The sequence below is a fragment of the Pseudopipra pipra genome, chromosome 6 (assembly GCF_036250125.1).
Source record: "Pseudopipra pipra isolate bDixPip1 chromosome 6, bDixPip1.hap1, whole genome shotgun sequence".
Taxonomy (NCBI): Eukaryota; Metazoa; Chordata; class Aves; order Passeriformes; family Pipridae; genus Pseudopipra; species Pseudopipra pipra.
The window spans coordinates 55,679,592-55,823,770 of NC_087554.1; the positions used below are offsets into that span (position 1 = coordinate 55,679,592).

The following is a 144,179-nucleotide window of genomic DNA, read 5'->3' on the forward strand; positions in this document are numbered from 1 at the left end:
TTTAATTCCTTTCCTCTCTAACCCAATGAAATTATGTGGCACAGTGTAAGATAGGATTAGAAGTATATCATTATAGCAATTAATACTATAATGCCTCCATGATTAGTGTGCTACATTGAATTTCATGGATTTTTGCTCACTGTTGCCTAGATTTCCCTTGGGTCCTCTAGCCCAAACCATTGTATTCTTAGTAAATTAAATGTGAAATCGCAGCAATATACTTAACAAATCCACTATCACCTGTATGGTGCATTAATAAAGGAGTCCAGTGCGACCTGTACAGCATCACCTTGCAGCCTGTGATGCACACATGGGAAAGCCACTTCCCTCGAGGAGATGGTAGCTGCCTGCTGTGTCCCTGATCTCCTGGCCAACTTTCTGCTTGCAGAGTGAGCCCAGGGGAGCAGAACTGTGGAGCCCAGCACTACTCACCCCAAAGCAGGGCACAAGTGGGATGGATTTATACTTGAGGTTTGCAGAGGGAATGCCTTGGTTACTTGTGGACGGGAATGCATTGCAATGCAGTAACCTCATACCTTGCTTAGGGACTTGGATGAAATCCCCCACCCTGAGAGGTTTGAGCCTTCTCCCACCTCCCCTCAGGGAGGAAGGAGGGTGGTCTTTAAAGAGAAGCCTGTTTGAAGTGGCCCTGATGGAAATGGGGTTATTTCAGAGGAACAGTAATGGCTGTCTGGTTATCTGCAGCCAGGGCTCTGTGGCGGGGAGATAAGATATTTATTAAGAGACCTGGTTCTAATGCTTGGGGATCGCTTTCAGAGGGCCCAAGAAAAATGGACTTTATCTAGTCTATTATTATGTACAGTCACCCTGTTGATGTTTTACTTTAGTTTAGACACTGTGAATAAAAGGTAATAACTTTTCCTTCAGCTTGTTTATCAGCAAGACACCTGAGGGCAGTGGGGTGGAGAGATATTTGCTTTAATAGAGGTGATTAAAGGGAGACTCCAGAACTAGGGGTGAGGTTAGGGTTGCACAGGGACCCTCAGTGCCTGACACTCAGTGCTTTAGACCCAGACCTTCCCAAGGTCTTTGCCAAGAGTCAGGGAGGAGGGACAAACTGTGGTGTGGAAGGGAGACCTGGTGGACCAGAAGTGACTAAGGGCAGTGAAGACGTGGGCTCTCCTTGAGGCCAGAACAGAATGGTGTGAGTGCTTAAATTTGGTTGGCCTGAAGATGTGGGGGATGGAGGTAGATGCCTCAGGCAACAAGCCTCCCTGGCCTGGTCGAGTTTGTCTCTACCCTTGGATGTTTCCAAGCCAAGGTGGGAAAGACCACAGTGCATGGGAAGTGACATTTCATGCTTCTGGTTCTGGGTATGGGCACTGTTCTACCTCATGCTGAACACCTGAGCTGGGTGCCTAGGTGGGGACACTTTTTACCTGGATTGTTGTCCATACCACCATTTTGCTTGAATAGCTTTTCCTTCTGCCCTCCCCTTCACTCATTTCTTCACAATGCCTTGATAATGTGACACCTTCCAAGCCCAGGGATGTTCTGGAGCAGGGGAATGTTCCTCTTGTGCAGCAGAGGGTGATGGAAGACTTTGAATGCATAGTGGTGCACAGCAAGACAGGAGGCTGGGACAGGGTTGTTGGGGAGTGAGAGGATGAGCCTGTGCAAGGTGTCACAGGGACTGAGTCCCTGCAGACACCATTCCTGGGTGGGTTCAGGGACCAGGTAACACATTAGCACATCTCTGGTCTGATGTGTACATCAGGAAGGGATGCAATGAGGAGCCAAACAAATCCTTGCACCTTTGCTGTAAGCATCTCACCATTCTCATCCCCCTGTGCTCCCTCCAGCACTGCTTCTGTGCCTGCCAGTGACATCTGTGTACCTCCATCCTACAGAGAAACTCATTAACCCACTTCCTTCATCTAACACAGGATCATCATTAGCTGGAATCCCAGAACAGACAACCCAGTAAATTCAGAGTAAAGATAAGCTACGATGTCCTTTCATGGCCATAGAGGCTTAGGACATCTCTCTTCCCTCTATTCTCTCTTCTTTCTCTCTTCTCTCTTCCTCTACTTACTTTTCCATTGTCCCTCCCTCCCTCTCTTCCCTTCCTCCATTCCTCTTCCCTTTCCTCATCTCTATCCTTCCTTTCCTCTTTCCCTCCCTCCTCCCCGAAGCACCCACCATCTCGCAGTTCACCCCCGGACTTCAGCCCTGCCCAGGACGCAGTTGCGGGTGGGAGGAGCGGGACACCCCCACCCCCGCCCAGCAGCACCCGGTGTCCGGGCGGGGCTGCCCCGCGGAGCCGGGCTAAACAGATTATTCAACTCCCTTTCACTGCAGGCGATATGAAGCTGGATAATGCTTTTGTCAGGGGGGGATTATTTGTCTAGCGGGAAAGAACTCGGGAAGGGATTAGCGCTTTGCTCAGAGCCCCCTCCCCGCTTCTCCGGGGAGCCTCAGTCATCCTGCCCGCCCCGACGGGACGGGCCACGCCTTGACGGAGACCCCAGATCCAAGGGCTCTGCCCCGGCCCCCAGGCTGGGACACGCGGCGGAGGGGGCGGCTGGAGAGGTAGTCTGCAGTGAGGGCTGCCTGCTCCGGGGGCAGCCATCGGGTACCCGTGTCTCGACCCCTCGATGAGGAAGAGCTCGCTCCGTCCTGCCGTCTGCACCCACTACACGTAAAATTAAGCACGGGGGAGAAAAGAGGGGGAAGTTTTTTGGACGAGTGAAAGAGTGAAAGGCCGGATCCCTTCCGGAAAGTGCTTTACCTCTGCTGCTCCCTCAGGCTTTCCTTTTTTTCACCTTCCCCTCTCCTTTTTTTTTTTTTTCCCGTGTCTATCTTCCCTCCTAAACTGACTTCACTGGTAGCTTTTTCCTCCTTGCGCTCACCCCGGAGGAGGAGGAGAAGGAGGAGGGAAAAAACAACCCACCAACCCAGCCACTAAACCCACCCAGCAGTGGATGGGGGGAGGCAGGAGGCTCGCAGTGCGGGTTCCTGGCCAGCGGGCGGTGGGAGCCCCCTCGCTCGGCGAGCTGATGGCCGGCGGCGGGGGATCAGGGCGCTGCCGGCCCCGCGCACCCAGCGCAGCGGCGGCCCCGGCCGCGGCCCCGGCGCCGGTGGGGCGCTGAGGGGTCCGCGCCCGCGCTCGCTCGTCAGGCAAGGTGCGCTGAGGGGGATAAAACGGGAGGGAGAGAGGTGGAGAGCGGCAGAGAGGCTGGTGGGTCTGCCCGGCTGCTGGCTACCTCACCGGGCGGCGCATCCTGGCAGATGACGGAGTAACTCACCCGCGCCTGGCTTTTTTTTCCCTTTTTCCTCCCCCTTCTTTTTTTTTTAAGGGGTGGGAGGTGTTCGTATTTTATCCTTTTTTTTTTTTTCTTTTTTTTTTTTTTCCTCCCTCTGTGTGCTTGTGTGTATACAAATACATCGCCTCCGCTCAGGGAGCCGGATATTTCCAATCCCAAACTATGGCTTTTCAAAAATCGCCCGATGCCTCCAATGCCACGAGGAAAAACCCCAGCCTCTTGGAAATAGGAGCCTTGTGTTTGGATTCGGAGATCATCTTCGGCTTCACCAGCCACCTCCTGCGGAGGAAAGCCAAGGTAAGGGGATCTTGCCGCGGTCCCGGGGAGCTGCGGCCCGGGAGAGGGTCGTGGGGTCGTGCTGCCTGCCCTGCTCTTGACCGGCTCAGGGGAAGGGGGTGGCAAACTTGGCGGTGCGAAGTTGCAGGCGGCGGTGCCGGGCACGTTTCAGCACCACGAACAGTCCTGGCGGCTCCGCGCACCGGCGCGGGGGAACCGCGCTGCCGGCCCGCTCCCGGGGCTCCCCGCGGACACTGCGGCGCCTGATGTGACCCCAGTTTCAGATGGGAAGTGGGGGCGCTGCGTCCCGCTATTTCCAGGAGGGTTTTTTTTTTACTGAAAAAAGGAGGTGGCTCAGCCCCGCAGCGCGGCTCAGCCCAGCGCCGGTCGGGGAGCCCACCCCTTTACCCCCCGCCCCGTCCAACCCGAGACTCGGAGCCGCGGGAGGGTTTTGCAGCCGTTGTTTGGGCACAGGAAATTTCGGAGCAAGTTCCCGTAGACCAGCATTGCTCCGAGCAGGCGGGAGAAGGGAGCCGGGGCGCACTGCCGGGGTGCTTGTGTCTGTGTCAGTCCCGCTTCCCCAAGAGGAGCTCACGGCACCCCCCGGGCAACAGCCCGCGCCCCCGTCTTCTGCTCCCCATCCAAACTTTTTTAGGGAGGTCCGGACGGGCGGGGGGCAGCATCCGTAGTGGATGGGGGACTCTGCTCGCGGTGCCAGGGCACGTACCCTTGGGCATAGCGGGGGGGTGTGTGTGGGGTAAAGCGCTTCACACACGTGCTCTGGAGAGCCAGAAAAGTTTAAGCGGCGGTGAAGGGCGCTTCTTGTGGAGGATTATCCCCCCCTCCCCATATATATATATATGCATGTCCCCACTCTTTGTGCTCGGCGCTGCTCACTCTGCCGCAGACCCTACCCCGCGGTTCAGTGCCAGCAGCGGCCACTCACGAGTGGGGAAAGGGCCGAGGAGCTGCGTTGGCATCGCCAGGGGAAGCCGCCGCCGTCACCCGGCGCGGCCCCGCGGGGCTCCATCTCCGTGTCCATCTCCGTTCTTGTCCCGGGCGGGACCGGAGGCTCCGCTGTGCGGCCGCGCGGTGCCAGCAGGTGGCACTCTGGTCACAGGGACGGCGCTGAGCCCCGCGGGTCCGGGCACGTCCCGGCCCGGCCACCGGGACCGGCACTGGGGGGGTGTCGTGACAGACAGCGGCGAGTATTCCTCTCTCGGGGAAAAAAAAATGCTAAAAAAGGAGAAAAGTGCTAAATATATGAGCCGGAGCGGCAGCCAAGTAGACAACTACCTGCGGGAACGTTAATTTCTCCATCTGTCAGGTCAATTTTCGCGTGTAGGAGCATCCCGTCGCGCCCGCCGAGCGGCTGGGGAGCCGGCTCCGCGGGGGCTGTGCCCCGCGGCACTGCGCATCTGCCCGCAGAGGGGGGGGGTACCGCACCCCAACCCGTGCAGGAGAGCAGCAGCCGCGGGGCGGAGCGGGAGAAATGCTCCCCGGCCGGACTCTCGGCCCCCACTGGCAGCTGGTCCGCACCCACAGCACCGCTTTCGTGTCCCCGCGCTCCGCAGCGGGACCCGCACCCCCTGCCCGGCCCTTTTTTGCGCACTCTTGAGGAACTTGGGTGTTGGAGTGTGAAGAGGGCAACGACTTATGTCACACCGGTTTTGGGACTACCTCGTAGGGTCACTACGAAATGGTATCTTTTTCTCCCCGCCGCTATCCCAAACCTAAACCCAAATCCCAGCCCGCCCCTCTTACCCCACCCCACCCGCCCCCGCCCAGCCCAGCCCAGCCCCTCCTCCCTTGCCCTCCGAGCACTTTTCCAGCTTTTTTGCCGACGTGCTCCCGTGCTCTGGGTCCTTCCCCGTGCTGCCGTGGGGAGTTCACTCCGCCTCCCTCTCCCATCCCAAACTTCACTCCCGTCTCAACATGGGAGGCAACATCACCTAGAGCGACCGAGCGGGCGGCGGGGAACCGGCGCGATCACTGTTGGCACCCCCGACCCCCGCCCGGCCATGGGCGCCCCGGGCCGGCCGCGCCGCCGGGCACCGCGCCGCCCGCATTAGCGCAGCGGGGCGCGGGGCAGGGGAGCATCCCCCGCTACCATGATCGCGGTCGCCGGCAGGAAGGGTCTGGGACCTGAGCCCCGGGCGCCGGGGGTAAGTTGTGACAACACTGCTCCCCGCAGCTGACCTTTTTTTTTTTTTTTTTAATTTATTTTTCCTTGTTTTTCCTTCACCCCCTTTTTCCTTTTTTTTTTTTTTTTCCCCCGCGAGGTGGGTGAGGGGAGCCGCGTTGCCTCCGCGTCCCGCGTTGCTGAGCTGTGCTGTCTCCGCAGGTGGCGGAGGGGAGCGCGGCGCGGGAGCTCTCCCCGAGGAAGAGGCCGGGGGCCGAGGAGGAGCGCTGCGCCAGCCGCCCGCCGCCCGAGGGCGCGGGGGCCGCCGCGGGGGCCGAGCAGCGGCCGCTGGAGCGGGCGGCGGCCGGGGGCTGGTGCCGGAGCTGCCAGGCGCAGCTGGCCGAGCTGAGGAGACAGGCGGCCCGGCTCGCCGCCGGCGGCTGCCCGCCCAACGCCCCGCCGGTAAGTCCGCCGGGGGTCGCGGATGGTGCGGGACCCGCGGGAGCCTGGCCCTGGCCCGGCCCGGGGTCAGAGGTACGTCCCTATGGATTTGGGAGGGGAGCGCGACGGTAAAGCGGGTGATTTCCAACCCAGGACGGTTCTTCAGAAGTTCAAGGATTTCCCGTCCCGGACTTTGTCAAAAAGCGAAACTGTGCGGCTGGGCTCTCGCTGACTGCCAGAAACAGTTAAAAATAAAATAGGGAGTTTGGGAAGCGGAAGGAGAGAGCCGAGGAGCGGCTGTGCGAGAGCCGTTCGGGACGCGCCCTCGGAGCCGCCTCGGAGCCCGGGGGAGCTCCTCGTACCGCTCCGCAGGACCCTGTGCCGCCCAGCCCTACTGACACCGCCCCGGGGATGCCGGCTCGGTGCTGCGACTGGGCTTTGCCTTCATCCTTCCTAAGAGGAGCTGCCGATGGCAGCGGTTCAGCTCCTCCTTCCGAGGAGCCCATAAAGTGCAGCTGAGAATCACGCACTCGTGGTTGTGGCTCTGGAGGAAACTTTGAGTGGGATGATTTTGCTGTGCTTTCACCCTCTGAGTGCTTGAATGTGCCTGCCTGGCTGATGGGCTCACTCCTGTCCTTAATGTCCCTCGCGCAAGCACTGACTGTGTCATTTCCCTTCAGTTTGTGCTCCACGATGGTATTTCATATCTGGTAGGGAATGGAGAAAGTGCACGAGGGTGCCAGAGATTTCTTCTAACACAGGTGCAGCTTCATTTGTATGTATTGTAACTGTCTGCACAGTTTTTCCTTTCCAAGTTTGTTTTCTGTATATCAAAGGCCTTTATTATCCTTGTCCCTTTTCCTTTAGTCAGAACAGGTGAAGCAAAGCTTCTGAAAGGTGGTACAGGTGAAAACATACTGAGTCTTGTCTAGACATCTGAAGAGATCATGTGGACCAGCTGATGGGGCAAAATGCAACAGAAGACCCTGAGATTCTGTTTCAGGACACACAAAACGTGTGTTGGGGTTTTGATAACATTTGGAAGTAATGTATTGTTTTCTAAACAATGCTTATCTGGATGTTTGCAAGAATGGGGGGGAGGGTCTGAAGAGGAAGCCAAACCCTACTGACCTTCGTTTTCATTCAAAGAGTTCCTGTATGATCTACAGAATTCCCATTGAATCTAAATATAGTTTTGTTTGGAAGTGCATTGTGGAGCAGTGTCCGAATGCATGGTGAGGTTTGCATTTTCAGGCAGGATCCAAAACCCTTTGAAATCAACAGGAGTCTCCCTATTGACTTGCTGGGTTTGGAGTGGGCTCTTATTTCTGTGGTGTAAAAGGTCATGTATCTTATATCATTGGATTCAGGACTACTGGACCTTTTGTTTTCTGGATTGCTGCAAGTGGTGGAAAGAAGTTTAATTTCCCTTGTGAAGTGCCTGCAATAGGCTGCTTCAGTGGGGAGCACAGAAAAAGCCCTGTTCCCATTGCTGGGGTGGGACTGCCATAAAGAATTGTGTCCTATCTGGGAGTCGATCTCTGCCATGGGAAAAAAAAGTTGCCAGTGCGGGAGAGTCTGGGGCCCTCGGCCAGGTGTTCAGATGAGGAGACCTGTGAGCAAAGGCCTGTTTGTGTGGTCTCCTTCCTGCAAGTCTCAGGGGACTTCGCTGATAAGCACTTGATGATGGGTAAATTGATCCCCTTTTTCTGCAGGGTTTCAAAGCATGCCTAGGAACGTAATAAAATAGTAGTCATCACAGTGTCAGAACCTCGACAGACCTGAGCACAAAGTAACAGATACCTGGAGTTTACTCATTGTGTAGCATACAGTAGTGTTTGATGTTTGAAATTTTTTAAAAGCTACGTTCTCTGACGCTTGTGTGACCTGCAGCCTAATTGCAAGCTCAGACCCCCCCTAACCCTGGTGTAGTGAGCAGCTCCTCAGGAAGGAAGATGCAATAAACAGTCGTACTTACTGCCTTCTGAGCGTGAAGTAGGTTAGCAGGAGATAACAGTCAGGGGTTTGGCTACTCAGCTGCTGTGAATTGGCCTTGCAGTGGGAATCTGATGCAATATGCTGGCAGGGTAAGCACTGTGTAATGTTTGTGCCAGAAAGGCAGCTTGCTCGATTTCCACCCCCCTCCCTTTCTTGTTTAATTATATAACAAGACATCTGAAAAAGCAGCTTCTCTTTTACAGAGTTTCATGCCCATACAATGCAAGTCCAAAGTTTCTTGTAAGCTCTTCTGATGCACTGTCAAACTAAGCAACTACTGGATGAGTAAACACCAGAAGGCTACTGCTTGGAGCATGCTGCTCTCAAAGGATTTACCTCCTTTGCCATAATAATTAAGAGATCTTTCAGCACAGATTCAGAAAGATTTCCACACCTGGTTGAAAACCCTTTGGAAAGGTGGGTGGGTGCCTCAGAGATGAAAGAAGGGCTAGTTTCCTGCTGTTGATATCTTTCCTGATGAAAGAGAGGAGGTGTATTCTCATGCGTGGGGCAGCTGACAAGGGATTGAATTCACATTAGAATAAAAAGCCAACATACTGTTTGCAGTCTGCAGGGATAACAAATCTAATTGCTTGAGAGGGCTATGATTCATACAGTTTATGTGTTGCTGTCCTTTCAATTAGACGTATTTAAAGTATATAAATAATTTAAAGTTTCGGTGCTCAGATGATGTGCATTGATTACAGAATACTGTCAGTTGTTTGTGTCTCTTCAAAGTCCTCCAAATCTCTGTGGACAGCTGATAAAAAGATACACCTCTTTGCTTATGTTAAAATTCTTTTAACAGTCTCCCAAGTACAAGATTTATTGCACCCTACACTCTGAAATTCCCTTCATTTTACTGCTGCTGCCTTTACAGTTTGCCACCACAGTGAGGCCTGTATGTGAATCAAAACGTGATTTTCATCAAGCGTGAATGGAAATGAGCAAAGTTTAATTTGAAATTATTCCAGATTAGCATTTTGGTATTGCAGTATCAGCATCAGTTGTCAGATCATGTACTGAACTAATGGAGGGAAAAACAAGGTGCCTTGGTTTATCCCTAATTAAAAGTTTTGCAGGCTGTGTCCCTGGGGAGTTGGTAATGGGATACAGGATCTCCTACTGCCAGAGTTCTGGCTGGAGTGGAGAGCAGGTTGCTGTGCCTGGAAGTTGTTGCTGTTGGCAGCTGTGGGACAATCCACGGGAAATGAGTTGGTGGTCTGTGTCTCACTCCCAGTTGGCAAATAGCCTTGTCACAAAACCACCACAACAATTACCGCTAATTGGCATCACTGTTGGCAGTTTCACAGGAGAGGCTAAGGATTGAATGGGATGTAGATTAAATTAGTAATAATAATACTTAGCACCTAAAATCTTCACAGTGCTTCACAAATGCTAATTAGTCAATTTGTGTGATGCCCCTGTTAGGTAAAACCCAAACATGCTGTTTCAAAAGACGTGTATGTCAGAGCAAGGTGTGTGTCTCCAAAAGGAAGGGGACAGGCAGGGACTGTTCAACATGAGGGATGTACTCCTGTAGCTGCACTGCTGGAAGTGAACTCTGTGCTGCCTCTGGTGAAGGCAATAGCCTTAAGGATATACAGCTACTGTAAAATGATTTTATCTAATCCCTTTTGAGCAGAGGAAGAAAGCTCTCATGGTGTGAAGAATGCACACATGCATGCAACTACATCCACAGAAGGGTTTCATCCTGGTGTAAATATTTTGGTTATAGAAAAGTAATAATTGTACCAGCTACACTGGAATAAAAGAATTTTTTTATCAGTACTGAAAGGAAGCCAAGACCAGTGGAAATTTGGAAGTGATTAGCTTCGTTCTCAAAGCCTAGCCATGATGAGGATGATTAGCTTTGATGGTTGTGTTTCTCCGAACCCAGGGATTCAGACACCCTTGTCCCCATCCACCCTCATTCCCAACTCTGCCAATCTGAGAAGTTTATATTGTACCTAATGCCAGTGCAGGTGGGTGTCAGAGGCAACATTAAGTGGGGCCAGAAACATTCGTATTGTATTGTAGCTTAAGTTCAGGAAGTTCTTGTTGTCTTAGTTTTTAAGAGCTTCTCTTCCCAATTTTGTTGTTTTGTTTTTTCTTTTTGCCCCCATTACATTCTCTGCAATGCAAGTTACATGAGATACAACCACTGGATGGATTCCAAGCACCTGAAGGACAAAGAAGCGAGTGTGGCTCTTTGCTGCTGATGGGGTTTGCAATGTTTCTTCTCCGATAGCTGAAAACCCCTGTATTCCCAGTTGCCCAGGTAAACTGTGGCTGGATACAAAGGAGCATGCTGCCAGCCCTGGTCTGCAGGGAGTCTCAGTGACCAGGACAGGTCATGCCTTGGTTGCTAACGAACCATGAATCATTTGAGAGAGCTAAGCAAGTCTTAGCCTGCTGTATCCTAGTCAAGGCTCAGTGTTACACCAGCCAGAGTTTGAGGAAACCCAGCTTCTCCAGGAAAACAAAAGGAAGGACAGCAGCAGCTTTAGACATGCTATTTATATGGATGTGTCTTACTGTGCAAATGCTGGATGGAACTCCCATCACTCCTAATCAAAGTGATGGTTTCTTGGTGGCACACCTGTATGCGCTGCTGATTGCATCACCCGAAGGGGAGATCAAGAACAAAGTTTTGGGAGGGGCATGCTCTTTTCTGTGGGTTTCTCCTGTGTGCTAAATAACCCCCACCTTTCCATGAGCAGCTGAAAGAGGGTTGGTAGGATGAATGTTCACTGCATTTGTTTTCCCCATCCTTCTGCATTAATCCCAGCTGTGCCCTCCTTGTCCCAGAAGACTCCATCTTCTCTGCAGCTGCACAGCCACAGTCTGATTGACAGTAAGATAGTACTTTGACATCTGTCTTCTGCCAAACAACTAACAACATGTGGGTCCTGCCCAGTTTCTCTCAATGCCAGTTTGTGGAAGTTGTAGGAACTTGCTCTGAGCCTTCTACCTCAATTTCAGGTCATTTGACAGGTCCAAAAGCTCTTAAGAAGGGCTGGCAGCAAGGAAGATGGAAAGGAGGGCAATGAATCTGTTCTTATTGCTTTGGAAAACCAGGCCAAGGGGACAGGCATTGAATTGAAGACTGTGGTCTTAATGTGTGAGAGTCAGGTATGCTTTGTTATACCCACTGTGGCCACTCTGATGGCATGGTATGAGCAGGAGTAGTGCCAAGGAGAGCTTGTGTGATCCCTGGCTGCCAGTACCTGTCTCCTCACTGTGGTGTGCACTGTTGGATGCTCCAGAAACCTGTGCTGCATGTGGGCCTGGGAGAGAGCTCTATGTCCTCACTGTTTGTCTGCAGGCTCATGCTACCCTAAAAGAGAAAGGATTCAGAGCATATGGGGACTTCTTGCAGCATTTGATGTGCATGGGAACTAGGTCTAAGCTTTTGGAAGCAAACTCTTCCTTCACTGAGTTTTCCTTCCTGTGCACATTATTTTCTGTTAATGTATCAGTCCTTACTATTGGGTGGCATGGTCACCTGGAATTTTGAAGCCATGATGGAGAGACTGCTGGGTCTTGGATAAGTTTGGGGTCCTTTTACTTAGGGGCTCCTTTTATTTTCATGGGGTATCTTTCTGCAACTGGGTTGATACAGATAAGGGGAATTGAGTGAGAGAACTATCTTTTACAGTTTGCTCTCTAGAGGAATCCAATTTTCACAGCTCTTTACAAGCACTAAATGCACCTCAAAATGTTCTACATTTAACATTTCAAAAATGTGTAAGTGGAAAAGTAATGTCTTAGTTAATAAATATGAAACTACGGGGCATTTTTTTTAAGATGCACACTTAATATTTAATTTTGTGAGAGAGACTCTTGCAGAGACTTGGCTTCAGGAGTGGAGTGCTTCAGGCAATGATCTCAGATGTGGATTTCAGGTACGTGTGCAGTCTAATAACAGGGTTAGTGACAGCACAGTGTGAAATGTGTTGACACGAACAGTTCCCTTGTTTCAGTCAGTGCAGTAGTCCCCGTGTGATATGATAGGCTGTGGAAACTAATTGTAATGAGTTTGTTTTAGACATTTAGGATTTTCAAGCATGCCCTTTTAAAATACAGGTGAGTGGGATTATCCTGCAGTTCAGAAGCTGGAGGCAAGAGACCTTCTCACTAGGGGAATATGGGATTGGACAATTAGCTGAAGGTTCTGTGGTCTCCTGGGTAGCTGAGGGTAATTAGTATTGCTCTGGCTCTTTCTCTGGCTAATTCCTTCAGCACCTTGCCCTATTAGGAAAAAGGGAGGAAACACATATACCATTTCAAAATCCCAGGGGGTGGAAAAGAGCATCTGCTCCTAACATCTGAGGTTACTTTGAACCTGTTGAAATATGTAGTAGCTGCTTTATTGTTTTTGCCAAGGGTTTCCACCTACAGTGATTCCAACCTCTGACTTGTTAACAGTGAGGTTGTTGGAGGCAGTAGTCATCCTGCTCTTCCCTGGCTCACAGCACCTGATAGTGGCTGCTGCTCTGGACCTGGCACTGTAGGGTATAAGAGTGGGAATGACTGAAATCAGTTTTTTTTTTTTTCCCAAGACCAGGATCACCTGCCATATTCACAGTTGCTGTGCCTCCTGCTGCTCAGGTACCCCACTATGGCTGCCCTCTGTGGGCCTGATTTGTACTTCTCACAGTGACAATGCTGATGTAGAGAAAAGCTAATTAGTCCCTGGGTTTTCAGCTGGCAGATGAACATTTTTTTTTTTTTTTTTGTGAAAAGTGAGCAGAGATTTTGCTTCACCCTGGTTAGATGAGGAGAATCTATCTGGAAGCATGTTCATGACTTATGGAAGATTTTTCCATGCCAGTGCTGTTGCCTTTCTCAAGATTGGATTACTTTCAGGAACTACATCTATTTGGATATTGCTCATATTGTGTATAGCCAGGCAGCTGTGCAGTTGGGAATATTGTATCTGCTTTTTATTATTTACTGGAAATCAATGGAATTTAATTTATCTGGATTTGTCTCCTTGTCCTCTGACTTCAGACCTGCAGCACTGGAATAACTGTTTTGTATTTACGTGTCCAATATATCCCCAAATGGAAGACACCATCAGGAAGATGGGAGTCTTGTCTGTTGCTGGCTGTGCTTGTGATCAGGAGCTGTCTGACTTCTCAAATGAGTGTCTACTACTTTTGTACCGATGAGTGGTTTATGGGAGAAAGCTTGCACCTTATTTCCAGAAAAATCATGCTTCCTGCTCCCTCTATTAACTGGAGGAATTGTGTCCCATTGCAGGGATGCAAGACCTGAGTTAACCCCTAGATCTGTCACTGACTTTGTGAATTTGGGCAAGCTGCTTAATAATCTTGTGCTTATTTTCTCCTTTGCTCAGCAAAGAGAAAATGCTTCCATCTTTTGTCCATTTCCAGTAAAAACATTTTTTTTTATGGTGGAGACTCTCTTCCTTGTATAGGATTGAGCCCCATCAACTGCTGTTCTTAGTAGAGCTGACTGCTCCTATAATATGTATAATAAGGAAGAATATATAACACAGGGACACAGAAAACAGGAGGCTCTGTGACTGGCAAATGAATTTTAAGGCTGGGTGTAGGGGAGGGGGTTCTGGGACTGCAGTCACTGCAACAGCAGAAACAGCAAACAAAGCCAGGGACTTCAGATAAACCATGAAGACAGTAACAGGTAGTCCTGAAAATCCACCACTTCACCAGGAGGGGAGTGGTGAGGCTGTGGGAGGGGTCTGAAGATGCTGTGGTGTGTCCAGTTGGAGCTTTATTAAGTAGAAGGTATCAGATCAGCTCAGGTAGCAAGGATTAGAACTGTGCTGATGGTATCTAAAAAGGGTGTATCTGTGTACTGTGCTGTGCCTCCCTGTGATGAAACTGGAAAGCTGCCTTGTGGAAATATGGTGTGGCCTTGTAAACTGAAAACTCTTCAGTGGCTTCAGTCCCTAATATTGCTGTTGAACTTTATGCCAAAGTGTATTACTTACTAGTTTTTAATTAAAAACTTTTTATTTTTAAGTGGAAAGAAAGGTAAATTTTATAGGGGAACCTAAGAACAAAGCTTCAAATTGTTATTTCAATCATTTAGAATATGGTGGGAATATGTCACTTTGCAGGAGTAATGTATTCTTCTCTAGGATAAATTGAAGTGAATGTAAACCTTTGGTGTATAGTTCTTTGGACTGAATTCTTTGCTTTGAAGTTGTGTGAACTTTTAAGATGTAGCTGGCAGATGTTCATTTTCGTGCTGGAGAAAGAATGTTTAGTGTAAATATATCCACCTATTTTAGGCAGCATAATGCCATTGTTGCGTGTTTGTTTTATCTCTAAGAATCTGACTGCTCTATACATCACTCTAAAGCGCAGTGAATCAGTGAAATCTCAGCACTTGCTCACAAAAAGAGGCTTAGGTGAGTACAACTATCCTTCTTTGAGTCAAGTCTTAAAATTCTTCTTTGATCAGCGTTCCTGGAGTTTGGCAAGCCGCTCCAAGTTTTGACTGGGGCTGGGCTGGTGTTACCATGTGTCAATACCTGTGCAGGATTGGTTGGAACACTGGACAGCTGTGGGGAAATGATCAGTTTTCGTTTAGCTCTTATCAGATCTTCCCTGGATGTTGCTGAGGGATTTTACGCTGCTGGTTGAACAGAATGGGAAGCTCTCTCTACAAAACTGAAATGTGATACTTCTGGCTAGGTTGGGCATTGACTGGCTTTCAGTATGAATGGTGAAAGCGAGGCATTAGTCCTAGTTCTCACAGCATTCAAAAGGTTATGTTTAAATGTGTTTCCTGTTTTACTGCAATTTGCCATTTGTTACAATGTGGTTTGTGTCGCTGTCTGTGTGTATATATCGATCAGTGCTGATTATACTATAAATGGGCAGCATTTGACTTTGTGGTTTAAGTCATTTGGGAAGTCAGATGTACTCAGTTTGTATTGTACTCTCTTTTTTGTGTGTGTTGTTCTCACTGTATTGTATGTTGTATCATGCATTTACTCCTTTAGGCATTGCTGCTTTTCTCCTGGATCTGAGTACAGCAGTTTCCTACAGTTTGCATGTAGCTTTATCAAGTAAAAATTTGTTTTCAGTGGTTTCCTGCTGCATTTGCATCTTATGTGGCTCCTGAGTAGTTCAGGGGTGGTAGCTATGCCCAGGTTACATCATGGGGCCCTCAGCAGAGCGATACTTTTGAGTGTGTTGGAGGAGATGAGACTGATGAAGTGATTGAGATCAATTGCACTATGCTGGATTGGTGGCACATGTCCAGTTCCCACCCCAAAATAGGGCAGCAGTTGCCATCCCCAGACCATGAGCTGTCTCCAGGGACTCTGTGGAATGTGACAGTCTTTACAACTGTTAGAAACTCAAAGACAAACAAGTGCCTTACACGATCAGGAAATCTGGCCATCCTTCTTTCAATTGCTTTACTACTTTTGAGTCATCTGTTGATGGTTTCTCTAGTGCTTGTTGTGGAATGGTGAAAGCACTCTGCTTTTTTTCTTGGTAGCTGTTGGGTCCTCTTTGAGGACCTCTTTTTGTCCCTGGACAAAACATGCTGGTGTTGCCACAACCCCCCTCTTTAACACCAAATTGGCTAGTGTGGAGTGTAAAAGCAACTGCTTGTACGTACTTCCCAACTGCAGCCAGTCTATATGACTAATGGCACAGTTCCTAGGGGGGTTTAGTGGCCAAGAGGAAAACCCTATCAATGTACTCTGTCATTTGTGGAGTGCTTGGTAGACATTGGTGTGGAAGTGGCTCCAGGTGCCAAGGTGACTGCCAGGCCTGGGTGACCAGTCACCAGCCCAGACTAGGAACATCCCACATGGCCTGTTTTCATACAAATAAATGATTTTCCACTGCAAATAGGAAAAGTTGGACAGATCTGGTTTCTGTTCAGCAGGGGAAGCTTGACTAATGATGCCAGAGCACCTGACATCCAAGTGATTGAAGGAAGGATGGGGAGGTAGTTGAGTGAGCTGATCCATGACATCCAGGACAAGGAGGGTTTTGCTTCCCATGTGGTGAGTGTGCTTAGGACAGTTTTAAAGAGTATGCCATTGTCTGCCAGTGTTGGATTGTGTGTTGTATTGGCAGAGCAGCAGAGTTGTGCTAGAGTTTTGGCCTGGATTTAGTAAAAGTGATCACTGAGCATTAGGAAAAGAGATATTTTGCTGAGGTGGGTATTATTTGAGAAGCGTTAGCCATGTTGTAATAATGAATCACTTTTGTGCTGAACACATGTACACATGGTCGTATAGAGACTGGTTACCTCACTGTGAGAACAAGTGCCCCAGCAACAGTGAGGAAACTGAGCTGAACCTCTGATGTGAGCATCACATAATCCCCACACATGTGCCATAACACTGTCTGTGTCATCAGGAAGAGTGGTGTTCCCACACTGCTGCCTGGTCCTGGGCCATCTGGTCCCGAGGAAGCACTCGTTAATCGTGAGAAACAAATTTGCTCTACAAAATTTGGCCTTTGTAGGATGGAGGTGAACGTCTTTGCCTCTGTCATTTCTGGGTGATGCTGGTGCTACTTTTCCAGTTAGTGAGTAGAAGGTGGAAGGGCTGGTTTGTCCCAAATACCCTTCTTAGAAGAGGTGCCTTAACCGTAATATGACCTACAGGTGCTGCAGAACTTTTGTAAGCTATCTTGAAAACTATTCTCTGGGTGAAACACAGGCCTGTATCTATTTTGCCTGTAGCTTGAAATACAAAGTTTAAACCCAGAATCTGCAGTTAAAATGTTCAGGTGTTAGTGTGACTTGTGTAACTGTAAACTGTGAACTATTTTTCTGTCTTTCTCTGAAGATTTTGTTGCAAAGACAGGGAAATACATTTGACATTCTTCCAACAAGCTCTCACATGGGTAATTTTGTGTGGATGATTGAGTGGCATGGAAACATTGTAAGATATTGTCCTTTTGTGGGTTTTATAAAGAGGAGATACAGTTGAAGTAATTTATAATATGCACAGAATCTCAGCAGTCTGCTGAGATAGCTTCTTTCAGCAATTACCTGTAAGAATAAAGTAAAAAGCATTTATTATTGATATTCACATTCCACATACAAAGAAATATTTCTTCTGATATTGTTAGTTTTTTATTTGTAGGCTCCAAAGGAGTATAGAGTAAGACAAATGTGTTCAAGGAAGAAAAATATATGAGTTAATATATTAAGTCTACATATTTTTCGTTTGATGGATATATGGTTTTTAATTACACCTTCATGTCTTGCATTGGGATCCCTGGGGGCCCTTTCTGAATTTCATACTTGTACTCTTATACACAAGAGATGCTTTAACCTGCCACCTCGTGCAGTCTTACTGCTGCTTGACTGACCTCTGGTGAAGTTACTTGTTATTCAAGTTTAAAATCCAAGACTTCCACAAAGAACCAAATTATTAGAAAAATATTTGTGTGATTGAGAGAGTTTCTCATCCTGACATGTTGTGAAACACAGGCTGTGAATGGATTTCTCTGATTTTCGTGTGGAAGGGTGGACTTTGTGCTCAGTGTTTGCTCAGTTGATCATCAGTAGCAACACCCTGGCCTCAGCCTTACTGGCTCCCTGAGGGCAGTTTGGCAGTGGAAAGTAGTCATGTCTTTGGTAACAACCCTTTGGGGAGCAATGACTGGGTTCAGGGAAGAGTATTTTCAGCAATATTTCATCCTGAATCTGGCTGTTCATCTCTCTGCTTCTGTCTTCAGTTACATATGATGCTGGATTTTCATTTCAGAGCAGTTTGCATCGCGGTTCTTTTATTGACAGTGGAATCAAAAATGTGTTAACAGGTGGAAAATGAAGCCTGTTGGCTCTTGTAGTTTCAGTTGATTTACAAGGGTGAAATGAAGAGGAAGCCAGACTGTAGAACCGGGTCAATGTCTGTATTCCAAATCCATCTCTCTGCGTAGGTATCATTACCTCCGTCTGCTTTTTTTCCAGCACATCCTCTTCATTTTTCTGTTCAGTGAGAACATAATTACCCGTTTATGTGTATGTGTGTGGAAATAGTGCCAGGATCTGTTTGTTATAACTAAGACATAGCTTATTGAAGAGGCAGACAACCCAAGCTGGTAATATTCAGGCTGTTCAAAAGAAACTTGCTTTGCGACTGAGTAAGTGTGAACATTGAGGCACAACTTGAGCCCCCTTTCTCAGATTTGTGCTGTGTGTCCTTTTATTATTCTGGTCACGGCTACTCATAAGCACACACAGCTCAGGAGCAAAATAGCTCTGATATGTGCTGTAAGAATTTAGTTGGGTTTCAGCTTCTTATTGACAAGACTTTTGATGACATGAAAGTTGTTTTATACACAGGGCTGGCTTTTCTGACTCACCCTGAGTTTTTCACTGAGCGTTTTATTCCTGTGAGAGGGCTTGACTCTTGTAGGATTGGGTGCCATCAGAAGTGTGGAGTAGATAGTTAAAGAACTGCAATGCAGAAAAAAGACTTGACCCTGGAAAGTGAACACAAATGAGAACACAAAGGCATTGTCCTCTGAGGTGGTACATTGGAAGATCATCACTTTTCTGTTTTCTTTTTGTAGTTTCTATTTTAATTTCTCTCAATAGAATCATAGAACATTCTGAATTGGAAGGGACCCACAAGGATCGTCAAAGTCCAACTCCTGGCCCTGCACAGGACCACATCAAGAATCACACCACACTAGTCCAGGCTCAATCTGATTTTTTCTTTCATCTTGCCACTGGAAGAACAGTCCTGTTTGCTAATATTGGAAAATAGTCCATGGCATTCCCTACTTTCTAGAGGCTGTGCTTGTACTTTCTTTGAGAAACCTTCACTAAATATAATGGAATAGAAATGGTTCACTTGCTGCTAAAGGAGGGAGGTGAAAAATGTCTATGATGGTTCAATTAGAAAAAATGTAAATCCACTGTGTGAAAAATCTACTTCTTTCTGTACCTGAACAGGATTCCTGAAGTCTGTGCTGGATTAAAGAGTTTAAGTAATCTTGATTTTACAGAGGAGTTAGTTAATCCAGGAGTTCTGTAGCTCAGCTGAGTACAATACAGGAGTGACATCAGTGAGAGATTAGAATAAGCTTTGTTATCTTCAAAGGCTGTTTACTTAATGGTTGGAGAATCACTGTGTTTGTAGGTAGAGGTAGGAAATGTCCTGGGGCAGGTAGGATCTGATAACATTACACAGAGCAGTAGTGTTTCTCCTCAAGCATCCCTATATTGCTCTGTGCTTCTCCCAACCTGCTGGCTGCTACTGCTTTTGTGTACACCATCCCCACTGAGGTCTTTAAGAGACTGCCAAGGTAATTTTGGATACTAACCACTGAACCCAAGCTGTATCCTTAGCTTTTGGGTTATTTTTCCTGTGTCCTACTGACTTTGGCCCTATGTGGGGTAATTATATGGACAGCTTCTGTCTTGTTTTTTCATTGTTTGCCTATAATTTTTTCCAAATAATTTTCAGGGGAGATGTGCTTAGAGGTTGGCTTCTGGAGGCCTACCCTGAGTTTTATGTCTGTCTGTGGGACAGTGGGGAGGGAAGGGAGAAGGGAATGGAACAGTGTGTGCTGTGTCTCAGTGCTGGGCTATCAGCAGCCTGTCCTGCTGCATGATGTGATGGGTACAGGGCCCATGTCATCCTGCAGGCTCTGCTGGGAAACACACCCTGTCAGGGGAGTGAGTCCGTCTGATAAATATTCCCACCTGACACTCAAATAGTGTAACAACCTGATGAATCAGCTTCTACCAATCCTGGAACAATATCACTTGTATTTTTCTTACATATATACATCTATAAGTTTTCCTTAAAACATTGGTTAGAGGTATTTTAACAATCTCGGAGTTAAGTTCTGAGGATAGTTACCTATCCTGGGGTATTTCAGCTATTGCTCATTATCACACGGAAGACAATTTGGGTTTAGGTTTTCGGAGGATTCCTGTGCAGCTCTTGGGTATTTTCTGCAGAGTTACTTTTGACAGCAGTGAAGGTACTTCTATCTCCAGTAAAAGGACAACTTGATTTGCAGATTTATATATAAAAGCTGCTATAAACTTAATTTAGAGACCACTGAGATACATGTCCCATATGCAAATATTTAGCCATTTTTATTTTTTCTCATGAAAACATTCCTGTAAAAGTGGTCTTGAAAGCAAACTTTTGCCTCATTGGCATTTTTTTAAAAGACAAAACACAGATGCAGTGTTCCAGGCAGATATATTTTTGTTCCCAGCTGTTTTGAATGCTCATTTGATCCTAAGTCTTTGTTCAATCCAGTTCTATGTCATTAATGACTCTGGGGTAAGTAGGTATGCAGAGCTGGAGGAAATCCTGTTTTATATGCTCCTATTCTAGGAGAGCCTCAGAAAGACTAACAATAATGCTTCTTGGTGAGGTAATGGGTAAACATAGTAAGAAATAAAACGTGCTTATTCCTTACTGAAGCAGAAAAATAGCTTATGAAGCATAATGTTGTCTTTGATAAGTGTAGATAATCTGACCTGCTTCAGTCTGTGGATTAAGACATTAACTGGGGAAGGTGAAACAGCTTCTTGTAAAGAACCAGTCCCTCTGGTTGTAAGAGAGGTGTCAGCAAATGTTAAGGAGAATTAAAAAGAAGCAGGAGACCAGTCATAACCCAGCAGAGTCACTTGAAAGGCTTGCCGTGCCTTCAGCGGTCAGTTAATTCCCACCTGAGCTGGAGGGTTGCGTTGCTCAGTTCAGTGTTACGTGACTCCCAGTGGGCCCTGCTTCCAGTCAAGGGGGTGGGTGGTGCACAGCAAAGCTCTAGTGGAGCCTTGGATTTGTATGTGCCCTCTTCACGGTCCTTCCAAGATGCTGTGGGAAAAGAAAATAGGAGCGTCCACCAGCTTTTCCTTCCATCTGCTGAATGAGTGAAGTTTAGTAGAAGTATTTGTTTTCAAGAGGAACCAGATTTCTTGCAGGAATTTCTTCATCAGATTCTTGAGGAAGTTAAGGCTGGATTTAAAGCTTTTGATCTCGGTCAGTAGATGGATAGCAGACAGAAAAACAGGATGGAATTTTGTTGACTTTTTTGAGAAGAAAATATGAAATGGTGTAGTTTTCTGTCAGCCAGCTTCCATAGCAGCATGTGTGAATACAGTGAAACATCTGAAGTCCAGCCCACTCACACTGTCTGTGCTGCAGGCTTCCCTTGGGACCCAGGGCAATTTAGCTAGCATTACATTTTTAGATAAGCTTACCCCATTTAGCATATGCATTTTGATCAGCATGTGATTACAGACTAGTGAGTTGCACACATATACACCAGAGCCCTCCTGTTGGTGTTCCTTATATTTGCACTGGTTTTATGTACGTGTTTACTTCAACCATATTTCTAATCCCTCTCTACCTTCATCTTTTTGACTGTGAAACAGCGGTGATCCTTTTTCTTTGAGTGAGTAGGCAGAATCATACTTGCGACATACTTTAAGATCACTTAGAAAATATAAACTTATTTAAGTGCCAGTGATTTATCTTGTTTTGTTTTATTTGATTTCTTAAATGTCAGCCACTCTGAACAGTTCCAGGATTTTCCTCCTTTATTTGGGAAGTGTCAGTTGATGAGAAGGCAGCTGGTGTGCTGAAAGCATCATTCCCTTAAGAATTTAGTATGTGTTTAGCTGGGAAAAAAAGCCCTGTGACAGTTACCCTTTTGATTTTGTTTTCTTTTCCCCTGAAAAGTTGCCGCCTCGCCTTGCTGGTTTAATGGTGAAAGAATGCTGCAGTGTTGTTTAGCTGTGCAATGCCTTTCAGGTAGTGAGAGGTATCTGAGGAATGAGAGATCCCGTGGGAATAACTGGCTGGCACTTGGTTGACCTAAGCTGGCGGGTCTATACATAGCCCTGATTCCTGCCTGCCAGAAGAGCATCTGATGCAGACAAGCTGCTGGGTGTGTGACCCCTTTCGGTACGTGGGGCGTGCGTGGGCATGTGCCTTACTACCCATTCGGTGGGTGCGGCTGCTTCTAATGCTTCCTGGTCTGCCGTGCTCTTGGAGAAGACTTTTGACTTCAGGAAACCTTGTCCTAGGTGGAGGGAGCTGTTGGACCCCTGATGGCAGGAAGGAACTGGGATACCTGTGCTTATCTTCTGTAGAGGAGCCGCTGATCATGGCTCCCTTATGCAAAGAGTGCTTCTTGGTGGAGTATTTAGGGGGAGTGAAGGGGTGAATACACATTTGGCATCACAAGCTTATAAATGCGTTGTGGAAAGTGCAAAGGGGAGGTTGCTTGAAGCATCTCCCTCTCCTAGATCCCAGTAACTGTATTACTGGCTCCAAGAGGGGCCAGTAGGAGGGATAGAAACCATCCATTAACCACTGCTTTCCAGAAACACTTGAGATCAGAGTCTTCTTAGTATGTATCACCTCCTGTGTATCTTGCTTGTTTCAGGTTATGTTGTGATGGCAGTCCTGATCATTATCTTATATTAATTTTCTAGAGTATGATGTATGTGGATACACCTACTGCGCTCAGAGATTTCACTGCAAGATTAGAGACATGTTTAGGAAATTAGTAATGAGAGAAAAACATGTAATTAAAAATGATATCAGTTTGGAAGCTCATCCATCTTCAGCCAGCTTGCTGGAAGAGAAAGGAGTCTTACACAATGCTTAGTGGTGGGAAAATGCATTTGGCTTTCTACATTTTAAACAGGAAGGAACTATTTAAATGACAGACTTACAATAGTAATTGGGGCATTTACTTGGGAACACTGGATCGCAAACTGCAGTTGCATAATGTTGCGGTAAGTCTGTATAAAGTCAAAGCAGATCTCCTTATTTACTTTCTTTTAGTGATGCCTTCAGGCATTTTTTAAAAACTTATTTGGACCCTTTATAAAGGAATTGGGTCATTGTACAGAAATACCATTCATATTTTGAGGTAGTCAGATTTACCTATGCCAAATGTTGTCTGTCACATTATGAGGATGCACACTTAAAAATTTGTTTCCTGAGATATGCAATTTTATGTGAAATGTCTTAAATTCAGAATCTGCAACAGAGTTTTACCTCTTCATCCCAAATGACCATTATAAAATTGCCATATGCCTAAAAATGTGCTTAGCACAACTGCAATTGTTCAGACTATGAATTTCCTCCCATTTTATGATGGGATCCTTATTTTAGAATAATTTTATTCTTTAGCAGTAGGAGAAACACCATTTGGTCATATATGGTTCATTATAAAATGCAGTAACTTTTAAGCATTTCAGGCAGTACACATGCTTTATTTGAGTTTTTATGCTATTTTTCATGAACAATTAACAGCACCTTGTTGTCATTTTTGTCATGATGTGTCCATAAACTCAATTATCTTTCTCTTTGGTCCAACTTATAAACACATAGAAAACCTAAGCAGATGTCAGAGCAATAACCAGGTGCACACTGTAGTACTTTGCAAACTTTTAATTGCTGCAGGGATGTTTCCCAGTTAATGGTTCTGTTTATTAAGTGCTCCTATCTGTTGTGTCTTGTTCAGGAGCGTGCCTTACATATGGTATTTTCAGGCTGAGGCTGGCTGGTTTATCCACTGACAGCCTTGGAATAACCTTACAGAGGGATGTGCTTTTTCAGTTATGATGTCTGTAGCGTAGTTAGCAAAACTGCTGAATTGCTTGTGGTGGAGGGTCCCGTATAATTTATGATTTTTGATAAAATCATTAGATGCTTTAGAGTTGTGATTTTGACACAGGAGGGCCTAGACCCAGCTGGGCCTATGGATTTGACCAGTTTGGATGGAGCTTAAAGCACCCTGGTCTTGTGGAAGGTGTTGCTGCCCATGGCAGGGAAGTTGGAACTGGATGATCTTTTAGGACCTTTGCAATCCAAAGTATCCTGTGATTCTGGGTGGATGCTAATGATGGCTGTTGACCTGTTGAGAGATGACAAGTGTTATTATCTGAGGGGATCAACAATCAGTGAGAGGGTATGAGCAAAGTGAGTCACCAAAGACCAGTAGTTCTTGATGGGGTTTTAGCCGGGAGCCATCAGCTGGTAGCCAAGGGATCCCTTGTGTCTGGGAGCTGAAAGTCAGCAACTGTGATGGAGAGTGTGGGCAGCTCCCTGTCATTCCCTGTTATGCTAACTCATGGAGAACTGGCCTTCCTTGAGAGGTATGAGGGGAAGCACAGTCTTGACAGCCACCTTGGGGTCTGTGCTGTTGTGCATGAATGGGGAGATATGGATACGGTCCAAGAATATCTCATGGATGCTGGCATCTTCCCTTCCCTTTGAAAGCAAGTTGTTAAATGGAAGCATCCTCAGTTACAAAGGAGTTCCTGGGAACTGCTAATGTAGTTTGCTCCCCAAATCATTAAATCCAAAAGATACTCCCTCGTGCATCTCATGAGATACAAAGTATAGCACAAATTTAAGAAAAGGAATTGTATTCAAGATACAGTGTCACCAGTCGCTCTCTGCTCACTGCCCAGAAGCAATGGCACAGTGGGAAAAGAAGACCCTGGGTTCATGCCACTGTGCAGACCTGCAGATTTGTACCCAGACCAGGCCAGGGAGCCAGGACTGGGTCTTTTATTAGAGATAATATATATTGATGAATCAATGAGAGAAAATATCTCTTCCCAGGAATTAAATAATTGTTTCCTTGATGAAAAGACCCAACATCTGGCTCTTGGGTCTCATGTATTTTGTCATGTAGATGTGTTTGCTTTGTTCCTGCAGTAACGTTAACTTACTAATGTATGAAGCTGTCTCCAGGTCAGTGAAAAACTGCATATAAATCTTTATTACATGTACTTGATTGTCTTTAACTCTTTATAAGATATAATTAGTGTCCAGTAATCATATTGCTGTGCTGTTTCTGTGATTACACTGGTAGTTAGTGTGTAGTGCAATTCTGGTTTTATAGACTGGAGCTAATGTTAGCTTGATTAAAATAAAGGTTAAACATCGGCCTGTGTTGTTGGCCAGTTAATTTTCTCACCTTTCTGCTGCCCAGTTTCATTGCCTCCTGCACTTGTGAGATGTGACTGCCAGCCACGAAGTGGCTTCTGATTAAAAAGCCACAATCTTTAATATGCGGTGCTTCATGCTGAAGTGGTGTCTGTGATGGGAGAGAAGAAGTGGATCGTGGCAGGTCTTCAAGGACAGTGACTTGGCGAAGCACTAATACCTAGAAATGTTTTGATCCTATTGTAATGAATAGCTGCTAGTTCCTGTTGTTGTTTCTGTTTTGATTGAGTGCCCAGCTGGTGTGTGGTGCAGATAGGATGTTGGGGCAGGGAAAGGAAGTAACTGTCGAGAGTGCATCTCCCTTAGGAAAGAAGGAATGTGGAGGCATGGTAGAACTGGGGTTTAAATAGCACTTATTTTTCCTTGGTTTTCATAGTGCACTGACCATATGCAATTTTCCACATGCTGGGTAATGGAAAGTTGGCCCCAGAGGAGGTCACTTTGTAAGTCAAGTTTGGGATTATAAAATCAATCACTCTTGGGTCACTAATTGGTGTGGAAGATAGGAATTTCCTATACAGTATGATAAGTTCATTGGTTTTCTGGCAGTGTGTGTGCAGTGCACTGTTTAGCCAACGATATTCTTTCCTGATTCTGTTGTTAACTCAGGAAAAGCATCAGGTCATTTATAGCTACACCCAAATCACTGGTTTGTTTCTGAGTAGTAAGGGGAGGGTGGAGGCAGTTTAATGTCATGTAGAATCTACATGTGTTTCATGAAGTTTGTTTTCATCTCTTTGAGGCATAATAGCAAAGCTTGGCAGCCACGTGGGAATGGTGAAGATTGATTGCACTTGGTGTTAAGCATCTCACATCTCTGAGTTTATATCAACACAAGCCTTCTTCCAGCAGCAGCATCTGGCTCATTGGCAAGATCTGTGGACAGTTGTTCTGATCACTGTGGAGATGCCTCTGGCTGTCATGTGGCTGCTGCCTTGGCCGTGCTGCTTTGTTATTCTAGCTGGTCCTGTTTTAATTTATTTATTTATTGGCTTACCTTTGATTCTGATGAGTTTCTCCTGAGATTATAGTCTTGAATAAATCTTGCCTAACTTTTTCATGCAGGGACTTCCATGAGATGCTGGTGTTAAGTTATTTCAGTGACTATTTCCTGATGGAGCTTGGAGCGGTAACATCCCAGCCTCTGCCTTGTGTGCAGGTTTTCCCTGTGAATCATAGCATCAGTCACGTGGGGAAAAAACACACATCTTTGAGGATATCCTGCATAATAGGTTTCTCTGAGACTAGGGCTGCAAGTGTACATCAAATATTAACAGTACACAGTCAGTGTCTGGAATGGTGCTGAGGGTCCTGGAATCAGCCACTTGGATTTTTCAAGTTGGCCGCTGGGAGTAGAGTTTCTGGCCCAGCTGATATACACTTGCATAGCAGCAAAGAATAATGTGTGTTGGCTCTGGATTTACATTAGCTCAAGTGCTGTCCCTACCTGTTTGATTGTATGTTTTTTTTATTCATACACCTTGTACTTTAAAAATGTGATTTTTTTTCTTCTTCCCCCTTCCCCCCTCCCCCCAGTATTGTGGCTTTGGAAGACATGTAGGCTTAAATAAAAGTGTTTCTTAAAATACAAAAGCATCTACTTGCATTAAAGAAGTGTATCAGGATCACTACTTCTGGTGATTGAAATTAGCAGAGCTGTGATGTGCAGGAGGCCGGACAAGATGGTTATCTTCCCTGGCCTTTAATGATCTGTAGAACTGCTTTAGTGCTGTCCACAATAGGAGCTGTTTGACAAGCTGTCAGATTTTATAAGGATATTAGCAAGGCATGATTACACTCACTGTACTGGTTTTAAATGTGTATTTGTATCTGTAATAATAATACTAAGACAACTTGGGTCATGGGTTTTTGTTTTAATGATTTATTGCAAATTTGACACACAAGTTACTTCCACAAAACTTCACTTTGAAAAGAAGGGGGGAATTTGCACACTAAAATGTAACTTAATTAATCATCTAATAACTGCAAACATGCATTTTGTGGGCATTTTCTGAAGTGGAAAGACAAGTTGGTAAAAGAGTTCACTGCTAATTTGAAATTAGGAACAGGGATGCTTCAATTTAGAGGGGGATATAATGACTTGACTTTGAATGTTGCCATGGACTACTTTAGGTCCCAGGTCCCACTCTGGGGCTGTAATTTCTGTTCTTAAAAGAACCCTTTCTTCCTCTGTACTTGGCCTTTTCCAGCAGGTGATGAGGCAGCTGCTTTTCCAAGGTCTCAGAACACAAATTAAAATAAAAACATCCTTTTATGTAGTACCTTCAATTGAACGGAAGCATTAATGTACCCTATGATGTTAGGCATTGTCTACATTTGTGGAATTTCTATAGAGGCAGTGTTAGATACAGTAAATGTTTAAGGGCCCTGTTAAGTGTGACTGGTAGGACAAGCTAGATCCTTTCATCTCTTAGTTGCTGTTTTTAATAGGATCTGGCTTGAAGGGTTTTGAAAGTTGTTGCCAGGTGTTTGATTGCTGCTGTGTCTCAGGAGATAAGGCTTGTTTTGTGTATGTGCACTTGTGAGGAGTTTACAGAGATATTTTTGCCAGTCATCTGTGGGTATGTCTACATGTGTGTTAGTTACAGGCAGATACAAGCTCACTTTGCTCATGGGTTTAATATGTTTATATCCTGTGCCTTAGCAGAGTTTACAAACCCTATTAACATGGGTTTTGAGATGCTTTGAGCATGGGTAGAGTGCGTTTTTGTCTGCCTGTGGGCATAGCCCTATCGATTTATGTTTGTAGAAGGAAAACCTTAGGCAAAGGGAGTTGCTCCTCTTGGATTATGCTATCCCTTTGGATGGCAAGAGGTTGCAGAGCTTGCAGTTTTCACAGGACCACCGCAGGGCTTCTTAGCATAAGGATTACAGGTGGGTATTGATCACCAGACTGTTGTTGTTCCGCTCACACAAATGTGATTTGCTGGGCTGATAAAGGCAATTCCTACTTGTTATTTGGGTTGCATAGAAAATGCACAATGCCTTTTGGTGCCCAGTCAGGCATTTTAAGGATTCAGGGATGGATATATGCTTTGTTGTCAACAATGCAGTACAACCACTGAAAGGCTTGTTACAAGACTGTATGATCAAAGGATAGCAGCCAACTTACAAAACGTGGTATTAGGGAAAACCAAAGTACTCTCATGCAAAGTGATTGATTGATCTGACATAGGACAGCTAGAAAACAGTAGGTTTGTAGGTAGGATTATCTAATACTGTTCAGGTAATGGCTACTGAAGGCCAACAGTCTCAGCAAACACAGCAGGAGTATCTGCTCCTAATACAATCTTGTTCTTGCTATGAGGCTGACATGACCTGGCAATGTGTGCTCGCAGCCCAGAAAGCCAATTGTATCCTGAGCTGCATCCAAAGCAATATGGGAAGCAGGTCAAGGGAGGTGATTGTTTCCCTCTACTCTGCTCTCATGAAACCCCATCTGCAGCACTGTGTCCAGTTCTGGGGTCCCCAGTGTAAGAAGGGTGTGGACTTGGAATGAGTTTAGAGGAGGCCATGAAGATGATCAGAGGGCTGGAACACCTCTCCTCTGAAGACAGACTGAGAGAGTTGGGGCTGTTCAGCCTTAAGGTACTGGAAGGCCACAGTTAGGTCACCACAAAGCCTTTTCTTTTCCAGGTTGAACAATCCCAATTTTCCTCTTAGAAGAGGTGCACCATCCCTCTCATCATCTTGGTGGCCTCTTCTGGACTCACTTCAACAGGTCCATGTCCTTCCTGTGCCTGGGACTCCAGAGCTGGATCCAGTACTCCAGGTGGGGTCTCATGAGAGCAGAGTACAGGGAGACAATCACCTCGCCCAAGCTGCTGGCCATGCTGCTTTTGATGAAGCCCAGGATACAACTCTCTTTCTGGGCTGTGAGTGCCCATGGCCAGCTCGTGTCCAGCCTCTCATCCACCAGCATCCACAAGTCCTTCTCAGCAGGGCTGCTCTCAATCTGTTCAGCCCCCAGCCCGTGTTGATACTGGGGGTTGCCCTGACCCAGGTGCACCACCCTGTACTTGGTTTGTTAAACCTCTTGAGATTCCCATGGGCCCACTTCCTGATCTTGTCCAGGTCCCTCTGGATGGCATCCCACCTCTTGGGTTTATCAACAGCATCACTTGGCTTGGTACCACCTGCAAATTTGCTGAGGCTGCACTTGATCCCTTTATGTCATTAATGAATATATTAAATAACAGTGGTCCCAATACGGACCCCTGAGAGACACCGCTTGTCACTGATGTCCATCAAGATGGAGAGGTAGGAGTGGCTGGACTTGCACCATCGAATTTAGGCATCTCATTTGTATTCAAAAGCAATCCCTCTAACTTGTAGGGAATGAAATGTAACAATGCTATACTTTGTATCTCTAAGGGAAGATTGAAGTAAACTATGTATGTTGCATAGTTAATGATAAAGAAAGTTTTGGATATGGTAGTGATGGGCTGTGAGAATTTGACAAAAGAAGAATTATTCAAGGTGTATAGACGGTCACAACTAAGACAAGAAGTGTGGAATTTAATATAAGAATGATGTAAATTGGAAAACTTGGTGCAAGCAAGACAGTATAGGTTACTGAATAGTCATCTAAGGAGAGCAGTATTTTGAAGTCTTGTATTCCTTGTCTATGGCAGTTGGACCCAAGCAACAAGTCTGTCTACAGATGTGTTACCCATGTTTCCAAAACTAGGATCATAAGAACATAGGGCTGGGAAAGGATCTTCAGATCTTTAAAAAGTAGTCCGGCTTCCTCCACTGAAATGGGTCATCCTATCTCTAGATCACCTCCCACTGATGTTTTTTGCCTGCTCTTCAGAAACTGTCTCAAAGGAACAAGATTTCTCAACATCATTCTGTAGCAATTGCCAATATTCACTTGGCTTTGAAAGTTTTTTCTTGTCATCTCTGCTGAAAAGTAGCATGATTTCTATTTTCCCTTCTCAAGTGGATATGGAAAGTAATTTGTCACCAGTCTCTTTTCTACCACTTTTTGTGTACTGAAGGATTCTGATCAATTTTCTCTCTTCTAAACTAAATAAACCACACTTTTTCCAGCTTCCTGCAACATTCTTGTTTTCTAAACTGCTTTTTGTCCTATAGACACTCCTCAAATGTTCTGTCTCCATCTGTGTTTTATATGGCTGGGATCATACTTCACCTAATGAGATTCCATAGAAAGATCATTTGATTCTTTGGGCAATATCCTCTACCTGCATAAATCCCTTAGTATCTGCATACTTATCTTTTCTTTCTAATGCAAGCTGGGGCCAGCAGAATGGGGTCAATTACTTCTATGCAGCAGTATTGTATCTGAAACTAAGGGACAAGCATGGACATTGCTTCCATCCAAGTCCAGAGATACTGGAGGCACAGGATCCCACTTTCCAATAGGCAGCTGATGACAGATTTCTGAATTTACTTGCTGAAGTTCCTCTGCTGAAGAGTGCTATTTAAAATGGATTCTTGGATGGCTTTTTTTTAGAGCAGCTGTGGGATGAACAGATTGGAGAGGGAGATGGTGTCTCACATATGTGCCACCTAGTAAGCAAAGGATCTGGAGCAGACTCTTCAGGCAGAGTGTGGCCTGCTTGTGGTTGAGGAGTTAGAGATTCTCTTCATCATTCCTTTTCTATTAATCCCTGTTTAGAAGGTTGTTTTGTGGTTGTGTTTTCTTTTTTTTTTACCCCCTTGATTAAGCCCCAGCAAGAAGAAAAAGGAAAAACTCTAACCCACTACAGTACTGCCTAAATTCAGATGTAAATTCAAAATTTTTTAGCCAAAATGATTTTTTTTTTTTGTAGAAGCAGCTAAACTGAGACAGTGGAACTTAATTAAGATGCAGAATAAGTGAAATCCACTTTTTTAATAATAAAAACTGCATGGCCTGCTAACTGTGCACTGTATGCAGCAATTTGTAGCTTACAAGAGGAGTGCACAATGGGCAGCCTTTTGGTTGTGAAAGCTAAATCGTTCCTGTATGGTCCTCAAGTATTCATTTACCACGTAATTGATAAAATGAGCGAGTGAAAGAGACACTAAGAGAGAGTAATCCAATGCCAAGCACTGGTTTTTGTAGTTGATTTTAAATCTACATTATGTTAATGATGTTCATTTGGAAAATGTGTCCACTCCCTAACTTCTGCCGCTGAGCGTTCTCTTAATTGGATTCAGATGGTTGGACTGAAACAGTTGCAGGGTTCATATACATGTACAGGTTCCAAGCAGTTTTTTTTTTTTCCTATTCAGTCTTTCTGAGCCAGAGTTGCTTTCACTGTGGCTGGTGTCCAGACGTTCTCGAACTCCCTCGTTAAAGATCTGTCTGATAGAAATGGGCACAGTTCTGCCGGGACAAATGTGCTGAAGATCTCATCTGAGGCATGACTCCTCTCCATTGGGCTGGCTGGGTTGGGTTGCTGGTCTCTGGCCAGAGTTCATCAGTGAAAGAGTTCATCTTGCCAGGCTTACATTGCAATTTGTCATTCTGAAAACACAGGCTGTTGACTAAATAATTCTAATAGTGGGAACAGCCTTTTGTTTCCAGTAAAATGATATTAGAAGTTGATGTTTCAGAGGCATTTTGACAAGGCAGCATGTTTCTGTGTAGAGGTGCTGTGCTATGATTTTCATCCCTATGCTGAAACTACTTTTCAGAGCTACTTTATTATCTGAGCAGCCTGACTGAACTCAAACTGTATGTGAAGTAGAAGTATTCAATGTGGTGAAGGTATCAGACAGCATCATTTTCCCAAGTAGCTGTTCTAACACATAAGTACATGGTTTGCTTTGAAGAGGAAAGAAAAGTTGTGACTTTCTATGCAGTTGTGACTCTAATAGGCACAGTTCTTATAGTCTGATTTACTGTGCTCACAGGCTAACCAAAATTTACTCTCTAGTTTCAAAGAAAAATAATTATGGATGGGAAACTCTTTAAATAAAAGTGTCTAATTTCTATCAGATGTTTTTGTGTGAATTTCTGAAAGGCAACTTCATCTAAGCAGCTATTTCTGAAAGTAGAGTCAAACAAAGACTTTTCAGACACCAAGTGTTGTGTAGTGATAGATGTGCAAGTATTTCCCCAAACACTTGCTGCTGTCCAAGGGGATAATACTTTGTTGAAGGTTTATAAGAAATATAAGAGGAAAATTAAAAAAGACACAATGGCTGTTGGAAGACGGTGTTTTCATATGAACAAAATCAGTACTGAATTTACATTGTGAAGTTGTAGTAAGCCACAGACCCAAGAGGGAAAATTAAAAGATTACTTAAAACCAACAATAAACATGCAAATTAAAAGTCATCAATTTTAAATGAAGTCATGCACTATTAAAAATAAGCACAAAATTACATACTAGTTTGGATGTGTAGTTTATAGAATACACCAAATGTTAAAATTGAATGAAATTAAGAAAAACATTTTCCAAAGGCAAGTAAAATATCTGTTTAATTAGATTGTAAAGAAAGAAGATTAAAAGTAATATTTTGTGAAACAGTAATTACTGTTTTTCAGAAGTAGTGAGGTTCCTGTGTGTTGATCTAAATTTAACGGTGATAGCAGATCTCTTTGGGGTCTTTTGTTTTGTTTGTGTCTTTTAATTATTTTAAATGGCAACCACCACCTTTATTTTGTTTTCTTTGCCCTGAACACACTGCATGGCTGTTTGCTCTAATACTCTGCCAGCTCATGAAAGTAAATCTGGGAGATCAGCTCATACCCTCTGGTTCTGGAAGGTTAAAAGCCAAATCATTGCAGGGGACTATACAGCAAGATAACAGGAAAGGCAGCTGAAACCATTGGGAGGTGGGTTGAGGTGCTGATGGGAGCCTGAGATGTAAATAAACCAGATTGCTCTCATTTCCTCTTTCCACTGTATTATGCATTCCAATAGCACTATTCATCTTTATGACAGACACCTATTGCTTTAACTTTACTGCGGGCCACTGAAGTACATTAAAGTGGGCAGGAAATGGAAATAAATAGAGTTCAGTGGAGGCTGCCGGATAACTAAACACACCACAGTCATTTTTAGTGTGGGGGTCATGCGTTTTTTAGCAGATTTATCATGTTGCTTGACTTTTGTTAGAAAGATGGGTGCCGTTTAAGAGATGCAGTATACTTTTTTTTTAAGTAGGAAGAGGTGCTTGAATACTTTGTTTTCAAACTCTTTGGGATACCAGAGATAAAAAGAAATGGGGTTGAGCCTCAGCTGGGTAGAGTCGGTGGGATATGTCTGTATGCACTACCTCAGGTTGTGGTTAGAAACAGAATAATGTGATTGGAGATGTGAAGAAATCCTGCTAGCAAATAGAATGGGAGGAGGACCACAATCCATTGGCTTAAATTAATCTTTCACCTAAAGGTAGTGAGGCATTCCTGTAGGGAGGCTGAATGGAATTTGGCCTTAAAATTGCATTTGCTTGTTTTTTAAATGCCTGCACATTTTGCTCACTTTGGAAATGTGGGTTGCTCTTCTGCTTATTCAGAGGGATGTTTTCAAGGATAGCAAAGTTACACTGCAAGTTCCAGATACCCTTAACCAGCGGGAGATAGGACTTCAGGTGAATTCTGTTTTTGTGAAGGCTTCATGTGTTTGTTTTTCCTTGATTGTTTATATTCTGATAAGATTAAGTCAGTTACGTGAATGAATTCACAACACAGGTTACTTGAAGACTTACACCTCATATTTTTACTCCCTTGAGATAGTCAGATAGTTGGAAACTTCTCTTAAAAAAAAATTAATTATTAGCACTGGTTTTTTTTTTTTTTTTTGATTACACTGAGCAGCCCCTGGGTTTGCTGAGTATAATACTTTTGTATTTTGGGTTTTTTTTGACCATGACTGCTTTATAGTTGAAAGCAAGCCTCAGCCTTAAAGTATTTGTCAATATAGAAGATAATAGTGGATATTTCACAATGTCATGTAAGATAAAAACTAATTTGTAAGCAGTGCGGCAGAAATCTGGAAAGACAATTAAGACAAAAAATCATTAACATTGATTCTTTTGCACTGGAATAGTACATTCCTGTCCCCGAAAGCATCCTTTAAAAATGTTGTTCACCTAGGTCTGTGTTTAATTATGTATTATAGTGTGACATTCAGTGTTTCTTCTTTCTTTTTAATTATATTTATATTAAGAATTTAATTCAATTCAGAATACTGCTCCAGATACGCTCGCATTGCAGAAACTATTGCCAGGCAGAATTGCAGGTAATTACTGAGGCTGGTTGTTGGCAATTTGACTTTTCATCATTTGTTCGTCATCGTTTGTTCGCACTCTGTGGACAGTTCCTCACTGAAAGGATTAGGTTACAGATGGGTGGGTATTACTTCAGGGACTTCTTAAGTGAGAATCCAGATGCTTTTCTGCCTCCTTTCCTCTTGCTTAGTTTGGGAGTTAGAAGTCAGTAGCTGCAGGTAAGTTTCAAAGCTTGTATCTTTGTTTCTCTTATGCAATGGAAAAAAACTCTATATTGCTCCTTGTTAATTGAACAGAAAATCTAACTGCAAACTTTAAGTTAACTTTAATTTAAGAAAATTACAGATGGAGCTAAAATGTCAAAAGAATCTACTGGAAGTGCAGTATCCCTGACAGACTGTTTTCAGAAAAGTTTAGCTACAAGAAGGTAATTTGTTATTTCATGCTTTAAAAACCTGGCTATGGCTTAGGTACCTAAGCTGAAGGAAGGTTTTTGGAGATATTGGCCTTTGGTCACATCTCAGATGTTTTGAATATGTGTGTAGTTTCAAGGGCAGTGGTCTCGGGCTGTGGTGTTTTACAGTTTTGAGATGTGAGTTTTGTTTGTGTGCCCCACATGGTGTTACTCGAATAGCTGAAGCCCTGCTTGATCCTCACTTGCTTTCATGTGGAGGCAGCAGAGGTGAAGTGTACGTCAGAGAGGGAAGCGTGAATTACAGTGACTGTTTCTTTCTCTCTGTTATGTGTTGCTGGATGTGTTTTCAGACCTGTGCTCATTTTCCCCACTCCTAATTTCAGAGGTAAAGCCTGAAGGCAGGCTTCAGGCTAAATGTGCTGGTGTTGAAGGAAATGTTTTTTTTTTTTTCCGTTTTTCTGAGCTAGTTTTCTGAGCTTACTGTCCTGCCCAGCTGAGCTTGGAAGGACTTGCAAGCTCTTCTTATGTGGGCAGTTTGCATGTGTATGTTTAATTTCCTAGCAGCAGTTGGCAAGCTGGCTTGTGTCTGTAAGAACTGCTTGCTGAAAAGCAGTGGTAAATTCAGGCATTTCAGAAAATTTGTCCTCATGTAACAACACGTAATTGTCTCATGCCTTGACCTTACTGGGGGCTGCTGGGCTCCCCAGTACAGTTGCTCCTAGTGGGACCACTTATTTTACAATTCTGACAATCTGTGCTATTTGGATATCTAAAATTTGTATGCAGAAGTTAACAAGTTGAGTCTGAAATGAGGGTTTTGGTTTCTGCAGTGGGAGGGGAAGCTGTGAACATTACAGCATCACAGTATTTTGCTTATCCTGCTTGTTCAGGAGGTAAGAACAGCATTTGGAAAGTAGGTGTGACAAAGACAGCATAGTTTATTTATGCTGTGGAGGAACAAAAGAGTCATGTTCTTTGTCGCACAGCAGACTAAAGTGGTTTAGGAGCACTGTTTGGAATAGAGGCTTGTATGTTGTACATTTAGTTTTTGCACCATTCCCCCCAGCGATTTGCACACCCCCTTTGTCTGGGCTGCCTCTCTGCTGGTGGAGCTGCAAGAAGGATGGCTTTAGCTGCTTCACCCCTCCTGTGTGTGTCTAACACATTTGGTCACTCAAGTTTTATTTCTTCCCTCTGTAAAACATGAGAGTGTAACTTCCACTCCAGCCTTGTTAGGGCACAAGCTGCCGAAGCAGGGGCTCCCCAGGACCAGGCATTGTCACCGGATAGTAAAACCTCTTTAATGGGGCTGGCTAAACTTTTAAGTTATGGTTAATGTTTTTAACAGTAACTTGTGTTTCCTCTGGCCTTCACGCCCAACCATTAGCCAGGTGTTTTTGTTGCACAGAGTGGAAAAATAAAAGTAATCTGACTGTCCAGCTGGGCCCTCACTGAGGTGCTGGAGGATGTTGGCCACAGATGCAAACTGGGGGTCACAGAGGCTGGTTGAGTGGGTTAAGAGACTCCTTGTAATGCCTGGAAAAATATAAGCATTGGAAATTAGATGCTTTTTTTTTTTTACCATAAATAAATTACAAGGTTTAAATTTGGCATACTATGTGCCCATATGCTTTTGCTCTGTGTAATTTTCTAAATATGTTATTTTCTTTAAATTTATTTTTGTTCCCCCCCTTTAATATGGCATCCACTTGATTTCTTTGTAACTGCAAGACAGGCCTGACTCTGATGTGCCTTATGCTGTAAACTGTGTTTATGGAGCTAGAATTGGGGTCATTAATTTTCTTTACATCAAAAGAAGTAATTTCTTTTAAATGAGAAGCCTGTTTCACCTAGTAATTCGCTTTAATTGCTTATTTGAAACTTTTGACATTTGATAGCAATTTAAACATTGCCAGATGAGGCTCATGCAATTTGGGAACCTGCAGGTGCTTCCTTGTGTGCCCAACTTGGATCAAAGGAGTGAGTCCAGGGATGTGCCTGGCCGCAGACGGGGCACCCAGTGCTGGAAGGTGCTGTGTTCTGGGGCTGTTTGAATAGATGCTGTGTGTCAGCCTCAGCAAGAATTTGCTCAGAGGGCTCTCTCTTGGAGAGGTTTCTGTGGAGCACAGAGCATGGTGTTGTTTGTTTTTCTTGGGAGATAGACTGTGTGGCCTTTGTTTTGCCTAAAGCTAAATAGTGCATGCAGCACTAAGTCTCTATGTTTAAGTCTAACCAATAGCACTTTCTGCTGAAGGGTTAGAAAAAAGTTTCTAAAATATTAATCACTCCCTTTTTTCCCTGACTAATATCTGTTAATTTAGTATTATCATCTTTTGGGAGGTTTGGAGGGAAAGAATTTTCCTCCTCTTGAAGGGTAAGCAAATGGTGCAACTTCAGAAGCATTTTTATTAGGATCTAAACCTCAATAAAGAGAAGAGACAAAAACGAAACAGTGCCTTTCACTTCATTTTTTATATTGATTCACTAATGTGAGTGCAATTTATTGTTCAATCAGCAGCAGGAGTAGCTTTTCTTAGCCTGAGAAGTATTTTTTTTTAAGTCAGTAAATAAACAATAATTTAGATTATTGCAGAAAGAGCAACTTTTGTTAATGGCTTTTGGCTGTGGAATGCTAGATATACTCACAATGGCTTCTATCAACACTCTGTGTGTCTTGTGAGAGATTAAAACTATTCCAGGAATAGTCCAACAGCTGAACATGAGATGAATTCTGTGCTGCTGCTGCAGAAATTAGGTAGTGTTTTAGGACTTTCTGAATTCAGAGCAAAGCAAAGTACCAGTGCCAAAACTTCTTTAAAGAGTTTTATTGATGCACGTTGTAATTAAAACCAGAATTAGTTTTCTAACAGGACATTCATTTCCTGGAGAGCAATTGCAGCTTGGCATAAAGTAATACACTTTTAAAAACAAGAACTGGTCTGGGGATATCCCCAGCATATGTTGGATGGCAGACTTATTAGCTATGTGTGCCCTCCTTATTAACAAGCAAATTAAATATTTTCACTTAAAATAATTATACAAATAAACCTTTGGCTGTGCTGAGATTTCATTAAAACCTTATTTGTTTAGAGAGCTCAATGAGAGTGTGTTAAGTTGGGTCAGTTTTACTGCATGGCATTAGTCTCGATAGCAGATTTACAACAGGGCTGGATTTAATCTCTCGACTAATCTTTACAGTAGCAGGCTTGGGATGGGAAGGAATTTGTGCATTCCAGGAGATAGGTAACTCTATCTCTGAAGTGGAAACATGGTGCTGGGTTTTAAAATGTCTGAGGAGCCTTAAAATGAACTGGCAAAGGGGTGGTGGGGAATTGCTTTGTAGAAACAAAATAGGTGTTGCTTTTGAATCAGCTTCTTAGCAGTACATTGTCACACCTTCACACACGGCTGTAGGCTCAAATCTATTTCTCATCAAAGCAACTGTAGCATAAGGGAATATTGCAACCATCTGGGTTGCAAAGATCAGAAATAACGGTCCTTGCTAGCAGAGGAACCAGCTGTGGGCAGCACCATGTAAACTGGCTTTTATGCCACTTGATTAATCATTTCTGAGGATGAAGACAGCAAAACGTTTACCAGGTCATGCATTAATGTTTTAAAATGCTTTAAAGTCTAATTTGCCTGGGCTTCTGGTGGTGGTATGCCTTTGAATCAAGTTATGATATTTGTAGGTTGAGCATCTCAACTAACAATACTCCTGAGCATGGGAAACACAGGCACTTTAGATGTCTCCAAAGGAGAGTTAATTAGAAAAATGAGCAGTTATCAAGTACACCACAGCTCCACTGTTTAATTCTGATGATAATTTTCATGCTGGGTCTGATACAAATGAATGCACTTACGGTTTATTAATCCACTGCAACCTGCGAGCCTGTTGAGGTATTCAGGGTAAAAAAGATTGAGAGTTACCAGAACAGATTTAAAGTACTTCCGTGAGCGGAGAGCAAATCAGAGAACTTTTTTTTCCTTTCTTTTTATCTTTCTGTATTCACTCAGTATGGTTTTTTTTTTTTCCTTTCTCCACTTCTTTAGGACCCACGATTATCAGCTTTAATTTTTGACAAGCTTCAAGTGCCTGACTATTTACAGAAAAACAGGAATGAAGGAGAGAGCAGATGCGAAACTTGTGCCACTCACTTGAATCAGCTGAAGCAGGAAGCCATTCAGATGATGCACACCCTCAGTCAAACCAGCTACCCAGAAATGCCCGACCTCCCGCCCGGTGCCGGGGCAGTGACCAGCATGGTACCCAGGATGGTCACTGTCTCCTCCCAGAGAGACCTGCCACTCATTGCTGGGCAGGTGGGCAGGCAGCCTGGAAAGTCGCCAAATCTGTTCTCTGCAGCAGAGAGGAAGAAGGGACTTGGATGGTCTCAAGGCGTGGGCGGTTTCCCGAACTCCAGCGTTCAAGTGACGGTGGCCCCCAGCGGTCTCAGCGGCGCTCTGAGCTCGGTCACCATCCAAGCTCAGCAGTACCTCGAGGGCATGTGGAGTATCTCCAGGGTGAACAGCTTCCTGCCTCAGGCTTGTCTAGTAAGTAGCAATAATTTAGCTGTTTGAGTTTTGTTTAAATGTGTGTGGACATACAGAGAGATAAAGATAAAACTTGAGATGTATACATATTTATCTTAGCAGGATCAGCTAATGGTATTCTAAGCCATGTTTCAAGGGCTGAAAAAGAGCTTTGAATGATGTTCTATCAGATGTCACAGGGAATTTGCTTTCTTATCTCAGATGGTGAGATCCTTTCCTCAGATGTTTTTGCACCTACTTTAGCTTCACATACGCAGGCGATGTTATTTGTCTGTCACCTACCAGGTAACCCCTTTAGAAAAACATAAAAGGCCAAGTTTGTCACAAATGAAACTCTGGAAGCTTCATGGGATTATATCAAAGATGAACTTGACCCTCAAGTCGAGCACTGAGCTTCTGATGCTGTGTACAATTCAGCAGTTGCTGTTGATGGACCGTGATGAGCATTAATCTTTAGGTTAGATGTGTTGTAAAACAGTTTGCTGCTGAGTAGGGTGCTCAGAAGGTTCCTTCAGAGCCACATGCCTGTAAATGTCATTGCACTTGGATTTTAAGCATTGGTGTTGATTTCCTGTATTCTGCGTGCATTTTAAGAACTCTTGTTGGAAATGAAAAAGCTTTATAGAGGTGCATGTTACCTTTAAAATCAAGTTTATTACGTATTTGTGACTATCTATGGAACTGTGCTAAGAAGAAGGATATAGTGATTGGTTTTGACCAAGATCTATTCCTAAATGGTTTTCACAAGGTAGTGAACAGGGGAGTGTGTGTAATGATGAAATGTGTACAATTTGAAGTAGTGGTTTTCACTTAAAAGATGTAACAGATCCTGCAAGACCAGGTATGTTGGTGCTAGACAGTTTTAAATTTAACATAATGCCTTCTGTGCTGTTGTATGTAAACACTGCCTAATATTGCTTCGTAGCTTCAGCTGGTTGAGCTCCAAGATCATCAGTGATAAATATTTAACAGTGCTGCTGTGTAACAATACTTTTGCAGCCTGACTGTTGCGTTTTCTTCCAGAAAAGGCTTGGAGGTATGATTCTTCCCTCCCATGCTTCTCTCTCATATGGAAATTTGTGAATTCACATACATCCCATCTCTGAGGGGTTCCCATTTAAATCCAGTGAATACCTACTGGCATCAGATCACTCATTGAGAAAAGGAAAAAACCTGGCCCATTCAGCTCTTCATAGTTTGTAAGGAACTGCTGCTATAAGAGCTTTTCTCTAAGATGTTGCTCCATGCACTAGGGATAAATTTGGCCAATGTAAGTGTATGATGTTGTCTTTAAATTACCTTTAAATTCTGTGTATATCTCAGAATTGTAGAAGGAAAAATGGGAAAGCTACTGGGTTAAGAAGCCTGCACTTTGAAAACAGAAGTATTTCCATTTGCCTGCTCATTCCTTGTCTGCCCTTATTCCTGTCCTAAATAATTCACTAACAGCCAGCTCCAGATTTCTTCCTGCTTAACCATGCTGACTGATAGATGTGGTTTTCCCTAACCACTGTACTATTCTAACATAAAACTGTTGCCTCATTTAACCCCTGTGAAGGAAAAATGTGTATAATGCAACAGAGATTAAGTGCGATCAAGAAATGTGCAAAGAAACTCAGTAGCCTGGAAAACAGTGACCTTTAATGAAAGGACAAACAAGCTGTTGGAGACAGCTTGGATGTGATCCAGGCACCTGCAAGGGCAGTTTCAATTTATAAGCAGTTTTTGGAGAGGAGCTAGTCTTCAGTTGTTTTATCTCTTTTAATTTTTTTTAAAAAATTCGTTTACATCCAAGTGTAGTTACCGAAAACTATGCGTGTATCTCTTTCCAAATTCTACTTCTTGTGTCTGTCTGAATTCTTCTACTGCCTTTTGTGTTATTAAGAGCCTTGTGTCTGATGAAGCTGTTTGGGTGGGTGAGGCAGAAAGTGCTTCCCCTACGCTCTTCCCCTGAGGAATCACAGGTGTTGAAGGAAATAGGATTGGAGAGATTTCAGGAAAAATCTAGTATAGCCCTTGTCTAGGATAGCATTCACTGCATAACATTCTTGTCCAATGCTTATCTGACCTCTTCTTACAATTTTTCAAGGACTGGGATTTCCCTATTTCTCTTGATTCTCAAGTCTGAACTTCCTTTCCTATTAGAAAAGTTTACTTGATTTATTTCCTTTATATTTTTTTTTTTTGTTAAACCCTGGTTAGAGAGATAATTTTGGCTTTTCTTTCCTGAAGTTGAAGGCAGAGTTTAGGTTTCAGATTAACCCAGAAGAAAGATGTAGATGTACGTACTTTTAGTGATGCCTTTAGTAACATTTCCCATCTTCTTGTAGAGCAAAGCTGGTCTGGCCAGAGGAATTCTGGAACAAGTAGAACTACTGCAGTAGAAAGGACAGCACTGCAGTAGAAAGGACAGCACTGCATGTACTGTACGTGTGACTGCATCTTGGAGTCTTCAGCCCCAGTTTAGGCAAGATACTGCACAAATGGAGAAGAAAAAGATGGATCTTTTCCCAGGGAGTTTACACTCTTGGTGGTGATACCAGTTATTTTAACCACTCTGTATATATCCGTTTCACTGGGAATCTTTTTGCCTTTTTTCCTTACCAAAGGGTACTTGAAACAAGTGCTGAACTCCCTAGTGGGAAGCTGTTACCCAATTTCTAACCTCTCAGTGATTTAACTCACTGAGGCATATGAAATGAGAGTGATTAATTTTCTAAAAATGGGAAGGCAGGTACAGGTGAAGGCTGGGGTTCATCTCAAGTATTTTTAGCTGCCCAAAAGACAGTTGTTTGTTCTAAGCTAATTACTGAGGCTTCTCTTGTAGCTGTGGAAGAGCAACAGGCACCTCCAAGAGGTGCCTTGTCCTTCTCACCTTGGATGAATGCCCTGGTCTGCCTTGGTCCACCGAAGGTGCCTGTGGCTTTCAGCTGGTGCTGGCAGAGCCCAGGTGGGTGATGTGGAGCAAATCCTTGTGTGGTTGGCTGATGCAGGGTACTGTGTGCCCAGTGCCTTCTGAGAGTGAAAATACACCCCAGTGCACATCTGCCAGACCTCAGGAGACCTTGTACCTACAGACATTTCTCCAGGATCCGTATTTTTTATTCATGGTTAGTTTTAATAGTGATGGTAGTGGAATTGCCTGTGGAGAGGGAAAAAAAATGATTTGATTTTTTGCTCCTCTCATCTCCCTCTTCAAACTCGCATGTATTACCTTGTAATGTCACTTATGGTTGCGAAAACACTTCTGGGCTGAACGCTGGGGGTCACAAGTGCAGGACATCGTAAATTTTTAATACATGTTTGGAGTTCAAGTGTGAAAAATCCATTATATAGATTATAAATTTTTTGAACAGGAACGTGTGTTTGAAGCATAGTGAGGCTGCTACTCAAACCAAAATAATAACTGGGCTTTGGGAGCTGTGAAGAGGAACAGTAATTAAGGATCTGGAGGAAGGTTCAGGGAGGGGAAGAGTAGGATTTCAACCAAGGTGCAAAAGGTGAAGATGTAATCAGTTGCTTTACCCAAGTGGCCTGTTGTGAAAAATTACAAATAATAATCACCAGTAGCAGTGATAAGTTGTCTGACCAGACAACAAGCACTGTGGAGAGAGCGGGTATAACTCTGGGTAAGACAGGTGATTTGTAGTGGATGCCTGACAACTTTAATTAATAAATAGTTTTATATTGATGTTTTCAGTTCTAAACTGACAAGTGAATATAAGGTTACTACTCAAATGAAAAAACATTAACATTGCTCAGCACTGGCACTCAGTTAAATGCAAAAGCAGAGAACTGAGGGTAATTTAGGCTTCTCAGATGTGTTGGAATCTGGCTGAGAGGTAGAATATTAAGACCACTGAAAGTACCTTGTAAACCTATTAGAAGTATCTGCATTTATTTTGTATTGTGTGGAAAAAAAAAAAAGGTCTTACTGTGTGCTTTAAATTGACTGTGTTATTATTATGCAGTGTTATGTACTGCATAAAAGTGCTAAAATAGCCATGCCATGTGCTATAAAGACATCACAGTGAAATAGAGCTTATTTGCAAATTGCTTTTTCTTTTATCTCTGTGCAAAATGAAATCCTTGTCACACTATTTCTTATTTGAATACATACAATTGGTACTGCTTATAAGGCAAAATATTGTGGCTCCTTGAAACTTTACCAGTTTGTAAGTTGTTTTAAAAAATATTAAAAAATGCACCACTAGGAAATTGAAAAAGTTGGAGTGCTGTAAAATTCAAAGTGACTTAAGTAAAACTTTTAAAGCATATATATGTAAAATTGTAAAATTATCAAAAGCTTCGTGTACATCCCTGAGAGTATTCACAAATTTATAGTTAGGTGTGAGTTTATGGCTTGGGTCTGCAAGGTTCAAAGAGGGAGGGTCTGCCCACAGCACATGTAAATGGGTGTACAGATTATAAAGTTAATTACGTTTGCTTGTCTTATGTGAAAAACCTCTGAGTTATTTTAGTCACAATTCAAGCTTTCCTGTAGTTTCTATGAGTAAGTCTTTTCCTTACCCTAATATAAACCAGATGGATTCGTCAGAGAGTAGTTCAGCCTCTGACTTTCCTTAAAACCTCTTTGTTTGTTTATAGCAAGGGTGACTTACATTTTGTTTAAAAGATGCAATAAAAAGCTGACTGCAGAAAACAGAAGAATGGCAAGATTTACTTTCCAGCATTTGCTTTTTTACTTTGATAAATGTCATACCAAATGGATTTTTAAATTAATTTTTAAAATCCTTCTTGATAGCTTTCTCAGTGACCTTTTATTAATACAACGTGGGAAATATATTTTGTAATGAAACAATTAAAATACAGTGTGTTGACCATAAATCTTGTCTGTGAGACATATGGATGTCTTTGAGCTTTGGGATATTTCTGACTCCATGTATAATATCTTGAATCTCAAGAAGTCAATGTCAGACAGCTGGTGGGGCCAGGACTGCATAGAGGCTTTTTTGTCTTCCTTTTAGCTCCAGTGGTGTTGGTGACATTGCTCTTGTAGAGGAAGTTCATGAAGGAAAGGGGGTGGCAAAATACACTACTCTTCAAAGTTACTGAGGGTCACTTTCCATAACAAATCTCCACGGGAGAAGGAAGCCTTTTGCTCCAAGTTACTAAATGCTTTCTCATACTGACCTGATATAAACCCCCCATGGAAAAGACCTTTCCTGTGACTGCTGCATCTCTGCTGTACAGTCATGCCTTGCTTTGTACTTTGCTGCCTTAGCAAATGCAGAGGGAGGGATGTAATGTAGGAGGCCAATGCTGCCACTGTCACCAAGCCCCTGCCCCAGCAGCCAGGTGGCAGACTGGCTTGGAAAGTGTGAGTTGCAAATTCAGCCTTAGCCATCCAGATTGAAACCATGGCCCTCCGTTTTGTACAGTTGCTGAGATCTTTGTGCTCTCTTATTCCAGCTTGTCCCCAGTGTAGGATGCTGAGGGTCAAAATGAGGTTACTTTTTAATGTATTTCCAGGTATCAGAGTGATGTAGGAAGAATGTCAAGAGTTAACAGAAGATTATTGGCTACAAGATGGAAATGAGCATGTTCTTAGATGAGGGTGTGGACTGCATTTCTTTATGTTGTGTGTTTGACACTTCCACAATAATACTGGTTTTACAGTTGTTGGACAGGGTAACTATTTGTAGGACTCAGACCCTCTTGTGGCTCAAATTACAACCTGAAAGCAGTTCTTTTGATCTTTCACCGCTGCAGGGTAAGCAGTTGTTATTACAGGTCTCAAGGGGAAACAAGTCCATACTTGCCTTTGTTGACAATTGAAGTCAACAGGCAATAATAAGGAATGTTGGCCCAGACTTCACCTGTAACTCATCAGAAGTAGGTTTAAGACAAGCAGACTTGAAAGATTATGTGCAATTGATAATCCACTGGATTTACCTTTCGCCCACAGGTCATTCTCTCATCTGGCAAATGTATCATAAGGTACACTAAATACCCCAAATATTTAAGTTTTCTACTCTTGTCTTTCAACTAGTTTCTTTGGGATGGCCTTTTCTGTTAACTTCATTTTCTTCAGCTTCTTTTGCTTCCTGCTGGTACATTTATACTGTGAATTTGCTCTCCTATGAATTCTTCAGTGTACTGATGGTTAATCAATGCATCCCATGCCACCCCAACATTTCAAATCACCATACAAGGAAGATTCGTACTTTTTGACTGGAGCTCAGAAGTGTCATCCACCATTTGAAAAAGGCTCTACATATCTCACATAGAACAGATTTTATGAGGATACTGTTGCTCTGCACTGGCTATATGGGTTAAGTGTGGGCTGAAGCTGAATAATGCCCTTTGGGTTCAAAAGTTAATACAGCAGTGAAATCAGATAATTTCAGGCTGAGTTTAGACTTTAGTCTTTTGCAGTGGTCTCTGTATACTGCATGGAAGGAACTGATTTGCACAGCTGGATGCAGGTGTGGATTGCCCAGTTGTTCTGCTTATGTAAAAATAGGATTTGAACTTTTTTTTTTTTTTTTAAAGTTCTTTAAATGTAACATTTGCTCCATAGGTTGTTTCCTGGAACTATGGCATGTTGAGGTTGTGGGACTCCAGGCAGTTGAACTGTGCACAGTGTGAGAATTGCTGAAAGCATCTCCTGTTGTTTTGTGGCATGAGTAGCAGAGCGTGGGGCAAAAATTGATGCTCTTTGTTACTTGCAACTAGAATTACTGAGGTGCCCTGGGTGGTAGCTTCTGAGAGGAGGTCTAAAAACCATCAATAGAAAAAGCATCTACTTTTGTGTTTCAGCACTTAGGAGACAATTTATGATGTATAGATAGAGTTCATAGATATTTCAAGCATTTCATATGTGTGTGTTTAATGGAATGGATTGCCACTTTACTGAATATAGCATCAAATCAGCTCTGTTAATTGAAAAAGATTTTTCACATTATTGCTAATGATGTGACACAGTTTTGTTAGAGATGGCGCATAAAATAGTGCTACTTGAAGTGACATTAATGTATGCATTTAAATTCCTTTTTTCCCATTTACGTGCATTATTGATTTTATTTCATTGTTGAGCTGCTAATGGATTTATAATTTGAATACAGTCACAGTAATCAATGATAAGATTATTAGACTTAAAATAGAACTTTAAAACAACGATGAGGTAATTTTCCAGTGACGTTATAGTGAGTGGGCTGCCCAACCAGGAAAACAGAGTGGACGAGGTCCTCCATAGTCAGATAGGAGCAATCCGATGTTCAGAAGCCCTGATCCTTCAACCACCCTGATATCTGTTGGAGGGACAACATAGCAGGGCATAAACAATCCAAGAGGTTCCTGGAATGTGTTGGTGATAGCTTTCTTCTCCAAATGATAGAAAAGCCAACGAGGAGAGGTGCTATGCTGGACCCTGGCTGTGATCGGTAGCACAGAGTCCAGTTGGAACCCTACAGCCAGTGGTGTTCCCCAGGGGTCAGTACTGTGTCCACTCTTATTCATCTTACTCATCAATACCCTGGATGAGGGACAGTGCAGCCTCAGGAAGTTTGTGTAGGATGAAGAGCTGGGAGGAGTGGCTGATACCCCAGAGTGCTATGCTGCCATTCAGCAAGATGTGGACAGACTGAAGACATGGGAGGAGATGAACCTAAAGAAATTCAGCAAAGGCAAGTGCAGGGTCCTGCACCTGGGGAGCATTAATCCTATGTACCAGTACAGACTTGGGGCTGACCTACTGGAAAGCAGCTCTCAGGATCCTGATAGACAACAAGTAAAGCATGAGCCAGCAGTGTGCCCTTGTGGCCAAGAAGGCCAATGATATCCTGGGCTGTATTAGGAAAAGCACTGCCAGTAGGTTGAGGGAGGTCATCCTGCCCCTGTACTCAGCACTAGCGGGGCTGCATCTGTAGCACTGTGTGTAGTTCTGGGCTCCTCAGTTCAAGGAAGACATGGAGATCCTGGAGAGGGTCCAGGGGAGGGGCTGTGAACATGATGAGGGGACTGGAGCTTCTTTCTTATGAGAAAAGGTTGAGGGAGCTGGGCCTGTTTAGCCTGGAGAAGAGACAACTGAGAGTGGATCTTATCATTGTATACAAATATTGTAAGGACAGCTGTCAAGAATATGGGAGCAGACTCTTTTCAGTGGTGTCCAGTGACAGGGGAAGGCGCAACAGTCACAAACTGAAATGCGGGAGCACTGGAACAGGCTGCCCGGAGATGTTGTGGAATCTCCTTCTCTGGAGATATTCAAAACCTGTCTGAACACAATCCCATGCAACCTGCTTTAGGTGAACCTGCTTAAGCAGGGGGTTGTCACTAGATATCTCCAGAGGTCCATTCCATCCCCAGTCATTCTCTGATTCTCTGTAATGAGGCTTAGTGATTAGAGATTTTCTTTGAATCTGAAAGTAATACTTGTAAGATTAAGTGTGAAACTCTTCTAGGGAAGTGAGTCTAAATAATTATACAAACTGATGTTGTGGTTAGGTATTTTCCAAAACAGACTTAATATTACTATCACTTTTGTTTGGTGCCCAAATGGTTCTGAGTTAATTCCTCTGGATTTACATAATTGCCACTATCTCAAAACTGGATGAGTTTGTTCTTTTCTGATTTGAAGGAGGTGTTTGGAAGGTGCCATAGGCAGGAGTCCATTGCTGTGTTTTTGGTGTTGTTTGGCAAAGATAATGGATCTGCCATTCAGAACTGTCCCTGCCCTGTTTCTCAAAAATGATAGTGGTGAGATTGTGAAAGGCAGTTTTAGGGGGAGATGACAGTGGAAGGATGAAGAAGGGGAGAGTGGCCCTTGTGATGCCTGGCTTGGGAAGGGTCTGGATTTAGTTTGTTCATGCCAGGTAGCTGTGTGGACATCCCCTTGAGTCTGGTCAGCCTTTCCTGATGACTCTGAAATACTTATGGGGGCCTGTGGGAATAGCACAAACTTCTGTTACTGTTAAACTAAGATTGTAGTGAAAAGATTATATAGGAATGGTAAGAACATTAATAATATCCTGCTGGGTCTCAGCTGTAGCCCATCTAGCCCAGGGCTGTCTCCAGCAGTGAAGCTGGAAATGGTGTTTAGGGAGAGCTGCTCTCTGCAGTCTGCTCATATTCCCCAGGGCCCACACTTGAAAAATTCACAAGGAGGCACTGTCTGTTCCCTTTAGTATCTGTTTATGGACCTGCTGTGCAGGAATTGATCTAATTCCTTTCTGACCCTGCAAACACTCTCTACCTCCACAGCCTCCTATGTCAGCAAGTTCCACAAGTTTACTGTCCCAGTGCACTTCCATGACTTTGTAAACCTTAATCAGGCTGCCCTCAATCTTCCCCTCTCCAAGCGACAGTCCCATCCTCTTTCACCTCTCCTCCTGGGCAGTTGCTTCATCTTCTTGACTATTTACTTGCTTGTCTCTGTCATTTCCCTTACTCCACTGTCCTGTCTTGAGATGCAGGACTAGGACTCATAGAGGAGGGGCAGACACTGATCTCTTCTCTGTGGTGACCAGGGACAGAATCCGAGGGAATGGCCTGAAGTTGTGTCACGGGGATGTAGGTTGGATATCAGAAAAAGGTTTTTCATCCAGAGGGTGGCTGGGCACTGGAACAGGTTTCCCAGAGAAGTGGTCACAGCACCAAGCCTGATAGAGTTCAGTGTTTGGATGTTACTCTCAGGCACATGGTGTGACTCTTGGGGATGATCCTGTGCAGGTCTAAGAGCTGGACTTGGTGATTCTTGTGGGTCCCTTCCAACTCAGCAGATTCTGTGATTCTGTGGTTCTCAGTATGTGAACACCCTCCTTGTTCTTTGTGCCTTGCACTGTGATGTCCAAAAGTTTTTTTTCTATTTTTTCTTGGCTCTGAATCTTGATTCAGAGGAACTGTCAATAACCCTTGGATCTTCCAAACTGTAGCTGCAAGTTTTGGGCTCAGCACTGTGGAGAAGTTATTTAGTTATTTTTCCCCATGTACATGGTCTTATCTATGTCAAATCTCACCTGACACTTCTTCGCTCACTCACATTTGGGAAATTCTTCTAGAATTCCTTAATACTGGCATTTGGCTACTCAAAAGAGCTTTGGGACATCTACGGGCTTGCAGATTTCACTCTAGTCATGGTGAATCATGGCTGTCTGTGTGCCTGGGTTACACAGTTCCCACGTTGGGAGCAAACAGCACATAGCAAGGAACAGCCAGAAGACAAGAGCTGCACCTGCACAGCTCCATCCCTCATTTGGGCCCTCAGTGCCCTTCAGCAATCATCCCAATGATCACAGCTGTGCAAACTTAATGCTGCTTCGTGAGCTTGCCTGTAATTGAATCTTAGTCTCTGGATTTGGGTGTACTAAATACCCAGTTTTTCCTTCAGATAATGAGGGCTTGTACCTCTTCCAGTGAGATACTAGTCAATGGGTGGCTTGCATGTGGTAGCTGTCAGGCAAATTGATCCCAAGGGATGTTCTTTTTAAAGCAGTTACATCTAATATGTAAGCAGTTCAAGCATGATTGAAATAAAAATTAGGTATGACAGTCTCCGTCCACCTTTGCCTTTATTTGATGACATTGTATGTCAATCATTATAACAATATAGTGATTAAAATAAAATTGGGAACATGGTAATTCCTTTGCTGAATAGAGAGTAATCAAGGTATGGTGAGATTTGGTTGAGTTGGCTAAATCATTGAGAAATTCTGCTGTGGAATCAGGAAGGTGACACAAGTTCTCCCAACTCAAAGCTCTGTATGTGTCCTGTGTTTAGTGACTGTTTGAAACACATCTGGCCTTGGGAAGTCAGTCCTAATGGAAAAGCATTTGTCTTCTTGTCGGAAACCCAACCCTAAACTGACAGAAATTTGCATTATTATGAGCTTGTTAATGAATTCCTTTGCTTGCTCATATCAACCTCTGACAAAAAGCAGGAGTTCAACTGTATATTTGCCCACTTGAATAAATACCCTGAGCAGTACACAGCTATATTTTTTGGCTTTGGAGGCTGTAACTATTGTAATACCTGTCAGCAGGAAAGGCTCTGGGCAACACTTACTGCTTGCCTGGAGGCGTTGGAAGAAACAGTTCCTCTAACCTGGCTGTTTTAAATCCACTGCACATGAAAAGTCCTTATTTGAAATGTTAATGTGCAGCAGGATCTATGTCCTTCTTGACAGCTCATTTCATGGCTTCCTGACTTTCCAGGTGGTGGGTTTACATGAGCAAATAGGAGGGTGAGGTTCATGTGACTGGTGGTCAGATATCTGTGAAGAAGGAAAGAAAAAGAGCATCGCTTGCTGTCTCTTTTGGTATTGGTGTCCAGAGTAGCTGAAACGTGGAACAATTGTTTTGTCACTGCCTGTTGGCATCTTTGCACTACCAGAGCCCTGGCTTCAGAGGCTGAGAACGTGGGCAATCTGAAGGAAGGAATGATATTTCATTTTGTAGATGCAGGTCAGCCCAAAACCTTAATAGATTTCTCAAGGACCAAGGATCATGGTTTAGGAGAGATCTGGCTCAGACTGAGATCAAAAGCCCCTGATCAGAGAGAAGAAGCTGCTGATTCTCCATTCTTGTACTGTCAGGGGTGCCAGTGCTGGATGTAGCTGGGTGCATGTGCCCTGCACTTGAAGGATGAGGTCTTTTCTGTGCATGAAGCACAGACTACTTGTAATTTTTGGTGGTTGAGATCCAAACCCTCAACCTGTTTTAGTAATTTACATATGATTTCAAAAAGCAAGAGCTCTGAGGTTGTCTTTGGACTGCCTGTATTACTTTCCAGTCTGTGACAGCAGATGGGCCCTCCTATTTCTGTTTAATTCTATTTCTCTGTAATTTTTCTCCTTCTGCCTCATTTTCAGAGATCAGTGATAAGCCAGGCATTAGCAACTTTTGTAGCTAAAAACCTTTTTTGAGAGAAGGGATACTGTGCTCTGCATTTGATTTGCACTGAACACGAGATGCATATAAAAGTTTGAAACTACAGGTTTAGGCATTCTGGTTACCACATCACAGCTGCGGGTTATAAAATGACTACAGTAGTGTATTGTAGTTATAAAATGCCCCAGTTATTTTATAATGAGCCCTGGATGAAACAACGTCAAATGGCAGTAAAAAAGTTTATCCCAGAACATGTTTCACTTCAACCTGGCATATGCTGCCCTGTTAACTTTATGTAATGCTCATCAGCCAGGAGGAGGAATTTCACACAGAAGACGTGTGCAGGACTTATCCATGCTTACTTGAAAGAGGGGTTTATATTATGAGCATTATCCAGCTAGAGATTTACGTCATATTTGTTCCAGTTACTGGTCATGAGAGTCTTTGCATGAATCATTTAGGCAGAAAATTATTGTTTTATCATATACAAACAGTAGCTTTAATATATTGCAAAATCATTAGATCGAGCAGTTTTTACAATCTAATTGACTGTGACATTCTACTCAGAAAGGAGAAAATGGTAAGTTAAAGCAAATACTCAGAATTCTGTATGTCTGACTGCTGGTCAGAAAGGGATAAAAACAAGAAGAAAAGGGGGAAAAAATCACCAATACAGACTCAGGCTGTACTAGAGCAGCTAGAGCTTTACCTGCAATACACTGTTGAAACCCTGTTGAGTGCTTTCATTATGGGACTAATTTTTTGAAATGAAGTAGATTGTATTGAGTTCTGACTCTGATTACGCAGATGTGTGTTAGACTTGTTGAGGCTCTTGTAATTTTCTCTGTTCTGTCTTCTGTGATTCTCTTCTTGATAGCCTTTTGCAGTTCTATCCAACCTTCTGGTTTTCTTTTGCCACGACAGTACTGTCCTGGGGCTAATCCTGGGATTAGTTTTTCTCTCTACTTTTATAGTCCCATGTTTTTCTTGCCTGTCATCAGATATATGTTTTGCACATGTTACAGAGATCAAGTGGCATGACTTAGCTTGGCTTTTTTGGATCCCTGGACAAAGGTCAATGTCCAGATAATGCAAGTATTTGGGAAACTGAAAACATTAATGGCTTAGTTTTTGGCTTTGCATTTCAAACTTGTAAAGAGCTTGTTAGGATTGTAATTGTCCTTTGGATGGTAATGGCTTGACAGAGTACTGCGTACCTGGATATTTCATTTATGGCCAACTTCTTTGAAGTGTGATTTTGGACTAATCTGACTTGTTTAAACCCAGGCAGATGTTTCCTGCCATCTAGTCACTGCAGAGAACCTGTGTAATGTGAATGTCCCTTCTCTGCCCAGCACACCTCTGTAGCTTGAGGATGTCTGGTCACCTCCATCTCTTCCTGCTCTCTCCCCAAGCCTTTGAGGGGAGTGTCTTAAGCGGGAACAACTCGTGCTGTAATTTCTTGTTGTGGTCGTGCCAACTTCAGCTGTGTGTGTGGACGCTGCCAGATGGGAACACAGCATGTCTAGCTCTTTTCCCATGTCCTCAGAGTGGGCACTGGGACCTGGTACCAAAACCCTCCTGTCTGTGACATAGGAGAAAAGGGGTCCTATAGAGCAGTTTTGGAAATCCTTCCTTTGAGGTTTAGCTTGTTTCCAGAGGGTTAATGGCTTTTGTCTAGCGAACCTTTTCTTAGAAAATTAAAACAAACATTACTTTCTGAATGTGGAGGCCTATGACACTTTAAATATTCAGTGCAGTCAGTAACACTTTATAGTGACAGGATTATGATTCAGCATTTGATCCTGAGCAATTTATGAAAATTCAGTAAATTTTGAAGCATGGTTCCCTCTCAGCTGCAGTCTGGAGTCTTCTCTTTGTGCAGACTTGCATGCTTGAAAAAGTCATGCAAAGTTGCTTGCAGTCCTTTAGAGAATTATATTTTCCATACACACTTCTGAAAAAAGTATGTGTTGAGATGAGGAAGGAGCATGAAGTAATTCCTGCATTCTTTTTTTGTGGTGTGACAAGCTGAAGTGCCCAGGTCCATTACCTGTCTTTAGTGGTCTTGCCTCAGGGCATATGACTTGAACCTGGCAAGTTTCCTCATACCTGAGTCCTCCTCTTCATCTCCTGAGAGAAGTAGCTGTCTCAGGGAGACCTGAATATGGCTGTGCTGGAAAATCCTGTCACTTTGGATGGTACAAGCAGTCCTTGAAATGAGTCCTAAACTTGGAAGAAGTTTTGTGATTTTTTTAGCTTCTCACTATGCAGCAAAACTGATGGTACCTCTGTGTTTAAGAATACTAATTGGGTAGTTGAAGACAAATGAAACTATATGGGTTGTCTTCTGCAGTAGTTCTCTGATTATTTTTATTTTGCATGTCTTCACTTTTTCTCCCTTTACAAGAATCAGTGCCTTGTCCTTGGCTTCCCTTCATCTTCCTTTCATGCACACACAGAACTGAGAAAAAAACTTCCAGATTTATCCAGAAATTACAGTTTGAGTTTTTGAAGGTGTGTTTGATGTGGGAATGGCAATTTACAGGCATCCAACTTAGATATGTTGTTCTGGAAAGTATATTAACCATTTGCTATCTGAAATATCAGATTTGATTTGGATATTTCAAGTTACATGCCTAATATGTCCAAAATCATCGGTCTCTTAGAAATATAGGCTTCTAAGTTCTCATAGAAATAAAAAAGTGGTGTAAAAGGAATATGTGTTACACATTGATCATATTTTTGTTAAGTGTGAATAGCTTTTACAGGAATTGATCTGTTAAGAGGTTCCAATCAGTTCTTACATCTCTTACACTTTACTGTAAAATTCAGTGACATTTCACGCTAACTCTGCAGATTTCATATTTAGCTTTAGATCGTGCTATCATTGAGATTATATGCTAGTTAAAGTGCAATTAGTTAGAAACATGTTGCTGCTTCTGCCTTTTTTTTCCAAAATTTTGATTAAACATAATTTTCTTTGTTTCAAGGTCCATTGTGTAATACAGCCCCTGCTGAAAGAGAGTGGAAAAATGTGTTGGGAATTAATCCTGAGCCTGCAATTTTTGATCCGAGGCAACATCTTATGTTGGAGGATTATGGTTGTCTTTCTGAGAGAATGTGGGGGAATATTCAGACGCTAATGTGACAGTGTCTGCCACTGTGGTTGCTGGTTGGGTGTCATTCTCTTGCTGGCCATCAGGCCATAGCTTCTGGGAATGGAAGTCCCTGATGTGCCAGTTTTTAGGCTCCTCGTGATGACTCCAAAGCTTCTGATGTAGATTTTTTTTTTAAGTCTGCAAATTGCTAAATCCATAGTAAGCTCCACTTATTTGTCAGTGCTTTGTGTCAGTTCATGTAACTCTGAAGTTCAGATATCACAGTGGATTTTACCCATCTGCGTTTTTCTCCATGCCATGTACTTTCTGTGACTGGTATAGGTCAGGACCACACATCTGTTGCTTCAGTGCATTAATGATCAAATACCTGCTTTATCGACCCTCTCAAGGTTCATTACTCCATCACTTAGTTATAAGCAATTAACCACATGAGTGGATCTGATCCTTTTCCAAGCATCTCTCTTCCTGGCTGTCATTGCCAGTAGATCATGGATGTGCTTTGTAAAGCACATTTTCTTGCCATACCATTTCTATGTGCCAGTCTCGATCTCAAGCAGTGCTTGGTCTGTCTTTCTGCCTGCATCACTAAGAAATCTGATCTCGTGAGACCTCTGCATTACAAAGTGAAGGATTTTGTAGAGGGTTATTCAAAGTTTCCAGTTTGACTTCTAGCGTGAGTAGCTTTGCTAGGATTAAGTTAATCTGCATGACTGTTCTTCTGTGTCTCAGCCTCAGATCTCTTAGGTGAGCTCTATAAAAGTACATTTTTGTGTAGCACTCTATGGTGAAGCTTTAGTCAGCCACTCCATAATACTGATAATAGTACTAATCTTTAAAGAGCAGATGTTCAAAAGAGCTGGGTGTACTTTTTGCTTGTTGACTTCGCCGGGAACTGGGAATTCAGCACTCAGTCTATAGGAATGACTCCAGAGGAAACTCCAGACATCTTTTCATGCATCTGTTGAACACTGCTTGGTTGACAGAGTTTTCTTTTACTTGGTACCTAATAACAGGGTATTGCCTCAATTAGGTATTGCCTCAATTCTCATGAGAAAATCTCTATTTGTGTTGTTGGTGTATGAGAAAATTGAGGGTGTGTATGTAACTGGGAAGGCCCTATTACCATGTCTGCATATCTGTAGTTGTAAAACATGATCTATGGCAGCTCAAAATTTAAAATTTGGTGGCATCCCAGGAAATACCTAATTGCATTTGTGCTTCATTACAAGGCTGTCTGCTTTCCTGGAATTTATTTTAGCTAATTAGTTGGAAATGTCAAAATAGTATTTCAGATGACAGAAATATCATATATTATCATACATGAAGCAATTAACTCTTTTGACAGATATTTATTGTAGTGTCATCTTTAATTAAATCTTCAGGACTCCTAGACATAGAGCAGGTTTTTCTGAAAAGGAAGCATCCCAGCACTTTCAGTGAGCATTTGACTGATGGGGCTTAATTGAAGTCGGTATTTGAAAGAGTTGGTGGCCTAAACACGAAGATATAGACGTGACACAATTTCACAATACAGATGTCTGATATTTTGGCAAAAATTTCAAAATAATCATCACCTTCCAAACTTCTCAGACACTGCAGATACATTATGCTGGAGAAGATGCATCTCCAGTTGCTCCTGTTCTTCTGCTAGAGTAGTCTGCAGGAGAAAAAAGTGTCATACACTTGTGCTGCTAGGATAAATAATGCTGAAAAACAAGGCAGTATATATGTTTTTTTTAAAAAAATCAATTTTTTATTTAGTTCTTGGAGTTATTCATGTGGAAACGTGTTACAAATGTGACTGTTTGGTTAGTTCCTCTTAAACAGATAAGTCCTGTAGATGATGTGCCACTGAGAAATAATTCCTGACAGTTATAACTGAACCAGATAAACAGTTCTGCCAGCTCCCAAATAACACTGTAAAACAAAAGGGTTCTGCTTATCGTTTTCCATTTCTTCATGCCTGTCAAACTATTTAGCTGTGCATTACCCATCACAAAGGTTCTCTGTGTTTTTCTGCTCCTCTGCTGTGGTCATGGTTTTTACATTCTCTGTTGCTGGACCTACTGTGCTACACTTGTCCAGCTGCATCACTCCTCAGCTGCTGCTGATCTTTACCTTCAAAGACACTCACTGGAAGTGCTGCATGAGATTTTCCCTGCTGTGGCCATGTATTAACTAGTACTAACCTGTGCACATGGTTTTATTTTTTTTTTTCAGGCAGAAACAGCACCAGAAAGTGGTCGAGATGTTCCCAGTGTTCAGATCAGCTCAGGGCAGCACAACTCCGACCCCTCGGGAGCCGGAGGCATGGCAGCCTCCCAGAGCATGGTCGCTCCGGCTGGAGTCTCGGCAGGTACTTCGGCTGCAGCTTCGTTCTTCATAAGGTAGTTTTTCACCTTTCTGGTTTCCCTAACTGCTCGTGGGTCTTCAAACAGTTGTGAAATGCTGTTGAATCTTTGCCATGGGTCGAAGGTGTACTGTGTGATGCTGGTTGCTGGGAAATGGGGTTGGTCACCTGGTCATGACTTTGGCTTTCTGCTGCCACTGGGGTGCAGGGGTGTGATGGTGACGCCCTGTTTCTCTCTGGAGACCTCAGCAGGAACTTAACCAAAATCTTAGAAATTGTGTGTTGGGCATTTTCTAGTCCTTAATGGCCATTTCTACCATAAGCCTTTTATTCTGTAGGTTTCCTTGATGCTAAAACTGAAGTACCAAGTTTAAAAAAAAAAAGTTTGATTTTTATTCAGTAGCATGGCCTATGTGTCCAAATGAAAGTTTTTACATGGTTGGTAGCAACAGTTAAAGCAGTTTAAGACATTCTTTTTTTAACAGTAGCTCAGAACAATCTTTTGCTTTCATTCCTTGGTCTTATAACAAAAATGATATGTTAGTTTTGTTTGGATGTTTGTTGTAATTAGCAATGTTGATTAAATGCAATACGCTGTCAAGCAGATGGTATTTAAAACAACACAATTCAGGGCTTTGTACTTGCATTCCAACTCTTTTTTAATTCAGAACTGAACATATTTTCAGACAATATTGAGAAACGTATGTCTGTGAATGCCAGTAAAGTCAGATTTATGCACGGAGTGAGAATACTTCTTATCATTTAATCACAATAGTAATTGTGCTGTTTCCTTTTCATTGGTCTTTAACATGTTTTGTACCATTAAATAAATGATGTTTACTATAAGTTGCAGCCTGACTTGAGAAGGAGCTCAACTTCCCAAGTTTTGTTTTTTTAGAAGAACATAGTACAATGAGTCTTAAATGCCTACATATCACAGTCTGTCTGTACACAAGAGGTTTGGAAATGACTGCCCTAAGAGTGCTCTGTGTAAGTTAGTGGTTTGTCTCTGTGCTGTGGGTTTGAAGCCAACACAGAGAAATGGTTGCCTACAGAGGATGACTGGTTTAATTTGAAGATAGGTATCTGAAATGAGTGGGACTGGAGAGGAAGAATAAGGGGAAAAGCTCAGGCACCTCTCTTCTTGTTTAGTTACCTAAATAAGGACAGATGAATATTCTCCAAAGTATCTAGAATGGATAGCAGCACAGCTTTCATTACTGTGTTTCATATTATGGGTATAAACAGTGTGATTTTAGCTTAATCTACTTTGGATTTATTTCAATGTTAATCCGTATGTCACAAACAAATGTAAAGACTTGTCCCTTTCATAGGGTAAGCCAGAAAATAAAATACCTTCCTTGGAACTGAAAGAAATCGGTGCCTAGCAGTCTGAAATAAGACCCAAAATCTTTTCTCCCATTGATGCTTTTGTCAATGGTCAGCAAAACTGAGTTCTGTTTTTATTGTGAAGCGATTGTCATTAGCTTGAATCAAAAATTCTTGAAGTCAGCAGCAAGACTGCAAATGACATCACTGTACTTTGGATCAGGCCCTAATTGCTTCTCATGAATCTGTCTTTGCCTCAAGTGAATCAGAGTTTTATAGCTTTAGCAGCTATGTGCTAGCTAAAACATTTTAAAAACCCATTAGTACCTTGCTTATTCCCTACCCGTGTTTCCTCTGCTCAAAATTGTTTCTCTTCAATTTTTTAACCAAAGAACAGGGCTGGTTGAAATTTTTGTGTGCAAAGCACTTCTGTTTGTTCTTTGTGTTGTTGTTATGGAAAAAATCTCACAAGGGCTGGGGGAGAGAAGTCCTTCATTGATCCCTGGCAGTCATAAATATGTTGAGCAGGTCCTCAGGTGGGTACCATTGTGTAGTCCTGGCTGGGCTGCTCCCCCAGCGTTGGCACTAACCTCAGGAGAGGCTCCCTCTGCCACTGCTCCTTCTCTTCTGACTCCTCATGCCATAGGGACCTTTATGGATCCAAGTTTTCATGCTGAGTCTTTCTCCCACCCTCAAGGTGTGGAGTTCTCAGCAGAAGGGGAGAGGAAGAGGAGAAGATCTTCAAGGATGAGTGAGTTACCATAGATCCTGGGAGAAATGGCTTATCCAGGGACCACAGGTATTAGGATATCAGCAGACTGGATTTTTTTGTCTGGTACTGGTGAGCTATCAGGCTGCTTTGCTTCAGCCTTTCCAGTCCTGTGTGTTTCCCTTTGCACCATCCAGCCGTGAACTTGTTGAAGAAGGTCAGCCCTGCCTCGAATCCTTTGCAGCAGCATCCACTTCTCTCTCCTTCATCTCTCTGTTCAGCTAATCCTCTCTCAGGAAGCACCTGGAGATGAAAGAGAAGTCATGGCAGTAGTGTTAGGCTGTAGTCCCTGTTCATTACATTTGCTGATTTTTTTTTTTCCTTGCTGTGTTTCACTCCTCAGCCACTTAAATTCTGAACTTCATAGCAAAGCCAGTGTGTTACTCATGTTATGCAGAGCCTGGCACATTTTGTTCTTGTGGAATAAATGCAGTTAACATATTGATAATCCCCCCCCCCCCCCGCACACATACACACATATATATTTTTTTTTGCAAATCATTGGCCTCTCTTTGACCAAGTCTATTGAAGACCTTCATCTTTTTACATGAGCCTTCTGTAAAAGGAGCTCTGGTTGGAACTTTTGCCTTAGAAATAGAGTAGCAAGGTAAAAATTTGCATGCATATTAATGTTCAGTATGTTTGGGTGTAGGGTTAGTTACTTTGGAAGACAAACTCTTCATATGATGCTTGTGAAAAATGCATTTGTGATTTCCTGAGCTGCAGTGACACTAGATATAGACTTTTTCCACATTAATAAAGGATTTCAGTCTTATTCTTCATGAAACAGCATTAACTGTGCTTGTACAGCTAGTGGTTAGAGTGCAGGACTCTCACCGCTGCGACCTGGGTTCAATTCCTGGCCCCCCGGGCAGTTGGAGCTCGTCAGCCTTGTAAGGCAATCCAGCTAAGAGAAGGTCACTCTAAACAAACCTATGTCCTGGGGACCTCACTGCCACTGTCCAAGCTTTGCTTGGCCCCGGCAGATGAACCTCAGGATTAAAGGGTGGGTTCAGTTCAGCGCACGCTGTGTCTCACCTAAAAAAATCCACTGCGCAGGCTCGAAGGGTTTATGACCCTTCCCAAATCTTCGCTCGCGAAGGCTGGCCATTATTTACAGCACAATTAGATTTTGGATTGTGACATGGTTTCCTGGCAGCATATAAATGTCTTTTTCACATTAAAGACAGAGTGCCTATTTGGTGAAATAACAGCCTTACACTCTTGCTTGTGAATTGGTTTTTTTTTTGGTTGGTTGCTTAGTTTTGCTCCAGGTTGTTCCTTGAGAGTCAGAGTTCTGTGTTTCAAAGGTCACAAACTCAAAAAATGGTACAGAAAGTTCATTTCCTCACCTGGAAAATAAAAAGTAAGAGCTGAAGTAAAACTTTTACCTGGTGATAAGAGGTACCCATGATTAAAATGAGTATGTTTAAGGTATTCTTTGCAGTGAATGCATTGATTTTGTTAAGCATATGTGCAGCCCAAATCTACATATTCATCCAAAACTCTTTCTCATTTGAATGTCATATTTAATTTCTTGAAGCTTAATTATCTTCTGCTTAAAAAAAAGTATTTTATTCATTACCAAGGAATGCAGAGAAGTGCTAAGTATTCAAAATCAAAGCCAAATATTAAAGACAGCAGACAGAAGCGTATTAAGAAATTAAATCAGTTTTAAGCTTTTTTCCTCACTGTGATCTGTCACAGAAGGAGGAAAGCTTTGATTAACATCTGACTGTGTCACGCAAGCAAATTGCCAGACATTACTCAGTGGTTGTGTTACCGAAGGACCAGAGGTTTTAGCAGAAAATGGAGCTTCTGAGTAGGTCACTGACAGAATAAGAAAGCTCGGGTAAAAAGCACAGCTCATGTTCATGGATGGCTGTGAAGAGACTCCCAGTTCACCCTTACAATTCAAGAGGAGAAGTTTATTCTTACATTCTTCAGATTTAAGAAGAATGCATCTGGCCTTTGTCCCTTGGTGTAATATGAACTGTGCCTTGCCTAGTGCTCCATGCTTTATACCTCTTTTCAGGTGTCTTTTTTTTTTTCTTTTTTGTATAAGGAACCTGAACAAACTTTATATTATTAAGTGAAAATATGTGAGATAATTGTAGGACCCTTCTGTGGGTTATGCTTGGAACTAAGTAAATATTGGCATATTTTGTTATAAAACTGTAACAAGCTCTTGGGCTTTTTTGTCACCTGGACACCTGGGAAGGAGAGGAAATGGTGTTTCCAAGAGCATGCAGGAGAAGGGCAGTGATGAGGAGAAGAGGCATGCACTTGGGAAGAGGTTAATGGGCTATCTGACAAAAAAGAAAATACCACTCCCTCGGGAGGTGAATCAAGACCCCCAGTAAATCGAAGCTGTCACCACTAACATGCCATTTCTGCCTGTTGGTGGCTGGTGACAGTGGTGGCAGCAGTGCCTGTGCTGCTGTTGGGGTGAGACCATGGGAGCTGCCCCCAGCGCACAAGCTGGAAGGAAGGTTTGAGCAGTGACAGGGCAGCTAGGATGGATGAATCAAAGCTGTTTAGAAGAAAATGGATATCAAAGCAAGCAGTGTTGAGCAGAAGACAAACTGTATTAAGTCCGTCTTCTAAAATTGTCATCTTCTTTGATGTCGAGTTGTTGATCTTTTCAAACTGTCTTAGTTGCAGGTTCTACTTGCTGCTGTGGCACTGCTGCCTTTGAAGCAGGGAAATGTTTCTGTAGTTGTAGCTTCTTTCCCTTGTACCTGCTTGCTTTTGTTTGACAAATTACTCTTCCAAACATATAACACTCACTATGCACTCACTGCTTTTCAGTTTGCTAAATTATTTCCAGTGTTGCTGGGCTTTGCTAGATTAAAAACATTTAAGTTAATAAATCTGGAGAATTACGGTGGTGAATCACACCCATTATCTTTCCACTCTCATCTTCCTGCATGTTTGGGAAAGCTGTGTCAATTTAGACATGATATAAAACATTGCACATGATATGCTTTTGCAAGCGGCTTTTCTTAACAGAATATACAATCTCCAAGTAGTGTAATTGAACATCTGAAGAGTTAAAATAAGCATAGTTGTCTTTTTCTAGAGTCAGGATATTCCATCATATTTTAATGCCTGTGAGTTTGGATTAAAGAATCTAATTATTCACTAATGAGCAGTAATGGTACATATAAACTAAGGGTCACTATCCTATTACAGGCACCTGATGGTTCACTGATAAGCATTTGGTCATTAGATTGACCATAAAATATAGTCAATAATTGAGGTTACTCATAGAGCAGACACCTTATCAGCTTTAGGCATGGTGGGACAGCTTGTCAGTACTCTGTGTCCTGATTGTGCTGTGACTGAGCATATGATTAGGGTATTGAAGCAGTCTGTATCTAATGAAACTGCAGGAAAGGCATAGCAATATTAGCACAACCACTAAATGACTAATGTGTTTTTGTTCCAAGCCTTAGACACTTCAATTAGTTCCAATAAACTCTGATCTAGTGTAGCGGTAGGCAGAGAATTCAGATATTTTGTGTACAAGCTTTCATTACACTAGTCAGAATTTGTAACATTTAGGGGACAGATGAAATCTGTGGGGCTTTGAATGAAAAATGGTGGAAGTAATAAAGGCTGCCATTACTGTTTTTACTTCCTTCTTTTTTTAGTTTTTTTTTTTGCATTTTTTCCATTTAGAATATTGAGACAATGCCTAATGCCTGATTTAAAAGATGAAGCTGATAGCAGCAAACTAGATGTCTACATTTTGCTTTAAGGTCCATTCATGCAGTTCATGTAGACTTGTGCATATAATCTAAACTTAGAGTGTGTTCCTTAGCATTTTCTACCATATGGAACATTAGTCAAATAGTCTTGTCTTGAAAGCTTTTGTAGAGATATTGATTTTGCTGTGCTTCAAACTGGTGCTGAGAAAATAACCCCAGAACCCATTCTTTTATGATTTTTTTTTTTCCATGAGGATGCCTTAACTTTCATAAATTATTTAATATGGTGAAGGGTGCAAAATGCCTTTTGTCTTTCTGAACTGCTGTTCAGGCTTCTGTAATGCGACCTTGGAAAGTAACCATAGAAACATGTTAAAAGCATCAACTGAAAATCGGTAGTTCAGTTTGACAGTGATGCAAATTCTGTGAAAGAAGATTATGATGTATTAGGAACACTTGAGGCATATATTACTGCTAACCTGTTAAACCTGATTATTCCATGACTACCAGTGCTTTCAGAATTTAACGCAGGGGGGAAAAAGAGAAGGAAAAAACCCATACTTTTTTTTAAGTTGCCGTGTTTAAGGTGTTTCTAAGTAAATCACCTCAGCCTGTCATTCTCTGTCCTGTTAAAAGCAAGAATTATATTTCTGCTAAGCTCATAATGTAGTTCCCTGTATTTAATAGCTGTAAACTTTTGCCCAGTACCCTGCTGGGATGCACTGGTATCCTGCCTTCGTGCAGAGCTGGCACAAATTAAGTCTCTTTGACAGATAAAGTGGATAACTGGGTTACGAATAAGCAGTAGTTCACCAAAAGGTGAGGAAAATGTGTAATTTATTGGATCCTGAGTTAGAGATTTTTGTGCTGACCTGTAGTAGTTAAGCTAGTCTGTGAGGCTGAAACAGAAGTGCAGGTAACAGAAGTAGCAGGTAACCATAGTAAATTCTTGATAAATCATGGGTCAAGAGAAGCAGCGCAGTCACTTGTTAAAGCTTCTTCAGTAAGCATAACCCATGCCTAAGGAATCCTGCCTTGAGGGGATGTGGGAAAATTTTCTTTGAACTGGTTACCTAGGAAAGCGGGGTACCAGCTCTTCCCAATTAAGGCTGCTTTGCTGGCAGATTTATCCCAAACCCGTGTGTGGTTTGTCTCTAATTTACAGTGTCATAGCAGTATCGTGGGAGTTGCAGGGCTCCCCAGGGACATTGTGGCTTGCTGGCATTAATGCAGCCCAACAGCCCCTCTGTGCACCATCCCTTCTTTGTTAAATGCCTGGAATACCCCAATTTCTCTTGCGACCATTTGGTCGCTGGTCAGGAAGGGTGGCTGAGAAATTTTTGGCTTTGGGGAGAACTATGGATGTGGAGATGAAGTGGAGCATCCAGCTGTTTCAAGGGTCAGCCAGATACATAATTAGATACATAATTATTCTTTCCCCCTTAATGACCTCCCTACTCTGGACTTAGAAAGCTGGAACAGCCCGATCCCTGCGGTGTTCTCCCCACTGCATGGGGCTGGAGAGAGGGATGCCCTCCTGTCCCCTTTCTCCTCTCTGCATGGAGCTGGGAAGAGCAAGAAAGCCCTCATGCAGATGTGCAAATGGAGAGGGAGCGGGTGTCACCAAAGGGCTTGCCTTGTCTTGCCGGTGCCATGCCGTGGCTGCTGGAATGTGGTTGCTAGAGAGCAAACATGACCCGCACGTAGCACAGCACTATGTGGGGACAGGGGACAGGGCAGGGTGTGAGGCATTGTGCAGTATCTTGTATCATCTCAGAGCAGCTTAAGCTTTCCTAGTTGCTGTGGCAGCATAATACTGCCTGTAATTAAGGACAAACAAAGAGTGCATGCTTTAGGTATATCCTGTTTCACGTTAGCCTGTAAGGAGGATAAATTAGGAGATAAGCCTGAATTTAGTAGTCTTTGTCCTTGGGAACACAAATGACTCTCAGGACAGCATGTTTAGCAGCAGAACATCGTTACTGCTAATACAGCATTTTACATTTACACAGTGTGTTATCAGCTTAGGGTGAGCCAGGCCCCCTGCTATGGAGAGCTCATCGATGATGGCTGAGAGATTGACTGGGCAAACAGAGATGAGGCACAGAGCTGTAGTTCAGCAAAGGGAGGAGGTAAAGAAATTGGAGTAGCTGAGAGGAGAGGGAAGGTAGAGTTTGGATGTCAGCACTGCTGAGTTAGAACACTACTGAAAGCGTGAAAAATGTCCCAAAGTCTAACAGATTTGTGATTGGGATATGCCTATTGATTTCGAGGGGACAGACACTGAGTGATCAGCCAAGGTGGAGAGCACATGGTGACGATTTGAGAGAGCCTCAGAGGGAACTGGGTGGTGACCAGATGAATGAGCACTGGGCATCTGTGAGTCATTGCCTTGGAAGATGAAGCTCCCCATATAGAGTATTAAGGATCATGGTGTATGAACCAAGGAGAGATGATGCAAGGCATCAGTGTCAGGGACATGTTTGGAAGGAGAAACCTCACTTGGATAGCACAGGCTGTAGGACTTGTGGCTGAACAGGTTGGGCAGGAGATGGCAGAGTGAAAAAAGGAGGGAACCTGCTGCCAAACAGATTGGCAGGAAATATGAAAAGGAGGAAACAGTGAAAGATGGGAAAAATGGATCTAATAATGTGGGAACCTCATGATTAGGTCAGGATTTTGGAGAGGATGTTCTAGGTCTTTATTCCAAGTTCATAGCAAAAGCAGAATTGGGGCACAACAAAGCACTTGCAGTGTTTCCTGCTGACAGAATACCTTAAAGATCTTTAGCATGTGAAGCTACCCCTAAGGAGGACTGATTTTGGTCAGCTCTGAGTGCCTTGATGGATGATAATACAAGAGGTTCTGGAGTACCAGAGGCAGCCTCTCCAGGAGATGTGTTGACTTTTTGAGCTACTGTAGGTGGTTCAGTACAGATGGCGGTTGCAGTGGTTGGGTCTTGGATTAGCTCTATATTCTGACATGTCCTTGATGCTCATGAGGAAGAGCAAAGAAGAATAATTTAAAACAGATGTGTCCACAAGTATGCCAGAGGGGAGACTTCAGAGCTATCCAAGTTTGAATTTATTTGTGCGAGTAAATGGTGGTCAGTGGATTTTAAACTAGGGAAAAGTCTGAAGTATTTGACTGGAGTCATGCAGATATTTCTTCTTACTTTGTCCTCTCTTGGATCTTCTGCTTGCCTGGACTTAATATTTTCTCCCTTAATTTTAGGATTTTTTTTATATGATCCTTTCTATATTTTCTCCTTCCTCCCTAGCTGAACACACTCGATCATTCTGTTTTCCTGACTGTATGGAATCTTGCTGTTGTCTGGCTACCAGAGTCTCTCTTTCCGTTTGGCTTTTTCCCTTCTTTCTACCCTTCCTAGCTTGTCAAGAGGAGTACTTCTCCTGCCTCCTCCTCACCCCAGCCTTCCCAGTCTGCCTGCTTTTTTGGTTCCTGGACTCCTGAACACCAGCGCTTGCTCTGACTCCGTTATTTGGGGCTCCTCAGCTTGGCAGCAGTGGCAGCTGCACTGGTGGTTTTGCTGCAGTGGGAATGGAGCATTCCATAGGTAAAATGATAATGGTTACTTTCCTGTGGGGATGTACTTTGACAGTTTGCACCTGTTTTATAACTTTGTTAGTGACTTTCAGACTCTTCCAGTAACATATTTAACTATTTTAGTATGTTGTTAAGACAGACGGACTTAGCAGGTGAAATAGTTAAAGCAGACTAATAGTTAATTGAGTATTTAGTTCTCATGGCTAACTTGCAGTCAATCTAACACTAAGTTTATGATGTGCATGATGTGGTTTGCAGGGCAGATGGACTTTGAAGTGACACTTTCTCTATTCTGAGCAACATTGCTTTGCTTTCTTGTGCTTGTGGCAAAATAAGACATCCCACATTATCATTTATAACAAAAATGAAATGTCAAGCCAAAATAATGCACTATAGCTGCAGTCCTTGATCAACTGCAGGATTACTCTGAAGATACTTTTAAATTCTCTATGAAATATCATTGCATTTTGGCTTTCTAAAATTTCCTTCATCTTTCCTGCTGGAGGATGGAAGATGTTTCTTTTGGCAGGACATTTCAAACAGCTTAGCCAGTACCTTGCTTAACATCAGTATAGTGCTGCTCTTGGGGTTGCTTTCTGCTTTGCTGGGCTTTTTGTGTCCACAGTGGTGGAGCTCACTTACTAAGAAGCACTGCCCTATAGAGTTTTTACTGGGAGGAAATGACTCAGTGGAAGTTAATCAGCATAAAATGAATCTAATCTAAATGTTATTACTGAAGCTTGTTGGAGTTCAGGGCAAGCTTCAGAATATCTTTTGATACTGTGTCTCAGCAGGTCTTCAGGAGTCGCTAATTTCTACTGAAATTTGAAGTTATCATCTTTGAGTCAGAAATAGTCAAATCTCTCCATCCTCAGTGAAGGAAGAACATGCATCTCAAATTTTCCTGTTAAGTGCTATTTTAAATGGTGCTGTAATTTCAGCCCATTATACCTCTGAGAAATATCGCTTCAGAACTGATGTCAGTTAAATAAATCATAGAAACCCTGGGTTTAGAAGCCCATGTGCCCCTCTTCTGTTTAAAAATAGTCATTGTGTGGGCATGTGACTCCTGTACTTGGGTGATTTCCCCTGCATCATTTAGTGCTGTCGGTGACCATTTAACTCACTAACAGTACGAATAAGTAAATGCCCCCCTGGGAAGTTATTTGCTTGGCAGTATAGGTGTCAAGACTTTGACTAAGCACCTGAAATAAAACCCAGCTGAAGTGGGAATGGATCCTCTGTGGATTTTTCTAGATGTGCAATAAAATATGGAACTGAGGGAGCTGAAATTGATGAGAAAGGTTTGCCTGTGGGCATGGCGTGTTGGGGCAAAGGAGGGTAACCTGAAAATGTAACTCACCCCACAGCTTTTAAGGTAAAGGAGACATTACAGTCACAGATGCTCACTTGTATTCAGACTGGTATATGCAATCAGGAACGTGAAAATAGTGAATTTTCTCCCCTTTTAGTCCTCCTCTTTCCTGTCAGATACTTGTCTGAATATAGTGCTTCAGATGAACCCTTGTTAGTGATGTCATGTATTTTCTCTCTCATCTTTTCCACTTACAAGTGCATCTATGTCTTTCCTGAAGCAGCCTGAATGAGTAGAATGCTTTTGCTTTTCATAGCAGATTGTTTTTGATGAATAGCATGGAGTGTAATATCTTTTGTAACAAAAAAAAATTATTGGCTTCTTTCTGTGCACCGGGAGCTGATACTACAGAGCAAAATTTTAAGTGATCTATTTAAGTGATTACTTTAATAATGAAAGGCTAGTTAACACCATTGCTTAAATTTCATTACTTTGTAGCTTTAAAAATGTCTTTATTACTTTTTCTTGACAGAATACAAATGAGGCTAGAATTCTGTTTTGCTTAACCTGACTGTTTCATGAGTCTGTGTCTTGCTGGCAAATAAGTCCAACGTTTTTTGCCTAAGGAGTGTGCTTAGATTGATGTGATTCTGCCTGCTTTACCTCAGTTAGGTCATGAAACAGAGCTGGGAAATACTGCTGGTGTTCAGGTAGCTGTATTTTCACTACATAGCTATGCAGTGTGTAGCCTGGGAACTGACATATTTCTATATTAGGTGTTGACAGTTTTGCTTACTTAAAGATTAACCTACACAGGTTTTCAGCAGTTTGTCATATGGTACAATTGTAAACAGTGAGTGTGGAAATGCAGCAATATGTTCGTCTGCTCTTGCTTTGTTTAACATCATTAGCGAACAGAGCTGGAAATGGTATGTGGCAGGCTGCGGTGACTTGCTGTTATTCTGGTGAGTGTATGTGTATATATATAAAAGTCAATTCCTGAATGCTGGTCCTGGCTGCTGAAGCAATGTTCTTTGGCCAGAAAAGCATCTTAAATCTACAATCTGAAGAGAATACGGAGCTGATGTCACCCAGACAATTTTGTAGCAGCAACCTCGGAAGCTGCTGCTTTGGGAGAGCAGAAAAAGTGGCTGGAGTGTAATTATCAGTGCTTGTGAGGATCTGCCCTTTGGTGTTTCTCAAACCTGGGGAAAAATTACAGAGAAGCATAGTGAAAACTCCTCCTTGAATTCCTCTATGAATATTACTTGAATGCTTGAAGATGGGCTCGATTGGTTGCTTCTGCTAAATTAATAATGTGGAGGGATCACTCTTGGTTCTGTATGGCATGAAGAAGCTCTTCTGATTTCAGGGTACCCAGCTGGTTTGTTTTAACTTGTCATCTTCTAGAGGTCTCTTTGAGATTATCTCAAAGTGGCTTTGCCTGGCTTTTCTCTATGGTGCCTACATTTAGGTGACACTTGATTATTTCTCACTGATGCAAGAAGCCCTGATTCCATACTTTATGAAGCTATGAATACAGTAGGGGGAGAACAACAAGGATAGTCAGAAATCAAGGAAACCTTACCTTTGAGGAAAGGTTGGAAGGATCAGAACTTTTCAATTTGTAAAAAAAAAAGACTGGGGTATGGTAGTGGCTTTCATACAGGTAACAGCTTCTGCAGGAGAAGGAAATAAGCTTCTCTGCATGTCTGCTGGTGAGGTGGGGGGAAGATAAAGAATGAGAGACATGAGATGTGAATTTTATAAGACTAGTTAAAAACTGGAATTGATTGCCTCGGGAGGCTGTGGACTTGCTTTCACTGGAGATTTCCAAGAATAAGTTGGAGAAATATATATTGGATTGTATTAGGTAAAGTTCATCCTACCCTTTAGCACGGGGAAAGTGTAGATAACCTCTTAAAATCTCTTCTGGACGCATCTTCTTCCAGCTGCGAGAAGATGCTTTTCCTAATAAATAGCTGATTTTTATTTCTGCCTCGTGGATTTTAATGAGAGATAGTAAGAGAAAAGTAAGAGGTCAAAGTGAAATCCAAGCCCAGATTGCAAGCTTATGCTATGTGCAAGAGGCAAAGCATGAACCTAGTCTCATATTGGAGATACTTTCTTTTATAATGCTGGCGTGGTAATATCCCCACAATATTAAATGTGGTTTGACATTTTGGAATGTTTCAGAATAATGGGTTTCTATTGAAACTGTATTACCATCACCCATTATAAAAGTGCCATTGTTTGAGGCTGTGCATTGTGATCCAGATGAAATGATTATTTATTGAGGAAGTTGAACCACGGAAATAAGGAACATTAATTGTTTGTTCTTCCTGGCAGTGCTTCTCAGCAACATTGCTGGGACAGCTAAGCAAACAAAGGTTTGGTGCTGTACTTGTGTAGTGGTACTAAGTGGGGAAAGCCTTTATATCCTCCTGGAGCTATATATGCATCCCAGGAACCTCTAAGCTTGTTCTAGGGAGAAGAAGAGACCACAACCTCAAAGTTTTATGTGTATTTTAGAAGTGGTTTCTTGAGCAAAATTTACTGTAGAAATACAGATGGTGCCTATCCTTTCCAAACCTTCATGACAGATTTAGACATTCCCAGTTTTCTCTTTAAAAATGTCTTTTTCTAAATCATATTTTATTTTCCACGTTGCATGCTGTTAGTGGAAACTGATTTTTAATCTTCCTTGGGGTTTTGGGTAGCAACTGCACTTTTTCATTGTGCTACCTTTTTTAGTTTTAGAACCACAAATCAAACAGTAATAGGGATAAGAAAAATAATAATGCCTACCAAGTGTATTCTGTGAGTTGCGGAAGGCTTGGGACAGAGTGCTGGAGGGTGTATTGTAGGACATCCGTCTATTTATTATCTGTATTGATGAGTAATTAAGGAAACAATAACTGGAACTGCAGATATGATGATAGGCTGTGACTTTCCCACTGCTTCGTTTAGGGCTGGTTTGCAGTGGGAAAAGCTTGGGATATTTGTTATGGGAGGTGATTGATGCCTTGTTGGAGCTGGGAAAGTTCAGGAAAGCTTTGCTTTAGAGTAGACTGATTCTTAGTGTAAACCTGCAACTACAATCTTGAAAACTTTGCAGAGGGTTCAGAATCAGGATAAAAGTCACTTCTATGATGTCTGTCAAGGTCAAACCAAAAGTCTTGAGTAAGCATTCTCTTGAGTAAACTCTGAATGTCAGGCTATTTAAGGCCTGGACTGTACACTTTGGCCTTGACTCTTTCAGTGAAGCCCTTAAGCATTCTCACAATATGAATAATGATTGTGATCTCTGAAAGATAAGGCTGGCTAATAACACTAAAACTGTTAATATGTAATGAGTCATGCTGAAATGAACGTGCAGAAGTTTTCTTTTATTTTTCTTGTCTGTGGATATTAGTAATGGGAAGCAGGACTCCCAGTTCTCTTTCTGACTTGTGGCAGTTTGTCCATAAACCCACGGTGTCAATTAAGTCCTCTGCATTTATCTCAGTTGACCCATTTCTAGTATGCATCCCAGAACATATTTCACATCCCTCTTCCTGCTGAAGCTTAATAAATTCCACAAAGTGTTAAGCAAAAATTTTGTAATTTTGCATAGTTATAAAAGTTTCAAATCCAGTTTTCTTTTTTTTTTTTTTTTGTGGAGAAATTATGCCCAGAAGGAATGCTTAAGGGATTTAAACTGTGCTGTTTACTTTCACAGCCATAATGTGCAGAACGTGTGCAGTGAGTGTAAGCTAGAAGCAGCTTGCTGTACATCAGACTATCTGAAATGTCATGCTAACTACATAGGCAGAATTTAAAATAAAAAATAGTATGGTTCTTTCAATGAGCAGGCTTTGTAGAGGCTGTTGTTGCACAGTCTTGTTCCCTAGATGCTAAGCATTATGTAATTGATCTGGCCATAGTTTTCCTCACTGGTCTCATCCATGCATGGCAGAAAACCTAGTAATCTGTAAATTGTGTGGGGTAAGGAGACTGTCCCTTGTCATTTGATATTTGAGTGCCCCTGCGTGGGCCATATATTAGTTTTATTTTCTACTGTGACACGTAGCTATGAGGAAAGAACTCTCCAGAGCGTCTTAAAAGACATCTTCTATTAAAGAGGGAAAGAGTTAAACAAAATGCAGACAGTAGATCTCACAGCTGGAGGTAAAAGTAATATACATGGATGTCTCTCATGCTTTAATTGGAAGAGAAGCTTAGGAGTATGGAGCTTAGTTTCCATTGCGAGAATGTTTTGTAGAAGAGTGCTTGTGAAGGCTGAATGGGGAAAACAAAGCTGGTGGGAAGTGTATAACTGTGACAAAGCTGTGACAAAATGCTTGGCAAATGCCTGGAGAAACAAAGGACTGTAATGCTTAAGTTTTGCACAGTATTCCCTACAGGTCATAATTTTTCCTGTGAGGAAACAGAAGTTGATGTTGAAGAAGGTCAGACAGCCCACCATAGCGCTGAAGACGTATGTGAGGGCTTCCCGTGCAAGATTAAATTTGAGAAAAAGAAGCAAATCAGGCATGGCACCCAATTAGGCTCCTACAGAAAGTGATCTGGTACGAGCCCGAATTCTGTCTTTCTGGTGCTTGGCAAAAAGGGCTCAGTTTAGGAGAGCCTTGCCTGCCCTGTCTCCATGGAACAAATTCCTCCTGAGAAAAAGGAATGCTGGAGAAAAGACACAACTGGAAAGTTGGGTATAGATTCAGTAATGGGTTGTTGGATAAGGACTGCAGAAAATCCAGCACTCTGGAGTGTTTCAGCATTGGTTTCATGTAAATACATCCTCTCATGAATTTTTCTGAAGGAAGGAGGTTTGTGGAGTTGGATTTTGTTTTAGTTTATTTGGGCCCCTGTCCAGACCAGCTTGGCCTATTTTTTGGCCTAATGAGTACTTGACTGGGATGCCACCAAGTATATTGTTGGTTCTGCAAGAAGTTCGTAAGGATTGATGAGTCCTTATGCTGTACTCTTTGCCTGGGCAAGTCCAGGAGCCCAAGCAAAGCATATGAGGGCTGCTGCCCAATTGGCTTTTTGTTAAAGAACTGACTGTGCTTTTTATGGGGGCTGAGGATGACAGTTACTTGAATTCATATTCAGAGTGCATGGCTTGATAGTGATGTTTTATCTAAATCAGCCTATTCTTTCCATTAGATCCTTAACCTTTCACAAAACAACAAATAAAACCAAACCCTGCAAGCTGTTTGATGCTGCTGGTACAAGATATCTGTGATGTTCCAGCTCCAGAAACAACCTTGTTTTAATATCAGGCAAAGTCATTCTTGCATTCAGACACAAAGAGGTCGTAATTAAGCTTTGTGCTCTGTTACCTGACAAGAGATGATTTTTAAGTGTGAACCACATACATCATTATTAGAGCTATTGGCCTGTTGCCCATCAAAGCACGGTGGATTATTTTCTACAACAGCTACTCCAGTTCCTCTCCTTTTAGTTTCCTGTTATCTCACATGGACATCAGCAGTCCCTTTGCCAAATTTCTTCGTAAAACTGTGGCACTCCAGACTCATAGGAAGAGGATTTATCAGCACTACAGCAGTTAATTGCTTTACTTAGCAAATGGCATTGTCCTTTGAACAGTGGAGATGCAGAAAGGTGGCGCATATTGTCAAAAGCAAACCACTTTGAAAGTTGTTCTATCTTGGTGTGGAAGTTAAGAGAACTAGTAGTGGATTCAGTATCTTAGATCTGCTTATCAAAATGTCCCAGAAATGTGCTACTGAGGTATTTTGAGAGATTCTGTACTTCTAAAAAGTGGAATTTCTCTTGATTTATTAGTATGCTTTGCTTAGCTAGGCCTGTTTGGGTACAGTTACTCCTTGAGTGTTAGTGCTTAGTTGGCTGCTTGAATACACAATTCCTGAGTAAATTTGTCCTTTGTATCTCATTCTCTTTAATGTATGTTTCCCAGAGGAGCTCCTTTAGCCAGATCTGTTGCAGGAGTAATTATTTCATCAGGATTTAATGTATAGCTTGATTGCGCTTTGAAGACGTTCTCTTGAGGAGTTTTTATAATTTCAACAAGGGATCATAGCATGTAAACAAGAAAATAAACATTATCTTTCATATTAATCAACAAGATGATTAAATAATAACCACAATTGTTAATTGGTACTTGGAGATAGAGGCTAATGACTGTCTTGAGTTCCACAATGGCAGTACCAACAGGTAGAGACTCTTTCCTGCACAGTAAAGCTGTATATAATTTAGGAGGCATTACAGTTTTAATGTGCAGCTGCAACCACTGTGAAGTTGTGCAACTGTGTGCCTGGTGTCCTATTTCAGGCATATGTTTTCATACTGAATGAAGTATTAGCAAGGGGATTTGAGATTTAGGCAGTTAAGTCAGTTCTCATTGCCACCAACCCGCCGAGGTTCTGTATAAACCCATGCTTGTGGTATTTTGCTTCGCTGTGGGATCCAGTTCCTGCTGGTTTCAGGATGCAGTTGGAGTCAAAAGCTGCTTCTTTCCTCAGAGGCAAAAGTCCGGCTTGCTCCTCAATAGACAGTGGCTTCAGGCTCCCTCTGAGTTTGGAACTAGAGCCTCATTTTTTCATCATACGAATCTTTGTCTTTTTCTAAATGCTGCAGTGTTTATAGAGGGAAAAGGGAGCACGTAGGGGGTCCGCAACTCTGGAAGTTGAAGTACAAAGGTTCATAACACACAAGTTTGGGAATATAGAACATAGGACTGGGAATTTTGGAGATCTGTATTGAGTCCTGCCCTTAGTGCTGACTAGCTGTCTAATGTTGACTCAAATGTGGCATTTTGCTCCTCAGATACAACCAGTTCTTTGTATTGTTACTCATTTGAAGCCAGTAAGGCTGCTAGAAGAAACTGTGCGGCCCTTCTGCTCTTAGTGTTTGGTTTTGCTTCTAACCTACCATAAATATAAGAAAAGGAAGAGTTTCTATCTCTGATCAGCTTACTAAACTGACAGCCTGAGACTGACTGACAACAAGATTCAGGGCAAGGTTAGAGTTCTAGATTTACCCTTAATTTGTTATGACAGCAAAGCACTGACTTAGTTTCTCCATGTCTGTTGCTTATAATACTTCACAGATGCTAGTGCCAGTTTGATCTCACTGAAAAGTACTTGGAGATCTTAGGCTGAAAGACATGATGAAAATATAAAGTAGTCATTGTATAAAGATACTTTTGGTCATCACATATTTATAAACTAATATGTTCAAAGTGACAAGCTGTTTTGTTGCAAGCATGGACCAGAATAGGGATTTGTCCCCAGAAGACCTATTGGCATCAGTAGCATGGCCTCGAGTTGTCCACAGGTGCTAGCAGTGGAACACTTTGCAATTTTGCAAATTTTGAACATTTTACAGTTGTTCAAAGTAATGTTAAAAAATAACATGTTGGATGCTTTTACAATACTTATTTGTGAGTGGACTACTATCTACTGACAGCCTCAGGATCAGATCACATATGTGTTATTTGGGTAGTAAAGCTCTCCTTGACTTCGAGAGAGCTGAGATTTCACCCCCACTGCCACCCCCAGATACTCAGCATGTGCTTGCTAACACATATTTTTATTCTACTTAAATCTGCAGGGTGATTTTTTTTTCCATGTGGGTTTTGATGTAGACTTGAGTTTCTGTTATTGTTTCTTGCTGTATTGTTCAGTGTTGCTGATGGGAAATAACAGAAAAAAACTGATTATATTCCTATTTTTATTCACAGGGAAGAATGTTACAATTTTAATTGTATGTTCTAATTTTTCCTCCTTCATCTTTTATGTTTTGAATTTCTACATTTCAAAAGCAGCATCATTATCATTCAGCACATTAAAGCATGTCTTTTTAATAGCTTTCCATTTTAATGTGAAAGAATGGAATTGGGGAGGAAAAACCAATCTGTCTTGAAGGAAATTTTCTGTTATCTAAGGATTTTCTGTGCAGCCAACAGGAGAGGATCTTGAGCTTGGCTGACTTGGAGTGTTATTCTCTGCCTTGAGTAACTTGTAGAGTACAAAGAACTACTTTCATAATGTTATCACCAACAAAGTCCATCTGGTTCTGCCAGTGACAAGGGGATTATTTCAGCTTTTTATTATGTCAGTGAGATGTTAGCTTTTTAGGATTCAGATGTTAGCTGTTGGGGGAAAGAAGGGAAAGTTAGATAATAACTGAAACTCTGTTGGTGGAGAAGTTAACTGAATATTTTGCCAGTAATTTTCCTACCCATATTTCCTTCTATTGGCATCCTGATGGTTTATCCTTATGAAATCAGATTAGAATGCAATGATTTGATATGTTAAGCAGGGAGTGATGACAATGAGCATCTGTTTGTCTGGTCCAGATTCCCATTAACACCTAGTAACATTGTCCTTTCTTGCTATTACTTTTATACAGAGCAGCACAGAAGCTTAACCTGTCTTCGAAGAGAAAGAAATACCATCCGCCCCTGCCACACACACACGACTTCTCTATTTATGCTACTAACTTTAGTGGCATCCTGCAGCTCTGTCCTCCCCCAGCACCACCATGCCTTCTGAGAGCTGTGTCCAAAATCAAGGACAACCCTGGCATTGGAAAGGTAACTTTGGATTTCAATTTTTTAAAACAGCTTTCTAGACAAATTTTAATGGGGCTGGAAGCTTTCAGCCTAGAATAGAGCTGGGTAGGCTCAAGGAAAGGGTCTTGGGATAGAGTGATAGCCACGTCCTTTTGAATGTTCCTGTTATCTCCTGTTGACTTTGTGAAGAGTTGGCAGGCTCAGGGCAGATTCAGTGCTGGAGTGCAGGCTTCCTTGAAGCCAGTTAACATCACTGACAACAGTATTGGCAAAGGTTGTTTTGCCCTTCCTTCTGTTAAAGTAAGAGACGAAATTTCCTTTGATGTCATTGGTCCTAAACCAATGCACATACAGGCTTTGCCTGTGGAAGAAATAGTCTCTGCATTGCCAGCAAGGCTCAGCCACTGGTGCTGGTGCTGTCTGTCAACTGAAATGAAGGAGATACATTGAGGGGGCTTTGTTTCCTTCTGCTTTGCATGTCATTGTAAAGCAAGAGTAGGAAAATGGAGTAGCAGGAGAGAAATATACGTTTCACCAGCTTAGGAAATGCGGCACCTTTTGAAATGGAAAAATTCGTGCTAATTTTATCTAAAATTAATTAAAATAGAAGCCAATTACTTAGAGCTTTATTCATATTTATAACTGTTTAATCACCCACACAGCAGAGTCTGAACACTTATTTACATAGGCTACAAGAGATTAGTGTTTGAAGATAGAATTGAAGTATGTAATGTGCACAGGAGAACTAAAATATGCACCTAGAGTAACTATACAAATCAGCATTAACAGAAAGAGATTGTCAGCCTAAATACCTACAGCTGACACTTGCTCACAGTGAATATTCTGTATTTCCTAACTCAGTGAATTTGTGCTAAATGGAAAACAAAGCAATAGTTTTGGCTGTTTTAAGCAGGTGGAAACTCACAGACGAAAATGTGGTTTCTTCTGTTTTTCCAGTGTCTTAGAAAAGAGGAGGAAGTATTAAATGGTGAAATACAGAAAACCTGACACAGTAATTTAGAGGTTCCCAGGTGGATGAGGTTTTGCTAAGGAATACCCTTTCTATGTGTGTGTTTTTAACAGAGCCCATTTATTGTGTCTGCCTTTTTTCTCTGAGACTTAGTACTTGTCCATGGCACAGTAACAGGGAGCATGGCATTTCTGAGGCATGTTCCCTTAGGAAGACCTTTAAGTGTGATTGTACATCCTTGTGCCTATGGCTCAATAAAACTGTCTTTGCACCTCATTGCACTTGTGTGCCTCCAGCTATGTCTAGCCAAGAAACTTCAGCCTTTGTACTATGCTTTGAGGGTGGCTGGTGGAGCTTCCCAGCAAGACCTGTACTTTATGGAAAGCTCTGGTTTATCTGGTGTCTTAAACAAGATTCAAAAGTCTAATATAGATCAAGTGCATTATCCCAGATAGCAGGAGATTATATGCCTTGAGTCATGTGCTCTACCTACTTTCTTCATTAGCGAGTACAGCAGAGAGCTTTCCGAGGGAAGAGCTCTACCAAAATGCTAAGGAGTACGGTAGGACCTTGAGCAAATCAACTGTGGAAGCTTCTCTTTCAGCACAGGATATATATCTGTAGTATGCTGGAAATGTGGGTAGCATTCCTCCCCTGCCTGGCACATTACAAGAAGAATTTCCAGTTTATGGGTCAGTGAGTTACTATAGACCCTCAAAATGTCTGTTGTTTAGCTCTTAGCTGAAAACATTAAAAACATAGAATCATAGCATATCCTGAGTTGGACAGGACCTACAAGGATCATTGAGTATTGAAGATGCTGTTTGTTTGGGCCCAGGATTTCAGCTGAGTCCTTCTCACCACATACTTGTTAACCAAAATTTGGAAGAACCCTGTGCTGTGCTGGAGAGGATAGAAACTCTCTGCTAATTGAATCAGCCCTTTAGTTCTTACAGTTAAAACCTAGACCATCCAAATGGTGATGTGGTGTGCTAGTTCCTAGTTTTAATGGTTCTCAAAAAACAAAGTAACTAGGCATCTTCTCTGATCCAGTTTGATATGCAATACCTATTAAATGTCTCTCTTAACCCATTCCTCTTTTGCAACATCACAAATATCAGTGTTGGCCCATAAAAAAGCCCTCCAGCAATACGGCTTTTTGTAAAAATTATGAGTCAGCACAAATGAAATCTCATGTGTCCAAATTCTTAGAACTTGTGGTCAAAGGAAGTGTCACTTCTTTAAAGGTGTACTTTAGTAGTAAAAACTTATAGTTTTTAACCTTTTCTGAGCAATGCCAAACAGCTTTTGATAGCATTTAGCTCACTATGCATTAGCACTCTCCATTATTTCCTCTTCATCAACTTCTGCTGATCAAGATTTACTCAGCTGGTATCTCATGATGAGGGTGATGGGAATAAAGTAATCACTTTTATTCCTCACTGCTTTAAGTATCATAGCAATTGAGAGAACAATCAGTAAACACTGGCAGTTGTGCTGTGATCCTCTGTTAACTTCAGTCTCTCTTCTAACAGCTTTTTACTTTACACTCCTCCTGCTTATCATTTTCCTCAGGGTTTTTTTGCAGCCTGTCCAGTGATGAGTATAAAATACACACAGGGGACAGAATCAGTGATGAATTATGGAGTCACTTTTTCCTACCACAGCATCTGTGGCTCATGCTGTCCTTGGTTTATGTGATCATTTCCATGTCAGCAGTGTCCCTCACCCAACTATTACAGCTGGTGGGGCAGCTTTTTCCTCCCTCACCTCCAAGGAGAGGAAGTTGTGCAAGAATGATAAATAGAAGTAACAAACTGGAAACCTATGAAGTGTCCAAGATGCTTCAGTGAGAGCAATGTGCAAACTGAAGAGATTAATGATACGCCAACTGTACCAAAATACCATTTATTGTAAGTGATTAAGGCCTGAATACTACAGCAACTAATTATTATCTGTACCGACACATTCTTAGTAGTCTCGTTTCTTTTGTAAATCTGCTGGAAACTTAGAGTAAAGTGCACATTGAAACATTTACAATGGCAAATATGAATGGCTTTCTGTATGGTCCCTGCAGTGGTAATTCTTAATATTTTGTCACCCCAGGGATACTCAAGGTTGTATTTTAGCTGGTATTCAATATGCTATAAGAGACACAGGAACATAATGTGGAAAATGTGAGGGCCAAAAGTAGAACAAGGTGTCCAGAAGGAATCTAGAAGTATAGTGTCATAAGGCTGACTTTGAGACCAGGTATCCAGGCAAAGTGGTTGAAACAATAATAAAGATAAAAATTAGCAGGCAGGGATTAATGCCATATAGGAGGGATCAGTTGTTGAAGCTTTTACAGATAGAGCACATACATTAGCATTTTGCGGAAGAGTCAGTGAACATTAGAATAGGGTTGGTCTGATTTATAGAGTGTATTTGGATTATGTAAAAGCTTTTTGACAAGTGCCTTGACCTAAGTTTCTTAAAATCTCTAATTTGTCATGTATTCTCTAGTGGCTTAATAACTGGTAGGAAATGAGGGTAGATTTCACACTGAAGGAAAGTTGGGAGCGTTGTCATATGGAAATCCATCCTGTTTGGTGTTGTCTCTATTACATAGTTTGGGTGAGGTGGTGAAGCTGTGTATTCACAGCAGCCAAAACTAAAACTGACTGTGAAGATTTGGAAAATGATGTCATGACACTGAAGTTACTGGGTGAGTAAGGAGGCAGATGGACTTTCATATTGATTAATACAGGGTAACGTATGCAAGAAAAGCAGCTCTGACTATGCGTGCACAAACAGTAAGCTGTGAGGAAATCAGACATGACTAGAACCCATTTTAACAGCCAATGTGGAAGCTACAGTATTAGTTTGTTATCAACCTGAGCTTCTAAAGAAATGCTTTACTGACTTTTCTGAAGGCAAAAAGATTAAGCATTTTTAATTTTAGGGGGTCTCTAACAATATGTGATATAACTACATTCCTCCTCAGGCTCATAATGTGTAAATAACAGCCACTCATTGATGTTTTTTTCCTGTATTTGCCTTCTTCCTTGAGGTGAGATCTTTAAAGAAGTTTGAGAGGATGGTAACAAGAAATATAAAGATGTCCCCTCCTCTGTCATGTATTTATCTCCAAATTACCTTCTCAGAGGAGAGGCACTCCTGTGACTGAGTGAGGGAAGGACTGAGTCCTCAGACTCCAGCATGCAGAAGCAGCAGTGGAGTGTATTTCACTGCTGGCATAGACCTTGACCCCAGTCAACCTAAACCTTTGGAGAAAAGACCTCACCAAACAAATTAACATCTGTACTTAGAATTTTATCTTCCTTATCCTTACTTGATATGCACTTTCAAAGCTGTCCTACTGTGACTATTGGCTTATCGTGCAAAAAACTCCCTTTGGCAAAAGCACTGACTCAATAGTGAGCTGAAGGTGTTAAGCCTTTTTCATTGGTTTCAAAGTTAAACACAGAAATAAGAGTTATTCTGAATTGGGTGATGGGACAATTGAATCTAAGGAACTGTTTGAAGGCAGCATCTGGATTATTTTGCATTCTTCTGTGGTGTCTATAATTGGACAGGTCCTGCCACTGATTGTGGGACCTTTTCTTGAACTTCTGAGCCCAACAGGCATTTGGGGAAGGGAAGAGGCTTGAATTCTTGCTTTTTATAAGCTGCATGACTACAGCAAAGGCAGTTACTGTGCATTGTGAGAACTGCTGGACGAGACAGGATGTGGAGAGATTTCGATGGCCAATTCTTGCACTTGAACTCAGTTATTGATTATTTTAGCCCAACATCTAAATTTATTCCTAATCTCACATCATCATCTCCATGTGTATCATACAGTTCTGCTGCGGTGAAATTGCTATATGGCTTTTATGGTTGAATGCATTTGTTATTAGAGACCTACTTCAGCAGAGAGCCTGTGTGTATCTTTTACAATTTGAATTTATAATTTCTCACTGTTTCAAGTACTCTTCTGGAAGGTGAAAAATAAATATCTTATTAATTTCTTTTACATTTCAGAAATACTAATTTTTCCCATTATAATAATTTCAGCAGCAGTATGTGGACTTGTCCCATGATATAAATCTTTAATTAAGCCTTTCGTTAATTTTCTTTACTAATACTGCAAAATGTTATACACTCTAACAGGTGCTTATAGGGATTGTCAATATTCAACAGTACCAAGCAGGGAAAAGTTAAAAAGAAAAAAGAATAGAATGGTAGGTCTGTCTGCGACCTGTGTTTCATGTAATCAACAATGTTCAAACTCTTGCACAAAGGAAAATCCCACTACCAATGCAAACTGGATGCTGAAAGGAATTTTGCTCACTACTGATAAATGTTACATAGTAAAATTCATACCTTTCTCTTGAATGTGCCAAAAGCATCAGAGTCCAAATCATTTAGCTGAATCCTACTTAAAAGGCAATGATCCAGTGCAGTATGATTCTTGTAACTGAATCATTTTTGTGGTCTCTCTGGGTGTTATTAAATTTAATGTCAGAATAGTAGGAAAGACGTCTGAAAGCCATTTAATATTGTCACTGGAAAGAAGTTAGATTATGCTCAATTTCTGACATTAATGTGCTACTTAAGATAATTTATCATATTGTGGTATTAAAAAAGGCATCCTTTTTACAGTGGCTGCTGCGTAGCATTCTAATGTGCTATTTTTCTTTAGCATGGTAGGAAACCTTTTTCATGCAAAATGTTTTTTTTTTCTGGGGTTCTATTCAGCTCATTCTTTATAATACTGCATCACTTACAACAGCAACTTTAAGTGCTTGTCGCTTTCAAGGATTCTGTCAATTTTTTTGTGTTAGAATGACAGAATCCTCCTGTGTAAGATAATTGAAGTGGAGCATTTACAGAGGACCTGAATTGTCAGACATGTTTCTTGGACAGGTATATGTATACTGCTCTCCGTTTACAAGTTTTAGGCATTTACTTTCATTTATGCTTTACCAAGTGATAGCTAAGGTACTGCTAATATGATTTACTAATCATGCAGGATTTTCTTAAGTGTGCTGTGTGTCCCATTCACTGGTTCTCACGATGGTTTGATGACAGATAACAAATAGGTACTTAATTTTGTCATCTTTATTGCTCCTTGTTTCCTAATGACTAAAGCGTTATTTCTGATATAAGTCATGTATCATACTAAGTACTTGTCTATCGATGTATGTAGCACTGTATCATCCCAAGTGTGTGTATCCCTGCCAAAACGCCTTGAACTGCTTAAACAAAAATGTGGAAAAGTTAGATAAAAATACATAAATTCTTCTACTTTCACCTTCTACTCTTTTCACCTTGAAAAAATGAAATAGTTTTCTTCATGTTTTCTGGGAGTAGAGAATCAATTCTTCTTTAACAGAGTACAATATAGAAGTGATTTTTTTTTTTTTTTTAGGTTCTCCCAGGGGAGCTAGCTGGTCTATGCTAGCATGGCAATTTTGCATATAAATTTGCCATCCATTGGTAGTGGCAGTATATGAAAAGCTTGTAAGAACTACCCGCAGTAAACCAATTTAGCAAGGGTTATATATCTGTCAGTTACAATTAAATCCATGAAAAATATTGGCTCTGAACTAGGACTTTTGTAATTTGATTTACACTGTAGTTGAAAAATAAGTGATTTCATTGGAAAATGGTCTTTATTCAACTGAATGTGAATTTTTTGTAATTTCTCACTGAGAAATCTTAATTCAGAGTGGTGGGTGTCTAAACACAGTTATTTAATTAACCTGTTGCTATATGCCATTTTGTGAACATTGGGCAAAATTAACCTCCTGGCTGCACAATGCCTGTCAAAGATGTGTGTTTCCAGGGAATATTTAGTGTCTGTTCAAATTTGATATAATGACATTTCTTGCTAAAGATCAAATTGGTTGTTCATTTAGGAATTATGATACTGCTCTTATGCAGAATATGACCAGCATTTCTAAAATGGATTCCAGTATAGTGCCATCACCTTCCCAAAATACAGATTAAGTCACTTTATTTTAGTAAAAAGGCTTGAACCCATGTATTTTAAAATTTTACATGCTTTTTAATGCATTCCTTTTACTTTTTCCTTCTCATTCTGTCTAATTTGAAACTTGACAACTACATAAGCATCAAATGCTAACAAAACATCACTACAAAAACATAAACACTGCACATCCATTGATTTCAAAGGAGGTACCATATGTTACAGTTATGCCTGTGCTAACATACTTGGCTGGGTCAGGATCTTAATTTCCTCACCATTCAAAATGCCATGGAGTCTAGTCATTACCTAGTGAATCAGTGGAGTCTTTTCCATCTAGATGTCTGCCCCTCATTAAACTGTGTAGAGTATTTGGCACCCTCCACTTAGAGATGAGTGAACAACTTTGATCTCTCTCTTTCTCTCTCTCTCTTTCTCTCTCTCTCTTTCTCTCTCTCTCTTTCTCTCTCTCTCTGTATATAAATATATATATAAAAATAATTTTTTAATTGTCTAAAACATATAGTAGAGGTCCATGATTAGTCTTCAGAACAGAATTCAAATCATAAGGTTCTTTAAGTGTGAGATGGTCTTTCCCATTTCTCTGGTCTCCGAGTTTATAGCCTTTCCATCTCTCTTGGTTATGGGGTAGTAATCTGTGAGAACCTGACTGTCAGTCTCCTGGCTGTTTCTGTCTAAAATTGTGTAGAATTGTGTAGATCATTCTCTCTGTTATCACTTGCTCTCTTTTCTCTACCAATTCAGCCTTGGATGTGATTTCTTCTGGGACAACACATGCCTCACTGGTCTTAGGGGAGTTTTGTGTTCATTGACATGTGACTTTGTGATAGCTCCATTCAATTCAGCATATCCAAAATATATGGGCTTTGTTAGATAAAATTGCTAGCTTGCCTCTGACCATCAGTCTCACGTTCGTGTCTTGCTGTCAGAGTTGCTTTGAATTTTGGGTTTCACAGTTTTTTGGTCTGTCTCTTACTTTTTCCAGACCTGCCTTCTGGCATAGGCTTGATGTTCTGCACTGTCTTGATGAGTCCAGAAGTCAACTCATTATTTTGGTTGCTGTGACTCCCTCGTCCCATTCTCCTCAACTCCACCTCGTTCAGTATGTTTGGGGGAGGACCTGGAAATCACGAGTCCACAAAAGGGTCCCACAGGACTGGCAACAGTGGAGAAGGTCACAGCATGGGAACAGTGACTGCCATGTGGTGATGGGGCAGGAGGTCTCTCCTTGTGACCCTCAGGTGTGAAATGGGGCAGCCAGTAGCAGTGGATGAGGAGAGCTGCAAGAGGAGGAAGGGCTTGTACCAGCCAGCATGTACAGCCTTCAGTTTCTGAGTTATTTCAGTATTTAGGTGAAAATTGTTAAATATGCATCTAGATTTTACTTTAATAAGGGTCAAAGATCTCAAGGCCTAGAGTTTTGGCTCAGGACTCCAACAAGTTACCGAAATTTGAGTAGATCTGTGGTTTTCTAGTGATCTCATCACGTTTCAAAAACTTTTTTGGGTTTAGTCCCCGAATCATCCACATTGCCCTTGTCATCCACACATGGGCCTTTTCTTTCCCCCCCTTTTCTTTTCAGAAATGTGCCCTTTTGCCAGTTTTTCTCCCTTAAAATTCTTTATGTTTGCTTAAACTGTGGTACGATTTTTTTTTAATGCTTCAGCATCCATCCATTAGGCTTGCCCTTACATAACTGGAATTAATTCTAGCTTACAGATGTTTTCTTTTGTTGCCTTTCTTTGCCCTGACTTCCACTGTAGGCTGACAGACAGATAAACTTAAAAAAAAAATAATTCCTTGATTGCTCTGAATGTCTCTCCCACCCTTGCCAGTGAAGGTTAAAATTACATCCATTGTTGTGCTGGGTGAGGGGTCTCTGACCTTGTGCCACCAATTTCTAGAGCTTTTCCAAATTAGGTCCTTGTTTATTTATTTTTAAAAATTCTTTATCTTGTAATGACATATTCAAGATGTATTTGCTATCTTCTTTTCCCAAACACTTTTGATTTTAATAGGATTTCCTTCAGCAATTCTGCTGACCTGCTGGTTTCTGCAGAAACACGAATTTGGAAAAGTTCAGCAATGTGGTGTGAAACCCTAGTGTACAAAACCCACCAGATCAGAGCCAGTTAATTAATGAGATACTTCAGTGGTTTGCATGATTTAGGTTGTCTTCAGGCACTGAGAAAAATGTTACTAATCTGCAAGTATTGTGATGTTTGTGTTTATTTTATTTGCAAAAATGGAACTCAAATATAAAGCTAGCCTCCTTTTCTATCAACATCCTCATTAAAATAGAGCCTCTATCCAGTATTTGATGTCTGTATGAATGTCTGTGTACAAAGTCTTGTATCCTTCATGATTATAAACTTCCACTTGCATTTCTTTTTCTTACCCTGCACTATCCTCTGCATTGAAGAAGAAATACACAAAAAGGGGGGAAAAAAAAGGAGTTAGTAATAATACCTGGTTCTAGAAATAAGGGTCATTTCCATCACAGGATGGATGTGCTGTCTTAGCTCTCCTTAAGGAGTGTAAGAGGAGGTCAGGGCAGGATGCCCATAGCCTGGGATGACTTTTCTGAAATCACCAAATCTGTATTGTCTTTCCTTTTTTCTGTTCTTTCTCTCTCCCCTCCTTCCCCATTTCTTTTAGCTCTCTTTCCTCCCCCCACCAGACCTGTTCTTATTCCTTTCAACTTGTCTTATTCTTCCATTTCTTTGTTCATTTGCCTCTAAATTCCTTATCTTGTGTTTCCTTGCTTTTTACAAATGTTACCAGTAGCTGGTACCACTGCAGCTGGAGTTGACCACACAAAGCTGGACATGTTGTCGAATAATTGCCTGTGCTGGGTGTGATCCTGAGTGGGCCTGAAATTATTGTTATTGCACTTAATTATAATAATTCATTTTCATAAGTGAATAAAAGCATTGGAGCGCAGTTATTGCTGATTCACTCTCTAGTTATGGGCCAAAGTTACTTTCAGATTTATGGGTTCACATGTTATCTTGAATCCTCCCCTCCCTGCAAGCCCTTGTATCTGGATGATTTCCTGCACTGCACATTGCTGTCCCTGCAGGTGAGCATGTCTTTTGTATGAGAACTAGATAAAGAGACCCAGGAGAAGCTGCAGTTAAATTGATCCTCAAGGCAAGAGCCATGCTAGCTCTATAGTACACTGCTTTTCCAGCAATATTCATTCCAGAAGAGTACTGGGATGAACTTCAGAGCTGAGAATATAAACTTGTCACTTAATATTGGTCCTCAGACACAGGCGTGCAAGAAGAAGAATAAATAGTATTGCACCAAACCTTTCCTTATGCACTTAGAAATTTTTTGCATGCACCTGGGATCTGCCTGCTCTTAGTTTTTGCTGTTGTGAAGGGATATGTTTGAGTAATCTTCATGCTTGTTGGTACTTTCATGAGCACTTCTGCTTTATTTCTGAGTGAAATCAGTCTGGCTCAGCATCATGAATAAGTGTGACACATTATAACCCTACAGTCTCTGGTAGATACCACTTATAGATTTATTTAGTGGGCAGAGAAATTAAATGTGTAATCAGTGTTTTTCTACTGGCAAATCTGCTTTTAAACATTAAAAGGGGAACTCCCTTAAGCTGATTTTCTCTTCCTACTCCCATTTGTCTTGAAAGCTCACTTCCACTGTAAAAATGAAGATGACCCTTGAGACCTGTTAAGTTTGGGATCTGATCCAGTATGGGAAGCTATTTTATAATCTTTCTGCTTCAGAGAGGTGGTCTTAAAAAGCTAATTTGACATGCAGGGTTTTTCTGAGGGTGAAGCCATCATTGTGTTTAGGGGGAGCAACACCCTGATGAAGGTAACTTGATGTTTAGGTCAGGAGCAAACCAATTTTCCTCTTATCCAAGCTCTGGCTGCTATAATCTAATATGTGGAAGACAGAACAGAAAGGACTGTTTAGATAAGTGCTCTGAAAACAGCATATATTTTAAAATTCATTTTAATCAAGTGACCCTGGAGTGGGCATTTGTACTTACACATATTTATACATTTAGGTTTTGTTTCTTTTTTTTTTGCCCAAGGGAGGTTATTTCTATGAGCACCCTGGTAGCATGTCAAGGTTGAGCTAGCAGGCTAATACACAAAGCTGGCTTCATGCAGCTTTTATGGGGAAACAGCCTTGAATGTGTCACCTCTGATGCACTTTGCTTTTGAGGCAGCTGTTTTATTTATTCTAAGGTTTGCTTGTTTTCTGCGACTGTATTTTCATATTCATATTACCATGAAAGGGGAAAGAAAAGGAAGTGTTGAATAAGGGGACTGCTTGAGTCAATAGGTGGAAGAATTTGCTGCTACCTTTGGTGGAGCCTCCTGCAGTGCTTATGGGAAGGGTTGGTTGTTTCTTAACCTCTTTGTTTGGAAAAAATGTTGGGGAAAAGCTTTTGTAGCTGCTTTGTGGAAAATATTTTCTGTGAGGGTGCTTGAATAATTGTGTAGGGATGCCTGTGTGTAGGTTAGCTGCCATAGGGAGGAGGACATGGAAAAATGGAACAGTTGAGAACTTAAATGAAATGTTCAAATTACCTGCCCTTCCCAGCTGATAAAGGCAGGGACAGTTCAGCGTTGTGCTTCCTGCTGTTCCCACCTGTCTGCTGTAGATCATCCTGGCTTGGGCACTGCAATTCACTGCACACACTGGGTGCAAGTGTGTATGCCATCATCTTTTCGTCTTGTCTGGTATGAAGGGCAGTCCCAGAGGGTGGCAGTTTAGATAAGTGCTCTGTTTGTTGCCTGCATTTCCCATTTTTTGCTTTGCTGAAGTAGGTTTTATTTCTCTGGATCCAGGAGTGACAGGGAAGTGCTGACTGTGAAATCCATTCCTTTTGCAAAGACACAATGTGTCAGTGTAATAAGTGTACACCATTTTAATGACAATGTTATTGAAACATAGTAAGTAAGAGTTAAATTGTTCTGGGAGATATAAGGTTAAATTTAGCAATAAAATGGAGAATCATTCTTTATCAGAGATGTGAGCTTTCGAACCTGGCTTCCATGTGCAGTATCCAGCTCAGGGCTGAAAGTGAGCCAGACTCATAGAAACACAGAATTGTTTAGGTTGGAAAGGATCTTTAAGATCGAGTTCAACTGTCAACCCAGCACTGCCAAGCCCACCATTAGACCATCTCCCCAAGTGCCACATCCACATGTCCTTTAAATAACTCCAGGGATGGTGTCTCTACCACTTCCCTCAGCAGCCTGTTCCAGGGCTTGACAACCCTTTAGGTGAAGAATATTTTCCTAATATTCAACCTAAACCTCTCCTGGTGGAACTTGAGGCCATCTCCTCTTGCCCTATCACTTGTTACCTGTGAGGAGAAATCAACCCCCAACTCGCTACAGCCTTTCAGCCTGTTGTTCTCTGTAGAGAGCAATAAGGTCCCCCTGAGCTTCCTCTTTTCTCAGCTCCTTTAAGCTGCTCCTCATCAGACTTGTGCTCTAGACTCCTCAGCAGCTGTGTTGCCCTTCTCTGGACATGCTCCAGCACCGAAAAGTCTTTCTTGAAGTGAGAGGCCCAAAACTGAATACAGGATTTGAGGTGTGGCCTCACCAGTGCCAAATGATGACTGTGTGCTCTATGTCTGGAGGGTTCACCTGGTAGATTTGCAGTGGAGGGGTTCCTCTCTGTCACTCCCCTTCCAAATCGAGTGCAAGTGCTTTAACAGGAGTGGATGTTTAGTGGGTAAGCAGCTGTGTTGCAGGAGATGAAGCTCCTGGTGGGTGCTGTGGAGAGTGCAAGTGTTCCAGCTATGGTAGCCATGGAGGCTCTTCATCCAGTGAAACTACCTGGTTAACACTGGTACTGAGAGAGTTGTCTGGTAGTTGGATAAGGAGATAATATTGTTGTTCAGCTTGTTATTGAAACATTTCAGAACTGGCCATGGAAAAAGTAATCCTGGCCAAGCATTGCTTTTCCTTGAAGTTTGATCCGCTGGGCAGTTCAGAGTTGTAGTTGCACCTGTAATGGTAATTTACTTCAATGCAATGTGTATAAAACATGTTGGTACTGACCTTGGAATAATTTCATAAGGATAAATGGTTGTAAATAGGTGTGAGGCAGTATTTCACAAGTTTTTCAAGTAAGAATATGATTTCCAGGAAACTTAAAAGAAGCAGGTGTGCAGCTGTTGCTGAACTTTCCTCAGACCCAGTCATTTGGCTCCCATAAGCTGCTTTGGAAATCACAGATAACATGTCTGAGCTTTCTAAAAATATTGTTTTAAAAATCTTTGTGTAGGATATTATCATTTGTAGTGTTGCAATAGAAAGGTACTTTGCGAGTGGTTTTGTTTCAAGCTTTTTGACTTTTTAATGGTTTGTGGGGAATTTTTCCTTCCTTTTTTTCTCCATTAAATCTGCAATTAACCACTAAAAAGCCTAGCAATAACAGCATAAAGGCATCTGCCTGGGAAAGTTATGAGAAAAACACCTCTTTGTTAGAATAATGTGAACAAGGAATTGAAAGTTTCTAGATTTACTTCAAATGCACTAACTGTCTGAGCCCCGTGTTATTCAGACTGATTTTTCAAAGTGTTATGTCCTTTTGGTCACACTGAGTTCTTGAAAGCTAGGTCAATAGAATTTTCTTTGGTGTGGTGTTACACCTACAGTGGATCATACCTGCAGGTCAGACATTTATAAATTGAAATGGTAAAATTGGAACAGAATCAACTGAAGAGACAAAATGCACCTTTAAAAGCTAATTAGTTCAGTGAAGACCCCAAGCTGGAAAATCTGGCTCTATGTTTGTCCCACGGCTGTTCTGACACACCTAACCATTACAAACAAACACATCATGGGAAGAAGAGTGGGTTTGGGTGGAATGTTTTGCATGTGTTTGTCTGTAGCTGGGAACTCAAGTTGTTGCTTTCTTCTGAATTCTTGCAGGTGAAAGTGATGGTAAGGATTTGTTCCTCTCAAGGAGCACATGAAACGTCTGAATCCATGTCCTTCCTAAAGGTAGACCCACGAAAAAAACAAATCACGTTTTATGATCCAGCAGCAAGTGGGCCTTCGAATGCAGGTCACAGAAGAGGTGTTGTTGCTGTCCCAAAGATGTTTGCCTTTGATGCAGTTTTCCCCCAGGATGCTTCACAGGTACTGGAGTCACTCGCGTAAACCTCCTGAGTCTTCTCATGGTCACTGCATTTGATTGCCTGAAGAGTTCCTTCTGTTTCTGAGGAACTTTATTTAAATGAGTTACCTTAGTGCCTGGAAAAAACCATGGTAATTAACAGACAAGTAGGTAAATTCTTACATTTTTCAGTTTGGTTGAGATGTAAAATTAAGGAATAATATCTGGGGAGATGGATTTGCTGACTAAATTACCTTCCTGCATTTTCTCTTCTTAGAGCAAGACAGACAGCCAATTTGAAATTCAGTTTCCATCCATTTGATGGCATGGAAATAAAGTCCCTCCCCATGGCTTTCAATGAGAAATAAACATGTGCTTAATGTTAAACTAAATGCTGTTGTTAGGAGCAAATATAAAGCTAACACCTTGGGATTGCTGTACTGAAACATTTAGGGAGCTTTAATATTCTCTTCACCTTTTCCAGTTTGTTTATACTGTGGTTTTGACTGATTATTTTATCTTGACTGTTGTGCTGATGGTGGTGTATGCCTTTCGTTTGGCCTGTAAAAAAGTATATTTGTACAGTAGTAACCCCAGACCTGAAATCAGCTACGCAGGAGGGATGGCTGGTCTTGGAGAGGATTGTGATCTGCAGTGTATTCAGTGAGGTTTTCCTCATGGACACCTGAAGTTTCCTTCTGGGGAAAAAAAATCTTCGGTTCAGGAAAAAAACCCCTAGAACAACTTTAAAAAGAAGAACAAATTCAACAGTGTATGATGAACTATGCCAAGTTTGAACTGCTGGAAAGAAAATTAGGGTGAAAAATACCACAAAGCATTCAGGGTGAAAATAGTCTATTAATGTTGAGAAAATATGACAAGATCTAGTTCATAATCCCAAGCTCAGATCTTCTCCTAGCGTTCTTAATTTTTTGGGTCCCAGACTATAGATATGAAACTATCTATTAAGTCTAAGTTCTAGCCAAGCACTAAAAAGGGAGAATAACTTCCCCCACACAGCAGTGCCCAGAGCAATGGTAACCACATCTGGAGGCTGTTTTTAAGATCTGGCATGTGTTCAAACAGGGTCTTTGTGAAGAAATATGAAACAGTGATCTCAACATTAGTCCAGAACTGGAAGTGAGTTTTTTTCCTCACTTGTGCTACCAGCCCTGCTGCAAGGTGGCAGGTCACAGCCTGCTTCTCTGCTGTTTTTGGCACCAATCCTTCAGGCTACTGACCTCTGGTTTGGGCTGGCTTTTCAATCCCTTGTGGTGGGCCTGTTGGGTGGCCTGTTGTGGTGTTTCTGGGTAATGTTGGCCAGTGCAGCCACTTCTGTGCAGGCGTCATTGCTGGAGGCAAACTTGCTGCCATGCACCTGCAAAGAGAGCCTTATCATTTCACTGTAGTTACATATTTACACCAGCCCTCTCCCTTGCCCCCAGTTGCTCTACTTGATAGATCATCGTATGGTGTATTTGAAACCTTCACTGATGTGGATAAACTGGTTTTAACACACTCAAATATTTTGGCAAGTTCTCCTTATTGATGATGATGTTTCCCTTGGAAAAGGAAAATGTGATACTATGAAATCTTATTCAGGGATCTTAATGCATTTTCTTCAGTATGGATGTCTTTTTAATTCTCGTGAGCGCTCCTCAGTAGCTTAATTTCAGTGGAGTTGCTACTATTACTGAATAGCCTTGGCTAAGCTATTATACCAGCAGGAAGCCTGGTTGGATAGCATTCAGTCTGCTACATTAGTCATAGAATCAATATTCCAAGAGAATAGGTTCAATAGAATTGAAAACTATTTTAGGCTGTAGTAGCATATTTTATTATTTTTTTAAGATAGCGTAGTTACTAAAACAATAGGACTGATGCCACAAAAATGGGGAGAATACTGCGCCTCAAAAATATTGAGTCATTCATTTCATTACAGAAGAACAGTAAAAACCACAGCAGTATATGTCTTTTACTTATTTGTCTCCAATCTTTCTTTCAGGCTGAGGTATGCTCTGGAACAGTAGCAGAAGTAATTCAGTCTGTTGTGAATGGTGCAGATGGTTGCATATTTTGCTTCGGTCATGTCAAGCTTGGTGAGCTCCCAAATTCGTTACAGTTAATTACTATGTCAGTCTGGTAATTACATGCTGTCAGCTCCTGGAACAATAAACCTGGAGTATATGAATAGATTAGAATTTCTTTTTAATTAGCTTTGCAAACTTATCATGGTTTATTTCTACACCGTGACTGTAAGTTTTAATTTGAAAAGGTAAAATGTGGCATCAGATTAGCTTATTCAAGAGCAGGTTTATGTAGGTGCGTTGTGATGAAAATCAAAAGATCAGAGATGTCTTTAACATTAATTTGCTGTGGGTCTGACTTACAAAAATTTCAAACCTAATTGAATAAATAGTAATAGATTAATAATTACATACTTTGAATTTTTGCATCTGTTCTTTGTATGGCACTGCATGCAATGTACAGTGGTGATATGGAGAGACACTGTCTTGTACAAGGAAGGTAAATTATGTTCGTGTTTGTCTTTTCATTCTAGGAAAATCTTTTACCATGATTGGGAAAGATAACTCCACACAAAGCCTTGGTATCATCCCCTGTGCAATTTCTTGGCTCTTCAAATTAATCAATGAACGTAAAGAAAAAACTGGAACTCGTTTCTCTATTAGAGTATCTGCTGTGGAGATCAGTGGCAAAGATGAAAACCTTAAGGATTTGTTAGCTGAAGTAGCCACTGGCAGCCTTCAGGATGGCCAGTCTCCCGGGGTTTATCTGAGAGAAGATCCAATATGTGGAACCCAGGTATAATGAATATCAGAGCATAGATTTTTTTGAGCCTGACTTTCTTCTACTTTTTATCTCCTGTTATCTGACAACAATTATGACAACTTTTAAGACAGTAAAAAAAATTTATTGCTTTTAATTTATAAACCCTTCTCCCATGGTGTACATATTTGTTTCTTTTAGTGCCCTGGAGATTTAACCAGTTCAGCAAAAGAATAATAAAAAAATGTGCCTGTGCTAATTAGTCATTTTCTTGTTTATATTCAAGCTTCAAAACCAAAGTGAGCTAAGGGCCCCGACAGCAGAGAAAGCTGCCTTTTTTCTTGATGCTGCAATTGCTGCCAGAAGCACCAGCAAACCTGAATGCGAGGAAGAAGATAGGAGGAATTCACATATGCTCTTTACTCTTCACATATACCAGTATCGCATGGAGAAGAGTGGCAAAGGAGGAAGTATGAATCTTCTTACCGTGTTGTTTATTTTCAAATTATGTGGTCTTGGGTTAGTTTTAATAATAATTTGCAATAAACTTAAAAATAAAAAATGAACTCTCAAGCCAGTTGAGTCACCTTTAACTTTTGTAACTGTGGCCAATATCTGGTTTCCTCACAATTAATATTTAATTTGGTCATTATCACATGCTGTATTCATTATTTTCCTCATTTGAATACATCTTGAATACCAGGTTTGGCTTGAGTCCATGCAAGAACGTGATGTACAACTGTTTTTCCCCTTTTTGTTTTAGTGTCTGGAGGACGCAGTCGTTTGCATCTCATTGATCTGGGGAGCTGTGAAAAAGTGCTGAGCAAGAGCCGAGATGGAGGAGGCTCTCTGTGTCTGTCTCTCTCTGCCCTGGGCAATGTAATTTTGGCCTTAATTAATGGTGCTAAGCATGTGCCATATAAGTAAGTGAATTCTTGTCTGCATTAGCTTAAATTTGTGGCTGGTGTTACCTGAGAAATGAATTGCAATAACAACTTACTCTTCACCTAAGATCAAGTTAAAGGAAATTCTGTCAGAGAGGGATCTGTCCTCTTTTAAGGTCACTTCTATATTACAGACACCTGTATCTATTCATCTACTTGTCCATATATACATACACACAGGTTTCTAAATGTTACAACGTAAAATGAAATTCTTAGTTACATGGTCAAAAACTATATTCGTATTGGTACATACTGAAGTTGAGTGAAATGTTTGGGATAGTTTGGTTGTTGAAAAAAGTGGAGGGAAAATGGCCAAGATGTTTTCTTTCTATCTCTTTTTTGTTTCCTGGATTTGGAATTGTGGCTGATCTCAGCCAGCTGGACATCAGTGAACAATTTAACCAAAATTTCATAGGATTTTCTCTTCTTTTTCCAAACATAAAGCTTGTATTGAAATTTCAGAAAATATTCGAGAGTTTGTCAAGTATGGTCATCAAAAGGTTGTTATTTGTTTGTCTTTTTGAATGATACATCTTCTCAGTTAAAAAAAGAAAGAAAACCACCACGTTGCACATTTGTTTAGCAGAAGTGAACACTTAGGTGTATTCCTTTGTGGAGTGTACTTGACAATGATTTTGTGTCAAACACAACTGTGGGGAGCCCAGCTGAAAGACAACAGCCACACTGGTGATACCCTTACCAGAACTTGGCCTTCAGTCCTTAAATTTAATTGCTGCTTGTCTTCATGCATTATAACTTTGTGCTGTTGTTATCAATCATGTCATTTCACATATTTATCTAGTGATGTATCTCAAACAGGTGTTGTTTCTTTCTGTATAAGGCAGAAAGATATTTTCCTCAGGCTAGTTGCTAGCTTTGTGTATGGAATGGAAGATGGATGGGTTAGAGTAGGGAAGGGCAGATCCTCAACTTTGTCGCCTTCCATGGTTTAATGAGCACACATGACAGTAGTTCCCTCAGTTGGACTATCTCAGGGGGGCAGTAGGACTCTGGGGAGCCCTGGGGAGAGGTGGCTTGGAGACCAGTGGAGGACAAAATGTCACCTCTCTTGTCAGCTTTACTATCCACAGTGGAGGATTTGCATCACCAGGAAAGCCTTCTGCTTCTCTTTGCTATGTCAGAGCAGACCATAGGTGGTAGAATGGAAAGTAGATTGGTTGGGGTGACACTTACAATATATTTCTGGTATCTAACGTTGTTGTATTTGTTTAGAAATTTCTTAGCGTTTCTCTTGACTTAGTTTTTTCTTATTATCAAAATCGTTTGCATAGAGTTCACAGAGTGCAACTATCTTGGTACTAAGTCTGTTCAGCTAAAAATACAGCACTCATGAGCTGTTTTGGGTAATATGAGCTAAACCTGAACTAACAGTTATCAGTCAGTTGTTTTACAATTCACTAAGTAACAAAGAAAATGACTTATCATACTGTAAATACACAGGTAGATAAATTAAAATATTAGTATCTTCGTATGTGTACATTTAGGAACATTTGAAGTGCAGTCAATAATAGGAATATATTTCTTATCTACATGTAGCATACATGCATGTATCCTATGAAAGCGAAAGCATGGTTTGTGGTGTAAAATTCTGCAGAACAAGACTGTGATTTCTTTAGGTCACCCTAGCATTCTCATTTGTTGCACAGGGACAACAAGTTGACAATGTTGTTGAGGGAATCACTTGGGAACATCAACTGCAGAACTACTATGATTGCACATATTTCTGACTCCCCAGCCAATTATGCAGAAACTCTCACCACCATTCAGCTTGCATCGCGAATCCACCGAATGAGAAAGAAGAAATCCAAGGTTGGTTCACAAACAAGCAGAAATTAATTCATTTGAAAATGAGTTTTCCTAACCTCTCGGTAGGGGAACATGGGGTTTCTCGATGGTAAGAAGTAATACAAAATGCATAAAAGCTCAGGAGAGGAACTGACAAATGACTTGGCAATGAGCCATCATCTTGCCCCCAATCCTTAATCCTGAAATTCCCTTCTTTTTGTTTCAAGCACGTATTCTTTCTTTGCCTACATGTGGAACTATTTCAAAAGCTTCTATTTGTATTAATTGAAAACCAATAAGGAAGGAACAGAAAACTGTTGGGGAGAAAGATAATGCATAATATTTAATGGAAATTATCTGAAAAGGTGTGATTGTTATATTACTCCTAATACAGTAAAATCTATGTAGCGTGACCTTGTTGTTTTAATTCACCCTCCACTCTAATTTTATTTTCCCACTAGATGTAGTGGTGATAGTATACACAAAGCATGAAGTATATAGCAAACTTGACCTTTTGATCAATTAAATGTACATATATATCCTTATTTATCAATTAATATTAATAACTTTTCCTGTGTTGATCATTTGCAGTATGCATCCAGCTCCTCTGGAGGAGAGAGTTCATGTGAAGAAGGACATGTCCGGAGACCGCCCCATTTGCGACCATTCCACCCACGAACTGTTGCCCTTGACCCTGACCTTCCTGTCCTGAATATATCCAGTGATCCCGATTATTCCTCCAGCAGTGAACAGTCTTGTGATACTGTCATATATGTTGGTCCCAATGGGGCAGCTTTGTCCGACAGGGAATTGACGGATAATGAAGGTCCTCCAGAGTTTGTTCCCATAATCCCATCCCTAAATAAGAAAAGAAATAAAGACAATTCTGCTATTGGTAGGAGTTCTGACAAGGACCATTTTAAATGCAACACTTTTGCTGAACTGCAAGAAAGGTTAGAGTGCATTGATGGAAGTGAGGAGCCCATGAAATTTGCTTGTGGAGAAATCTCTGTTGGGTCCAGTTGTAGTCCTGTTCCTGGAGGTACGGAAAACACCCAGTCTAAGCTGATAAAGGAAAAAATATCCTCTCCTTCTGGAGGATTTAAGAAACCAATTCCACAAGAAGCTGCATCTCCCAAGAAAGGACATAATCTTCCTTTCCAGGCTGTTGTACCGAGGGGTGGCAATGGCAGCTGTCAAGAAAATAGCACACCTCACTTGAAAGCAGAGGTTTCCAAGCTGCAGAGCAGAGCTGACAACAAAATAATAGACTCCATACTGGAGGGAGAGAGAGAGACAATCACTGAATCCCTGCAGTCCTCAAGGTGTAGCCCTTCAAGGAATCCAGAGCAGAATAAGGCCCCAGCTGAATGTGTCATTAAGGAAAAGTCCTCGTACATGAAGAGACCCTTGCCAAGCCCAGCACCTCCCCCTCCACAGCAGAGAGAGCACTCACTGGGCTCCAAAGCTGAGAATTTGGAGCTGGACAATAGCAATGCAGTTCGGACTCCTCCTGTGGGAATGAGCAAACAGATGGGAAACAACCCTGAGCAAAACCCTGTAGGAAGCACATTCCTGGTTGGTAGCAACACCCAGAATCAGTCAGGTGCGATAGAGGTACACAGCTTCAGGTCAGCGTTCAGAGGAAAGTGTTTTGATCGGGATATACTGACCACCACAGTGACTTTGCAGCAGCCTGTTGAGCTGAATGGAGAGGATGAGCTTGTTTTCACAGTGGTGGAAGAGCTGTCTATTAGTGGAATTATGGATAATGGAAGACCTTCCAGTATCATTAGCTTTAACAGTGACTGTTCCCTTCAAGCCCTTGCATCGGGTTCGAGGCCGGTCAGTATTATCAGCAGCATAAATGATGAGTTTGATGCTTATACCTCACAGGAGAGTTCTACTGGTGTAAATATTGATATTGTTGTGCCCTTTGCTAAGGATCCCTTTACCAGCAGCAGACGCTCCTCCATCAGTTCATGGCTTAGTGAAGTCAGCATCTGTACAGTTGAAAGTGATGGAGCTCAGTCTAGTGACAGTTTTGTCGCACAGTCATCTTACAGCTGTAATAAGTCCGAGGAACCCTTCAACTTGGATTCATCCCATTTATGTGTCCCCCTGAAAAGCGCTCTGAACGACAGTGGATTTTGCTTCTCTGAACTGGAGAGTGAGAGCTTGAGTTCCAGCAAGCTGTCCTCAGGCATCAGCAAAAGCCCTCAAACCTCTGAAACTACCAAAGCATCTCAGATAAAAAGTGCTTTTTGTGTCACTGATCAGCCCGTAAAAATTAAATTTAGTAATTCTCGTGATACACCTGTGATAGAAACAATACATTCTAGTCTTCCTAGGAAAACAAAAACTACCTCTTCTCCAATCCAGAATAATACTGTCCTCAGCTATAAAGAACTGCAGAATCCACATGGCATATTTGAAGATCCTTGGCTGTTACGCACCGATTATCAGCTGGAAGCAAAACCTGTGGACTCACTGCTGTCTCCAAAATCTCACACGTTTGGTACTGAGAAGCAGCCAGAAAAGGCTGCCCAGTATTTTGGCACAGCATCCAGGCCAGCGAAGTCGCAGACTATGCTTGCCTGCTCTCAGAGGGTTGTGGATGGCTGCGAAATGGCCTGCAAATCTTCCAGTGGAACTGCAAAGAAGTCAGAAGTTGTGATGAAGATGCCACAGCTGAAGAGAGGAGCCACCACACTTGGAGTGATGCCGGTGTCACATGCTAACAGTACTTTGCCAGAATCTGTGACCCGAGGGAATTCGGATGCTCCCTTGGCCACTGGCAGCTTGAAATCGTCACTGGGAAAGAAGAATGCACCACAGAAATCAACCATGTTGCCCAGACCAGGTGGGCCAACACCTCCAACGCCTCCTGTACGCAAGTCGAGCCTGGAGCAGAAACCTGTCGGTCTGGGTAATGGTGGGGGGAAAGCCTCTGGCCTGGACTTTGCCAGAGCTCCCACGCCAAAGGCTGAAGATGAAGCAGATTTACGGTTCAAAGCTGGGTCTTACTTTAGCGAAAGTGCCAGCAGCAAAATGAACCTGAAGGGTGACCACTCTTTGCCCAAGATGACGTCCAGCTTAAAGGCGAAGACATCAAAAAGTGAAGCTGTGCACCGATATGGGAGCCACATGTCTCTGGAGAGGTGCGACAGCCTGACATCGGTTGGATCCAAAGCAAGTGTGGTGAGGGAGAGCGGGAGCACCAGCAACAGCCGGGCAGGGCGCTCCGTCCCCAGGCTGGGGGTCCCCCCTGCTGCTTCCAGTGTGGGTTTACCACTGCCCTTTGCTGCCCCTGCACCGGGTAAAAACAGCCAGGCAAAACCCACTGCTAACCAGAAGGTGCCAGCCAATGGGAATAAAAACCGGGGCCTCTCTGCCAGCGGATCAAAATCTCTCAGCTCCTCTGTGAAGTCCCTGGCACAGCCTGCAGGGAAGAGCTCTGGCATGGCCCCTGGTGGGAAGGCAGCCCCCCGTTCTGTGCAGCCTGTCAGTGGCAAACCTGGCCGAGGGACCATCATGGGGACCAAGCAGGCCATGAGGGCAGCCAACAGCCGTGTGAATGAGCTGGTGTCAGGTGGCTCTGCCAAGGCGGGCCACTTCCGAGGCTCCACCGACTCCGACAGTGGCAATGACAGTGGCATTAACCTCAGCGATGAGAAGTCACAAATCCCTGTTCTGCCATCCCCATACAGCAAGATCACAGCACCACGGCGGCCGCAGCGCTACAGCAGTGGGCACGGCAGTGACAACAGCAGTGTCCTGAGCGGGGAGCTGCCCCCAGCCATGGGGAGGACAGCTCTGTTCTACCACAGTGGGGGCAGCAGCGGCTACGAGAGCATGATTCGGGACAGTGAGGCCACTGGCAGCGCCTCCTCGGCACACGACTCCATGAGCGAGAGCGGGATGTCCTCGCCGGGTCGGATGAGGAGCCTTAAATCCCCCAAGAAACGATCAACAGGTAAGAAATAAAGGGGCAGGTGTCCAGGTGTGTCCGTTGGTGCTCTGCTGCATCCCTGGGGATGGAGGTGTTTTGTGGCATCTCTGACAGAGAAGGAGCGGAGGTTTGGAGGGGTCTCAAAGCAGGGAGGTGGACTGACTGCGTGTGCCTGTGTGTGCATGTGTATTGCTGTGACAGCAGCTACTTGTCATTTATTTCACTTCAAAGCTGCAGGTGTGAGACAGGTGCTGTGGTGGAGAGGGCAGGAGAGATGCAGGGTGCCCCGGGGTGCCGGCAGCCTCCCTACGAGGGAAGAGGCAGCAGATGGGGGATATTCCTTCCTCCCTTGGCAGGGCCAGCAGTGAGCACAGCACCAGGGTGGCCCAAAACAGGAGGGTGTTATGGGTGTGTTGGTAAAAGTGAGGGTGCTGAGTGAGCGCTGATGAGTTTTTGTGAGGATCAAGTAAGTGATCCTGGAAGACTGGTGAAAGAAGGGCAGTGAGGAAAGGAGGAGCTCTGCTGCTAGGCATCTGTGAGGGAATGTCAGTGAGAGGGCTGGGACTGTAGTTTGGAAACAAAGGAAAGGCCTGGAGGGGAGAAGAGTGTTTGTGAATTAATGAGGATTGCTGAATGTGCATTAGATTACCTAAAGATAAGGCTTAGAGGCAGAACATTAGGGTGCGTACATAAGATGCAGTGACTCTTAGGTTAATGCTACCAGCTAATTGTAAAATTATTGTACTGCATGATAATAGTAGTTATATAAAGAATTTTTAGTGTGTATGTGTGGACACTGTAAGCAGTAGGAAACTGACTGAGCAGTAGGAAACTACTGACAGTTAGTGGCTGGGAAGAGGCTACTCTGGCTCACTTTCTGTGTCTGACCACAGCTTGCAAAGGTGGGCGTTTGAGAGCCAGGTCCCCTTTCCTTCTCTCTGGTGCCTTTCCTTATTGCTTTCGCAGGTGGTGCTCATGTAAGTGCTTTTGTAGTCGAATGTATTTGTAGCCATCTTCAAAATCAGGCTCATATAATTGCTGTTACAGTATTCATTTTTACTGATCTAAGTTGAGGTCCTATGGTATTGTAAAGAATCTGTAGCTGATAATCAACAACCTCCTTCAGCAACCTGAGCATACTGACTGTAGGAAACATAATAGAACTAATATCAGCAATGCACTGAATCTGAACTTTTGGTTGGAAAGCGGTGATTATTGCAATCCCTGTAGATACCCATGATGCTCAGTTCTGCCAGTAAAACCAAATGAGTGAAGCTGATGTAGATCTCATGGTGCTTTCTGGTCAAGGTTACCGAGTTGCTTCATCAGGTGATAAATCATTCTGGAAACTTAGTGCAACGTTTGCCGCAGTTCTCTTTCCATAGCATATCAACCTCTTAAACCTTTCCAGCAAATCAATATTAACAGCTGTATGAGTTGCACACATATTGAGAAGGCATTACCCACTGATGGATTTGTATTTGTTTTTGCCCCAGGAAATGCTTATAAGGACTTTAAAAATGACAAACTATTTCTTTTTCCAACTGTAATTGCTCTATATCAGTAAATTATTTTGGAGTGCTGTAGACTTCAAGAAAGTAGTGTGTTTTATACATGAAATGAGGTTTGCTAGGATGTGCATCAAATATTTCTTATGAGAAATGTTTGCTTCAGACCTTTTATTATCCTAAAATAATTGTAATCTTTGCACATTATTAGAGGTTCTTGGAGTAGCTTCTGTTGCTCCAAACTGTGTTGGAGTCCTGCAGTCTCTGAATTTAAGGACAGATCCTACTCCCATATGTCACTGAAAACCTTGTTCCCTTATCCTTTAACCTCATCCTTGGAGAAATGATGATGACCCTGGCTTGTACAGTGGAAGGATATGAAGTTTTCTGGCTTCTTGCATGTGTTTGGTTTTATCTGTCCTCTTCAGAGGACCAAAGTGGTTACAGGATCAGAGTTACAGTCTGTGGTTTCATCTGACAGGATGATAGTGGTGTTTCAGGCTAAAAGGATTAGTGTGTGAGAATGGTGAACAGGTGTTGTAGAAGTAGAATCAAGTCTTCCCCTTTTGAAAACATTCCTGTTTTGTTCTTGTTACTTAGAAATTAGCAAGGATGAAATTAAGAATGAGGGATGTTTTTCTTAAGAGTGTATAAAGCAGGTAGGTCTTCAAGTATCAGTGGCTTTGTGTTGCTTTAGGAGTACCTGCTGGAATTTTGTCTTCTTTTCATGTTGAAGTTCATGACAGGGCTTACCTGACAGCCTTAACTTGCACTTACCTCTCCTGCAGACATCTCAGTCCAGAAGTTATTTTGGGAGCACTGTACTCTGAGCAGTGCTGTTTCTTCTGTTGATATACTCCCTTTTGTAAGAGCAGAAGTAAGATGCCTTACCCCTTAGTTAATTTTTTAATTAAGAGGAAGAACTTAAGTACTTAATTTATTGTCACTAGTCACCCAAAAACTGCTTCTACTTACTGCTACTGTGTCGTTTCAGCTTGTTTCTGGTGGCTTTCAGCCCTCCCTTACCTAGGGATTGAAGTGCAACCTTGTTAGTGTGGCCTGACCAGCTCTGTGCATGCTCTCATCCTTGGCACATATAGTGTAAAGATCAGCCTTTTACAGAATGAAGAGAGACTTATAATCACAAAAAAATGCTGGACACGAAAGTACTAACTCTTGTAATCAAAAGTATCAGCATTTTTGAAGGACATAACTCAGTCTCTGCTTCTTGAAACTTGATCCCTAGCAGACACATCAATGGTGGCATGTTTCTTGGTGTGATGTTTCTTGGTAGATCTGGGAGCACCCCTATTGAGGGCTGCCAGAAGTGGTGAGTTTTGTCATGCACTGATCTTCGGAGTGCTGCTACAAAGGGGTCATACATCTCAATGTTAGAGGTGGCTGAAGTTGCAGATTGGTTGGTTGATGCCTTCTGAATGCCTCTCGATCCCACAAAGTCACTGATAACTGGTGGTATTTAGCACTCTAAAATATCAGTAGTAGTTCTGGAGGGAACTGTTTGGTCTTTGCAAAGAGGTAGTACAATGAGAGGGATCTTAGCCTTGCTTGGCTTTAGCTGGAGGAGCAGGAGATTTCCAGATACATCTGCCAATATCAGTATTGGATTACTCACCATCTCATTGCCTTTGTGAGGTAATGAATACCACTGTAGTGCACCAAAGAAAAATCAATCCAGGCAAAATATTTTCGTGAGGATAGAATAAAGAACTGGTGTTCAGACATCTGCTTTGGGAGAGGAACTGCTGTTACTCCCATCTGTGAACCAAGTGAGACATACTTTGTCAAGGCAGTAACTCAATTAGCAGCCTGAGGGTATTTTACTAAAAGGAAAAGATCAAGAAAAGTGTTTCTTCCTGAGTATTCTGAGAACCTAGATCTTTCTTTAATTGACTGCAGTACATTTTGCAGTGTGTTAAGTCTCTTAGAGTCTGAGGAATGCTTGTTTTCTGTATTTTAGGTCTCCAGCGTCGTAGACTGATTCCTGCTCCATTGCCAGATGCTGCCTCCCTAGGAAGAAAACCCAGTGTCACTGGCCAGTGGGTTGATCTGCCACCTTTGCCAGGCACTTTAAAAGAGCCATTTGAAATTAAAGTTTATGAGATTGATGATGTGGAACGATTACAGCGGCACAGACAAGAGGAAACTGAGGTCAGCACATATTTTACAACAAATGTGGACAAGTTAAATTACAATATACAGACAGAGTCCTTGCTTGAATGCTGGAATGGTGTTCAGGAAATTGATTGCAATTAAAGTACTATAATTATTAATTTTACAATTCATATGTTGGGGTACTCTTAACACAGAAAATGAAAATGATTACTGTCTAAAATTAATTGTGTCTAACATGACTGATGGTGTAAATGGAAGTTACCAATGAATACATTATGAGAAGACTTCATAATCTTAGCCTGACTGATGAAACCTTACAGGCTCCCTCAACAACAGGGTCATTAACTCTTTATGTAGATGACAGAATTCTATTAGATCAGGGATACACTGAGTTTAATTTACTTCTAATTGGAAAACACTTCAGCTAATTCTATTTTGAAGACCAGAATTCTATGTTCTACTGATGCCTTTTTCCCATTTCTTTCATAATAGCCTTTCCAGGATGTTGAGAAGGTAGGAATGCTTTTAAGAAAATAAGAATTCATCTGTTTTAGTGTTAACTGTAACTCTAACATTATCATTAGACTGTGTTTATAATTTTCACTGCTGGAAAAAATATTTATCTACAATCAGTAGTAATTTCAGAATGTATTAAGAGATGTTTGCCAATTCAGAGAAGTGAACAAATGCTCAAGTGATGCAGCTTGCTGATCCTCTACATTAGGATCTATTAATGTAAACTTCAAATAAAAAGACCCCCCAAAAAGATAAAAACCACACCAACCCCACAACCAAACAAAACAACCCACCTGCTAACTCTTACAAGTAATAAGCTTGTCAGACTGTTGAAAGTCAGCTCACAACAGGAAAATTCATGGAATGGTCTTTTCTGTGTCTTAAAAGGGTCTGATGTATTTCCACACCAAGCTGAAGATACTAGAAAGGCGCCAGCAGCGAATCAGAGAAATAAAGGCAAAGCATGAATTTTTGAAGGAAGAGTTGGAAGAGACAAAGTGCAGGTTGATGATGGATCCAAATAAGTGGAAAGAAGACTGTAAGTATTTTGCAAAAGTGGGTATGATCAGCATCTAACAGATTTTCAACATGTCAACAGTCCCACTGAAAAACCTGAGCACCTGATATTTTGCTGAATCGAACCCTAAAATAATCTGTGACTCAGTCTGTGTTTCTTTAATATGGGATTTGAAAAAAAGCACCCTCCAAAACAACCAGAAGAGAACGTCAAAGTTGTGCAGAGACACACTGTGATGCTTGTTAATATTAAATATTTATATGTCCGTGTTATAGCTGGGAAACTGAGACATGAGATTTGTTCACAGACTGAGTGCTCTGTTTAACTGGAGTCTCAAGGTGGAGTTTTGCATCTGCTGAACAAAGTGGGGAAAAAAAGATCTGAGTTCAAGAAAAATTAAATTTTACTTTACGTTATTGTCTCCCTTGTGATAGAATAATGTTTTATGATGAGCTGTTTCTCTTACTCAGTAATTTTTTTGTCTGGCAGTTGAGGTGGATCCTGATCTTGACAAGGAGTCACAGGAGTACCTGGAGGCACTGGAACAAGTGACAGAAGAACTGGAGCAGTGCGTTAATCTGTGCAAGTCACATATCATGATAGTGACGTGTTTTGATATTGGAATAACAGATGCGCAAGATGGAGTAAGGGAAGTGGAGGTTTGAAGAGAGGTTTTTCAAGGGACTGAAGGAAGTGAAGCTGGGTTGTCCGACATGAAGAAGTAAAGAGATAAAGTAGCTGGGAAGCGAAGGAGGAAAGGTGAAGACTAAAAAGCAACAATGAATGTTGTAAGAGAAAGAAACAGCTGAGGGATGGGAATGTTCATAAATCATTTGGTGCCTCAACGTGACCTGAGCTGTACAAAGATAAAAGTAGGATCAAGTATTGCTTCTACCAGAGGGAAGTGAAAAAATTTAGTACAAACCATGATGTTAATTAACAAACAAACATACAATGGAAGTGCCTTTAAAGTTCATTTGATTTTTCATTTTTGTATTTGGTGCTAGAATTAAAGCCAGCAAACCTAAGCAGACCACAAAATGTATTCCTACGAAATATTTTATACTGTATAGTGTATTTATGACTATATGTAAAAAACAAACAACATTGTAGCAAAAGCAATAAGTAAATTATGTTTTCATACCTGAACTTGCCTTCTTGTTTCATAGAAAAGCTGTTTTATGTAGCAGAATTAAAATTGTATTATAATTGTTTTCTTGGTTAGGGTTCAAGATATTTTTATGAACATTTATCTATTGAAAAGGAGTATTATGGCATTTTGAGATGATTGTTTTACCTTCAGGTTTTGTATTATTACTTTTTCAGATCAAAATAAATGTTTGTTTTCCATTTTATATATACATATATAGATATATATTAACTGCTTACCTACTTCCTTGGTTACTAACCTCAATTTTCACAGACCTGGTCTTTTTGGAGTCGTAAACTTAATGTGAGGAAGTCTACAGAGGGCACTGTGGTTTGTTTTGGTTTTCTTTTTTCCTCTCTGACTGCAGGAATTGAGAATTATGTTTATTACCAAAACCATAAAACAAACAAAAAAAAGGAGCAAAAAGTTTTTGTAAATGTTAAGTTAGGTCCATATTTTTATATAGTTTTGACTATAAATATAGCATTTGCATTTTGAACTTTTAAGACAAATAGTATATCTTTTTACAGTTTTTCTAAGGAAGGCAAACCCTCAGGATCAAGTTTATACATGCTGCATGAGATTTGTGCTTTTTTGAAGGAGGCCACTTAAGTGTGGAAACTATTGATAAATTGTTGCCAAACAAATACTTTTGGAAAGGTTTAATAGTGTATGTAATACCACATTTCATAACGAATCATATTTTCTAATCATCTTCCTTTTTATGGTTTTTTCAAATCCTTTGTATAAATATGTATTATAACAGCTTGCTTCAGTTTTTATCTGTGAATAAAAGATACATCTATTGTTATGAGTGCTTTTTGCTATGTGTGTGATTTTAATGTTCATAAGAGAGAGGATGGCCTGTGGTACACTGTCTTAAATGTCATATTACATTGTCTCTTTGCCCAAGAGACAAAAAGTGGGAACAGAGATAGTCATGATAAACCAATCAGGAAAGAGATGAAACACCAAAAGGTAAAATAAATAGTGATGATAATACTTATAATCTCTTAGCACTTTATAGTTTACAGAACAAAGACCTGTGACTCACATACTTGTTTTCCCTGATGAGAAAAAGCAATTAAAAATGGGTCTAAAACCACAAGAAAACTAGGAACTGGAATCAACCCCTGAGCCCCTTAGGTCCATCATGGCAAACAACTACATTAATTTCTCTCTGACACTGCTGTGTCAGACAGTAGCTGTGCCTGATCCTCAACTCACTGATGCTGGCTGGAGTCACTCCAGGCAGGGTTAATGTAAAGCTGATGCTTCTAATGACATCACCTCCAGTAATTTTTGCAGCCATTTGTCCAAACACCCCATAATGTGTGAAATTTTGCCCTCCCTCTTTTTCTCTCCTTATGTAGCCCTAACAGCATGGCAACTATGCACTGAGTTTTCTTACCATCACAAGAGGCCTGGGAGGGGGGTTAAATTCCCTCTCCTCATTCTGCAGCTAGAGAAGTGGGAGAGTCAGAGCAAGAGTTTGATGCTTAAGTATCTTTGTGACTTTGTATGGGTTACAAAGGGTATCCAAAGGTTTATCCCTGGAAAAGGGTGCACCATGTTTGCTTACTAACATTTGGCACTATGTCAGGTTGTACACAAAGGAATACAGCATCTAGAATTTCTTGAGGATCCCCCTGCTGATACCCTTAAATACCAGATATATTTATTAACTTGTAAGTCCCAGCTATATTTACTTTCTAGGTGCAGAAAGTCGCAGTTCTTTCAAAGATAGAATCAAAACCATGTAGTGATTCGGTTGCGGTTTTTTTCAGAGCAAGGATCAGATAAATAAATACAATCAAAATAAAAAAGGGAGCACCATGCTGAGGAACAAGTACTTATTAGCAAAAGGGAAAACCTCCACAAACATGAGGGCAAAAGGAGAATGTATTCACGAGGAGCTCTGCACTTGGCGTTGTGTTCTGCATTACACTGTCCTCTGGAGATGCACATTTTAATGGTGCTGCAATAGGATGAGTTGACCTGTGGTGCCTCCACCCTGGGCACACAGTCTTTTTCAAGCTAACCTGTAACGCCCTTTTGAATGGACAAAAGAGGTTTTGTTTCTTTTATTTATTTGCCAGGCATTTTATCCTCTCCTTGGATAACAACTTCATTGTTTCTCCCCCACCCTTGCAGTATTACCCTCTGAAATAAAAATCAAGCTACTAATCATCCACCCCAATTTTCATAAACCTGATAATTTGTTTTAATATTCCCCTATATAGTGTTTTCTGATCAGACTTGCATCCTTTGATACTTTCTCCTTAATTTCTAACTATGGTTATGTTTGCCACAAAGAAGCAAATGAGACATTTCAGGGCTGCTTAGTTCCATGTCAACATGGCAATAGCATGCATATTAAATGCATTTAGCCTCTGGCTTGGTGACAAGAAACAAGCCTGAGATGCAAAATGAGGTGAGGCACTGATGGATGAAATACAGAGTTTTCCCTATGCAAATGCTGTTCTTTTTGGTAGTTGTGGATAGTAAATTATCTTTCGTTATCTCAAGGCCTCAGGAAATATTCCTTCCTTTTAGGTTACTTTTGCAGTTCTGTCTGGTTAGAACTTATACAAATATATACTTAGCTTATTATTCAAGTCTATTTTGCAAAAGGCTTAATTATATAAGGTTATAATGATAATTGCAAAATTAGGCTGGATGCTTTATTTTGTTCCTTGTCTATTGAAATTTAATGATTTAAAATAGCCATTAAATTGCACGCTTAAAAACCTGATCATGTTGAGCTTGTTATGGTATCGTATAAAACTTTAGAAACCCAGTGGCTTTGGAGAATTGCCTGAATAACTTTTGGCAGGGATAGTTCACACTAGAATTCTTTCTCCCTTGCTTGCAGTTCTTCCCATTAAATCCCTCACCTTCTCCTTGCTGGTGCAACTCTTTCTAAGTTCCTTAATATCCCAGTTTACCAAGCAACTCACATCACACTTATTTCCCCAAAAGAGGAAAGAAACCTATTGACAGCTGCAGTGTTTTTTTAACTAATGCAATGGTGACTCAAAGCTTAAAAATTAAATTTCAGGGACACAAATTCCCTTTTCTTTAAACCCCACTTCTCACCAGGTTTCACAAACCAGGAGGCCAGAGGTGAGCTTGCCTGTGTGTGAGGAAAGAGGATAGGAGAAGTCATGGTCAGGCATGTTTCAGGAGGAGATGAAGTATGGCCTGGAACAGAAATCAGGTGAGAAAGGAGGACTCTTATGGGGTGACCACCTCGAGAAAGTGAGGAGAAACTTCTGAACATGGCTTCCATGCTTACTTTTGCCTTTTCCCACCCAATGGTCATGGTTCAATACATAAAACTACTCCTGGGAGATGGGATTTCAACTCACTTGTCAGGATTTGCAAGTTGGATGGATGTGTTAGAGGAGTCAATAACCACTTCTGTAAGCTCTGCTAACCGCACACTAAACCATGTACATTGGTGGGGACATTGCTACATTGCCAAAAGTGTTTGCAATTGTAGTTACTACAAACATAGGTTCCCTATAAAGAAATCAAATGCTTTGTAGACAAAAATTTGTTTCTGTATCAACCCTTTTTCCATACAGTGCTTCTGGTCCAACCAGTTCCAGCTAAAGCAGTTCCAGGACACTGTAACTGCAGTATTGAAACATCAGTACTAAAAGAGAATGCAATAGAAATATGAGATTATTTGTTCTTTTCTCAGCATACAGAAAGTGTTTCATTTATTTCTATTTCAAGGTACCCATGTATTCTGTTTCTAGTTATAGACACGTTTTCCAATCACTTGCATTTTATTTTTAAACTTATGTGTGGAACATAACTCCAGAGGCAGCTGTTGTATAGTGTGGCTATAGGCAGGGTTTCAGGCAAAAATGTTAGCTATAAGATGACCTCTGTATCAGATGTCCAAGCTGGTAAAAGTGGACACAAATAAAAAATGGTGCCGTATTTGGGGCCCAGTTAGCTAGAGCACTTAGGCACCTGTTTAAGCAAGCAAGTAAATGTGGTTTATATCCAGCAAAACACTCCAATTTTGGCTTATATCCCATTGACTTGGATTTTTTTTGCTCCAGGGCTTCAGATGGTGTAAATTGCTTTAGCAGTGGTTTAGCAGAGCTACATTGACATTCACTAGATGAAAATTCTGCTAAAAATATTTTACTTATCAATGGTATTTAGGAGAAAGGAAAGAATAGCTCTGTTGATGTACAATGATATCACAGGTGTAAATTAGAAAGCAGAAACTGCCTCCCAGGCTACTCCTGTATGTAGCATCTCGTGGCTTCATGCAGAATTTGACTTGCAGAAATATGTTTGTGAAATACATAGAATAAGATATGACCTCTGACAGTGTAGGTGTTCAGGGAGATTTATTATCAGACCTGAGGGGAACAGCCAGATGATGGGGTGTGTTTGGCATGACAGTAACCTTACAGCGGCTTACAGAGGAGCCCATTGCTTCGCTCATAGTTTCCCTTCCCAAGAGCCTCCCCACAAGAGAGGGTGGGTGGGACAGACGAAGGATGGTGGCAAAATGAGAGGAATATTTCAGAGCAGCCCATGCAGGGACTCCGGGTGATGCACTCTTCCTCTGTGGCCTGTTTTTACTTTATTTTTATGTCTTTTGCTTCTGACTGTTGCTTTCAGCTTGAGACAGGTCATTCCTGGGTATGGCTACATATTCCTGTGACCCCCATATGAGAGGGAAGGGCAAGTGTCCCTTGACTACGTCTCACTGTGGGATGGACAGTAAAGAGATGCTCTTACAGCAGACACAAATAACATTTCTGCCATCTCTCCACTGCATCAACACTTCTTCAGTAGCATAATTGACTTGCTGCACTTCTGTATGAATATATTCTGTTGAGAATAGGACCTTTCAAATCTTGGTGTTAAAAAGGTCTTTCTGAGACAGTGTTTGTTTGTTGGATTTGTCTTTCAAGTGGATAGCCCAGGACCTGGAATGAACAAGTACAGCTTTATTCTGCTAAGGTTTTGCTTCATCTATTTCTTTAGTGTAAACATTTCCACAGAAGCTTCCTATGAGGTGGGGTAAAGGAAGGTAGTAATGCACACTTGCTGTCTGGGCTCCCTGGGACGGATGAAAGAGTTTGTTGTAACTTTAGAAAGACTTGGTTTTGGAGCTGTGCTGTTGACTTCAACAGGAGAAGAGACAGGTCACTATTTAATTCCTGGCACTGCTGGTATTAAAGCAATATTAGGTGACCAGAAGGAGCAAAGCCTTCACTTCCAAGGTAGGGAAAAAGCAGGTCCATGCCTTCTTGTTATCTGGCTGTTCTACCCGAGGTCAGAGGGTTGCCTTAGATTCTGCCCTTCAGAGTGTCGGGGACCTAATCAGGCTGTGGAGCTCCTGCCACAGCTCATGTGACTGCGTTTAAAGCACATTTTAATTGATCTGACCTTGCATAGGAAACACCTTTGGAGTCCTCATATGCTGCTCTCTGGGAGGCAGGCACAGTGCTTCAGGGCACAGACAGTAGAGAAACAAGCAGACGTTTCAGACTTTGGCCTTTGACTGGAAAAACTGACTTTTAAATATTGGCTCACCGGGACCTTTCCCTGTGCCTGTAACCACGACCCTCCATTTGTCAGCACCTGGCACAGATACAAATGCTGCTTGTTTTGAAGGGTGCCACTCATTTTGTTGTACATTACCATTTAAATGAGTTACATTTGTACCTAAAGGCTGCAGTCTCATGGGGCTAAGTGCTGTACAAACACAATTTTTTAGCCTAAATAGACAGGGTATGAGGAGGAAGGACAAAGTGCACTGCTATGTTTCCCTTCAAATTGAGCACATAACAGTTCTTAAAATATGTCTCTCACAATGTCCTTTGCTGAGTATAGAGCAAAACCTTCAGCTGAAAACCTTTATCTGAAACCCTGCAGACCCAATGGGATGCCATTTTCAAGCTGCTCAGTTTTCAAAGTGAAGATGATGATAGTTACTTACACAACAGGAAATGAGGGAAAGCTTTGCTTCAGCTTTTGGGGAGAGAAACAGAAGGAGGAAAATGCAATAATGTATAAAAATACATCCATAATGGAAGAAAATGCCAATACATGGATTGTGCACTTTGCAAAAGCTGTGCTTTCCGGGCAAGAACAAAGGAGTGGAGAAGACTGGGGGCAGCCGTGTACTGCTCCCCTGTTTATATCCTTGGTCACATTTATGCTCAGCCTCATACCAACCAAATAATTTGCAAAACTCCTATGTATAGCTTTGAAGTATCAATTTTCTAAAATACTTTTGCAAACATAAGGTTTCTCTGTTTTCTCCTTTTCCCATTTAACTGCTCAGTTTTGTGTCATACTTTTCATTACAGTGTTGGGTATAGACATTAAGTTGTGATATTTACTAAATCCAAATTCAAAAGCTAGAACTTCATGCTGCTAGGATTTTTAAATATTTTTATTTAAGCAACTATTGAAATAATGCATATACATCCCATATCCATGCCCCAAAGAACTCCAGCAAGACAGATTCCAATTGCATGGGATTTTTGTATATAATGTCCAGTAGGCAGCGGAGGGAAGTATTGAATGTGGAAACCAACTAATTTTCTTAGTTTCAGACCTTATTATATTTCCCTATTTCTTTACTCTTTGGAAAAAACCAAAATGCAGTCTAAGGTCTGGTATATTCTTGGGTTGCCCTGGAGCTCTCTTCAAAGGTCCTGTGACTCGAAAAATTCTCTTCTCTGGTCTGGATGTTGAAGTTACTTGATGGGGCTATCCTTGATAGACAGCTGACCCAACACTTCCAAGTAGCATCAAAGCATTACACTTCGATGGCAAATCTAATTTATTTTTCCTTTAAAATCCGAACTAGGGAAGCTATTCTGATTAACTCTGTAAGGAAAGACTTCCAGATATACTGACAACACATTGACTGGTTTACCATTGCAACTAGAGGTCCCTTTTCAGGTGTGTAATTTAAATACAGGATTGAAAGTTTTTGTAAAATTTATCCCTCCATGGTGCTCATTTGATGTGCTATTTGAATCACTCATGTTACAAGATCAGCTAATATAATAGATAGGTCTATATAAGCTGGGGATACGGCTAGGAATCTTGGCTCTGCATGCACCAGGTGTGCAGCTGTGCACTCCTTGTCCTCCAAGGCCTTTCCCCATTAGCAGTGTTAATAATCAGGCCAGAAATGAGCACAGCAGTCTGAGAGCACCATATGCAAACTAACTGGGAACCTTTGGAAATGCTAGTGCCCTGCCTTCCCTTCTCAGGCAAGAGCCTCTCTCTGCTCCTTGCATATATGCAGCTAGTTAATAGTTTTCTAGCTGAGGGTAAGTGAGATGCAGGGCTGCTCGTGGCACTCGAGGACCCATGCAAGTTGTTGCGTGCATTTGAAGTGGCTTCCACTGAGTTGCTGTTTACACAGAGCTCCTGATACTTTGCAAGGGGTGATTTAACTGTAGCCTCCCACAGCAATATGCTGCACAGGCACTAGTTCTGCTGTTTGTATGTTAAGTTTAAAATGTGGCAATACTTCAACAAAGCTAGTGTGGCTCTGTGTTTACAAAGGTGTTGCATCAGCCTTGCCTTTGTTCTGCTCTCATCTTATCAGGGTGAATGACTGATGAGTTTTGCCAGCCTGCAGGGTGTTGGCATGTACTCTTCTAAGGAACCTGTTGCTGCTTTTAATTTCTGAAGTGCACCAGCGTAGGCTGGGGAGAGGGTCAGAGCATGACTGAGCAGCTCCTCTGGTTGACAGAAGTGTCTGTGGCAACCAGACTATAATTCAAGTTCTCCTGCTAGTTCCCAGTCTCTGAGAAGGCCCAGGTCTAGTTTAGCAATGTCACAGATGTCAGCGACAGCATGGCAGGACCCTATGGGCCACCTGAAACCTTCCAGTTTTTGTCACACTGCACTGCTGTTGCCATTTCTTGTACCTTAAGTTTTAAACCATTTAATATCAAGATGGGGGGGTTTTGTTAGCATTTATATGCATCAGATTATGATCACTCCCATGCCCAGAGGGATGTGAGACTGATGAAGAAATAACAGATTTCCCCGTGCATTTGGAACAAGGAGTGAAAAGGCTGTAGTCTGTTTGCACGCAGAGGGGAGCGGTGACCATGTGGAAGGACTCAGCCTTGTACTGCAGCCAGCTAAAGTGATGACTTGACAGCCCTGGCAATATGCTGATGACTCATCACACCTATCAATCCAAGAAGAGCTGGAGATTTGCTCTGTGTAAAAAGAAATCGCTCTTTTTATTTGCTTTATGTTGATTTTTGCCTTCTCTAAGATGCATTATGAACCAAAGACGGTGGTAAGGTGTTTCATACCTTAGCAAACAGGTTTTTTTCCCCTCCATTTTGTCCAAACCCGAACTTGTCCAGGGGCCTTTGAATAGAAATACAGTTTGCTTTTTATACTGGGTGTTTCAGACATGTTCTGACTACATCACAAAATGACAAAAGGAAAACTGCAGAACACAACAACAGAAGACAACCTGCAGCTGTTAGTAACTCTGAGTTAATTGTTCTCCATTAGACCAGTGCCATTCCCAAACACACCAGTAATAGACGCAACATCAAAATTAAAGCAAGAGAGCTTTGCCTCGTGTTTTGCACTTCAGGCTGTGTCAGATACCTGGCAGGAGAAGCAGAGAAGCACAGTTTCTTACAAACTTACAAACACCTCCCCTCTATCCCCTCCCATTAAAGCTGAGCTCCCAGTGGCATTCCCAGCAGACAAAAAGTAGTGTATGCTGTGGCTAGTGCAGAGCAAATTGAGTGCTGCCTGCCCGGCCAATTGCTGCCATGGGGACTACGAGACGCCTGACTTGCATCCACCCTTCCCTTGGTGGAGGAGTTAATTTCCTCCTCTATCTCACTGCCAGTTTTCATGAAACCCTGTGAGAATGTAATTATCGCTGAGATTTCTGTCCTTGGTCAGATTTGTTTGATGTTGGGCAACCATTCTCCCAGTTACTGGGGAGAAGGGGGAGAGCGGTGAGATGTGCAGTGCTATTGAATAAAATGGCTCAGCGGTTAGATGCATTCCTATGTGCAGTATGTATCTAAATAATTTGCTTTCACAGCTAAGCATGGTATTAAAACAGAAAAATATACAATGAAGCTACACAGTCCTGAGTGATTCAGTGGCTTCTTGTCTTAAACCTGAGGTCATCTGCTATAATGAGATACATCTGAAATAGGATTTTGCTTCTCTCAGTAAATAACACCTTTCTCTGCTTCATTCCCAGGAATGAATATTGTAAGTAGTTGAGAAGAGAGGATATTGGTGCAGGTGGTTGATCTGTCCTCAGTGGGGTTAGAAAAGCTGAAAATAACTCTGTACTGGAATTTGCTTATGAGGATTTCTTACAGCTCCAGATTCTGATAACAGATTACACTGGCACAGCTTTACCTGAGAGTACACACAGGTAAATGTAGTTTGTTTGAACTTACATCAGTATTGATGAAGAGAAGATTTAGTCCTCAGGCCTTCATTCAGGAAAGCACCTGTGTTCTAGAAAGGATGCTCACACACTGGCTTAGCTCACTGCCATGCCTCAGAAAGCACTCCTCTAATTTACGGGCTTTGTGTGCATTATTGAAGGGTGGCGAATTAACTGGAGGTGAAAACAATTCTAGCACATTTCTTCAGCTGCTGGCAATACATGTAACTCCATTGTCTTTAATAACAAGTGCTAATTTTACACCTGTTAAGGACTTGAGAAAGAGCAGCTTGGCAGTGCTGTGCCTTCTGGGGTAGATAATGAGCCATTTTGTGTCTCCGAGTCCTGGCTCTCTCACTTACTTGTGCTGGCTGAAACATTACGCGGGTGAGATGTGGATTTTATTTCCTGCCAAGGCTCTTATATTATTATTCTGCCTCTCCCTTGCTGCTAGTAGCCATATGGGTGACTCTTTCAGGAACGTGCAAGCACTGTATTTAGTCTTAAGCCTCTGTGTAAATGGTTTGAATGACTTTCTTGACCCGTGCGATCACTCCTAATATGAGAAGAACATCTGAAAATAGTTTTGACTTGTACATACCTTTGTCTCTAGAAGTGAGGGCAGTCCTGCCTCAGCTTTGGAGCAGTTTGAGTGAGAATTTTTGAAGTCACTAATTGTACAGGCCATCTGCTGTGGAGGGGGAGAGCTGAAAAATGGTAGGTATTGTCTTAAGTGTGCGTAATCCAATTTTTTTTGTGAATGCAGCCTTTAATCACCAGTCTTGCAAAGTGAGGCATCTGCTTCTGAATTTAAGTAGCTGAGACTAATCAGACTAATTCAAGTCTTTCTGCAATAGTCCTAATTGATCAACCTAATATCTTTGCAAAAAAAAAAAAAGAGAATGGTTGTTTATTTTTGTTACTCTTTGCAGTAAGGAAGATGAGTCTTTTAATCACTTTAGTCATGAAAGTTGATGTAGAATTTTGTTTACAAAATACACCTGTTCTCATTTGTTGCTACTTCAAAGCCTGCGCTGTGCTTTAAGGAGAAGAAAGTGCTGACGTGTGTATCTCCTACCAGAGTTCTCTTATTCTCATCATAATGCAAAAAGTTATGTTACCGTGAAATACAACTTAGCCTGAAGTGGATGTGAATTATTCTGAGGTAAATTGTTAGTTTGAACTGAAGTATTTAGTCTGAGGAGAAGTTTTCAGTTAAGGCCTTTCTCATGTTTGCATGCCACGCCAAAATACTTTTCAAAGCTGAGCACCCTGCTGTGTAATCATTAGTATTTAGGTGCATAGTATATGCACTCAGCAAACATTAAAGCAAGCTCTCCTTAGAAGAGTGCCATTGAGGATAAACTGAGGAAGAGTAAAGGTACACAAGTTAGTGAGTCAAGTAAGTTGTAATCTTGGCTCCTTGTTCCTTACTCTGGCTATTGGAAGATATCCCACATCCAAGAATTATCAGTCTGATATTGTCTGGACCTGCCCAAATGTTTTGAATCAAATGCAGGAACATTATTTATAGGACAAAAATGTGCTTCTGAGGAAAGGGTACTCATCACTGTAACACTAACAAAACCGAATTCTGCTAAACTTGCCTCAGGTAGGAATTCACTGATATTTTTACAATTGGATATTGTCACGTTCCTGGAGAAAGTTTATGTGGATGAAATGATTCATTTTATTATACACATAGACACACATTCAGGCAGAAAACTGTGGTAGCAACAAAATTGCATTTCTTTGCTTTGTGTTCTTGTTAAAATCAGGTGTTTTATTTGCTGGTGTTGAAAGCTAGAACAGGCCTTCCTTATAGCTTCAGATAAATCCTGACATTTCACACAGACCTCAACCCTGGGCAGATTATTAACCCTTGAATGAAGTCTAATGTATAGTGAAAGTTATTCATACACTTGAGCCTTTATCTTAATTGTCATTTTCCTACTGTATTAGGGAACAGTTTACTGTGCCAAGGGCAGAAAGCCTTCTCCATTTCTATTCAGCAGGCGCCCATGGCGCCAGACCTCTTTCTTAAAAGGCATGGAGAATAGCTCTCGTACTGTTCTTATGATGGTAACATAAGAAGAGAAGAAACCATAGTACTGTACATAGCAATGAAATAATGCCTGTTGGTTTGTAAGGCTGTAGGGGAAAATAATCAAGGGAAATGGCAAGGGTAATCCAATGAGAGTTAGCTTAGAAAAATCTGGCATTACACAAAGTCAGAAACACATGACAGCTTCCAACTCGCTTCATTTCACTTAGTTAATATTTTACAGAATGTTTGCATGTGTAGTGCTGATCAAAACTAAGATCTAGTCCGTGTAAGCCTTTTACCAAGTAAATAAACCAACATCCTCCAAAGAATACTTAAGCATAGATAATAATCTTGGCTTAATATGTCATGAGCATTTGTTACAAATGTTTTCATACTTTACCCTTCTATCTTTTACAAAGACAGCACAATAGCATTTGTAGGATGTTTCTGGAATGGTTCTTAACTCCCAGAAGTTGCAGCATAAAAAAAATCTTACTAAATGAAGTTACTTGAATGCTTCCTTTGACTTTTTCTTTTCTATCATGTCACCAGGCTAACACTTTGTTGTCACTGCAGTGGTAGAATGAAATATCTTGGTATTGCAGGTGTTGCCACAGCCCAAGATATATTTAATCACTTTGAAAAACTAAGTCTTGGACAGTCTTGGTCATAGTCATGGTGCTTTCATTTGGTTTGCTGTTCTGTTGGTGCTGTTGTTGGAAGTCTATTACATTATAATCCCAGGAGGAGTTGTTAATATCAAGTTTCTGATCTTTAAGTAAACAGTGAACCAGTTCTGTTTAATATCTTTATCAATGATCTGGATGAGGGGATTGAGGGCACTCTCAGTCAGTCTGCAGATGACACCAAGCTGGGCAAGAGTGTTGATCTACTGGAGAGTAGGAAGGCCCTGCAGAGGGATCTGGACAGGCTGGATCGATAGGTTGAGGCCAGTTGTGTGAGCTTCAACAAGTAAAGTGGAGGGTCGTGCACCTGGGTCACAGCAACCCCATGCAGCACTATGGGCCTGGGGAAGAGTGGCTGGAAAGCTGCCCAGTGGAAAAGGATCTGAGGGTTCTGTTTGACAGCTGATTGAACACGAGCCAGCAGTGTGCCAAGTTGGCCAAGAAGGCCAATGACATCCTGGCTCGTATCAGACATAGCGTGGCCAGCAGGATCAGGACAATGATTCTCCCCCTGAACTCAGCACTGGTGAGGCCACACCTTGAGTGCTGTGTCCAGTTCTGGGCCCCTCAGTGCAAGAAAGACATTGAGGTGCTGTACTGTGTGCAGAGAAGGGCAAGGGAGCTGGTAGGGGGTCTGGAGTGCAATTGTTATGAGGAGTGACTGAGGATGCTGTGGTTGTTTAGCTTGGAGAAAAGGAGGTTTGCAGTGGGGGGGACCTCATTGCTATCTACAACTACCTGAAAGGAGATTGTGGTGAGATGGTGATTGGTCTCATCTCCCCAGTAACAAGCAAGAGCATGAGAGGAAATGGCCTCAACTTATGCCAGAGAAAGTCTAGATCAGATATTAGGAAAAATTTCTTCATGGAAAGGGTTGCCAAGCATTGGAACAGGCTGCCCAGGGAAGTGGTGAAGTAACCATCCCTGGAGGTATTTAAAAGATGTGAATGTGGTGCTTAAGGACATGGCTTGGCAGCGCTGCATTAACATTAGACTCGATGATCTTAAAGGTCTTTTCCAACTTAAATTATTCTATGATCTAGTAAAATTTGTTAAATAGAATATCTGTAGCATTGTTACCAGAGGCTGCTTGGGTACTGGGCTCTTTGGTAAATTTAGGCAGGGGGCTCCTTATAAACTGAGAGGCTCAGAGGGGCTTTTCTGAAAAACACTGAGTCTGGGCAACCAGTTGTTGACTTTCTTTTGTGTATGCAGTGGCAGAAAGGCAAGTAAACTGTTGTGAAGATGGAGGAAACAGAAGGAGCATTTGGGGAGAAATAGTGAGAAAGGTGGACTAGGCAGGACTCTATCAAAGGTGTTACTGTCAAGAAGTGGGCTTGCATTGATAGCAACTAATGGGAGTGCTATCTGTCTTACTTGATTGCAGTCTCTACTATGATGTTTTGGGGGCTTTTTTAACTGGAGTGTGGGTATGAATAGGGTTCTTTAATATGTGGGAAGTGCCTTTCCACCCTCAGTTGGATGTTACAATGACCTCCTCTTGAGAAAGGATAGCATCCTCCTCACCTCAGCAGTCTGCAAGAGTATGAGGTAAGAAGCTTTTTTACACTCTGAATAAATGATGATGTGTTTTGGAAGTCAGCTCTGACAAAATTTGACACTTCCTATCTTCTGACATGCAGCCACTTGCTGCAAAGAAAGTGCTTGTGATGCAGGACACCTGAGACCACCTAGCAAGAGGATATAATATAGTCCTCACTCTTCTTTAATACTTGTTTAGTAATCTTTCAAGGCCCAGTTCTGATCTTTGACCCAGAGCTGCCAAGATTGGAATAATGGTGGTGTTTGAGAACAGAAGCAGCTTTATATTTGGAACTCTTCTCCTGTTGAAATTTTTGTAGTCTGTGTGTCTAGAAGAGGTGAACTTAAATTTATAATGAAGTTAAGTTTTTATTTTGGTAAAATAAATAGGCTTGGTTTATTCAGAGTTATTCATCTGCAAACACCCAAAGTGACATAACTTATGAAGGAAAGGTACTGTATTTACCCTGTATCTTGTCTCGTAGAGGGATGTGATTAGCTTAAGGGTCTTTCTCTCCCTGCTTGCCACTCCAAGTTTGGGTCTACCTGAATCAAGCATAACAGATCTGAAAGTAGCATTTCAAACCTTGCTCTACTAAATTCCTTTTTGAGGAAGCTCTAATCTTGGTATTGCTTCATAAATGCAGTACTGTCTGTAAGAGCTAAGGTTCATGAGGTTCTTCTCGCATATACTTTTGCACATGTGTCATAAATTTAAGTTCTGGCATTTAGTTAGGGTGTTGCAAACAAAACCTGCGTGGATGTGAGGACAGATGATTATGATTTGTTTGGGTTTTTTTGAACACAGACACTTCCTTAGATTTCCCTCTATGGGAGAAATGTAGATACTTAGGCTGTATCCTTATTGAAGGTAAAGCAGCATGGTTTTACTGAAGTCAGACTGATACTGCCTCTATAGGATCAGGCTTTAAGTCTTTTTCATCACTTTGCAGAGCAAAACAGGTGTGCTTTCCTCTAAAGAACATTGTGTTCTCTTTGGAGCTTCATTGATGAGCAAAGAGAAATCTTTCCGTTTAGATAACTATATTTTATATTGATGATAATATGCTGAATTCTATAACCCCTTCCATCTCTCAGAAGGATCTTAATAAATCCATGAGTTTTGGGACACTGTTTCATCTGGATGTGGTAGATGGATGTAGATGTCATGGGGTCTTTAATTTTCACTCTTTAGATTCATTCCCCTTCTTTCTGATTAATTTCTCTATGGGGTGTCTGCCTTTTACATCATGGCAAATGGAGTGCCGGGGGGAGGGAGATGTAATGTTTTATTAGGAGCCTCTGTTTAATGTAACTGTGCTAGTCCTGTGAACTAAATATGCTATCAAATGTAATTCCCCTGAGATGAACAGACTTAGTGATACTGGGAGAGTTGTAGAACATATACAAAGCTTGAAAAACCAGATCTTTTCTGTACCTTTTTTCTAAGCCTGACCCAGGGGTCTTTTCTGTTAATCTTAAATTTTTCTTTCTTGTAGAGAAGGAAAGATATTTCAATGTATAGTATGTATTTGACAGCTGATTGAATGAAAAGGCTGGAGCTGAAGTGTGATATGTATTGCAGCAGCCCTGGGAACATATCAAAGAGAGGCTGAAATCAACACAGTGTATTAGGAGCCCACATGTACAAGGCATGTTCTCTTATTAAACAAGTTTTTGAATAAGTCTATTGATGCACAGAACTGAAGGAATTGTGGAGTCAAAGCCAACATCACTCCATTATGTCTCTGCTTTCACATATTTAATTCTATAAGACTAAGTAAGGTCCTTATTGCTGCTTCTGTAGATTACAGGCCACTGTTTTCCTTCCCTGCCTCGGTTAGTGTGAGGTGGTGTGGTGGCACTGGAGCTGAAGCATACAGGAATGAACTGTAGCTGAATACATACAGGAATGAATCCTGTAGCTTCTCTCCTCTCTGCTGGGAGAGATTAGTTGAGCCCCCATTACATTTTCCTACAAAGCCTTCTGCATATTTACGTGTGTATCCAATTCCTCTGCTGCTGTGAGGCAGAAGCTGCACAATCCAAGAGGATTGCAGGGCAATCCATATGGCACTGATAGGCATGAGCAGTAAGTCGTGATGTGAAGTTACAGCACACTAGCACAAACTTGCCCACATTCTCGGGGCTCCTTCATGTGAAGTCACTTTATACTTTGAAAGGATAGGTGGAATAAGCTGCTTTGGGGGTGGTGTGTAATCTCCTCAGATTAACCTGTGCTTTAGCTCCTATTGTCTAAAACTAAGCAGTTGGCAATTAAGAGAGGAATGATTTTCCCTTTTTACATGTGAAAAACAACATTACTGCACAAACAGTACTTGCTTGTGCTGTGTGTGGCTGGGTTACCTTGACGGTTTCTATATTTATCTAACATGTCTTGCTCCTGCTTAATTAGTTTTACCCACTGGTACTAAGGATGAACCTAGAGATATTTGGAAGCATGCCAGCCACAAAACAAAAGGTGTATGGGAAAGAAGTGACTTCAGATCTCCCAAATATCAATCTGGTGCTTAGCTATTAAGCTGCCTTCCTTTTCATTACTATAAAGAACACTTTGAATCTGCCACAGACTATTTAAGGGATCTGAGGGCAAGACACTTGGTTTCTCAATCTCTGTTTACTTCTGCAGTGGTACAGTAATTGCAACTAAGTGGAATATTATGAAGCTTATGTGATTAATAAGCCTCCTTGAGAAACCCAGATGCAATATACTGTAGAATGATGTAACAGTGGTATCTTTACTGATCAAAAAGTGATTACTTCTCATCTATAATTAGAGTCTAAATTTTTGTAGCCAGTACTCACCGAGTTCACTGCCCAGAGACCTTCCTGCTTCATAAACCAATGATTTGAGTGCTATATTGACAAGTCAAATTTATATTAACTAGAAGTATAATCAAGGACTTAATGCATCCTCAGTAACATATAAAGAAGTGTTTTTAAAAGAAGATAGCATTCTAATATGAACTAAGTGTTTTTCTAGTCTCTCTTTTCCAGTTAGAAGGGGAAAGCAATGCATACAACTGCAATTTTCAATTGAAATTTTAAAATCTAGGCTCTGCATGTGATATTGGATCTAAACTAGTGACCTTTGAATGCATACCTACCTTGTCATAACAAATGCTCCACTAAAACACCCTGCCCTCCTCCAACCAGTAACTTCTTTAAACACCATGGCTTCTACTGATCTCTGCTTTTGCTGAACTACCTCCTGTGATGGTATTGTGGTCTGTGGGGAAACAATTCACCAATCAGTACAGTTTTACTACAAAAAGGGATAATTCTTGAATGGCATTTTGTTGTTGTTGTTGTTACAGGCACTCTGCAGAAGAAGTGCTGCCATGCACAAGCATCTGTGGTTACTTACACTTCCACTACTAGCTTTTTTTCTTTTCTGTATTTCTTTCCTCCTTGGAATTTTTGTCTGCATTCACCATCTCAGGCCTTGAAGCAAGACGTCAGGAAAAACTTCTTGGGAAGAGGTACTCTTTCTTCTCACATGTTGAGATTTCTTCCTCAGTGAATACTTGTTTCTTAGCCCCTCATGCTTCCACTCAGGTGTTCACAGAACTCAATCTGATTTATTGTTGATGTTCCTCCAGGAAAGGCAGTGGTAACTTCTGTCCTCCTGATGCTTGACTTCTAGTACATTTAGGGTTGAGTTTAAGGAGTGCACCTTCTCCTGGAGCCAAACTGCTGTGTTGTCTTGGGGAGGAAATTGATCTTCTAAATACTTTGGCCTGTAACAACACCCATGCAGGAAATACGTGTGTCCCTGTGATGGTCTGGTTGCTGTGGTTGAGGCAGCATGCTTAAGGGTGATACAGGGGCATCACTGATAGCCAACTCTGAATCACGGTCTAAGTGACCAGATTCTGTTTACAGTGCCATGGGTTGGAACATTCTGTGTCACAAGTTTGGACAGAAGTCTGGAGTCATGCTTAGTAACTGTGCTTTGCAATACCCACTCCTGACTCACTGTCCAGGGAGTGCTATTTCATATCGCAATGTCCACCTGGTTTAGGGGAATTTGACCCCTAGTCCCTCCACATCCACCCTTAAAACCACTAGATTGTGGTCTGCTTTATTCCCCTGTTGTGACAATGTAAGGGACACAAGTTACCAGGTTTAAGCAGTGGGAGTTTGTAGTGGTGACATGTTTGAGCAGGTCATGAATTGTTCTGTGGTGGTGACCTCTGCTGCCAACCAGCTCTGTGGCAGCTGGAAACAACAGGGGACACATGGCCCTCATGGGCCACAACCTCAGCTAGTTAGTATGTGATTTTTCTGCTCAAATGTATTTAAACAAGAAATATTTCTTAATGAAGAAACTGATGGTGCCACCTAAACCTACTGTGCTACCCATCACCTCACTGGGGTAACTTTGAGTGAAAATAAGGCATGTTGAGACTGGGGAATGGACACAATACATGTTTTATGTAAAAATAAAAATCAAACCACAAACAAAAAACCAAAAACACACACCACATTATATTTGTGTATACCTGTCCTTTTTCCCAAAGCCCAAATTATCGATCAGAAATGTGTCTCATTTAGTAACAAATGAAATAAAATTCTCCTGACTTGTGTGTTTCTGATGACAGACAGAAAGGTTAAAGCTGGTAAACTTGTTTTAAAAGCATATTCTCAGATCACAAGCCTCTGAAAATGAGTGTTGGGTGCTTAGAGGAGCTTTATGAGCATGCCTTTTGTTAAATAGCTGCTCTGATCTTGCTTATTCAGTCTTTAAATTAATGTGTAAAGGATGCCCATAAGCAACCAGCAGCTGAATTGACTGTGATTAGATGGATTATTACTATTACTCAGCCCAACAAGTTGCTATATGTTTTGTGTACTCAAGCAAATTTTGCTGTGCAGGCAAGTGGAATGATATGCACATAGGCTATCATAAAATCCCTCAAAATATCCCAGGATTAGACAAACAGATTTATGGAGCTGAAATAGAAAGAAATTGCCTGTGTTTCTAAATTAGAGGCTTTCTGGCATTTATACACACAAATGGCTTCTATCTCAAAATACTTTGTTTTGAGCTAGCATCAATTCAGTTGCTCCTTTTCTCCCCCTACTAGGAAACAGGAGTCAATTTATCAGAGCATCAAACTGATTAAAAAGACATTATCTGCTGTATGAGCTCATTTAAAGAGGTCTGGAGCTTCCACTGGGTTGCAGTGTTTGGTTGAATTAATTTCTCACAGTAAAAACACAATCTCTTGGTTATAAAATTCTTTAACTCTTTCTCTTGGGGTAAAATAACTAGGAAGTTCTTAAAGTTTTGAAGTCATGCAAAATGCAGAATGTTGTGTGGATCCCTGGTGACAAAGTAACCCTCGAGGGTCTGTGTCATATAATGAAGAAAAGGCTTGGTAGTATGGACCATGAGCCAGGTCCCATAAACAGGCACTTCTTCCTGGGACTGACTGACCTGGGCTCTGAGCTCACACTCTCCTTAGGAAGGACCAGGGGCTGTTGCTGATGGCCTGGGCTGAAGTGTGCTCTGACCTACCTGCTTCAGACAGTCACCCAAAGGATGGCCAAGGGAGGGTGGAAAGCATTTCTTTCTTCTGTATCATAGAATCAGCTGGGTTGGAAGGGACCTCTGAGACCATCAAGACCACCATGGCACTAAGTGCCACATCCAGTCTCATCTTAAAAACCTCCAGGGACAGAGAATCCACAACTTCCCTGGAGAGCCCATTCCAATGCCTGATTACCTTCTCTGTAAAGAATTTCTTCCTAATATCCAACCTTAACCTCCCCTGGCAGAGCTTAAGACCATGCCCTCTTGTCTTACTGAGAGCTGCCTGGGAGAAGAGACCAACCCCCACCTGGCTACAACCTCCTTTCAGGTAGTTGTACAGAGTGATGAGGTCTCCCCTGAGCCTCCACTTCTCCAGACTGAACAACTCTAGCTCCCTGAGCCTCTCCTCATAGGACTTGTGCTCCAGTCCCTTCACCAGCCTTGTTGCTCTTCTCTAGACCTGCTCCAGCACCTCAATATCCATCCTGAACTGAGGGGTCCAGAACTGGACACAGCACTCAGGGTGTGGCCTCACCAGCGCTGAGTACAGGGGAGGAATCACTTCCCTGGACCTGTTGGCCACACTGTTCCTGATCCAGGCCAGGATGCCATTGGCCTTCTTGGCCACCTGGGCACACTGCTGGCTCCTGTTCAGCTTCCTGTCAATCCAAACTCCCAGGTCCCTTTGTGCCTGGCTAGTAACTCCTGGAGAGCTCTGGAATGGAGACTGAGGTAGAAGCTGAGCACCTTGTGAATGTCAGGTAAACCTGGTTTTGAAAAAGAATCTAGACGTGTGGATTTGTTAGCTGAGATACAGTGATTCTATTACCAATTTGGGAACCAGAGGAGTAAGACGAGGAATATATTGAGAATGAGGGGGACTGGGAGGCCCTGTGGACTTCATTTCCAGTTCCTTTCCAGGCCTTGCAGTTGGAAGGAAATTTCTAGAATTTGTTCTGATATACAGAATGTGTTTTAATAGCTGACCGAATTTTTAGATACCAATTTATCATTCGTTGTCTAGGAGAAAACAGATAATTGATGGCCTTAGTGCAAGACTGGAAATGGGCATTAAGACAAATTCTTATTTTGTAATTTCCAGGGGTTCTTTGTGGAAACTTATTGGCAGGAAATTCAAGCCATGAGTCAAACAGTTTTAACACAAACATTATTATTTCAATCAAGGGGCCTTCTTTGGAAATAAACTATAAAAATAGAGGAGAATGTTTTATTTCTTCTTTAAGCTGTTGTTCAAGAGTGCATTTAATCATTTTAAGGCTCACTGACTGCAGTGTCTTACATGTATGTTAAAGTATTTTATTGACTAGAGGCATAATCCCAGTGAGAGGCAAGCACTCGTGGATTATGGGCCTTGCTCCACAGGTCTCCTATTTGGTCCATATTTGTATTTGCTACTACAATACAGTTATTTTTCATATTTTTTTTATTGGTGGTTTGTTAGAGCCTCGTGGACTGCTGCTCTGACTGCTGCTTTTGGGAAGTAACCTACACAGCAGCACTTTCCCTGATCTTGAATCTGAGACAATGTATTTCCGATGGCAGTTTGTTGGATAGGTGATAGCTTGGGATCAAGAAGGTATAAATTATGTGAAAACACAATAGCAATACACTGAGATGCTGTGGTATTTTTTGTACAACTTTATAATGAGGCTGGATCACATTGTTATTAAAGTAGCATCTCCTGAATGGAGAGGGGAGGGCACCAGTGTAATGGTGATTTTTGTCCTTTTGCAGTGATTTCTGAACAGCTTACAGAGGAAATAAAGAATTCTCTGTATTTTTCTAGTCCTGTAAATCCCCTGCAGAGCTGTTTGTTTTCACATTATGCTGCCCTTGGGAAGACCCTTGCAGTTGAGGCCTTCCCAGTCTGTTGTGAGCACACCCAAGGAAGTATTTATAATCAAAATAGAGCAGGCAGAGAAATGGCAGGAGATGAAAGACATGGAATAACATATTCGGAATAACAGGTCATCTCTACCTCTTCTTCCAGCCATGGGCTCAGGCCTCCCTGTACGCACTTGCATGTCTCCTGCACAAGCTCTTCCCTGCCTATTTCAAATGCACATTCTACTGCATGCTGCATTAATGTGAAACCAATGTCTAGGCAAAAACTTCAGACTTGTTGGCCCTGAATAGAGTGTGACGAGTTGAAAGTGGGTCTTTCTTGCTTGACTTTTTTATCCTTTAACACTCTATTGTGGTTTGCTATGATAAAGATGCTGAGCTGAAATAAAGACAAGAAATGGCACTTGTAAAACCTGAAGAATATCCACTTACTTTGTAAAACCTAGCTAAGTGTATCCAATGTCTAAGTTAATCTTCAATCATCTTTCTAAAGCTTGTAGATCAATGTATTTTAATCATATTGCATGCTATCAGTCAAGTGTAAAAATAAACTTCCTTTTTAAAGATTAATTTACTTAATTTGCAAAAACCGTATACTTAATGTGCAGGAATTTTGATTTTTTTGAGAGCTCTTTGAATTTTCATTGAAGTAAGATTTCTGTTTATAATTTCTATTTCTATTATATTAGAGTTGACAGAGAGGGAAAAATGAATAGCCATCTGCTAATCAGTTTATTTCCCATAATGAAAACAAATGTGCAACTTCCCTAATCTGAAGGGCATAGAGCACTAACTTTGCAGGGAGCCAGTTACTTGCTGTCCAGGGAGGCTGCTTTCATCTTGCAGAAATAGCTGTTTGTGGAAGACCTTGATTGTGAAAGACTGCTGCTAAACTTGCCATGACTGTTCTGCCTGAAGCCAAAGGGGGCCTTGGTAGATACTGCAATGTGCAAGGCCTATAAAGCAGATATCAATTAATATCTTCAGATGCAAAAGGCTCTGTACCCATGTCCTGAGCCTGGTCCTGCTTAAAAGTCAGGCAGTTGTTAGTGAACCTAATCCAATAAACCCTGCTGTGGAGTAGCATCCAGCGCACTGAGAGATGTGATAATGTGAAAGTGGAGTTTTTGGAGTTATGGGCAGGGTTCAGTAGCCTCAGTTTCTGGGTCTAAGATGAGAAAAATTTTAGGCTGGTAGTTGCTTTGTCCACTGCAGCTTGTCTAATGCTGCAGAAAGTATGGACTACCAACTAGATAGAAGCTGTGTCGTCTTGTGCCAGGTGATGTCTGAATAGTGTGAGAGTAAGCTCTTGCAAAACCTCCTTAATTTCAATGTGAGGTGGAAGTGTTTTTTCCCTGATCTAGTGGCTTTGTAGCACGTTAATAGAAAAACTGAGAATGTTCTTGCTTCAAAATTGAGCTTGGGATATGGATTGAAGAGGAAAGTTTATCTAAACAGATAGGATGTGTCAGTGATAGGTCCTGTACACAATTAATCTCTCTGCACAAGCACAAAAGAAAACCAGTGTTCTCTTAGCTATCTCTTAATCTCATTGTAGGAATGGCTTATATACCTGAAAATCTGCCTCTATGAAGGTGCCGGTGAGGGAGATAAAAATATTATTGGAAGTAATTCTTACTAATGTTGAACTCTGTTAATGAAGATGGTGTTGAAAGATTTCAGTGTTACTGTCAGGCAATTAAAAATATGTCAGATTTAAGATGTTTGTGGGCGGTGTTAGACTGGCCAACATCCTGATGGAAGAATTTCCAATCCAGAAGTGCTGGTGTGAGGACGGGGGAAAAAAGAAACACTTTTCTTGCCAACATGTTGGTAGAGGGAACAATTTTCCTTGCCAGCATCCTGGAGCAAGGATTTTTTTTTTTTTCTGTCTGTACTAACTCTTGCAAAACTATTTCAGCGTATGAAATGTGCATGCTGAACAGTGGCAGTTGTGACCCTTTTTACAGCTGCTGCTGTTCTCTTCAGGCAGAATCGAGTGAGGAGCTGGCAAGGTATTATCAGATGAATCAGTCCATGAGTTGTGGCTTAGATCCTGAAAAGCAGCAGTAGAACTTAGTCTATATGGAACTGGTGCTTGTGAGATCTGTGCTGGTCCAGGGCTGGCTTCCAGGCTGGAGCAGATGGAAGGAAACAGTGGCCCTGGAGCCCACAGAGAGCTTGGAGAGGGGAGGACTGTAGCAGCTGGGAGGGAGGTAACATGAGACAAGTCTCTCCATAAAGTTTTGGGTGCAGAAGTTCCTCACTGCTGTTGAATTGTATGTTGTGCTGCTTGCTGCTTTTGAATCTTTCTGCTGTGGGAATAAATCAGCAATCCCTGTTTTCTGTTGATTTAGCATGATGACTGTGATTGTCCCAACAAATAAATGCCTAGGTAATGAATACTGAGGAGTGAAAAATAAAACCCTTCCAAGCAGACTGGTGCTCTTATTTTTCCCCTGGCTGCTCTGGCAGAAAGCAGGAACAGGGGAATGGGACAGTAACTCATGTCAGAGTTGGTAGCTTAGTGCATCAAGCCTGTGTGAGCTTAGCAGTGCCAGTTGGACCAGTCTGCTTTGAGACTGCCCATGAGAGTTCTCTTTTGACACAAACAGAGAAAATAAGCATCAAATTGGAATAGAAATATGAAAGCTTGTTTCTGTATTGAAAGCTTTTGGAGAGCTGCAGCTTTGTGACATGCCTCCTTCCCAGTTTTATGCTGTGGTGGTGATTTTTCCAACATGGAATCTGCAGTGAGGAAGCAAGGAAAACACAATTCTTGCTGTAAGCGCAAAGGTGTTCACAGTCATTAGTTAAGGAAAATTTGTAGTTAAGTGGAAAGCTGTGGGCTAGGGAAAATATTTTACAGGCTATGGCTTTTGAGTATTGAGCATCAAAGAAAGTCCTAAGTCCATGGAAGAATATGTGATTTATTAGAGACCTTGTTAGAAAGATGATAGTATATTTTCATATGTGACTTCTCCATGTTAACATGGAGATTTCATGGACTGATCAACAATATGACATGACCTAAAAATAATAGTGCTTATATAGCTTTCAAATGCTTGCTTCCTTTTAAAGTAACTTCTCAGATTCTCCAGCTCCTCTAGAAAAAAACCCAACAAAACTAAAACTCTACATTCATAGTTAACGTTTGCTGCTTTACCTTTGGGAGTCTGTAGATGAGTATATGAGAATGAATGTAGATCATCCTCTCAAACGTGCTGGGGTTTGTTCAGCCTCTCAGCATCAGCATATTTTTATGTGTACCCTCTACTTTAAATACTGTGTAAGCAAAAAAATAAGCTTTATGTCAGTTCATACAGGAACGAAACTGGCTAGGACATCCTGAACTAAAGGAATGTGACGTACCATGGATTCATGCTTTAGCCTGTCTGAACTGGAGTGCTTTCCATTCTTTCTCCTTTGATTCCTAATTTTAAGTCTTCTCTCATGGCTGTCCTTGGTGTAACATGAATTCAACCATTCTTGTGATCCCTGTCAACTCCCCAGGGGTTTCTCTCCCTTTCCTGTATTTTATGAAAGAGCTGATGAAGGAGCTATCACAGAAAAGAGATTTCCTCTTAAGTATTTCTTTGGCGTAAAGCTAAATCAGATTGTTTCCACATAACTCTGAATTTCAGAGACAAGTCTTTTAAAGAGCGTGAAATGCATGGCTCTCTTCTCTTCCTCTCCCCTCAGTGAATGAACCAAGTGCTAGTTCATGTGCAGTCCAAGTTTGCCTATAGCTTTTGATTCGAACTGCTCAGCTGATGCCTGTTGCTGATGTTTGATTTGCCTCTAGTCTATAACATACTGACACTCAGGTATCTGTTTCACCATGAAGCTCACGGGCAAGGACACAGATGGGGTGCAGTTAACCTTTCCATAGAGGAACAGACCAGCAATTACTGGCTGAGAAGTGACCCGTGTAGGTTATGTGCACAGACACAAATTCAAAGTTCTGCATGTGATTCTGGCTCTAGCACATGCTCTGTGTACATGTGCTTAGTGAATATTATTTAAGCCTTATTTTGGCCTAGTTTAATCAACACTTTAGAATAAGCTGGTAGGTGAAGTTTTGGAGGTCTTTGAATTGCAGCTCCAAGAGATTTCATTTCACACCAATTAAGATCTGGTAATATCTTTAGCTAGTAAAAAGGAACCTCGTAAGGAGGGGAGCGCATCAGTTTAATGTTCATATGGTAATTACCTATTTTGGGGTGACATTTAATAGGCTGAAGTTCACTGCTCTTCATTTTATCCTTTTGTGTGGGGATTGCTGGAAAAGAACGTGTACTTAACATTTTGGGATGTGACAAAGGAGGAGAAAATTATACCCCTTGGCTTTGCTCTTTTGATCTTGCATTTTTACCAAGGTGAAAATGCAGTGTGACTCAGATGTTAACTACAAAGTACATCTAGTTTTTTTTGTGTAGGACTTGCAGAGAAATTGGTCATTCAGATAGCAAAAGCATTTCTTTAATGAAAAAGAACTTTTTTTTGGGCACTTATCCATCCTTTGAATATTTGTGGTTATTCAGACTATGCAGTTACTTTGCAACAGGTGAGTTTGGTGATATTTGAAATAGAGCAAAGGAATTAAATCTGCATTAAATCCTATTATACATGAATGTCAATTTAATCTGTAGACAAATTAAAGGGTCTGTGACTTTTTATTTTATTCTTTTGTATGAAAGCAGTATCAACACACGTGTGTTGACTTTTAAATGCAAATAATTAACCTGTCCAAAGAATTATAACAGGGGCATAAGCCTCAGTTTCAACCAGTGAAAACTAAAGCCACTGGGATTTACCTGCCTTTTTTTTTCCTTTTCATTTTAGCATTTTAAAATGGACAATTGAACATTTGAGAATGAGCAGTTTTAATAACAATAAAAGTTAAGGTTTCTTCACCATGGGAGGATATGGTGTGTATGAGACTGTCTCTCAAGGCTTCATGAGGAGCTACTATTAGGGAGGGGAATTACATGGAGCCTTAGTTCCATACCATGAGTCTGTCTATTGTAAAATGAAGGTGTGGATATACAAGAGAAAAGTGAACCCACTGTATCTTCAAGTTACACTAATGCATGTAAAACTTAGTGACTTTTCTCTGAATTTTTTTTTCTATCTCTGAAAAATCTTCTCTTTAGGTAGGTAGGTACCTGTTTTCAAAAAAGCAAGAAATTTATGCCTGAGGAAATATAAATAGCAGAAGGTGAGAGGAAAACGGACAAAGAAAGAACTTGGATGCTGATAACAATGGAGCCTGAGAGGCATATTTAGAACAGCAATTCCCCTTGTTTTCAGACACCCTGCAGAACAGCAGGAAGCTCTTCAGGGTGGTTTTCTTGTGTTGCTGCGAGAAATGAAGAAGTGTTTCCTTAGAAAAAGGCCCTTTCTTGGGTGGTCTTGTGAGAAGTGAAGCTTTACTGCTATTCCTCTAGTATATTTACAATAAAGATGCCCAAATAATTTTAAAAGGTCTCTTAAAAAGTAGACTGTTAAAATGCATCATAGTTCAGGATTTGCATGGAGGAAGAGAGGGAAGAATAAGATTTTTTGACCAAATCACCTGATCCAAATTGATGGGGAGGAGTTTCCTGAAATCACTAGTTCTGCTGCTAGTTATGAGCCTGGCCCATTCATCACTGCTCATGCCTGAGCCTTTAGTCTATAACAAGAACCACACATCTGCTGGTGAACATGAATTGGATTAGTACACTTGGAAGAAGTACACCAGATAATTATAGCTGTTTCTTTTAAAACCAGTGTTGTATCCTCTTCTATAGAATGTATTTTCTGAATTAATCATAACAGCAATGCTGCTGAAGTGAAGCACTAGAATCTGTCTAGTGTAAATCTACCAGCCAGAGAAGTTTCTTTAGTTTATACCAGCTTGAGGATCTGTCTCAATGTTTTTTATTTTTCTGATAGAGATTTTGTCTGAAAAGAACAGCCAATAAAAGATTTTTTCAATTTTTCTAAAACTGGAGTGAGTACAGTAACAAAAATAACTAAGAAAAGCTTTGCAGGGTTACATCCAAATTTAAGTAGCAGAGTTTGCTTTGAAATTGAACCAGAAGTAATTTTAAAACTTCTTTTTCCTCTAATATTACAGGATAGTTTGTTTTGGGTTTAAATTAAAGTTTTGCCTTGATTTCTTTCATTATGAAAATAAGAATCAGTTGCTCACTACGTTTTGCACATCTGTCACAGCAACATTTAGAAGCAATTTCTTTCAGACTCAGAAACACCCCTATTAACTAAAGAGCAGTGGTGTAATATAAAGTAGTCATATTAATTGTTTGTTGAACAGAAATTTGCCACATTCTCATCTCTGAACAACCTACTGTATCAGAAGGGGAAGATCAGACTCTTTTCTCCTCCCTCAGAAGAGGAATTTTTTTATTAAAATGTTTCTTCAGAGTGTCTTGTAGTGTCAGAAATCAAAGGTCATAAAGATAGAAGGCCGGGTTTATTTATTTCTACCCGGCTGCTCTAATTAAAGGGTCAGAAGCAACTAGAGAGTCTCAGTTCCCTTTGGTTCTCAGTAAACCTCTGCAATTTATTCTGGAATGGGTGGAGAGGAGGGAGGATAAAACAGACATGTCCTTCTGGCTGCTGATCTTTTAAAGTCTTTGATCACTATCTACTTTATTTTTTTGATTTTTTTTTTGTCTGCTTTGCAAGAGGAAGGAGCAGTGCACAGGTAAATTAAATAAGTGCATTTAAATAATCAGGCATCTGATGTAGAGAGAAGGACAGGAAGGAGTGCTGCTGCTGTGAGTTGCAGAAAGAAACAAGTAGCAGTTTCAGTTCATAATTGTCTGTCTGCTCTGGCTTCAATGTTTGTCTTTAACATTATTTAAATGTATATATGCTTTTAAATTTCTTTGTTCCTGTTTTTCTGTTTAAAAAATGTACTGAAGAAATAAACTCAGTGGGTGTTTAAGTCAGTGAATATAACTGCAGCTGCCCTCTGGGCTCTGTGTGGAAGTGGTTGAATCTCAGGAACCAAAGTGAGTGTTTATGGGCTGGAAGGTGGTATGTGCTCTGCACCAAGGCATTTGACCCAGGATGTCATGGTCTTAGGGTGTCATTACAGCCTGGTATGCTCCAGGAGTGCTGGGACTGTTATAATGTGCAGCAAAATCATGCCTACCCTCCTTTCATTGCACTGAGTTCTCATAATTTGTTGCTTATGATGGTGGCTGTGCCAGTGTATTTCTGTGTATATATATGAACATCTTTATGTACACATAAGCACGAGTAACTATGTGGTAGATGATTGATTTACCTCACTCATGCTGTTAATTTGCAGAACTCCCTGCCACGAGAACTGATGCTGAGGGCTAAGACATTCCTGAAACAATTATACTGTTGTGGTTAAATCTCAATTGTGTATGGGTTGAGGTTAGAGAAGAAGTGAGACTTTGCTCACTTGCTAAATAATATTGGTCAATTTTCTGGTTTCCATGTTTGGGTATTTGGTTACCAGGTTTGGTGCTTGCTGTATGCATCTGTGTGAATTGCCTGAAAAGAAGGGTAGAGAGGGAATTAACACTTGAAGATTTGCTTCCTAATTCCCTCTTCAAAGCATCAGATTGAAAACGTATTATTTGTTGACTGCAGAACCAGTAACATGAGCTATGTTTTTGGTGGAGTCAGCTCCCTTGTTCTCACCAGGAAGTGCTAGTGTTTTCAGTTTTTCAGCTTTCATCTTGAGTCTTAATATTTCATATTAATCTTAAAGCCCTGTCAATCTTATTTCAAGATAGTATCTGAGTTTCTTGGTTTAGCTTTTTGGTAAGAAGTTTAAAAAAGTGATATAATTACTCTAATAAAATCTCCAAATGCTTGTGAACAATGATGGCATTTCTAGCTGCTTCCTGATTGCTGGAAACATGACTCAGAAGGTCTGGTTTTTTTGAAGTTGGATGACACTATACTTTACCAGCTGCAGAAGACCTAGTTTTCAGACTGTGGTTAATTTATGAAGATTGTCTTATTTTGATTTTTTTAAAAAAGATTTAAAGTAAGTAGCTTTATGTTGTCTGTGTCTGCTTCTATTTATCAAAGTTCCTTTTGACAAGTGTAAACAAAAAATAAAGCTCTTTTCAGTTGTCTACACTGTCAAACCTTCAAAACCATTATCTGGGGGAGGAGAAAGGTAGTGAAGGAAAAATAGTCTGTCAAATCTGAAATAAAGGGAAACTTCAATGGTGGAGTGAAGACCTGAAAGCAGGCTCATGCAACAAAGACCATTAGTGTAGGAAGTGCTGATCAATGATGTTACATAATTCACAACAAATATTTATGGCCAGGCTGCTGGCTAGCAACAGCCTCCTGAAGGCATTAGAAAATTTGTCTTTTATTCTGCTCTAGAGAAACCATTTTAGGCAGAACCACTTGGGGACAGTGACTGCAGCACCATGGAAGCAAATGGAGTGCAGTCAGACCATGGTCAGGCAACTGAAATAGGCTTTGCATTATCTTGCCCCCTATTTTAATTTGTGTGGAATTTATAAAATATACTGGGGGCTCCAAACAGCAGTGCTGACAAACCTGAGCTTCACATGTGTATGGGGGAACGTATACTGTTGTAAGTGGCATATTACAGAAGGGTAAATGGAAATTGTCTCCTAAGCAGTTTTTCTAAACCTTGTTACATGCTGATGTTCTATCCTTTTAATTACCAACAAGCTGGCATTTATGGCTGTGTGTAATCAAGAAATGGAAGATTTTATAACACCTTTTATCCCCTGACATGTGGTGAGGGAAAATCAGTCTGTTTTTATCCTCAGGCTTCATCTGCCATAGGGCAAAGTTTGTCCAGTTTTCCCATGCACAGAGGTTTTCATTGCTTGTGCAGTTTCTGTGGACATCCACATTGCCCGTCTGTATCTGTTCCTGACGTGAACTCAGTCGTATGTTGTTAGGTGATGAGTACCAATCTACTGGCCTGTGCATAATAAAACAACTGTGCCTGCATTTTAATGGCATATTTAACTGAGTGGTCTTGCTTGTTTTGTTGTGCTTCTGCTGTTGCCAGTAGTTTCAGGATGGTATTACGATATACTTGAATTGTGCCTGTTCCCAGGCCCCCATCTCTGCTGCCAGACTTTCCTTTAGGCCAGGAGGACAAGTTTTGGTGGTTTATGCATGGCTAGTTATTCTAAATACTTTTCATTCCTACTTAATGTCTATTCTAGAATGGTCTTTCCTCAATTTGTTGCGCCTCTTATCCGTACACCTTAATCCCCTCCTCTTCATTTATGATCTTTGCAAATGATCAACTACAGCTCCCCTAAAATGCTCAAGATTGGTTGCTGTTGCTGCTCAATGATTTGAAAGTTGAAGACTGAAATTGTGCTGTTTGATCTTTGGGCCAGTGGAGACTTTAAATGTCACAGTGGTGGCATGTTCAGACTTTAGGGCTGAAGTTGGTTTACTGCTGACTGTATGTGTTCAGTGCTGGTTGTGAATGAACTGTTAACAGGTCTGCTTTTTGACTAAAACAAGAATGAAATGTAAAGAAAAAGGAGACTAGTTAAAAGCACAACAGGTAAAATGTGAATCCTAGTAACTTTTAGGGTAGGTTTTAACCTATACTGTTAGTGGTGGGACACTAGTGTTCCTTATGGGTTATGGACAAAGTTGGTGTTGCTGGGATTCAAAGCAGAAGATTTAATTTTAATTTTGCATAATTTCATGCTGATGCATTAGTAAAAGTCCATTGCCACTTGCTTTTCATATAAGTGAAGGAATTCCTGTTAATTTTTAGTTTATTCTAACCCAGGTTTTATTTTACTCATTTTTAGGAATATATGTAGATACTCTAGTCCTCCAGTAACATTCTCTTTTTATATTTACCAGATTGACTGAAGAGCTATTTGATTTTCTTTTTTGGGGTGGGACAGGCAAATGCAGATGCCTGCCTGAAATTTTGCTAGTTACTGCTGCCCAAGTAGTCAGAGGCTGTTAAAAATATGGAAATCTCCATGAAGGTGCATTTTATTGGGGAACTAGAAAAGCATTAAAATACCGAGAACCCCCCTAAGGGTCTTGTTCCCAAAATTCCTCTCAAAACAAAACCCATGGATCCTCTGGGGATCCATCCTCTCGATCTAGAGTAATTCTTTTCAGAGATGCAAATGAGTAAGTTCAACTACTTGTGTAATGTTTCCTTTCTCAACACCTAATGGTAAGTAAGCAAAAACTAACTCCCTGGTCTAATGACTCTTCTTCATGTTCCTTTATAAGTTCCCAAACGAAGCTCTTATTTAAAGAAAATGTCAAACTGTATCATCTAAGGAAGTGAAATTATGATTCATTATGATCTGTGGGATCAAATTTTCAAATGTTTTATGGCAGCCTGGGTAATCAACTTAGAAATTTTCTTCGGTGTCTGTCAGAAAGCAACTGATTGTAAGCAGTACACTGGAATACAAACTTGCCAATCACATGTGTTGACTGGCATTTCTGAGGTACACTGGAAAAAGAATTTGTCTTTGAGGGGAGGTTGCAGTATTGATCTTATGTAGCTGCTATTCCTTCCCCATATTCAAGTTAACATGGAATTCTAGGTGCACTATTAATTGTATTTGTTAGCATAGCTGTAAGAATATGCTATTAAACCAATTGACTGAATTTTGTTTGTTGAAGCATCTTACTTCCTGCTTTACATATATCTTAATTGCTTCAGGTTGTCTGAAATCTTTTTAATGTTCTCCTAGAAAATGTTTGAGATCTCTTCGCTTTTCTTATTTAGGAATTCTATATGGTGTATGCATCAGTTTCAATTTGAGTTGAATGTGTAGGGGGAGATTGATATTACAAAAGCAGTTTGTTTGGAACGTTCACTATTTCTTTGTAAATATTAGTTTATTTTTTTGTCTCTGTGTAGGACTAATGCTTGGCAATAGCTTTTTCTTTGAGGGACTACTGTTTGGTCCTATGCAAAATGTCAGTAGGTGCTAAAGTGCAACTTAAATCCTTTAGATAAAGGTTCTAATCAGTTTAGTGAATTGATGCTCTTATCCTTTGAAGGCAAACAGTGACCATAAACTTTATCAAGGTCTTTCATCCACGACACTGGTTATAGACAAGCTATAACCAGACTCTCCATACGACAGGAATTTCAGCCAGTGTATCTCTTGGTGGAGCAACCATGTCCAAATACAAATCTGTTCAGAACACGCTCAGGTTAAAGGCTTCCAGGAGGCCATAAAGCTTTGGGGTGAGATGGTCTTTAAATTTGGATCTCTAAGCATTATTCTGACTATGAATTCAGGTAAGATGGACTCTAATGGGCTTGGCGTGTTGTTATCCCCTTTGCATGACAGCTATGTTCAGAAACAAGTTTAAAAGGAGAAGATTGCCAGCCATTGCTAGGGCTGGAAGTCTTGTAAAGGGTGAAGCAAAATACTTTGCTTCAGAAATGCCCTCAGATAATGGGAATGACCCATTACCATCTCAGCTACCAAAGGTTTGGTTGCTCGTAGAGGTATCAGCTGAAGGAATCCAAGAGTTGTGACTGCTGTTTGCATGGGATTGTTAATGAATGCACTGTGTAAATGACTCTTCTTGCTGGGTCTTGAAGGCCTTCTACTGAGATCTGCAGAGTCCCACACTGGGAAAATCATCCCTGTTTTGTCAAGGTTTTTAAATTAGAGGCTTCTGATTTCAGCACCTGTGCTTCTCTTTGGCCTTGAGATTACACAGTGCTGTTTTACTTTCTTTGGGCATGAATTCTTCTCTGTTTATTCTTGCACAAAAGAAAGAAAATGTAGCCATAAAATATAGTCAGTTCCTCAGCTGGCATAAATCAGCATAGTTCCACTGGCTGCCCTAATTTAAATCCAAATTTGATGAAATAACTTCAAATAGGGTTGCAGAATAAATTAAGCTGATAGAAAAAAATCCTTAGGTGACTAAAATCCAAGTCTAATTTTCCAGTAGAAGGGCATCAGCTGCTACCTTGTGCTGTCACAACCTCATATTGGCTGCTTATGGCTCAGTAACTGATATTGGCTCTGAAGGAGACACTTGGCTGCTCCTTTGGCCAGTGGAGAAGAAATGTTGGCTGCTGGCTCTTGTGAGAGAGCAGAGCTATAAAATGAGGAAATAATAAAACATCATGATTTGGTTAGGGTCACAAAATATTGTAAATGGAAGCATATTGGCCTTTCTGTTGTTTTTTAAGTGCTTTGTATGTTGACTAGCCAGCTTCCTGGATGTCTGCATTGCCTTAACTGTTTGACTGTTTAAAGGTGATATATAAGGGGTGGAAAAATAAACTGTTGGTGACCTTTTGTGTAAACTAAGGCTCGAAACAACAGTTTTCTTGAATTTGTTTCCTTTCAGACCTTTATCTTATTTTGGCAATGAAGTCTCCTATGTCCAGCTCCCACCCCCAGAAATCTTGGTAGTTTATAGGATAGTACAGGAGAATTGCAGTGACCAGAACTTGTATTAACATGTTTAGAGTGGTATTTTCAACCCATCTATTTTTGTGTAATTTCTGTTTCATCTGAGAATTACAGGTGCCTCAGAAGAGCAAATATCAAATAATAGTGTACCTTGTTAGTGTACATTATTCCTGCCATACCAGGAAATATGAACAATTGCCAGGAGTGATGCACAGCCATGACTTGTAGTTCACATGTGAGCTTTCTGCTTCACAGGGGTAAGCTGGCTTGGTTTTTATAAAACACTGAGCAGACAGAAGATATGGGCTCAGCATGAGTTCTGTTAACAAAGACTTTGAATGTGAAACCATGTGTAAGCACTGAGGGGTGCTGGGTGTCCCAGGGTGAAGGGCAAGAAAGAGAAAGTGTAAAACTGCAAGTCTGGCCCATTGCACTGTTTTGGTCTTGTGCATGTGGATTTCACAGGAAGGTTGAACCAGAGTGTGTAGGGCTTTACTGCTGAGTCTCATATGAATTACCTTGTACTGTGTGAAAAGCTTGGAAGTGTTTGGTATTACTACCCTTTCTGCCCCAAGGCTCATTGTTGTGGATTCCACATTCATTCTTGTGGACTTTTTCTGAGCTAGTATTTTGTAACTTTTTGGGTGTAAAAAAAAATTATTTTTTTTATTTCTTTTCCTTTTGCTGCTGGATGCAAATACAAGGATAATTATGGGAGGGTACAGACACTTGTGACACATCAAGAAATATTTGGTAGATTTAGATAGAAAGATTAAACTGCTTTTGAGCCTGATGTTCAACACCAGTCAGTACCTATCCAGGTGAGGTGGAGAGATGGGTAAAAATCCTTCTGTGGACGCAGATGGAAAGAACATTCTGTGTGAAAACTCAGTAGCCTGTTATTGGGGCACAATAGCTTTACAAGCCATGAGATGCCCTTTTGCCGATTCCCATCTAGGAATGTCCACCTGTGTGCAATTCCACCAGGTCTGTGGCCTAACAGATGGTCTTAACTAATGAAAAGAGTCATTTTAATTAGTCCATCTAAAGACATTTATTCACACTGGTGGGTGCTCCCAATAAAGTTTCAGTGACTAGGATCTGTGTTGCTGGCTTCCAGCAGTCACCATCTGTTTGGTGGCAGAAACTGGCTGTGGTATCACCGCATGTATTTCCCACTCCAGTGGGCTGGAAACAGGTTTAAAGCTTGGGGAAGGAGGGGGAAAGGTCTCCCAGTTACTGCCTACAGCAGTTTGAAAGATGTGGTATCCCTGCTTCCAGACCTAGGATTACAACAGCTTATCCTGCTATCTCTAGCAGCAGTTTCAGAAAGCAGCTTTGGAAATCATGCTCATTTCCTCTGGCAGCAGTTCTTTAATATTTGAGAATACCTTAAGTGTATTTGCTAAGGCTCTTTCTTAGACTGTTGGACTATTTCTTAATTGAATGTAGAAAATCCCTCTATTTTTAATGACTGTTAGAATATAATCTAAAATAATTAGAATTAGAAATGTCATGCCAGTAATGCTTATTCTGGGAATACAGGAGTTTACACGCTAAAGAAACCTCACTGGCTGCATATTAAAGGAAACCACTTAATGGCAACGCTCAATTAAAAATTAGGAGGGATGGTAGGGAGTTGGAGCAGTACAATAGAAGATTTGCAAGGCTTTATTGCCCATGACTAGTTTGTATCCTCTGCACACTGACAAACTAGTTTAGTTAAAGGGATAATTAAACCAGTGGGAAATTACAAAATTTCCTGGAGGTGAAACACAGGCTGGACATGAGACAGGAATTGTGGGAATTCAGCATCCTTTAGGATAATTCTGACTATAAGTATTGTTTACATATTTGACCTACTTACAGAGCTTCCCTGGACAACTCCTAGATCCTCTCCATTGCCAAACCCTATACAAACTATTTTTTTCAAGCTTTAATTTTCATGTGTGTTTAATGAAAGCTTTTCGCATGAAAAGGGTAGTGATAGTATTACATTTTGTAATTTTTAATAAAGACTTCCTCATAAGATTTGATTAGACAAAGTTAGAAGTCTGAACTGTTGAGAGACCTTCCGAATCATTGTGACTGACACCTGCTTCTTCCAAGTAAATAAAGGTATATTCATTTATTTTCTGGTTTCTGTGGTTTCATTTTCATGTCCTTATGCTTTTGCTGAAATATTTTTTTGTATGTAAAAACTACTATTGGCACTGAGGCCAATAACATTCCTTTAGGAGGTATTATTTAAAAAGCAATCACTCAAATCATGAAACATACTAAGATTCTGAGTTGCTGTCTTCATAGTCAAAGATCTGGTAGAAGCAGTGGTGCCCATTTTGGATCAGTGCGTTTATTTTGATATCCCCTCCCCTCCCTCTCCCATGCTGATGTGATCAAATTTTCATTGTTAAATTATCTGCCATTCTCAAAAGGCCTGAAGGGCAGCCTTGAGGTCATATTCACGCTAGCTGTCAGTATCACTTGTGGAACTCCTCCTCCTTCAAACTAAATTTACCTGTTGTTGTTGGATAGTTGCCATTTTGTTGACACTTAGAGACTGACTTTTGGCAGATAAATGTGCCTGACCTTTCCTCAGAGGGACCAAGAGTTTTCTTCCCTGGAGACAAATTGGTTTAAGAGGCAGCCTCATGCCAGGATGTGTGCAAACTGCTTTACAAATGATGGGTCCCACTTCCAAAACCCTACAGCTTGGCTACCCAAGCTGTAATTTTTTGTTGCTCTCCTGCCTAGTCATGGACCAGGGTCCTGCTGTTTGGCAAACACAAAACTAGGGCGTCCTCGCCCCAACATATCTGTGTGAAGTACAAAGATGGCAAGAGACAGTGGCAAACAATATGATGTAGCTCTGGGCAGAGCAGCTGTAGCTGCAGGCTATTGTCAAGCACCACACACGGTCATAGTCACAAAAATTAAAGGATATGCAAGTTAGCAATGAAGAGCTTCACAAGGAAAAACGTAAGGATGTGTATTTGAGAGCTTAGAAATGAGGGTCAGATTGGCTCATGTGCTAACTGCAGGTAGAAGCCAGGTGAGAAACGCCATGTAAGAGCTGCAAAATAATAATGTTTATATAGATTAATGGGAAAATATCTAATAGAAACTCTTAATCCAGAAGAGAAACTTCTGTTCAGGAATGAGTGCAGTAAAATTGGAGAGGTTTGACTGTAGATTTACTCAGTTCTAATACATTTCCCATGACATCCATTGCTTGCCATCACCTGAGATAGATTTACGTGGCCTGGTATACTTTGATCTGTTTCAGAGTGACCTTGATTTTATATAGTATGCAGTAAAATCTGCTGGACCAAGGACTGGTTTCAAACACGTTCCATTTGCTCGTGCCCAGAAGACCGGGACAGAGAGTTGAAGGTGACATCTTTAATGGCTAAAAGCAGGACTCAACAGAAAGTATCTGTCTTGGACTAACTCCTTGAAGACAACTCCTCTGCCAGTTGTGCATGGTCCACCAAAGCCAGTCCTGTGGCTCCCACACAGTGAAGAAATTCCAGAGGCCAATATGGGGTATAATTGGAAAGGAGAATGCAGGCATAATTTGGGCACAATCAAAGATGCTTTGTGAGGACCAGATAAATGGTGAAGGTGTTAGGCCTGGTGGCTATCTTCAGGCAAGCTTCAGCTAAGAAGAGTTACTGGATACCCTTTTGGGTGGAGATGAACTGTAGGGGAGAATTTCAGGTTAAAGCAGATAAATGGTTTTTAGACCAGTTTTCTGTTGAAACTATACCTGAGGCCATATTAATCTCAATGAAGTATTTAATGTGGAAGGTTTTTCTCCAGCTCAACATTAAATTTTAGGAAAAAGGAAGTAAAGTGGTGTTGGGTTCCTATTTTAACCCTTAGCACAATATGAAAAACATTAATCTGGGTGATGCTTTACAAAAATTCTCCTGTTATTTAGGTACACTGTGATTTTCCCATATGACTACCCTTGCAAGATTTGTTGTCTAGTCTGAGATAGACATCTCTGGTTTTACTAAAAATATCAAACAATGTCAGTTTTCTCATTGTGAAACAGCAAAAAAAAAAAAAGTGTAGGGAGTCATTAAAGCTCAGGATCTTCCTTGGCATGGGAAAACTGATTCACATCCAGTTCTTCTTCAAGTAGACTAGACAGCACAATTAATAGTTTGAGAGGAAAAAAAGACAATGAAAAGAGCTGGTAGATGAGTAGTAAACTGGGGTACTGGGTGGATTTTGTAAAGATCCAGATCTTAAAATAGTTGTAACTTGGGAAAGAAGCCATTACAGGAAGAGACATTTATAAGAAGAGGAAAAATGAGGTGAAAATGGACATTTTTAATGTGGAAGTAAAGGGCTGAAAATCAGAAAGCTGAGAGATCTTTGTGATGAGAGAAGTAATGGAAAGTGAGTTGCAGGTGAGGACTGATTTCAACAGGATCATATGAGAAGGAAGGAGGAGGAGATGTGCAACAGAAGAGATCTCCGGTTTGAAGATCTGTCAGTCCAAAGACTTGATCCAAAGGTCATGATAGCATTAGTTTTCAGATAGGCTTTGTCCCAAGTCTTTGAGCTTCTGAGGTTTCATCTAAAACAGATGATTTATTTATTTATTTTGTGAAAGGCAATTGAATTAGACCTGTCATCAGTTACTTATCATGGTACTGAAATGGTTAATATTTTTGTTGTTGGTGCTACATTGTTGTTGCATTTATTATACCATATGTTCTCGCTGGGGTGTCTAGCTGGTAGGAGCATCCTTGAATTTTTTAAATAACCTGTGTTGCTTCAAATGCACAGACTTTGAGTTCTAGTGAAGATGCTACTTTCTTTCCTGAGTTGATTTATGCTCTAGATTAAGCGAAAATGAGGTATGGTTAGGACTGATCTCTGAGGCTTGAAGCTCCTTTGAAAAAGTCCCTGCTGAGAACTGGGAGTTTGTTTCTAAGCCTCTTAAAAGGCAAATCCTGTGTTACAGCAGTCTCATTTTAATGCTGACAGCAACTGACAACGTGTGAGGATTCTGTTTATCCAAAGGACAGGTGTAGCAAACGACCCTGATCTTCACCTATGCTCCCTCTGATACATTGGAGTAAGCTTGTAGGCTTTTCTCCTAGAGTAAATTGCTTTCACTACCTTTGGCCACGGAGCCAATTTCCGTAGGAAATATGCCTGGAAAACCTGACTGAGTTAATGCTCTTGTTGCATATGCTTGAATTTTCTCTGTCTCTATCACTAGTTGAGCTCTGAAGATTATGGTGGTTTGGGGAGGTTTTAGTCGAAAAAGCCTACAATTGAGGATGATCTGAAGATAAGAAGAGC

General features: G+C 41.5%; 1 protein-coding gene across 5 annotated transcripts; it reads left to right on the top strand.

The window, feature by feature from the left end:
- The first annotated feature begins 3,053 nt into the window (after positions 1 to 3,053).
- KIF26A (kinesin family member 26A) lies at positions 3,054 to 106,073 on the top strand. 5 transcript variants are annotated; one of them, XM_064659312.1, is made up of 18 exons: positions 3,054 to 3,146; positions 3,423 to 3,584; positions 5,908 to 6,147; positions 38,790 to 39,290; positions 56,483 to 56,649; positions 65,815 to 66,000; positions 75,703 to 75,886; positions 89,763 to 89,972; positions 91,955 to 92,048; positions 92,510 to 92,772; positions 93,023 to 93,206; positions 93,500 to 93,659; positions 95,348 to 95,510; positions 96,078 to 99,462; positions 102,925 to 103,115; positions 103,572 to 103,592; positions 103,983 to 104,133; positions 104,602 to 106,073. In XM_064659312.1, the coding sequence occupies exons 2-18, from the start codon at positions 3,450 to 3,452 to the stop codon at positions 104,775 to 104,777; spliced, it is 6,411 nt and encodes a 2,136-aa protein (XP_064515382.1). In that variant the 5' UTR covers positions 3,054 to 3,146; positions 3,423 to 3,449; the 3' UTR covers positions 104,778 to 106,073. The 5 variants fall into 5 exon arrangements, with proteins under 5 accessions (XP_064515382.1, XP_064515385.1, XP_064515386.1 ...); XM_064659315.1 differs by lacking the exon at positions 65,815 to 66,000 and having other exon boundaries at positions 3,055 to 3,146; XM_064659313.1 differs by lacking the exon at positions 3,054 to 3,146 and having other exon boundaries at positions 3,341 to 3,584.
- The last annotated feature ends 38,106 nt before the right edge of the window (positions 106,074 to 144,179 follow it).

Bases quoted from the DNA above. Each gene is read 5' to 3' on its own strand.
- KIF26A (XM_064659312.1), top strand. From the start codon at position 3,450: ATGGCTTTTCAAAAATCGCCCGATGCCTCCAATGCCACGAGGAAAAAC. The intron at 56,650-65,814 runs GTAGTTTTTCAC...TACCCTTCCTAG, and splicing joins GCAGCTTCGTTCTTCATAAG to CTTGTCAAGAGGAGTACTTC. The intron at 92,049-92,509 runs GTGAGCTCCCAA...TTTTCATTCTAG, and splicing joins CTTCGGTCATGTCAAGCTTG to GAAAATCTTTTACCATGATT.